The following is a 124,064-nucleotide window of genomic DNA, read 5'->3' on the forward strand; positions in this document are numbered from 1 at the left end:
TAAGAGCTTTACCCAGGTGGAGCTGCGATTTCAGATGTCTAGTAACTACGCTGGCTGTTCGGGATCTCAGAGTAGCACTGAGTCTTTCTCAGGGTGAGCTTTTAACCACAAAATCACATCCTGGGTTGATATACTTAGGTTAGGCAAAAATGGAGCTACAGAAGCAGAGAAAGTAAGGCTTGAACACGTAGAGACTTTCCCACAACTATGGACTTGGATGCCTCTGGGCCTTCATTTTTCTTTGGCAGGTGGTGCTGCCTGTGAGTGGAGTTTTACAGCCTGAAGAGTACTTCATCACTGAGTCAGTGGTGGGGCTGTTACAACACTATTCATGGGGAGACATCAGTAAATGTCTACTCGCCCCAGATAGAGAACTGATGGCAAACCAAAATACAGATGGTAACAAAGTCCAACCTGGGAAACAGTGGGTCTCATTGGAGTTATTTACAGGAGCAGAGAGGAGTCAAAGACATCTGCATCCCAGAATGTCCCCCACCCCACCCCTGAATGGGTGACAGCTCACAAAGCTGGGAGCCTGGCGTGTGCTCCAGTACAACACAGCCTTCAGGCAGCCAGTGGTGTGTGTGTGTGTGTTAAAAACCAAGGGTATTAGCTCTGACTGCCTTGAGTCGTAAGGATGCTGGGATGTGGAATAGACGTGTGTGGAAGTTTGAATAATAGTGCTTTCCATGGCCAGACAGTGGTGGCACACGCTTTTAATCCCAGCACTTGGGAGGGAGAGGCAGATGGATCTCTATGAGTTCTGGGATAGCATGGGCTACAGAGAGAGACCGTGTCTTGGAAAAAACCAAACCAAACCAACAAAAACAAAGAGAAAAGAGCATTTTCTTTTCGAGACAGGGTTTCTCTGTATAGCCCTGGCTGTCCTGGAACTCACTTTGTAGACCAGGCTGGCCTCGAACTCAGAAATCCGCCTGCCTCTGCCTCCCGAGTGCTGGGATTAAAGGCGTGCGCCACCACGCCCGGCTTGAGCATTTTCCCATAGACTTACTTACTTGAATACTTCGTCCTCGGCCGGTAGGATATTTAGGAGGTGTGGCTTTGTTGGAGGAAGTACTATCGCTGGAGGCAATATTTGAGAGTTTAAAGGCAGACACCCTTTCCCGTTTGAGACGTGAGCTCTCAGTTCCCCTTGCCTTGACAGACTCTTACTCTTTAGGAACCATAAAGCCCAAATAAGCCGTTTTCTTCAATACATTGCCTTGAGCCCTGGTGTTTTATCACAGTGACAGAAAAGTAACCAATCCAGGCTGACATCTCTCCCAACACAAACCCTATTTTTTAAAAGGAGGGTGGGACATGAACCTACGATTCTGGCCCCCAGGATCATAAAGAATTGGAGGTTAGCCTGGGGTACATAGCAAGATTCCCCTCTCAATCTAAAAACAAAAAACAAAAAACCCCAAAGATTGATCTATGTATTTTTTTAGCTTTTTTTTTTTTTTTTTTTTTTTTGAGATAGTGTTTCACTATGTAGCTCTGTCTGGCCTATAACTTACTACATAGCCTAGGCTAGCCTCAAACTCATAGAGATTTGCTGCTTTCCAAGGGCTAGAACTAAAAGTGTGCACTACCACCCCCAGTTTATTTATTTTTAAGTTCTCACTTTATGAATTTGAGTGAGTGTGTGTGTGTGTGCGTGTGCATGTGTGTATGAATGTGTATGTATGTGAGTGTACACGAGTGCATGTGTATGCACGCACACATGGACAAGAGTGCTCAAGAACCATAGCGTGAGCTGGCTGTGGTGGCGCATGCCTTTACTCCCAGCACTTGGGAGGCAGAGGCAGGTGGATTTCGGATTTCGAGGCCAGCCTGGTCTACAGGGTGAGTTCCAGGACAGCCAGAGCTACACAGAGAAACCCTGTCTCGAAAAAAACCCAAAAAAACAAAAAAACATAGTGTGTATGTCAGAGGACAATTTTGGGGACTCGGTTCTCCCCTTCCACCGTGTGTGTGTGTGTGTGTGTGTGTGTGTGTGTGTACCCCAGGAATGAAATTCAGGTCATCTGTTTGTCAAAAAGTGCCTTTCCATGCTGAACTACCTTCATGACCCAAGACAACCTTTCAAGATGAAAACAGCGGCCCGGGGGCTGACGGGATAGCTCTGTGGCCGAGCTTGTGCCTGGGCGCTGAAGGCAATGCTTTTCTCTCTGCACAGCCACCCTGATGGGCCCCATGGAGGGAGTGGCTTTTGAAAGAAGGATTGGGTGAGATGAAGAAGGGAGGGCAGTGTGGAGCCTCCTCCCTAAGGAGTCTTCCTGTCCAAAGCCAGGAGGACTCTGGTCTACTTGGATATCCAAACAGAACCCCTGACAGCATTGGAGGCTAGGCCGAGGGGCAGCTTGGAGGAACTGATTCATGGTGGGGCACCATGACCAACCTTATTGATCCACTGTAACCATCCTTTCAGAGAAGTCACTAAAGAGAAATTCCATTGATTACAAGACACCAGTAATTCCTCAGCTATGAGAGTGATTTTATGGGGTTTTATTTGTGTGTTTATTTTTTTGTTTGTTGGTTTGTTGAGACGGGTTTTTTCAGGCTGTCCTGAAACTCGCTCTGTAGACCAGGCTGGCCTTGAACTCAGAAATCTACCTCAATAACCCCATTAAAAAATGGGGCTCAGAACTGAACAAAGAATTCTCACCTGAGGAATACCGAATGGCAGAGAAGCACCTGAAAAAATGTTCAACATCCTTAATAATCAGGGAAATGCAACTCAAAACAACCCTGAGATTCCACCTCACACCAGTCAGAATGGCTAAGATCAAAAATTCAGGTGACAGCAGATGCTGGCGAGGATGTGGAGAAAGAGGAACACTCCTTCATTGTTGGTGGGATTGCAAGCTTGTACAACCATTCTGGAAATCAGTTTGGCGGTTCCTCAGAAAATTGGACATAATACTACCAGAGGATCCAGCAATACCTCTCCTGGGCATATATCCAGAAGATGTTCCAACCGGTAAGAAGGACACATGCTCCACTATGTTCATAGCAGCCTTATTTATAATAGCCAGAAGCTGGAAAGAACCCAGATGCCCCTCAACAGAAGAATGGATACAGAAAATGTGGTACATTTACACAATGGAGTACTACTCAGCTATTAAAAGGAATGAATTTATGAAATTCCTAGGCAAATGGATGGACCTGGAGGGCATCATCCTGAGTGAGGTAACACAATCACAAAGGAACTCACACAATATGTACTCACTGATAAGTGGATATTAGCCCCAAAAGTTAGGATACCCAAGATATAAGATACAATTTGTTAAACGCATGAAACTCAAGAAGAACGAAGACCAAAGTGTGGACACTGTGCCCCTTCTTAGAATTGGGAACAAAACACCCATGGAAAGAGTTACAGAGATAAAGTTTGGAGCTGTGACAAAAGGATGGACCATCTAAAGACTGCCATATCCAGGGATCCATCCCATAATCAGCTTCCAAACACTGACACCATAGCATACTGTACTGGCTATTTTTGTGTCAACTTGACACAGCTGGAGTTATCAGAGAAAGGAGCTTCAGTTGAGGAAATGCCTCCATGAGATCCAACTGTAAGGCATTTTCTCAATTAGTGATCAAGGGGGAAAGGCCCCTTGTGGGTGGTGCCATCTCTGGGCTGGTAGTCTTGGGTTCTATAAGAGAGCAGGCTGAGCAAGCCAGGGGAGGCAAGCCAGTAAAGAACATCCCTCCATGGCCTCTGCATCGGCTCCTGCTTTCTGACCTGCTTGAGTTCCAGTCCTGACTTCCTTTGGTGATGAACAGCAGTATGGAAGTGTAAGGCGAATAAACCCTTTCCTCCCCAACTTGCTTCTTGGTCATGATGTTTGTGCAGGAATAGAAACCCTGACTAAGACACATACACTAGCAAGATTTTGCTGAAAGGACCCAGATATAGCTGTCTCTTGTGAGACAATGCCGGGGCCTAGCAAACACAGAAGAGGATGCTCACAGTCAGCTATTGGATGGATCACAGGGCCCCCAGTGGAGGAGCTAGAGAAAGTACCCAAGTAGCTAAAGGGATCTGCAACCCTATAGGTGGAACAACATTATGAACTAACCAGCACCCCAGAGCTCTTGACTCTAGCTGCATATGTATCAAAAGATGACCTAGTTGACCATCACTGGAAAGAGAGGCCCATTGGACTTGCAAACTTTATATGCCCCAGTACAGGGGAACGCCAGGGCCAAAAAGTGGGAGTGGGTGGGTAGGAGAGTGGGGAGGAGTGTATTGGGGACTTTTTGGATAGCATTGGAAATGTAAATGAGGAAAATACCTAATAAAAAAAATTAATTCTAAAAAAAAAAAAAATCTACCTCCTTCTGTCTCCAGAGTGCTAGGATTAAAGGCATGCACCACCACTGTCCAACTATAGTTATTTTTAAAAAGGGAGACTCGTTATTTCTTGAAGGCGTATATGGAATTATCTTGGAGGAAGTGGCATTACTTTAAAATTATGGGAATTACTTTGAAATAACCCAGTGGGTGGGGCTCAGTGATTAAGAGCACTGACTGCTCTTCCAGAGGATCTGGGTTCCCATAGCAGCTCACAATCATATGGAATTCCAATTCTAGGGAATTTGATGTCTTTTTGGCATCCATAGGCATTAGGCATGTATGTGTGCACATACATAGATGCAGACAAAACAAGCATACACATAAAATAAAATTAAAATTAAAAATAGCCCAGTGAGACATTGGTAGAAATATAGATTAAAAACAATAGCAGCAGTGTACCAAGATGGATGTGATTTGTGCCACTAATCCAGGCACTTGGTTAATAGAGACAGGAGGATGGAGACTTTAAAGTTGGTCTAGACTGCCGGCCGTGGTGGCGCACGCCTTTAATCTCAGCACTCGGAAGGCAGAGGCAGGTGGATTTCTGAGTTCGAGGCCAGCCTGGTCTACAAAGTGAGTTCCAGGACAGCCAGGGCTAAACAGAGAAACCCTGTCTCGAACTCCCCACCCCCTCAAAAAAAAAAGTTGGTCAAGACTACATAGTGAGACCCTATCTAAAAAAATTAATAATAAAAATAATTAAGTGCTGGAAAGACAGCTCAGTGGTTAGGAGCACCTGCTGCTCTTGCAGAGGACTAAAGGACCTGAGTTTGTTTCAAGCACTGGTATCAGGTCCTGACAGCTGCCTGCTACTCTATCTACTTCCATACACCATTTCCTGGCCCCTGTGGGCAACTACACTTCCATGCTTCTACCTACACACACACACACACACACAAGCATGTGCGCGCGTGCGGATAGACACATAATTAAAAATAAAATCTTTAAAAGGTATGATAAATACAACAGACCACACATGATGTAGAAATATAAAATTATAGTAAATTTAACCTCAAGGATTGGCTCAGTGGTAGAGCCCTGTCTAGAATCCCTCAGTGAGGGGCTGGGGGGTGTGGCTCAGTGGTAGAAAGCTTGCTTAAGCGTGCTGGAGTGTTGGGAGCCATGCTGATTCAAAGCTTTTCCTAAAACTCTGATGTATGGAGAAGGAAACCAGGAGTATGTCTTCCAGAAACGGCCTGATCCCAGGGCCTTTTGGGAGCTGCAGTTTTGGATCCTGGAAACCCTCTAAAGCATTATGGCTATCAGTCCCGTGGCGGGTTTCTCTTGTGCAACATGGCTTGATTGGCTTCCCGCTGACTTCTTCCAGTGTGTGACAGTTTTCTGCTGAGCTGTCCACTCCTTCGCCCTGCCAACAGTATCTAAGATGCTGTATTGCTTAATAAACCTGCTGCTTGATCATCAGTCAGGCAGACCTCCGTATCCCAGATTTCTGTCCTGTTTATTTTCTTATCCCTGATCCTTCCCCCTGCACATTCTGCAGTTTGGTACCCTTTTAGTCCTGCAGGACCAGCTTACTGGAATTTCTTGGTTTCATCGCCCCCACTGCAAACAACAACACAAACAGAATAGCTAACTTAATTGGCTTTAATTGGAAGGTCAGCACTGGGCAGAATGAGTTTTCTGATGAGCTGAGCCAAGGAGCCTGGCTTTATAGCCATGAAAAGACCTAGGGAACAAAACAGGATAAAGTGAGGGATGGAAGCCAGAGACATGGCTCATTGGGTAAAGGGGCTTGCAGCCAAGCCTGACAACCTCAATCTGATTGCTGGGGTCCACATGGGAGAAAAAGAGATCTGACTGCCAGGTGTCCTGTGACTTCCACCGGTATGCTGTGCACACATACATATAGCACCCCTCCACTTCCCTACACTAAGTAAATAAACTTAATAGAAATAATAAACGTCAGAAAAAAGATTGATAGAAGCTGGGCGTGCCGATTCGCGCTTTTAATCCTAGCACTCAGGAGGCAGATCTCTGAGTTTGAGGCCAGCCTGGTCTACAGAGTGAATTCCAGGACAGCCAGGGCTACACAGAGAAACCCTGTCTGTGTGTGTGTGTGTGTGTGTGTGTGTGTGTGTGTGTGTGTGTGTGTAGAGTGGCTGGAGAGATGGCTCAGTGGTTAAGAGCACTGACTGCTCTTCCAGAGATCCTGAGTTCAATTCCCAGCAACCACTTGGTGGCTCACATTCTGGTGTGTCTGGAGACAGCTACAGTGCACTCATTAAAATAAATAAGTAAATTAAAAAAAAAAAAGAATAAAAAGGAAAAAAAGGTTGATGGGTTCAAGGTTCACCATCACTTTTCATAAAAAAATAAAAACAGGGCTGGGTAGATTGCTCAGGGGTTAAAAGGACCATGAATCCCAGCACCCACATCAGGCAGCTCACAATGCCTCTGGAGGGTCTGATGCCCTTTTCTGGCCTCTTTGGGTATTCATGCATTCTCTCTCTCTCTCTCTCTCTCTCTCTCTCTTTCTCTTGACACAAACTTCACTCATTTTTGTCTATTAATTTTTAAAATTCATTTTACATCCCTAACACAGCCCCCTCCTTCTTCTCTTCCCAGTCCCACCCTTACAAATTCCCTCCTCCTATTATCCCCATCCCTTCTAAGATAAGGGGAGCCCTCCTTGGGTACCACCCTACCCTGGGGCATCTAGTCTCAACAGGACTGGGCACATCCTCTCTCACGGAGGCCCGTCCAAGGCAGTCCGGGGAGGGGGAAGGGGATCCAGTGGCAGGGGACAGAGACTGAGACAGCTCCTCCCCCACTTGTTAGGGGACCCACATGAATAGCAAGCTGCACATTTGCTACAGATCACATAAACTCTCTCTCTCTCTCATACATTCACACACACACACACACACACACACACACAACTAAAAACTTTTTTTTTTTGTAAGCAAAAGAGAGAAGATGATGTCTGTGCCCACAAAATCTGGCCTGTCTGGGCGTGCAGCCATTCTCCCTCCTGGTTCAGCTCACGTTTCAGCATGGGGAGTGTCTGTCATGTTGGTTTGGCCAGTTGGTTCTGATGAAGGAAGTGGATACAAACCAGCAACCTCGCAGCCACCTGTAAATCTGATTTGACAGTTCCAATAAACATACATGAAAGGGTGATTAGCTTCCTTAATCACCAGGAAAACACAAATTGAAACTATTACACACACCCCAGATGTGAAAACAAACAAACAGCGTTTATTGCTGTTGCCAGATGAGACACTCCCCCTCCTCTGACTGGCACAGGAGTGGGGATTGGAGTTGCTGGCTTGCAACATTGTCAGGCAGTTCCCAGCTGCAGCTGAACCAGTGCTGGGCTGTGACTGTCAGTTGTGCTGCCACATGCTCAGAGAAACCCGTGCATACGTGCATATCAAGACTCTAGATCATTCGCTGCAGTCTTATTTTTCACAGGCTTAAATGAAACAAACCAAGGTCTGCCTACGGTGATGATAAATCAATACACCGCAAGCCACAAGCCCTCGAAGACCGGACGAGTACAATGGGACAAGGAGCTCAGACATTTAAGGTTAAGGAGATAAGCCTGACAGGACAGAGCAGGGAGGACACAATTTAGGACAGATGGCGCTCTTCTCCGTTTGGAAATGGAGGTTGTCTATGCGGTCCTGGCTGGCCTGGAACTCACTTGCTGTGTGTGGAGCCCTGGATTTGGTGCATGCGAGGCAAGCACTCTCCCAACAGATCCATGTCTGCAGCCTGCCTTTGTGTTTCCGATTCCCTCTACTAGATATCTGAAACCACAGAAGGGCTCTGTCCACGAACTCACAGTCTAGATGTCAGTGATTCCAGGTGTGTGGCGAATCTCCCACGCGGCATGTGATTCTTCAACCAGCACCTGCTAGGTGTCCTCTAATTCAGTTCAGTCCCAGCATCATCTGCCTTGGAAACAAAGCCTTTGGATGCAAGACTGTCCTCTACCACAGACAGCCATAGCAAGCCCTGGTGCATTGAGGGCTTTGCATCAACTGGCTATAAGTTGAGGGTGCCATGCACCTTTCTTGGGTTCTATTAATTTTATAGGTTAGCTCACAAACCTCAGGAAACTTAAGTTTACCCTTCCTTCCCTCTGTCCCTTCTTAAAAAGCTATTTGTTACTTCCATCATCATCATTATTATTATTATTATGTGTGTGAGGTACATGCACAATGTATGTGAGTGTGTCTGTGTGTACAGGTGTGTGTTACTGCAGGCATGCTGGTGCTCCAGCATGAAGGTCAGAGGACATCTTGCAGGGATTGGTTCTCTTTCTCTGCCATGGGTTCTGAGAACCCAGGGACTGAGCTCAGACTCTCAGCTGTGCATGGCAGACTTTTTCACCCGCTGAACCACATCACTGGCCTTCCTCCTCCTCTCTTCCCCTCCTTCCCTCCCTCCACCCTCCCTCCTTTTCCTCTCCTCATTCTCTCTCTCTCTTATTCTCTCTCTCTCTCTCTCTCTCTCTCTCTCTCTCTCTCTCTCTCTCTCTCTCCCCTCTCCCTCTCTATCTCTCCCCCTCTCTCTCTTTCTCCCTCTCTCTCCTTTCTGAGTAAGGGTGTCCCTCCGTAGCCCAAGCCAGCCTTGAACTTGAGGCAATCCTATCAGAGCATCCCAAGTGCTAGGATTACAACTTAAATGGTTTCTGAGCTTTGTTTCATATAAAATATACACCTATTGTGTCAACGTTGGTTTTGTGGGATTTTAAAAGATTCATTTACAAATATTTTTATTATTATTTATTGATGTGTTCATATGTGTCTGTGTATGTACATTTGCCCAAGGAGGCCAGAGGGGTGGGTGTTCATCACGGAAGCTGGAGTTTCTGGCAATTGTGAGCTTCTAGATGTAGGTGCTGGGAACCAAGTGCAAGCCCTGTGAGAGAACAACACACTCTCTCAGCTACTGAGGCATGTTAAAGTGTATGTTTGCCTCTATGTATGTAGTTGTAGCATGTGCTTAGAAGCCAGAAGAGGGTGTTAGATCCCCTGGAACTGAGGTGACTGACAGGACCATATCCCCGAGCCACACTGCTGCCATCTTCAGGAGTCCTGCCTGCAGCTGGGCTTGTTGATTGGCTGTTGGTGTTCTTTCATAGAAGGAGGGCATGGGGAATATCAGGGGACCCTCACCTGAGTGATCAGCCTGAGTATAGATGTATGCAATTCTGCCTTAACTGCATGTGGTCTTGGGGTAAGGGATAGAGGATATATGTGGGAAGTGTTTGGTTCCTTTCCCCCCTTCCCCCCAAACACACAGAGGGACTGTGCATATTGGGTGCATATTTTACGTATTAAAGCAGACCTGGCCCCCAGGTTCTCCCAGCATCCCTTAGTCCCTACCAGGCATACCCTCCCCTAACCATGAACTTTCTAGCCCAGGGGCTGGGCTGCCCTTCCTCTAGAGGCACCTCCCTATATAATCCAGACATCTCTCTCTCTCTCTCTCTCTTTTTGTCACTCTCTTTCCCCCTTTTCCCCCTCCCCCATCCTTCTCTCTTCTCTCTGTGTGCTTCCCCCTGACCCCCATGGTGACTCCCCTGGCCTCAGTCCTTGGGGCCAGTGACTCACCAATAAATGCGCCTTTAATATAATCTAATCTGGCTTGAATTGACTCATTCCACCAGCTGAGAAATAACCTATCGGGAATGAGCTGGGGGAAGAAGCTCCATCTATATAGCCTTAGGAACTCACATTCTATGTCAAGCTTTCCAGTGTGGCTGCTTTGAGGCCACCCATGTCCCTGCCCATGACCCTTTCCCACTGCTCTGTAACTATAGCCTAATAAACACAGTCATTGGTTCCCTCAGAGTGAACTCTGAAGAACTGTACTTTGGTGTGTCACTGGGACCTAGGAGGAGAGCTTAACAGAACCAATCCTCAGCCTGGAGATGGCTCAGTTGGCTCAGTTGTGAAGAGCACTTGTTTCCTTTGCAGAGGACCTTTAATTCCCAGCAAGCACCCATCACTCCATCACTCCATTTCCAGGGGATCTGATGCCCTGTCTGACCTCTGTGGAACCCAGTTTTTCTGCAGGATTTTTTTAGATTTATTTATTTTATTTATGTGAGTACACTGTTGCTGTCTTCAGACACCCCAGAAGAGGGCATCAGATCTCATTATGGATGGTTTTGAGTCACCATGTGTGCTGAGATTTGAACTCAGGACCTTCGGGAGCGCAGTCGGTGCTCTTAACTGCAGAGCCACCTGTCCAGCCTGCAACAAGTGCTTCTAACCACTGAGTCACCTCTCCACATTAATCTTAGGTTTATAAGAGAAAATATTTCCCTCTAGGTGGTTGACTGCTATGTAAGTATCACAGGCACAATATGGTGAAAAATTCATTAGAAGTTTTCTTCTTCTTCTTCTTCTTCTTCTTCTTCTTCTTCTTCTTCTTCTTCTTCTTCTTCTTCTTCTTCTTCTTCTTCTTCTTCTTCTTTGACTTTCTGAGACAGAGACTCATTATAGCCCAGGTTAGCTTCAAATTTGAAATGTGGCTGAGGGCGACCTTGAACACCTAACCCTCCTACCTCGTGCGAGGACCACTCATGGGCCATGATGCTCCACTTATGCAGCACTGGGGAGCCATACCAGAACTTCCTGCAGGCTAGACAAGCCCTCTACCAGCTGAGCATATTATTTATAAATAAATATACAATGTTCACATCATCTATAAATGACATCCATAATTTTTCTAAAGAGTAGATATGCATGTATGTAGGGCTCCTAAAAGTAGATCCTTTTAAAAAATGTGTTTGTTTGTTTGTGTGTGTGAGTGAGTCTATTCCTGTGGATGAGTCTGCGTGGCTGAGGTTTTAGGTTTTGGGGATACCTCATTTGCATAGAGAGGAATACCAGGAAGTTGAACCTGCAGTGACATTCCTCAGGTAGAGTGTGGGGGTTGGGCTCCTCAGATAAGGTAGAGAAAAGGAAGCCCTGCTGGGAAAGGACTCCTCCATTTCTGCCGAGCTGGGGGGAGCTGTCCTGGCACAACAGACTTCGACCTTACTTAGCAGGGTTGCTCAACACTGATGTGGTGTCATAGGCTTGCCTCATGCTCCTGCATCATGCCTTCCCACCACGGTGGGACAGTATTCTCCTTGTCAGCGTACTTCATTACAGAGACAGAAGGGAACGTAGATGTATCCTGGGGAGGACTCTGCTATCAGGAAGGCCTTCATGGCCTGGTGCTCAGTGGTTAAGAGCAGTTGCTGTTATTCCAAGAGATCTGCTTTGGTTCCCAGCACATGAGGCAGCTCACAACTGCCTGTAACTCTAGCTGCAATAGATCCAACACTCTCTTCTAGCCTTCTGTTTACACATGCCGCATGCACAGAGAGACATGCACAAACACACAGACATACACAGATACACACAGATACACACAAATACACACAAATACACACATACAGAGAAAATCTTTTTTAAAAAAGGTCATCAGGCTAACATTTCTAGAACTATGAGCCAAAATAAAGTTGTTTTGTGTGCATGTTTTTTGGTTTTACCGAGTCTCAGATATCCCAGGCTGGCCTTCAACTTGCTGTGTATTCAAAGATGACCTTGATCCTACCTTGAGATTGCAAGTGTATGGTGCCACACCTGGTTTATGCTGTGCTGGGGATGGGACCCAGAGCCTTGAGCACTCTAGGCAAGCTGTCAACTGAGCTACATCCTTAAGCATGGTGTGTGTGTGTGTGTATCATGTGTCTGTCTGTTCATATATGAGTGTGTGCACACATGTACCATGACACATGGGGAAGTCAGAAGATAATCATGGGTGCTGGTCCTCACCTGCCACCTAGTCTGATCTCACTGTTGTTACTGATACTGTGTGTGCTGGGCTAGCTGACCCATGAGCTTTCTGGGGATTTCCTGTCTCTGCCTCCCATCTCATCACAAGAACACTGGGATTACAGATTTGCAACACCACATTTATCTTTACCTGAGTCCTGGAGCTTTGAACTGAGGTCCTCACACGTGGGATTTCCTCACTGAGCCTCAGACCCATTTTTCTCTATATGACACATAATCTCAGGCATTTCCTTATTCCAACACAAAGCAGGCTAATACAGAGAAGGAGCCAAAATCTCGGCCCCCATGGTGAAGCCCTGTGTTTTCTTTACTGTGGGTCAGAGCTATTCTCCAAGACCCTACAATCAAAGGTCATAGCGAGCATGCCTGTAATCCAAGCCCTTGGGAGACTGAGGCAGAAGTGTGAGTTCAAGACCCGCATAGGCTACTTTGAAGAGAGCCTTGGCTACATAGTAATAAGAAAAAATAAAACAAGTTGGAGACAATGGCACACACCTGTAATCCCAGCGTGTGGGAAGCGGAGGCTGGCAGATCCCGGAAGTTTGAGGCCAGCATGGGTGTAGAATGATACTTTGTCTCAAAAGATTAGAAAAATTGCTGGGGTGGGGAATGGCACATGTCTTTAATCCCAGCACTAGAGAGGACAGAGGCAGGTGGATCTCTGTGAGTTCAAGGCCAGTTTGATCTAGGGATTTCCAGGCAGCCAAGAGTTAAGTGAGATCCTGTCACAACAACAAAAGATAAACAAGTGGGGGGGGGGGTGGTGGTGGGGGGGTGGTGGTGCATGCCTTTAATCCCAGCACTTGGGAGGCAGAGGCAAGTAGATCTCTGTGAGTTCAAGGCCAGCCTGGTCTACAAAGTGAGTTCCAGGACAGCCAGGGCTATACAGAGAAACCCTGTCTCAAAAAACCAAAAACCAAACCAAAACAAACAAACAAAAAAAAAAAAACAAATAGAGACTGGAGAAGTTAAGATGGGACCAAGAGGACCTGAATTCACACTTGTGGCATAGAACACATAGCACACGTATAGATAAAAATAGGATAAACCTAAAAATATATAAATGAAAATAAAAAATTAAGGCCCTGTGATTAAAACCCGGGGTATTTCCCAATAAGAGATGCTATCACGGCCAGCTGCCCATTATCTTATTGTCTCCTTCCCTCAGTTAAGGCCATCAATCAATCCACACATCCCAAAGAATGAGGGTGTGGCAGGGACCCGGACAGCAGGTGTCCCATGTTGCCTTTGTCCGCTTTGCTAACTAGATGCGCTCCAGGCCACACACCCACCATTCTTCTGCTCCTTGCACTGCCTGGCCCTCCAGAATGGTTCTGATGGATCCCATTGGCTAGAATGGAGCCAGCTGCCTGTTCCTGGGCCACTTATGCTCAGTGAGAAAATAACTGAAGGGATATGGGACATCCTCCACTCTCTGCTCCAAACTGAGGACTGGGAGTCATTGTTGGGCATTCCTCTGGCTTTCTCATAAGGTTTTCTGTAACACTGGGTCCCCACTGAAATTGACTCCCCAATACTCAATCCATTGATTTCATGTATGGACTCTGAGAATGTTTGCTCCCTGCTTTGAGAACCCTTTGCACTGACAGAGAGCCTCAGGAACCCGTGGGTTAACCTATGCCTGCAATGTCCAACACTTGTCAGGCTGATGAGGTGGATTTCAATGAGTTTAAGGATAGCCTGAGATACACAGCAACTTCCTTGTCTCCAAAAGAGACACTGTGGAGAAAAGCAAAACCTGAAGAGACTCAGTGACCACACATACACACACAGAAAGAGAGAGAGAGAGAGAGAGAGAGAGAGAGAGAGAGAGAGAGAGAGAGAGAGAGAGAGAGACTTAACAGTGGTAACAATGAAACTAAGGGATGGGAGCATGGCTCAGCTGTAGGGCACTTATATCTAAAATGTACTAGTAAGGGGCTGAGGGGTGTGGCTCAGTGGTAGGGACCCTGCCTAGACTCCTCCAGTGAGGGGCTGGAGGCGTGGCTCTGTGGTAGAGCCCCTGCCTAGTATGCAGGAAGTCCTGGGCTCCAATTCCAGCAGCACACACTCATGTACACACAAAAACAACCCTTACAGAACGGAACTGACAGGTAAGCACGATGACAACTGTAGTCGCTGCTTTGTGTGCAGGCTGTAGCTGGTTAGTGCCTCATGTGCTGTGGCACCCGGATGCCAATGTAGAGGACAACTTGCAAGAGTTAGTTCTCTCCTTTTACCTTGTGGGCCCTGGGGTTTAAACTCAGGTTGCTGAGCTGAAGCGCCTCACCAGCACCTGTCTGGGTGTTTTTAGATCTCTGTAGTCCAAGCTGACTTCAAACTTGTGATTCTCCCTGCATTAGGGTTCTCTAGAGGAGCAGAACTGGTACGGTATGTCTATCTCCTATCTGTCTGTCTGATCTATCTATCTATCTATCTATCTATCTATCTATCTATCTATCTTACATGTCAGAGGAGGCCATTTGGGACAAAGATCTCAAGTTCCAAGCCAGCCTGGGATACATAATGAGATCCTGTCTAAAAAGAAGAGATTAATCCCAGCATTCAGGAGGCAGAGGCAGGCCAGTCTTTATGAGTTCAAGGCCAACCTGGTCTACTTAATGATTTCCAGGTCGGCCAAGGCTACATAGTGAGAGCTTGTTTCAAAACAAAACTAAACAACTAATGCATATATTTTAAATTTGAGAGCAATTAAGAGCACTGGCTGCTCTTGCAAAGGACGTGGGTTTGGTTCCCAGCACCCACATGGTGGCTCACAACTGCTTGTACCTCTAGCTCCACGGGATCTGATGTCTCTGCTGGATTTCCCAGCACCTGCAGACATGTAGTACACTTACATACATGTGGTACACTTACATACATGCGGCCAAAACACCCATATGCTTGAAATAAAAGTGGATGAATTTTATTTTTGAGACAGGGTTTCTGGCTGTTCTGGAACTCACTCTGTAGACCAGGCTGGCCTTGAACTCACAGAGATCTACTTGCCTCTGCTTCCTGCCAAGTGCTGGGATTAAAAGTGTGTATCACTACTGCCAGGCATGGAAGAATCTTAAACAAAACAAAACCAACCCAAAAAGAAACCCACAACCAAATAAACGAACAAACAAAAACCCAATAAAAAAAAACTTTTTTTAAAAAGAAGTTTTATTTATTATTTATTTTATGCATGACTACACTGTAACTGTCTCCAGAAACACCAGAAGAGGGCATCAGATTTCATTACAGATGGTTGCTGGAAATTGAACCCAGGACCTCTGGAAGAGCAGCCAGTGCTCTTAACCACTGAGCCATCTCTCCAGCCCTGAAATAAATCTTTACCAGAGGAACAGTACGCAGATGGTAATACTGAAGGCTGTGGGTTAGGGAGATTCTGATGGAGAAGGTGGCTTTTTAAAAAACAGATCTGTGCTGATTAGTTTTGGGGTTTTGTCCACTTTACACAAACTAGAGTCATTGGAGAATCGTTTTTATCAGACTAGCCTGTAGGCAGGTCTGTGGGAGCATTTTCTTGATTAACGATCGTGTCTAGCCCTCTGTGGGCGGTTCCACCCCTGGACAGGTGGTCCCAGGTTATGGAGGAGGCAGGTTGAACACGTGAGAGCTAGCCAGTAAGCAGTGTGACTCCATCAGCTCCTGCCTTCAAGTGCCTGCACAGAGTTCCTGCCTTGGCTTTCCCCAACGATGGCCTATGATCAGAACATATAAGCCAAATAAACGCTTTCCTCCACCAGTTGCTTTTGGTCCTGGTGTCCATCTCAGCAACAGAAAGCCAATAAAGGCAGTTCTCGGGTACCTAAACAGGCTCTGAAGTCACTGTGTCGCTAAGGATGACCATGTCCTCCTGACTGTCCTGTCCTGTCCCCAATTCTCCTGTTCTGGGATCGGAGGAGTGTGCCACCACCACTCCTGACTTATGAGGTTTATAGGAACAAACCCAGAGCATGCTATGCAAGCACTCTATCAAATGAGTTACATCCCCAGGCCAGAGGTGGCACTTAAGCAAGGATTAGGGTGGGGTGGAGGATGGGTGGGGGAGGGAGGAAGGTATTGTACTGAGACCTAAGGTGAGGGTTTCCTCAGGAGAGGATGCCTACAGCAAAGGCCTTGTGGTGCCAATACAATATACCTTAGGCTACTGCTTCTCAACAAGTGGGTGTCGACCTTCAAAGGGGTCACATAGCAGATATCCTGCATATCAGATATTTTACATTATGATTCCTAACAGTAGCAAAATTACAGTTATGATGTAACAACGAAAATAATTTTATGGTTGGAGGTCACCACAACAGGAGGAACGGTGTTAAAGGGTCACAGCATTAGGAAGGTTGAGAACCACTCATTGCCTGAGGCTGTCACAAGATTGGTGACTAATGGGGTAGGTAGAGAGGCCACTGGGTCAGAGAGATGACAGGGTAGATCATGAGGGATCTTGTGGACCACAGCTAGAGCGTCACCTTTTGCTCGGAGCCAGATGCTCAGGCCATGGAGGCTCTGAGCTAGCTGCCCCAAGTGCTTCAGGGATGGGTAGGGTAGAACTCCCTGGTTCAGGCTGGGGATGAGGGTGAGCAGGCTCAGAGAGGTGTCACAGAGGCGTCACAGCAGAAGGAGAAGCCAGCAGGTGCCAGGTAGGGCTGATGAAGCATTGGCTCTGGGCTGGTAGTGGGTGTGACAAAGACTTGGCCTGACAACCTGGCCGGACCAGGTGGGGTTCAGTCTGTAATGGGGTTTCCCAAACCAACCATGCAGAGGACTATGCAGCTCCGAGGCCTGTGAATCATAGGGTTGCCGTGGGGGCAGGCACCTGAAGGTGACTGGTCCTAGGTGTGCCCCCAAACCGAGGCAGCAGTTTCTTTTGGGCTTTGCATAGGTCTCTGGAGGATGGCAGCATCTAGGCGAGGTGTGGGTATAGAGAGATGACCTGAGCAAGGCAAACACACAGGCTGGAGCCCCCAGGCCTCAGAGGCCAGCAGCAGGCCTCAGTGCCCTCAAGGTGGGAGGATCTGTGAGCACACAGGTGGCCGGGTATAAATGACCACCATGACCAGCGTTGCCTGGGACAATGAAGTAGGATTCCCCACCCAGAACCTGCAGGTGGTGTTGAGGTGGGGGTGGTGTACTGGGGACTACAGGCTTCCTTAGCTTCTTCCTCTTGTACCCCTTCCACCCCATCTCCCATCCCTACTCCATCCCTCTACACACCCCCCCATCCTTAAGCTCAACAGGGTAGCAATTAAGGGCAGGACACTCCCCATCCTTCAATAGCACAGAGAGAAAAAACTGTTCCGTAAAGCAACATTTTGGGGATTTCTTAGAGACCCATCCCCAGAGTGGGCACCTCTTCCTGCCTTCTCTCTCCATCCCTTCTGTTAAAGGTTCTGTGGTTTGCTGTGATTTACCCATTAAGAGTTTGAAGGCAGGCTGGTGAGATGGCTCAGTGGGTAAGAGCACCCGACTGCTCTTCCGAAGGTCCAGAGTTCAAATCCCAGCAACCACATGGTGGCTCACAACCATCCGTAACGAGATCTGGCGCCCTCTTCTGGAGTGTCTGAAGACAGCTACAGTGTACTTACATATAATAAATAAATAAATCTTTAAAAAAAAAAAAAGTTTGAAGGCTTCAGGCTTAGTCCCCAGTGTAATAATGTCATGGGAAGTGTTTGTGGGAATCCATCTTCTGGCTTTCTGTATTTACATGCACTTCTCTCTTGCACAAGTAGCTGTCATCATGATACAATCTGCAGGGCTGCCTCAGCAGAAGACCACGCTGTTTGGATTTTTTTTGTGTGTGTGCCTCTTTTCTTTGCAGAACCTTGGGGATTTCATTATAGTAACTGACAATGCCCACATTCCATCCCACTCCATCCCTGTGTAGAGGAAGAATTCGCTTGTAATTACCTGAGCCGGTACTGACCCATCTTACTCAAACACATTTAAAAAATGTACAGTGAGGTGGGCGGATAAGATGGCTCTTCAGGTGAGAATACTTGTGACAGATCTCGATGGCCTGGGCTGACTGGAGTTCAGTCCTTTAGCCCCCCATGAGAGAATGAGAGAACCAACTGCCACAAGTTATTCTCTGACTGCCATGTGTACACTGTACACACACACACACACACAAACAAACACATATACACACACATCATGGCACATGCACACACACACAAACACATACACACTCTATTGTGTACATAAATAATTGTACATACAAACATACATATGTACACACATGTCCCATCATGTACCTACACAATTGTACACATACATACACACCATCATACACACACAAACACCCCCACCATGTACATATGTAACTGCGAGCGCTCACACACACACACACACACACACACACACACACGTTACATAAATGTAATAGCAATCTTTTACCACTGAAGCAACTCATTTCCTGGGTAAAACAAAGGCAATCTGCTCACTGCTCACCATTTTGGCACCTGAGTCACAGAGACACCATGCTGTTCCTGTATCTTTGTTTATGACCGCATTCACAGCATTCAGGAAAAGTCTGCACCTAGCAGCCCTTTAGAATCTTATAGTTTAATTTTTTTTTTATTTTTATTTTTATTTTTTTTTTGGTTTTTCGAGACAGGGTTTCTCTGTGTAGCCTTGGCTGTCCTGGAACTCACTCTGTAGACCAGGCTGGCCTCGAACTCAGAAATCCGCCTGCCTCTGCCTCCCGAGTGCTGGGATTAAAGGCGTGCGCCACCACGCCCGGCTAGAATCTTATAGTTTAATTAACCCTTTTCATTAAAAATACTTCCAGTTGAGCCTAAGACCTGGGGAAGGAATAATTTTTTAAAACCTTTGTTTACAAAGGTTTACTTATTTACATTTTATATGTATGAACGAGTCTTGCTTGCATGGGTGTCTGCGTGTCTTATGCATGCAGTACCCAAGGAGGACAGAAGAGGGCACTGGATTCCTAGAAACTGGAGTTACAGATGGTTGCAAGTCACCTTCAGGTCATGTAGGTGCTAGGGATGGAACCCAGGTCCTCTGTAAGAGCAGCAAGTGCTCTTAACCACAGAGCCACCTCTCCAGCCCTATTTATGTTTACTTATGTGTATGCGTATGCCTGCTTGTTAGGCTGTGCACTATGTGAATGTGGGTCTCCAAAGATGTTAGAAAAGACATCAACCCTCCTGAAACTGAGGGTACTTCTAGGTGATTTTTGAGCCCTAAGATGTGGGTGCTAGGAGCTGAATCTGGGTCCTTTGCAAGGGCAGTAAGCACGCTTAACCACTGAGCTATCTCTCCATCCCTCACTGTGTAAAACTTTCAAATTTTATTTATTATTATCAGTGTGTGTGTGTGTGTGTGTGTGTGTGTGTGTGTGTGTGTGCAGGTGTGCACACGCCACACTGTTGTAGCTGTGGAAGTCAGAAAACAACTGTCATTCTTTCTCTTCTTCCATTGTATTCTTCTTGCCTAGCCTGTGTGAGGTCCTGTCACCCCTCACCTTTTCTCATTTCTTCTTCATTATAGAAGGACATTATCTTAATCTAAAAGCAATTCACATGTGGGTATACTATATTATCCATAAATCTCACTTCAGAATAATGAACGAACATAAAAACACTTATTGTGACATAAATCCATGATGATAAAAATCAAAACAGCAGTTACCCCAGGAGTTAAGAAGTGGGTGGTGAGAAGACTGTCTACACAGGGCTCGAAGGAACTTTCTGGAATGCTGGAAACATCCTTTCCTTGAGATGGGGTGGTGCTCAGTTGTCAAAGCCCATCAGTTGGCACTGTTAAGGTAGGTGGATTTTACTGCAACTCAACAGTAAATTATACCTTACACAGGCGGAATCAGGCGTACGCTTAAAATATCTGTACAGAAACGTAAAAATGTACTTGGCCATTTAATCTCTAATCCCAGCCCTTGGGAGGTGGAGGCAGGAAGAGCAGGAGTTCAATTTCAAGGTCATTATCAGTAAATTTGAGGCCAGCCTGAGCTATATGAGACCCTGTCTCAAAAAAAAGAAATAAAGAAACAAATGATAGCCAGGGCTACACAGAGAAACCCTGTCTTGAAAAAAAAAAAAAGAAACCCAAAACCCCCCAAAAAACAATCCCCCCAAAAGAAACAAATGATGCCTGTAAGTTTGGCTCTGTTAAGGCCTTGAAATGGATACAATAGAATCAGACTGGCATTCAGACAAAGCTGAGGGCCAGAAAGGTGGCTCGGGAGGAAGGGTATATCCTACGATCCCCAGGACCCACACAGAGGAAGGAGAGAACGGTCCCCTACAAGCTATCCTCTGACCTCCACACACCTGCCATGGCACATATGCCCTCTCTACACGCAAAATAAATGAGTGGAAAACCAACTTTGAGGACCAGCAACGTGACTCAGTGGAGAAAGGTTCCTTCCACCAACCATGACAACCTCAGTTCAGGAGAGAAAGAACTCGCTGTCCTCTGAACTGTACCAGCGTGCACATGGACACACACACACATGCACACACTCACCCACTCACATACACATGAATGAATGTATGCATGCATGTACACAGTTCACACCCCTTACACATGCACCCCCACACACACATGCACTCACACATTCACACATATAGGCTTGCACAAACATATATCCACACAAGCACATATACACGCACACACACATATGGACTCATGCATACACATAGTCAAGTGCACACATGTATCCATACACATGCACACACATATGTGCATATGCATGCATACATGCACATACTAATAAAATGCAGTAAAAACTAAACGCCAGCACTGAATTGGAGGAGATCCTTTAGGGCCCAGAGATGTGCTTCTGTGGGAGAGTACTTGTCTAGAATCTGCTGGGGAGGGCTGGGTGCTCCTGTCAGTGATGGGGCGCTTGCCAATCATGTGTGAGGCTCTGGGCTTTCTCTCCTGCACGAGAAAGAAAGAAGCATGGCAGTAGTGGTGCACAGTTTTCATTCCAGCGCCCAGAGACAGAGGCAGAAGGATCTCTGTGAGAAAAAAAAACCCAAACCAAATGAGGGGGGTTCAAGCTTGTGAGTGTGCACACACACACATCCAATTGTACGTGTGCTTGTGCGAGCACGCATGTGGAAGCCCGAAGCCGGTGCTTACTATCTTCGATCATTCCCCACCTTGTTTTTGGTGGCAATCTAGTCTCTCCTCACTAAAACTTCCTATACAGCTAGACTGTCTGGTCACTGAGCCAGGGGTCCAACTCCCTTTTGACCCACGGTTTTAATTGCACACATGTGTGCCAGGCTCAACTTTTCTATGGGTGCAGGAGATGGAATTCAGGACCTTAACCTTGTATAGCAAGCACTTCACTGACTGAGCCATTTATTCATTAATTAATTCATTCATTCATCTTTTTTTTTTTCCAGCAGTATAGCAGATGGGATTGGATTGTCATGGTTTATACCTGAAAAGCTTGCCAGTCAGGTGCTCATATGTGCAAGAGGATTAAGTGTGTGGTACAGTGACTTCTAGTGACAGAAGTGACAGGTGGGGTAAGGGAATTAAGTCCCCATCATTCATACTGAGGAGGTCAGAGGTAGTTTTTAAAATTTGATTCATCCCAGAATTAACTCTAACAAACAAATGTCAAAATACAAACCAGGTGTGCCGGGTATATAATCCTAGCGTGGAGAGGCCAAAGCAGGAGGATTGCCGGGAATTCAAAGTTAGCCTGAGCTATAAAGTAAGACCTGTCACCATAGAACAAGAAATACCAATCACATTATATACACAAACTATACAGAATACATATATGTCTACATAGAATATATATGTATGTGTTTCCCACAATTCCCCAAGAAGGAATGGTCCCATAAGGAACACAAGGCACCTAGAATATGGACAGGCAGGACATGAGATAGGAAATGAAAAGGTTTCTTGGGGCTGGAGAGATGGTTTCTTCACTCCATGGTTTCAGGGTTAAGAGCACTGACTGCTCTCCTATAGGACTTGGGTTCAGTTCCCGGCACTCCCATGGCAGCTCACAAGCTGCTGAACTCCAGTTTCGGGGGATCTGACTCCTTCTCTGGCTTCTCAGGGCTCCCATATCTACCTGATATAGCAAGCCATACAGGCATATGCTATTCACATTAAAAAAAAAAAAAAAAAAAAAAAGGAAGGAAGGAAGGGAGAAAAGCCCAGCATAGTGGTGCACAACTTGAACCAATCAAGAGGCAGAGGCAGGTGGATTTCTGCAAGTTTGAGGTTAGCTTGGTCTACAGAGTGAGTTGTAGGCTATTTAGGACTATACATGGAGACTTGGTTTCATTTAAATAAGTAAGTAACTTGTTTTGTTTTGTTTTGTTTTGTTTTAATGGATCTAAGCAGCTAGGCAGTAGTGGTACAAGTCTTTAATCCCAGGCAGATCTCTGTGAGTTCAAGGCCAGTCTGTTCTACAAAGCAAGTTCCAGGACAGCTGAGGCTACACAGAGAAACTGTGTCTCAAGAAATGGATCTTGGAATGTGGAGCTGTTAAAATCGTTTTCTGTGCAAACTTGGGGACCTGAATTCAAATCCTCAGCATCCAATAAAAAGCTGGGATGACGATGTGTGTTTAATCGCCATCGCTGTGGGGGAGGGAAATGTGCATGACAGACAGACAGATCCCAGACGCTTAATGGACAGTCAGCCTAGTGGAAATGGTGAGCTTCGTGTTCAGGGAGAGACCCTATCTCAAAGGAATTAGAAGAGTGCATGTGCACACAGACACAAGGAATCCAAAGTGCAAGGGAAAGTGCAAGGGTGTGACACAGTAAAACAAACATGGGTTAGAACCCCAGACGCAGACGGGGTACTGCACACTGGAGTGGGCAGGGCTGTGAGGCTTAGGGCTGCCTGTGCAATTTGCCAAGATGCCGTTGCAGGATATTTGACCACATTGTGAGCCCCAGCGTGTGAACTGAACAAACCCTGTGTGGCGTGGCTCAGCCCTAGCACACAACTTTTATCCAAGAGTTTTCTGTAAACAGGATTAGATAAAGTCAACCCTAGGTCAAGAGGCAGAGCAAGCAGCCCGCTGACATCCAGTGAACCTAAGAAAACAGAAGGGAGGGACATCAATTTGGAAGGTATTTAAGACAGTGTGAAGGAGAAAGGGCTTGTTCCTTCTGGGATGTCGGTGGAGTAGGAAGATCAGCTGGGTGCTTTCTCTGCCTCTCTGAGCTCGAAGGATTTCACCACAGTGTCTGGCTCCTGGGTCTTCATTGGTAAAATCAAATGGGATTTCTTTTTTCTTTTTTTCTTTTTTTTTTAGTTTTAGTTTTTTAAAAACATCAAGACCAGCCAAGCGGTGGTGGCTCACGCCTTTAATCCCAGCACTCAGGAGGCAAAGGCAGGCAGAGTTCGAGGCCAGCCTGATCTACAAAGTGAGTTTCAGGACAGCCAGTGCTACACAGAGAAACCCTGTCTCGAAAAAAAACAAAACCAACCAAACAACCAACCAACAAGACCCTCTCTCAAAATAAAATTAGCTCAGTGGTTGAACATGTACTGAGTTTGCAAGACCCTAGGTTCTGTCCCTGGCAGCATCCATGAGTGTACACACCACACACACACACACACACACACACATCATGTTTTCCCGTAAATTTAGTTGGTAAAAATCCAAAAAGCTTGGTGATGATTTCATGCTGGCTCAGCCCTCAGGGCATGCATTGTGCTGGTGATACAAAAGGATGTAATCTCTATGGGGGACAGGTTGCAACATCTATGGGTTGCTCTATCAGTGTCAGAAATGTCCCCAGCTGACTGGCCTGGGACTTTACACCTAGGACAGGGACACCTGTGTGCAGTTACAAAAGATGTCACAAGGTTTTTCAGAGTCACACTGTATGTGACACAGCAAATGACAGTGAGCAGGCGAAAAGGCCATCAGAATGGGGGACTTTTTACATAAAGGGAGAACAGAGGACAGACAAGATGGTTCAGCCAGTGAAGGGGCTTGCGGCCAAGCCTAAAGACCAAGGTCGGTGCCCCCGGGACCCATATGGTAGAAGGAGAGAACTAACTCACTCTCAAAATTTGTCCTCTGGTGTCCACATGTGTGTGCCACAGTACACACCTGGCTCCCCATGCGTGCACATAAAATACATTTTAAAAACTGTAGTAGACATAAGTGAGACAGGGATGGCTGGGGTATAGGGCGAGTCAGTGCACATTTGCCTAGATTCCACCAGTGAGAGGCTGGGGTGTGACTCAGCAGTAAAGGCTCAGGGCAGGGAATGAGGCAGCATGTGCAAGATCCTGGGTTTAATCTCCATTACAATGAAATAAAACAAATAACCTCCCAACACAAACACAAAACCCACATGGTATTTCTAATACAGCTTATTGTATGACCTGGAAAGCAAATCCTTCAACAGCCTCAGGCCTTTTACCACAGCAACCAGAAGTGACTAATGCGAGCCTTTTGGTCCTGCAAACCAATAAACTGCCAGGCTCACGCCAGTTGTGGTGGCACACACCTTTAATCCCAGCACTAGGGAGGGAGAGACAGATATGGACCCCTGTGAGTTTGAGGCCAGCCTGGTCTACGAAGCAAGTTCCAGGACAGCCGGAGCTACACAGATGGTTTGGTTTGGTTTCCTGCAAGGGAATTAACGAAGTCTTCATGGAAGCCTGGTTAGTTCTAAGAATAGATCATTATGCATTGTTCTGAAATAGTGAGCTTTACCTCTGAACCTCTCCTGGATTGCAAACCTCTCACCCTGTGCAAACTACCCCACCATAAAACTTCTCGTTCTTCCTTGCAGTGTGAAACAGGTTTCATTGGATAACACAGGCCAATCTTGAACATACAACTCTCCTTCCTGCCTCAGGTTCTGAGTGCTTAGATGACGGTGTAAGTCGCTTTATGCACATACTGCCACCATGCACATACGCCGACCACACATGCACACTCCTGCCATAGACAAACACACTCCCACCACAGACACACACACTCCCACCATGAACACATACACTCCCACTATGCACACACATACACATTCCCACCATGCACACACATACACACTCCCACCATGCACACACATACACATTCCCACCATGCACACACATACACACTCCCACCATGCACACACATACACACTCCCACCATGCACACATACACTCCCACCATGCACACACATACACATTTCCACCATGCACACATACACACTCCCACCATGCACACACATACACACTCCCACCATGCACACACATACACATTCCCACCATGCACACACATACACACTCCCACCATGCACACATACACCCCCACCATGCACACATACACTCCCACCATGCACACACATACACACTCCCACCATGCACACACATACACATTTCCACCATGCACACATACACCCCCACTATGCACACATACACTCCCATCATGCACACACCTCCACACTCCCACCATGCACACACCTCCACACTCCCACTATGCACACACACACTCCCATCATGACGTCACCTGCCCTTGTACAACACAACCAAGCATTCCTCGCCCAAGGCAGAGCCTATGGTCTGTCTGACCTTAGACTTTTAGCCTCCAAGCCAAGAGCCAAGCAGAGTTCTCACGTTGTGTTGTCTAGCTTAGGGACACTTTATACTAGTGGAAAACAGTGCAAAGTGGACATGGTGACACTTGTCTGTCATCCCAGCATTTGGGGACTCATGCTGAAAGCAGGAAGATGAGCTAGCCCAGCAATCCAGTAAGACCCTGTCTCAAGAACACAGATAACAGAGAGTGGAGCACGGTGGCACACACCTGCAATGGTATTTGAGATGTGGAAGTGGAGGGTCATCCTAAGCTTAAATAGCAAGCTGCTGACTGATTGACTGATCTAGTGTGTGTGCATTGGCATGTACATGTTACGGTGCTCCTGTAGAGGTCTCAGGTCACAGGTCACAGGTCACACAGCTCACAGGAGTCAGTGCTCTCCCACCACCTCGTGAATCCTGGCCATCCAACTCAGGTTTTCAGCTGTGATAGGAAGTACCATTTCTGCTGAGTCACTGCACTAGTCCCCCCACAAAAGAAATATAGTTTTAAACTAAGAGAAAAAATTAAAACTATGGATGAAAAGATGGCTCAATAGTTAAGAGCACTGGCTGCTCTTCCAGAGGACCCAGCTTCCATCCCCAAAGCCTCAAAACCATCTGTAACTCCAGTTCCAGAGACCTGACACCCTCTTCTGCCCTCCTCAGTCATGTCACCCACATGGTGCACAGACATACATGCAGGCAAAACACACAAATACATAATAATCTTTTGATTGTTTTTCGAGACAGGATTTCTCTGTGCAGCCCTGGCTGTCCTTGAACTTGCTCTGTAGGCCAGGCTGGCCTCGAACTCACAGAACTCTGACTGCCTCTGCCTCCCAAGTGCTAGGACTAAAGGTATGCACCATCACCATCCATCTATAATCAATCAGTCAATCAATCAATCAAACAATCAATAAAAAAATAGAATCCTGATTTTCCTACCCCAATATTTTTTCCTTTACTTAGCTCTGGCTCAGCTTGTCATGTTTTCTAACATCTGGGACCCATCTGACATCAGATTCCCTCAGACACCTGTCTGCCTTCACAGTTGATGTGACGTGTGTGAATCTCTCCTTGCCTCCCATCAGGTCCCCTCTCCCACTTACAGCTTGGTACCTGCCTGTTTATCTATGTCCACTCAAGTGACGAGGGCAGAACTGGCTATGAAAATGTAGGACTCTCGCAGCCTTCAGGATGGCCGTGGAGGTAAAGGCACTTGCCCTAAGGCTGACAGCTTGCCTTGGAGCCCAGAGACCCATCTGGTGGAAGGAAGGAGAAAACTGACTCCTGCAAGTTGTCCTCTAACTTCCACATGTGTCATATGTCAGGGTTTTGCCTCCCCACAGTAAACAAATCAACAAATACATTTTTTAAAAAGGAAAATGTTTAGGGGTTTTAGAATAGGAAGAGTATCAACTTTTAGGGGTGGTATTAGCTCCTTTTTGTTGCTGTGCTAAAACACTATAACCAAGGCAACTTGTAAAAGAGCATTGAATTAATCGGGTTTATGGTTTCTGAAGGTTAGAGTCCCTGATGGCAGAGAAAAGGCAAGGCTACAAGAAACCACTCAGAGCTCACATCCTGGTCTGCAAGCGGGAGGAGAAGGCAGAAGGAGCACACTGAGGAGGCAGGAGACTTTTGAAACCTCCAAAGCCCACCCACACACTTCCAATGAGGCCACGCCTCCCAATCCTTCCCAACCGATTCCACCAACTGGGGATCTAGTATTCATATACAGGAGCCAATGGAGGCTCTTCTCATTCAGACCACTGCAGGAGGTGAGGAGACAGGTAAAAATGACAACCATCATCATCAAAGGACCCAGAAGCAGAATGGTCATCTATCTAGGCGTGGTGCTGTACCTGTAATCCTACCTTGCAAGAGGTGGAGGTGGGAGAACTCTTCATTTCATGTCACCCTGGGCTACGCAGCAAGACACTGGCGCAACAAAGAGAAGCAGAATGTTCTGCATTTCTCAGGAACAATGCTGCAATGAGAAAGGCTGGTGGTGCACTTCCATGGCCCAGCCCCTCACTGGGGGATTCTAGGCAGGGGCTCTACCACTGAGCCACACCCCTCACTGGGGGATTCTAGGCAGGGGCTCTACCACTGAGCCACGCCCCCAGCCCCTCACTGGGGGATTCTAGGCAGGGGCTCTACCACTGAGCCACACCCCTCACTGGGGGATTCTAGGCATCTGTCAAAACTGATTTCTGTCGACAAAAAGGAGAGTATGGAAGCCTTTTCAAGTGTGAATTCATGCAGGAATCCCCATGAAGCATTTCCCAAGAAACAGGATAAGCTGGGCTCAGGACACAGTGGACCCAGCGCAGGAGGAGATGTTAGAGGAAGTCCCAGGATGAGGTAAAGGCCGATTCCTGCATGGCATCTGGGCATCAAGGTCATGGGGCAAGAGATCTAAATAAGACCACATGACTCATGAGATAACTGTGAGATATATGGACTATACTCACCCATATGCTAACTTTCAAACTCAGGTCCCTAAGCTAGCACAGCGAGTGAGTGCTTCTGGCCTGTTGAGCCATTTCCTTGGCCCTAAAGAGATTTATTTAATTTTTAAAATTAATGCTGGGCATAGTGACACACACTTTAGTCGCAGTATTTGTAAGGCAGAGCTATAGGAGCTCTCTGAGTTTGAGGCCAGCCTGGGCTACATAGTGACATCCAGAGTTCCACAGTAAAAACTTATCTCAAAAATGTTTTGTGTGTTTTATCAGTGTTTTGTGGGTATGTCGGTCAACGTACTACATGCCTGCCTGCCTGTCGTGCGCAGAAGCCAGAAGACCATATCAGATGCCTTCCAAGTGGAGTTACAAGTGGAGCTAGAAATTGAACCCGAGGTGAAGTTACTATGTAGGAGCTGGAAACTGAGCCCCAGGTTGGTGCTCTCAGCTGCTGAGCCTTCTCCTCGGCCCCTAAGAGCTTCTTTTACAAAGGTCATTTTTACTGTTCACCTTCGCCTCTCATTCGTTGACTTTAAAGCCCTCTCTCACTCTCTGGCCTCACTCCAGTGGGGAATGTGGCCAGTGTTAGTTACAACAAACATCTGGACCTGGAAGACCAACGCTGGACTTGAGGCCTGAGTTCCAGTGTGCAGCAGCAGCGGCAGATGTGTGGACAGCATTTAATATCTGTTTAAAGCTATTTGTTTGTTTAGTGAGTTGTGTGTAGCACATACACACCAGAGAACAGGGTGCTAGAAATGCTCACTTAGCTTGTGTCTCAGTTTCCTCGTCTGGGAAAGATGGGGGTGTTAGGACAGACAAGGCCCACGCACCATCACGCTTAGTGAGCACTTAGTGTGAGGGGGCCAGTGACCTCTTCAATGGGCCTATGTGGAGTGGGGGGCTGCACTGAGCCCACTCCAGTAGCTCCTGTCGTTAAGTGAGTGACTCAAGCTTCCGTTCAGGTATAATTGAGGCAGGTGACATGCTTCAGGAGGTGAGCTGTGTCCTGGGCACGCCCCTCACTTCCGCTGGCTCACCCGGTCCTTTGCTGCGTGATAACACGCACAATCATGATGAAATCAAACCCTGTTTAGGAAGAGGGGAAGCGGGTCTTCATCTCCTTCCTGCTCCCAGGCTTTGATCCCTGTCCCTGGGGCCCTTCTGAAGGTGAGCTGGCACTTGGGTGTGGGCGTTTTCTGTGCTGACCAGTGTCAAGGAAGGTGACATCAAGAGAGAGCAGGTAGAGAGTAGGCTCATTGTGGCAGTAGACATTAGGTGACATGCACCTGCGTAGTCATTTCGCAAATCCCTGATGTGTGCACTCCTTGTGACAGACAGACAAAAATCTTAGCCTTCCTGCATGTGACACTCAGTGGGGGAGCCTTTCAATAGATGAACAAGCAAGAATGACCATCCCACAGACGTGATGGAGGCCCTGAGAAATGTCAGACACAGCAAGTCTACGGCAGAAGGCAGTGAGCGATGGCCCGTGGGCCAAACCCACTCATGGACTGTGACATTTAAGTATTTTTGTTTTTAAGATACACACACACACACACACACACACACACACACACACACACACACACATAATTGCTCTCTTCAGACACACCAGAAGAAGGCATTGGATCACATTACAGATGGTTGTGAGCCACTATGTGGTTGCTGGGAATTGAACTCAGGACCTCTGGAAGAGCAGTCAGTGCTCTTAACCTGCTCTTAACCACTGAGCCATCTCTCCAGCCCCGACATTTAAGTTTTTGCTGTCGCTGAGACAGTGTCTCCTGTAACCTAGGTAGTCTCAACCCTGCTTTGGAGCCAGCGATGATGTGGCACGTCTGATTCTCCTGCCTCTGCCTCCTTTGCGCTGAGATTACAGGCACGTGCCAACATTCCCAGCTTGCTAAAGTAGAAATTTCTAGACTTAAATTGGTCTAAGTGACTATAGTGTGTCTAAGTGACTATAGTGTGGTGGAATGCCATGCTGGGATTAACTCAAGAATTCTTTAGAGTCCCTTCAGGCTGCAGGGCCAGGTGCATGGCTGACTCTTGTCACGAGAAAGAGTACCACTGTCTTCCAGCTGCTGGCTGGCAAAAACAGGTTTCATGAACCACGAGCTCACATCCTTGCTGGTACCACCGGTTCTCGTAAACGTTTACATTTTGATCTGCTCCTGGATGCGATGAGGCACAAACCTCCAATCACATTTTGCTGCATAAGTACCATGGGACACCCAGCCAGATAAAGCTGGAGGAGCAGGAATCTCTAGCCATCCTCCACAGCGCTGTGAGTTTGTGGCCAGCCTAAGCTACCTGAGATGACAGCTCATAACAAACAGGGGCTGAGGTGGTTCAGCACTAAGAGTACGAGCTGCTCAATTATAGGGGTGAGAGAGCTTAAGTCCTAGCATTCATGTCAGGCAGCTAGCTCACAAACTCCCATAACTACAGCGCCAAGGAATCTGACAGGCGCTTCTATTCTACATGAGTACCCCGGCACACATGTGATGCATACACATATACACATGCGCATAAACAAAAGTTGAACACTGCGCTCAGTGAAACTCTTTTGTACACAGAACGCTCAGCACACACTGAGAAATCTGGATTTGCTGTGACTGTTACCACATAGCCACACAGATATTAAATATTTTCCCCAATATTTTCAAATATTTTCAAACAGGGGGAAAAACTACAAAGTGCTTTAGGGCCCAAGGAACACACACACATACACACACACACACACACACACACACACTCGCAGAACACTTGGATCCTGCTGTCGGCAGCTTACTCCTGCTTTGTCTCACACCAACTGGTACTCTGAGCACCCAATAGTCCGGCATGTTTGATCACGATGAATATAGAACCCTGGGAAATTTCTGACAGGATCTTCAAGGAGTTGGGCACGGCAGCACATACCTCTCACTCCAGCGCTAGGAGACCAAGGCCGGAAGATGGATGGTCAGTGCGAGGCCAGCCTGGGCTACACACAGAGATCCTATTTCAAACAAAACAAAACTAGCCAGGCAGTGGTGGCTCACAATGCTAGCACGTGGGAAGCAGAGGCAGGTGAATTTCTGAGACCAGCCTGGTCTACAGAGTGAATTCCAGAACAGCCAGGGCTACACTGAGAAACCCTGTCTCAAAAAGCAAACAAACGGGGGGCTGGAGAGATGGATCAGTGGTTAAGAGCACTGACAGCTCTTCGGAGGGTCCTGAGTTCAAATCCTGGCAACCACATGGTAGCTTATAACCATCCGTAATGACATCTGACACCCTCTCCTGGTGTGTCTGAAGACAGCTACAATGTACTTACATAAAAAAAATAATAATAAATTTAAAAATCACCCTCAACATTTCAAACAAACAAAACAATATCAATAACAAAGAGCCAAACAAAAAATAAATTAACTGACAAAATCCAACACTAGATCTGGAAGCCCTGTAATCCTAGCTACAGTGACACTTCTCAAAACTAAAATTTATAAAATGAGGACAGAATGATATATGGTAAAAATCCTTGCCTAGAATCCCTCAGTAGGGAGATGGGGGTGTGACTCAGTGGTAGAGCCTCTGCCTAGAATCCCCCAGTGAGGGGCTGGGGGTGTGGCTCAGTGGTAGAGCCCCTGCCTAGAATCCCCCAGTGAGGGGCTGGGGGTGTAGCTCAGTGGTAGAGCCCCTGCCTAGGATTCCCCCAGTGAGGGGCTGGGGGTGTGGCTCACTGGTAGAGCCCCTGCCTAGGATCCCCCAATGAGGGGCTGAGATGTAGCTCAGTGGTAGAACAGTTGTCTAATTTGTTCAAGGGCCTGGTTTCCTTGCCAGTACCACAACAAAGAAACGATTTCGAAGACTCAGTTTCATACCAAGCACGAATTTTAGCTGGTTTATTCTTGATTTATTCACTCATCCACCCTCTCTTCAGCTCTCTAAAATACGTCAAATCCAAAGTATAGCTGCAGCTGCGTGAGTATCCCTAATTTTACAGGTAAGGAAACTGAGGCATAGACAGGCAAAGGAACTGTTGAATATTTGGAGTTGGACTTTGAACCTGGATCATTTGCCTATGAAGCCCTGACTTTCCAACTGTGTGTGCTACCTTCTTTTCCGAGTGGGAAAAGAGAGTGTTGCAATGGACTTTGGAGGCAGACTAGAAGAATGCTTAGAAGAGAGTCCAACAAAAACAAACAAACAAACAAACAACAACAAAACCACATCATATGATCAAGGACTAACCCAAAGTGTGTTCGTGTGTCTGATGAATGCAGAGGGATTAAATGAAATTTGGGAATAATTACAGCTATTATTCACCAAGCTCCTTCTTTGTGCCCCACCCCGTGTTAGCTACATGGGAAGTATGTTTCTGAGTCCTGTGTAGGGAGGCCCTGTTCTCCCCAGGCAGGACACCAGGGCACCAAGCCTTAGAGAAGGTAGGTCACCCAGCCAAGGGACAGCAAAGCAAGACCAGAGCTGCCAGTTTTCCTGAGCCATCAACCTTCCCCAATTCTTCCTATTTCTTCTAGGTTGGAACAGTGCTGTGTTCATAACGGAAGAATGTTTGTTTTTAAAAAAAGGAAGTCTTTGGAGACAGTTCAGTGGGAAAAGGATTTGCTGTGCAAACCCTGTGACCTGCGTCTCTGTTCCTGGAATCCTGTCAAAAGCCTGATGTTCTGGAATCTGTAATCTCCCAGGGCGAGGTAGAAGGTGGAGCCAGGAAAATCACCCAGAAGCTCCAGGGACGGCTGACTGGAGTTCACAGTAAACAGGGTGTCAGGCAGGACGGGCAGCTGAAGCATCAGACTGCCACGGGAGGCAGGACCCGCATGGAGGCATACACGCAAATGAATACAATTGAAGAGGAAGCTCTTTTTTTTTTTTTTAAAGTGTCTCATTTATTATCACTTTATTAGCTACATGCATCACACTCTGTCACGCTGATAAAATTAAAATCTGTCTCATATGCCACCCACAGATCAACTCTGGACAGATGGCCTGAACAAGATGCAAATTGGTAAAGCTGTGGGTAAACAACTTAAAAGAGCAGAAGCACAGACCCCACCGCACCCCCAGCACTTCCCCCTCCTTCTTCCTACAGAGCCAACCTTGTGCATGCTAGCCAATTCATCCTTGAACTATAATCCTCAGCCTTTTACTTTAAATGTAACTTAATTTTTATTTAATTCCTAGAATCCCACCCCCCCTTTTCATTAATTCTGAGGTCTTGCTAAGTTGCCCAGACTGGCCATGGACGCTCTGTGGCCCACTTAAGCATGGGATGTTTGACCTTCATGTCTCCACCTGACAAGTAGCTGAGACCTGGACCACCAGGCTTACCTCGGCAAAAAGAGCCTGGTTTGTTTGATGACAGGGTTCACTGCATATTCCAGGCTGGCCTAGAACTCACCATGTAGACCAAATTGGCTTTGAACTCACAGAGACCCACCCATTTCTGCCTCTGGAGGGCTGGAATCAAAGGCGTGCATCAGACTCAGTCAGAAACAATCTTTTCTCTTCTCTTCTCTTCTCTTCTCTTCTCTTCTCTTCTCTTCTCTTCTCTTCTCTTCTTCTCTAATCTTCTCTTCTCTTCTTTTTTCATCTCTTTCTTTCTTTCCTTCTTTCTTCCTCCCTCCCTCCCTCCTTTCCTTCCTTCCTTCCTTCCTTCCTTCCTTCCTTCCTTCCTTCCTTCCTTCCTTCCTCCCTCCCTCCCTCCCTCCCTCCCTCCCTTCCTTCCTTCCTTCCTTTTGTGTGTGTGTGTCTGTCTGTCCTTTTCTCTTGGGTTCTCTCTCTCTCTCTCTCTCTCTCTCTCTCTCTCTCTCTCTCTCTAAGGTTTTACTACATAGCTCTGGCTGGCCTGATACTAACTCATTATGTAGACTGGATTGAGTGCTGAGATTAAAGGTGTGCACCACCACGTCTGGGCAGAAATATTTCTGAAATAATATTGTTGGCCAGGCATGGTGGTGCACACCTGTAATACCAATACTTGGAAGGTGGAGACCATTTGAGGGCGTGGGGGAGGCACATGCCTTTAGTCCTTCCTAGCCCTTCGGAGGCAAAGACAGAGATCTCTGAGTTTGAGGCGAGCCTGGTCTATAAAGTGAGTACCAGGACATCCAGGGCTACAAACAGAAACCCTGTCTCAAAAAAAAAAAAAAAAAGAAAAGAGGTACAAGGTCCTCTTCAGCTACATATCAAGTTTGAGACTAGCCTAAACTATAAGGATTCGTCTCAACTGCCTCCTTCCTCCAAAAAATAATTGTTGCTTTAAAAGGAAACATTATTCATAATGCAAAAAAGACTGCATTAAAATAATTTTTGTCACTAAAAAAGATTCCATAAGGGATGGATGAGATGGCTCAGTGGGTAAAGATGCTTGCCACCCAGTTTGATGACCCAAGTTGATCCCCAGAAACCATATAGTAAAGAGGAGAACTGGCTTCTGCAAGTTGTCCTGTAATCTCTACATACACTCCATGTCACTTGAGCACACTCACAAATGTACACACACACACACACACACACACACACAAATACAAACATCGAGAGTGTGGGAAACAAACCATAGATCAGGAGGGTTTTTTCCCATGGATGGTTGGTTGGTTTTAGGTTTTTGTAGCTATCTTGGAACTCACTCTGTAGACCAGGCTGGCCCTGAACTCACAGAGACCCACTTGCCTCTGTCTCTGGAGTGCTGGGATTAAAGGTGTGTGCCACCAATACCTGACTGAGCAGGTTTGTAGTACATAAAACTGACAACTGGCTCTGTTCAGGTATCAGAAGAGCAAATCAATTTAAAAATGAATAATCCATAGGAAACAGGATAAGGCATTTGAATAGGTACATCACAAAAAGGACAACCAGGTACAAAAAAAAAAAAAAAAGGAAGAAAGAAAGAAAGAAAAAGAAAAAAAAGCGGGGTCTCTAATTGGATTGCTCATCAGGGAAATGCAAATTAAAGCTCCAAGAGCTACTACTACACACCCAACAGAATGACTAAAAATAAATTGCCTGACAATGCCAAGTGTTGGCAAGGATCTGGAGCAATGGAAATATTCCCACATGAATGGTAGGAAGTGAAGAAGTGACTGCAACTGCTTTGGGAAAACTTCTGTTAGTACTGATGTAACATAAAGACACACAGATGGCCAGGCGGTGGTGGCGCACGCCTTTAATCCCAGCACTTGGGAGGCAGAGGCAGGCGGATTTCTGAGTTTGAGGCCAGCCTGGTCTACAAAGTGAGTTCCAGGACAGCCAAGGCTACACAGAGAAACCCTGTCTCGAAAACAAACAAACAACCAAAAAAAAACAAAACAAAAAAATACACACAGATGTATATACACACACACATCATATACATTACACATATACACACATATCATATACATTATACATATGCATATATACATATACACATATACATCATATACATTACACATATACACATACACCATATATATTATACATATGTATATATACACACATATACACACATACATATACATCACATACATTATACTTATACACATGCACACACATACACACATACATATACATCATATATTTATACATATACACATGCAAATTCATATGCATATGTATATACATATGCATCATATACATTATACACACATATGTATATGCACATATGCATACACACATATGTATATACATATACATCATATACATTATACATTTACATATACATAGACATTTACACATATGCATATGCATATATGTCATATACATTATACATATGCATACACACATACATAGTATACCTATATTTACAAGCCAGACATCTCTTTGCTCTATACCTAAAGAAATGTGAATATATGTTCACCTACAAAACATAAACAAGAGTGTTCAAAGCAGTCCTACTTGTAAGAGCCAAAGTCTTGAATGTATAAACTCCCATTTTCACTGGCAGCTAAACCGTGGTGTGCTCATACAATGGGGTACTCCTTGGCAAAGAGAAGGAATGGATTGCATCTCTCTGCCCAGGCCAGATAAATTTCACAATGATCACTCTGAGAGGGATATCAGGCACAGGAGTTCATATAACATTCCTCTACTAGAGTCACATGCACAGAGAGGCAAAATGAAACCATTGTGTCCAAGGAGATATCTTCAGGTAGTAATGTCAAGGGCAGGTCAAAGTCAGTACAGTGACTTCCTTTGTGCAGAGGGTGTCAGGGAAGGCGTGTGGAGGAAGAAGCTGGTCAGATCCGACTCCCTCCCTAACCCCCCCCCCCCAAGAGGGCAATGAGTTCACAGGTAAGACCCACGCTGGTTAAGCAAAGCCCTCTGTGGTTTTCATGTGGTTTTCTTTTTATGATGAAATAGTTCATTAGGATTTTAAAGCGACTTAGGAAAGCAGACTCATTATTACCTCTTATCTTCCAAACTGTGCTGACCACATATCTTGGGTATCATGGTAATTGGATGGGTCTTTCTGTAGGACACATGCTCTGCGCCAGGCACGGTTCTGAGTGGTTCCTATCTGATCTAATTTGATCCTCTGCAACAACCCCAGGTACTTACTATTGTCACCCCCTTTAACAGATGGGGAAACTGAGGCACAGTGAGACCAAATGATTTGCCAATGGTTGATGCACTAGTTAGATTTCAACACAGGACAGCTGGGCCCACAGTAGATGCTCTGTGCTCCACTTAAAGATTTCAGCTCCACAGGAGCTCTGAGACCTCACCCAGCACAGCAGCCTTCTCTCTCCTTCCTTCTTTTCTTTCTCTCTCTTTCTTTCTCTCTTTCTTTCTCTCTCTCTCTCTCTCTCTCTCTCTTTCTTTCTTTCTTTCTTTCTTTCTTCCTTCCTTCCTTCCTTCCTTCCTTCCTTCCTTCCTTCCTTCCTTCCTTCCTTTCTCTCTCTCTCTCTCTCTCTCTCTCTCTCTCTCTTTCCTTTCCTTTCCAGGATCTCATGGAGTCCAGTCTGTTCTCAAACTCAGTAGATAGAGCTGAGATTATTTTGAACTAATCTTCCTCTTTCCACCTCCCAGGTGCTGGGATTACAAGGGTGTACCACCACACCCAGCTTCCTTCTGTCCTTCCTTCCTTCCTTCCTTCCTTCCTTCCTTCCTTCCTTCCTTCCTTCCTTCCTTTACTTTTGTTCTTTGAGACTCTAGTCTAGAGTGACCTAGACCTTACTAGGTTGCCAAACCTGACCTTGAGCTATTAATAGCAGCAGTCCTCCTGCCTCAGACTTCCAAATGTTGGGATTATATCATCAGACCCATCTCCACATATGTGGTTTCTTTTTCATTTTTAAGCCATGTTTATTTATTTATTTATTTTTGTTTATTTATTTATTTGGTGGGGCTGCGTGTGACTGTGGGTGTGTGAGTGCCACAGTGTATGCCCATGGAGGCCAGAGGAGTCAGTTTTCTCCTTCCCCCTTGAGAGCCTTGGGGATGGACCTCGACCTGCAGAGCAGGGCTTAGTGGAGCTCAGAAGGACAGACACAGCACTTGGAATTCAGCACATCCTTCTACCCCAAGGAGGGCAGCAGGAAATGATTACCTGACCAGGGCCTGGTCCCAGGAGAACCCACAGCATGCTTCCAAATCCCACTACAGTCCTGCCGGGCACCCAAGGCATTTACCAACAGCTCTAGACCAGGAGAAGTCAATCCCTGCCAGGACCCTGCTACCTGTCAGTCATGAAGCTGCCACTTAGAACTGAAAGGTCTGCTTCTCCCTTCCAGGCCACCACAGCTGCCTGTGCTGCTGAGGGGCCAGAAGTTTCCTAATAAGGCTTTCCTCTGAGGGGGGAAACCCCACAAAGTGGAAGGCAAAGCTTCCAGGTTACCTGTTCTTTTGGATCTGATGTTAGACTTGACGTTTAATGAACTAAGGAGTCAGCATGGCCTGGTGTGCTGGTGCATGCAGTCCCAGCACACAGGAGTAGACGGACTGCAGAAAAGGCTGGAGGCTAGCCTGGGATACATAGTAAATTCCAGTCCCGCCTGGACTACATTTCAAGACCTCTCAACTTAACCCCCACCCCTCCACTCGGACCCACCAAAATACAAACAAATTCACTGATATACAAATAAATAGATCTAATAAAGATTTTAAAACAAACAAACCAACAAGCCAGGCATTTGGCATGCGCCTGTAATCCTAGCATTTGATAGGCCGAGTCAAGAAGATCAGGAGTGCTGGGCAGTGGTGGCGCACGCCTTTAATTGAGTTCGAGGCCAGCCTCGTCTACAGAGTGAGTTCCAGGACAGCCAGGGCTACACAGAGAAACCCTGTCTTGAAAAACAAAACAAAACAAAACAAAACAAACAAACAAACAAAAAAACAAAAAACAAACAAAAAAAAAGATCAGGAGTTCCAGGCTAGCCTCAGCTACGGAGTGAGTGAGTTCCAGTCTAGTCCGGATTACATAAAATTCTGTTTTCAAATAAACAAATGAGAAAGCACACATGTTTCTGTATCACACACTTGCTTTAAAAATATTTGGCTGTCCGTAACTTGGTGGCATAAAAACAGGATCAGCCAGGAGCCTCGGTAGGTTTGCAGTAGGCATCCTTTGCATAAAACCCGGCTAAGATGCTTCCATTCTGGAAGGCCACCAAGAAAAATAACAAGAAGAGGTTTTGATTGTGGCTGCTAGAGTATCGGTGAGCCAGAGCTGAAATTGATAAAGAGAGTTGTTTGTGGTGTTCTGCTTTAAGATAAGGTCTTGTTAGGGAGCCTAGCTGGCCTCAGATTCCTGGCCTCCTCCTGGTCCAGCCTCCTACAGATTGGGATTAAGGGGTGTACCACTACGACCAAGTGATTATTTTATCTTTGAGACAGGCTCACACTCATCACTGTGTAGCCCTGTAACTCATCGCAGAACAGGCTAGCTGGCTTTGAACTCATAAGGACCCTCTGCCTCCGGTGTGCAGGAGATAAAGGGCGTGCAACACTAGCCCCAGACCCGAGTGATTTATCAATTATTATTATTATAACATTTTAAGCTGTAATGAAGATTCTGGAAGGGGTAGGGAGTTCAAAAGTCCTAAAGACCGGGGACTCCCGACCCGGAGTCAGACTCCACAAGCTCCACTTCCAAAGACCTAGACAGTGCTAAGCCAGAGTCATCGCACAGAAAACGCGTGTAAGACAGAAAACCTCTCTTCCCCCCAAGAACGTGTCTGCGGTGGATCTGGGGAACCCTAAGCGCACTTTGCTGAAGGCCTCTTCAGCATCTAGACAGCTCAAATTCCACTTGTTCCCACCTAGACTGGAGGGGGGGGGCGGCTTTGGACTTGAACTTTGTTCTTAGGGTAGCACACCGGGGTACGTGCCAGCCATCTCCTCCTTTTTACAGGTGAGAAAACAGGCTGCAGCGAGATTGAGCAACTGCGCCTAGGGCACCGGGCTCACAAACACCATTGTCACCAGGGCCTTTGGAGTTTGTGTTTTCCAGGATACCCTGCGGGGGTCTGAGGGAGAGTCCCCGCTCTGGGAAGCAGGAAGGAGCTGAGAGGAAGATGCTGAGGGCTCAATGGAGATGGATGGGAACCCCAGGGTCGCGACCTCCCTTGGGACTGAGGGTGGGCTTCTGTCACCAGGGGGTCTCCAAAACTGGGGCGGTGGGACGCCTGAGGACAGGGCAGCCTTACCTGTCCCGGCGCTAACCTGCTGTCTGGCTCGGAGGTGGCGGCGTCCCATGCTTTTCTGGGTCCCCTCTTTTTGCGCCCCACCCTAAGGGGGGCGTGAGGGTGGGCGTGGGGCGCCAGGGACCGGCCGGACCTGTGGGACACGGGGCTCGGGCTGTCTGGGAAGCCCGTCACCTGAAGCAGCCGGCTCTTCCGGGGCTGGGACACCTGTGGGCGGCGGGAGCCTGTGTCCCTGCAAGCTCATAAATACTGCAGCGCATCGGTGGCCGAGAGGACCGTGAGGGCGGCTGGCGCGCCCCTGAGGGTGAGCCGGCGTCCCCTTCCCGATTGCGCCCCAACCCCACGTCCCAGCTCTCGGCCTTCGGTGGACGGTTCTTTCAGACCTAAGGCACCTGTCCAGGTCCCGAGGGCAGGTGGACCGAACTTCAGAACCTCAGCTGGCCTGGGAGCTGAGGAGAAACCGGGGTTCAGGCAACGCAGGTTCAGGGCTGGAGAGGCAGCTGGGATGAGGATAGGGCCCGGGGAGGAGAGAGATCTGAAGGCAAGATGGGATGTTGGAGAGGGGAATGAGAAGAAGCCGCTCCAGGCAGGTGGAGCTAATGAGAAATCTGGGAGTAGAGTTGGAGTTATCGGGTCCGGAGGAATAAGTGGAAATCTGAGGATGAATTAGAGAAGCTGAGGGTACAGTGGGAAGCTAAGAATCTGGAGAATAGGTCGCTAAGAGAAGGCAGAGATGTTGGGGATGGCGTTGTCAAAGGCATCCCCGCCCCCAGCCTCCTAGCCCCCTCCCAGGAACAGGAGGGTTCAAACTCAGCTGCATCTCATCCTAGCCTTGCTACTGAGTCACTCGGTTGCTCAGTTTCCTATATGTGACTGGGTTGGTGATGTCTGTCGCCACCACCTCATAGGAATGCTGTGAGGCCTCCTGCCATTAATCTATGCAAAGTGCTGAGCAGCAAGGCTCAGAAACCTCATTAATTATTCTCTCACCAGCATCTCCTTCACCACTCCCCTCAGAGACGTTTCAGTCATTCAGTCTTCCTCCCCCACGGACATCCTGACAGACGGACACACGGCTCTGCCTGGCATCGGTCCATTCTCCATCCTCTGTGGGACCCACCAACGGAATTTGATCACATCCCTGCATTCCACCCGGCTTCCCACCATCCCCCTTTCTTCCTACCATGAGCCCCTTTCTTGGAGGCTGGCTCTTCTTCTGTCTGCTCCTGCTTTTCTCCCTGGGAGTCCAGGGAGCCCAAGAGTATCCTCAGGCCACACCGGAGCAAATCCATCTGTCCTACCTGGGTAAGTGTTCTGGACCCCTCACCTCATTCTGCTGCTCTTTCTTCAGCCTTGAAGTCCGCTGTTGGGTGAAGGGCTCAGTTTGAGAAGCCCAGGCTGGTGACTTGTCCTTCCAGCCTCAGTGGTGTGCTTCTGTGAAATGGGATTTCAGCAGGCTGGTGTCCCATTGTGTGGGGAAGGATGATGGTAATCAGCCCATCAGGAGCTGCTGTGCTCCAGCTCTGAAGGGACTGCCTTGGCTCTCTGCCTTGCTATCTTATCTCAGGGCCTCGAATGTCATCACACTGACTTCTGAAACGAGTTGTGGAGGAAACCAGTAAATGATGGTGGGGAGCGAGGGAAAGGGGATACCTCTTTCTCTATCTCTTTTCTTCTTTCTGGCAGAAAACGGGTCTCTTCCATCTCCTCTAGGTTCTGGAAATAGGTTCATGTAGCCCAGGCTGGCCTCAAATTTGCCTTGTAGCCCAGGCTGACCTTGAGTTCCTGAATCTCCTGCTTCTACCTCCCAAGTGTTTGTTTTATTCTTTTGAGAGTTTCTCACATTTGTAGCTCAGGATAGCCTGAGAGTTTCCCTGTACCTTCAGACTTAGTCTTTCAGGTGCCAAGTTTGCAGGAGTGAACTACTCTGTCTCTTTTTCCTTTTTCTTCTTTCTTCTCCTCTCTGTCTCTCTGTGTCTGTGTCTGTGTCTGTCTGTCTGTGTCTGTCTGTCTGTCTCTCTCTCTGTCTCTCTCTCTCTCCCTCTCCTTTTTGAGACTAGGCCTTAGGGATTTAACCCAGGGCCTTGTGCATGTGGGGCAAACACTCCACCAAACTGAACTACCCTCAGGCCATTTTTAAAACATCTGGTCTATTAAGATAGAGTTTCCATCTGTAGCTCAGGCTAGCCTTGAATTCTCAATCCTTCTGCCTCAGCTTTCCAAATTTGGGGATTTCAGGCATAAGCCACCACTTCAGGCCGGAAAGATCTTTTATTTATTAAGAGGTGATGGGAACAGGGTGAGGCGACTCTAATCCCAGGACTCAGAATATGAAGGCAATAGAATCAGGAGTTCAAGACTAGCTTTGGCTAACAAGAAAATCTGAAGCCAGCCTGGCCTACAGGAGACCCTGCCTCAAAATAAATGAATGAATGGATACATACATAGATAGATAGATAGATAGATAGATAGATAGATAGATAGATCCATTGGATGTACTAGCTCACACCTCTGTTCCTAGCACTTGAGAAGTAGAAGCAGGTGAATTGGTTCAAAGACAGTCTTGACTACCTTGTGAGTTTCAGGCTAGCCTGGGCTATATGAGATCTTGTCAAGAAAGAGAAGGAGGTCACAGAGCACATGGACTCTGTGTCCATAGGGCCTGGGTTCAAATCCCAGGTTTGTTACTTTATCTGACAAGGTACACAGGCACTGAGGGACAATGGGGTACCAGGACCTTGTGGTGGCTGTTATGGGTTGCTGGTTGCTTTCTGTGGAGTCACAGGACTGAGCTCCCAGTGTAGAAGGGATGCGCTCTCACCCACTTTTGTATTAGAAGTGAGTTATGCCACTACAGATAACTGTCAACGTTAGGGAGCTTTGACTTATGTGCAGGGCTTTGTTTATATGTGTGTTGATTTGTTTTGACTAAAAAAGAAAAAAATCAAGATAGCGAGTTTCACCACGTTTTCTTTAGAGTTTTTTTTTTATTACATGCATTTATTTATTTTGTGTGTATGGATGTGCATGTGTGTGTGTGCATTGTGTGTGCTTGTGTGTGTGCTTATGTGAGTGAGGGTGTGTCTGTAGGTGAGTGTAGGTCAGAGGGCAGCTCTTGGGAGTCCCAGGATTAAACTCAGGTCATCAGGCTCGGAGGCAAGCACCTCTACCCACTGAGCCACCTGGCCAGTGCCGTGACATTTGCATATGTTTATATCCTGTCACCTTTGCCCTCTCCTTCCTCTCCCATCCCCCTTCCTCTCTCTTACTAGATCTCTTCCTCCTCAGTCTCCCGCTGCCCTCATATGGGCATGCATGCGTGTGTGTGTGTGTGTGTGTGTGTGTGTGTGTGTGTGTGCGCGCGCGCGCGTGATTGGCCAAATCCAGACTCCCCACATGAGAGAGAACATGGGCTGTTTGCTGTTCCTCATCCCCAGCACCCTCTCTCTCCTCTCCCTTTTAACTGCTTCCTCTCCTTCATAGTCTCTCTTCTACTTTTGTGCTTTAAGATTTTATATATTAAAAAAAAAAAAAAAGCCGGGCGTGGTGGTGCATGCCTTTAATCCCGGCACTTGGGAGGCAGAGGCAGGCGGATTTCTGAGTTCGAGGCCAGCCTGATCTACAAAGTGAGTTCCAGGACAGCCAGGGCTACACAGAGAAACCCTGTCTCGAAAAAAACTAAAAAAGTAAAAAAAAAAAAAAAAAAAAAAAAAGATTTTATATATATATAATATATAATGATATATATGATATATGATATAATTATATAGAATATGGGATATTTATATATAATATTTACATATACAACAATACATAAACTATATACTATACAATATGTATAAAATTATTATATATAATTAATATATATTTAACTCTAGATTTTACATATGAGAGGAAGTGTGTGGTATTTCTGTCTTTCTATCTTTCTCTCTGGTTTCACCATATAGCTCAGGCTTGCTTTGAACTCACAATCCTATTGTCTCAGCATCTTTTTTTTTTGTTTGTTTTTGTTTTTAGAGGCAGGGTTTCTCAGTGTAGCCCTGGCTGTCCTGGAATTCACCCTGTAGACCAGGCTGGCCTTGAACTCAGAAATTCGTCTTCCTTTGCCTCCCAAGTGCTGGGAAGCACCACTGCCCAGTTTTTCCTCAGCATCTTAAGAGCTGCATTCAAGGTGTGCACAAGAATGTCTGGCTATGTGGTGTGTGTGTGTGTGTGTGTGTGTGTGTGTGTATGTATGTGTGTGTTATAATCTCACATCTCCATACTTATCATGTTAAAAATGAAAACCTAAGCTAGGTGTAGTGGTATACACTTTTAATCTCAGCACTCAGGAGGCAGAGGAACCCAGATTTCTTGAGTTTGAAGCCAGACTGTTCTACATAGGAGGTTCCAAGCCAGCCAAGGCTATATAGTGAGACTCTATTTTAAAAAAGAAAAAAGAGGGCTGGTGAGATGCTCAGTAAGAGCATCCGACTGCTCTTCCGAAGGTCCGAAGTTCAAATCCCAGCAACCACATGGTGGCTCACAACCACCCGTAATGACTGAAGACAGCTACAGTGTACTTACATATAATAAATAAATAAATCTATTAAAAAAAAAGAAAGAAAGAAAAAAGAAAGAAAGAGGGGCTGAAGAGAAGCCTCAGCAGTTAAGAGCACTGGTTACTCTTCCAGAGATCCTGAGTTCAATTCCCTGCAACCACATGGCGGCTTTGGATCTGTATTTGGATCCAATGCCCTGTTCTGGTGTGTGTCTGAAGATAGCTACAGTGTACTTATATACATAAAATAAAACTTAACAGAAGGAGGAGGAGGAGGAGAGAAAAGGAAAGAAAAGAAAAGAAGAGAAAAGAAAAGTAGAGAAAAGAAGAAAACAGGGAAAAGAAAGCCAGCTAAATATAGCCCTGTAATCCCAGGACTCAGGGGTGGAGGCAGGAGGGTCAGGAGCACCTGTTACTCACTGAGCTGGATGCTAGGCTAGGCTGGGCAATGAGATCCTGTTCAGGAAGAGAAAGGAACGGAGGCGGGCGGGGTGAGGGTGCAGGGGGGAAATCAGGACACTGACAGCTTGGATTGGAAATTGGAGTCCCTGACTGACCAGTGTAACTGCCTGAGGTTCATCCCAGCACCGACAAAACCCAACTCCACATAGAAGAAAACAGTAGCAAAACCCCTCGTAAATGCCATTCTTACTGAATGAGAACTATTTCTACCAAGAAGAAAGTTAATGAAGAGTGCCGTTGTCTAATGTTAAAAAATTATGTTTTACTTATTTATTAGTGTGTGTGAATGGGGGGCAGAGGACAACTTGAAAGAGTCATTTCTCCCCTTCCACCGTGTGGGTCCTGGAAACTGGACTCCTGGTAGCAGGCTTGGTGGCAGGCACCTTCACCCACTGAGCCATCTCACCAGACCATATTTTTAAATCTCCCTAGCTTTTAAAGAATGTATTGCTGAGTGCGTGTGTGCGTGCGTGCGTGCGTGCGTGTGTGCGTGCGTGTGTGGCAGTGAGTGAAGAGAATCTTAATGACTTGCATATTTTCATATCTCCTTAAACGTTTTGTACTTATTGCTGTGTGTGCAGGTGGAGGTCTGAGCACAGCTTTTAAGAGCTGGCTCCCTCCTTCCACCACGTGGGTTTTGCAGTTCCACCTCCGTAGTCAGCTGGGCAGCAGGTGACTTCAGCCACTGGGCTAGCTCTTTAAAGTCAGCCGGAATTTCTGCCGAGTTTGCCTCCTGTTCACTGTTGGGATCCACTGCTCTGGGTGTATCGAGGAAGGAAATGCAGTAGGTTGTGATAGGTGTGGCTCCCTTTTCTTGAAACTACACCAAAATGTAAATATATGCTTGGTTCTCATTGGTCAAAAGGGTAAAGCTTTTAACTTTGAAGTAATTTGAGACTTCTGGAGGAATTCTGGGCCTGGCTGCACATGCCACAGTCACAGTACTCTGAAGGCTGAGGCAGGAGGACACTGAGCTCAAGATCAGCCTGGATCTTGTCTCACAAACAATAATAGTATTTAATCGCAGCACTTGGGAGGCAGAGGAAGGTGGATCTATGAGTCCGAGGTTAGCATGGACTACATAGTGAGGCCCTGTCTCAATATATATAATTTATAACAACAATAATATAAAATACATATAATTAATAATAACAGTAATATGTGGAGATCACTCTATTAAGGAAGAGTCTGGCCATAGGTTATATAACCTGGAATAATGTTAATATTAACAGAGTCTATATCTTTATTTAAAGCTTTTAATTTAATTTATTTTTTCATGTTAGTTTTTTTTTTCTTTCAAAAATTTAGGCATGCTATATTTTGGATTCGTTATTGATTATTGATTGATTGATTGATTGATTGATTGATTGATTTGAGACAGTCTCACTATGCAGCCCCAGCTGGTCTGCAGATCACTCTGTGGACCAGTCTGTCCTCAAGCTCATAGAGATCCGCCTGCCTCTCTTCCCAGATCACTCTGTGGACCAGTCTGTCCTCAAGCTCATAGAGATCCGCCTGCCTCTCTTCCCAGGTACTGGGGTCGAAGGTGTGCGCCATCATGGCTGGTTGAATTCCTTATTTTTTTTTTTAATAACTTAGGGTTTTACTATTATGTGTATCGGTGTTTTACTTGTGTGTGTCTGTATCCTGTGTGTATACCTGTGGAAACCAGAAGAGGGCATCTGCTTCACCACAAGTCAGCATGTGGGTGCTGCAAACTGAACCCAGGTCCTCTGGAAGAGCAGCCAGTTCTCTTAACCACTGAGCCAATGCTCCAGGCCTCTGACATCTTTTTACTGTTGTTGGTTTGGAGACAGAGTCTCATGCAGTTCAGACTGGCCTTAAACTCTCTGTGTGCAGCCAAGAAAGGTAACATCTTTTTTTTTTTTAAAGATTTATTTATTATATGTAAGTACACTGTAGCTGTCTTCAGACACACCAGAAAAGCGAGTCAGATCTCATTACAGATGGTTGTGAGCCACCATGTGGTTGCTGGTATTTCAACCCAGGACCTTCGGAAGAGCAGTCAGTGCTCTTAACCACTGAGCCATCTCTCCAGCCCCAAAAGGTAACATCTTAAGCAACAATGGTAGGATTATTTAAAATTGAGGAGGCTGGAGAGATGGTTTAGTGGCTAAGAGCACTGGCTGTTCTTTCAGAGAACCTGGGCTCAGTTCTCAACACTCACATACTGGCTCACAACCATCTTCAACTCCAGGTCTAGGGGCTCCAGTGCCCTCTTCTGACCTCTGCGAGGTATCGGGCATGCATGTGGAACACAGGCAAACACACATGCAAACACTGATACAGATACACAAGGTAAACCTAAAAAAGAAAAATGTTAATTGATAATCATCAGCTAAGCTATAGCCCCGTTGGTGGATTGATAATCAACAGCTAAGCTATAGCCCCGTCGGTGGATTGATAATCAACAGCTAAGCTATAGCCCCGTCGGTGGATTGATAATCAACAGCTAAGCTATAGCCCCGTTGGTGGAACACTTGCTCAACCTGCACAGAACCCAGAGCCCAAACAAAAGAAAAGATGGTGCCAGGCACGGTCATGTACACCCAAGCAATCCCAGCTACTCTGACGCTGAGGCAGGAGACTTGCTAAACTCAGGAGCATGAAATCAGATTAGCTTCAAAGAAACCCATGTAAAAACAAAAAGAAAACCAGGAATGGTGACACTGTGAATTCCAGGCCACCCAAGGATACTGAGTAAGACCCTAACCCTAGCAAAACAAGGCAAACACTGAAGGTGGGGAATGGACACAAAGGACAATTCTGGTTAAACCTCAGGCCTCACTCAAACGTCCCCAAGGTCACCAGTAATTTTAGTCACAACCCAGGATCTCATCTTGGGACAATGCCTTCTCCATCTCTGTTGCTTTGAGTGGATTCATAATCCTCCTGGCTCAGTTTCCTGAGGGCCAGGGCTGCAAGGCCACACACACCATCACACCCAGCACTTAAGATTTTTTTTCTTTTGTGGCTTCTGTGTTTTCTGAGTATTGGTCAGTTATTTTGTAAAATATCACTGCTTTAGGTCTCTTTGTTATTGTTTCAAGGTTAGTACTAAGGTTGTGTTTGGAGCAGGAAGATTGTGGCAGTGTCTTTGTGTCCCTCTCTCTCCCCGCATGTGGTACCAGAGGGTCTGTGGTGTAGACTTGCCCATTGCTGCTGCTGGTGATACAGACCCTGATTCATTGGCTGCTTGAGCCAATGCCTGCTGGGTCTATCCACTGTGAAGCCTTTATTTGTTCCTTTGTAGCTAATGAATAGCTTGGGGAGAGATTGCTCAAGAAGATGCAAGTCCTGTTTCTCCACAAATTTTCACCCACTAGTTTTAGCGTCCATCAGAGGCTCCTGCCTGCAGTAATTCTTAGTGTTGTGCCTGCCTAATTGGGACTTTTTAATTTTTTATTCCCTCTTTCCATATATATGTATGATTAAAGAGGAAACTATACCTCTGACATGCTAGCCAAGGGCTGCACTGTTGAGCCATGGCCCCACCTCCTCACTGGGGGATTCTAGGCAGGGGCTCTATCACTGAGCCACACCCCCAGCCTCTCACTGGGGGATTCTAGGCAGGGGCTCTACCACTGAGCCACGCCCCCAGTCTCTCACTAGGGCATTCTAGGCAGGGGCTCTACCACTAAGCCACGCCCCCAGTACCTTATTGGGGGATTCTAGGCAGGGGCTCTACCACTGAGCCACGGCCCCAGCCTCTCATTGGGGGATTCTAGGCAGGGGCTCTACCACTGAGCCACGCCCCTAGCCCCTCACTGGGGGATTCTAGGCAGGGGCTCTACCACTGAGCCACGCCCCCAGAACCTTATTGGAGGATTCTAGGCAGGGCTCTACCACCGAGCCATGACTCCAGCTGTTTCTTTCCATCTAATTGAAATTTTAGTGTTAGGAAGAGCTGTCCCTCCCTCCTGCCTACTTCATTCATTCCTTTAGACAATGATTTCTTTCCACCACAGATTTATGAATATTCCTTTAATTCTCCAGGTGAAAATCTAGTACTATCATTGCTTAATGCTGTTCACAATGCCCCAGATTTGTTCTCTTGGAATTTGTTGCATTGGCTTGGGGTGTGTTGAGTGCTGCAGATATCAGCAGTAGAACACTCTCTTCGTATATCTGACACTGTGAGTTCCCCTGTGCCTGAAAAGAAAACTCCTTCCTACATCACTTCGAGGAGTACAATTTGCCTAGCTGACTGCACTTCCATAGCCTGTTGTCATCAGCCTCACGAATCCGTTAGGAAGCTGTTTCTGTGCAATTTTCTTTCCAACTCTCTTCAGTGTGTTGATGTTGTTTGTAGCCATATGCTTGTATCCTCTTAAATTTTATTGTATTTGGGAGTATGTGTACAAGAGAGGGGGGGGAACGGATGGAGGGAGGGAGGGAGAGAGAGAGAGAGAGAGAGAGAGAGAGAGAGAGAGAGAGAGAGAGAGAGAATATGAATATAATATAATCTTGGACGTTAGATGAATACTAAAAGATGACCCTGGAGATGGGTCCTCTCTCACTGCTGTGCTAAATCCCATCCCCCATCCTCACCCCCCTCTCACCTTCCCGAACGCCATCTTTTTAGCTCCTGAGGTGTCCTTTCTGTATTCCCTTAGTAGGTGTGAGCAGTGGCCTTCATAGCTCTACATTCCCATATGACTTTATGTTTTGTGTCTCTGACACTCACTTCGTAGTCTAGGCTGATCTCAGACTTGTGAGCCTCCTGTATCAGCTTCCCAAGTGGAGGGCTTACAAGAGTGCATCACCATGCCCAGCTCATATATCTCTCTCCTCCTTCCCTCCCTCTCTCTCTCCTTCCATTTCTTCCTTCTCCCTCCTTCCTTTCCCCTCTCTCTCCCTCCTTCTCTCCCTCCCTTCCTTCCTCCCTTTCTCCTCCTCTCCCTCTCTATCCCCTTCCCTTCCTCTCTCCTTCCTTCTCTCCTTCCCTCACTTCTTCCTTCCCCTTCTTCCTCTCTCCCTCCCTTTCTTCTTCCCTCTCTCCTTCTCTCCCCCTTGCCTCCCTCCCTCTCCCCCTCCTTTTCTCTCTCCCTCCCCACTCCCACCTTCTTCCTCTTTTGATTTTGTCAGGGTTCTCCCTAACTTGCTTGGGCTGTCCTCACACCAACCATCCTCCGGGCTGTCTCCTAAGCCCTGGCTTACGGACGGGCTCCACTTCAGATTCCTGGTAGCCGAATCTGTGTCCTTAATGTCACAGACTCACTTGGTATTTTCACTTATGGTTATTCCATTTGGTATTTGGAGATAGCTGACTTGGAACTCTCTGTGTGGCCTGGCCTGGCTTTGAACTTACAGAATTACAGGCCTCCTCCCCACCCTAGCTCTGCGTGGTATTTTGTTTGTTTATTGCTTGTGTGTGAGAAGGGGAAAATGTGCGTGCATGCGTGGAGGGCAGAGGACAGACTTCAAGAGTTGATCTCTCTCCTTCCACCATGGGTTCCCAGGATTGAACTCAAGTGCTTAGACTTCACGGCAAGCGTTTTTGACCAACTGAGCTTTACAGGGTTTCTCTGTGTAAGCCTGGCTATCCTGGAGCTCACTCTGTAGACCAGGCTGGCCTTGAATTCACAGAGCTCCTCCTGCCTCTGCCTCAGGAGTGCTGGGATTAAAGGTGTGCGCCACCATGGCCCGGCCTGATGGTGTTGCATCATTCTTTTTTTTTTCTTTTTTTAAGAATTATTTATTTACTTTTTGTGAGTACACTGTAGCTCTGTCTTCAGACACACCAGAAGAGGGCATCAGATCTCATTATGGATGGTTGTGAGCTATAATGTGGTTGCTGGGAATTGAACTCAGGACCTCAGGAAGAGCAGTCAGTGCTCTTAACCACTGAGCCATCTCTCCAGTCCCCTGTGTAGCTTGATTCTTGATTTGAGAATCTGAATTACATAGTCCCTTCTTAGTCTTAAGAATTCTGTTGTTGTTCTTCTTGTTCTTGTTGTTCTTGTTCCTGTTCTTGTTCCTGTTGTTGTTCTTGTTCTTGTTGTTCTTCTTCCTGTTGTTGTTTTTGTTGTTCTTGTTCCTGTTGTTGTTCTTGTTCTTGTTGTTCTTGTTCCTGTTGTTGTTCTTGTTCTTGTTGTTCTTGTTCCTGTTGTTGTTCGTTCTTGTTCGTTCTTGTTCTTGTTCTTGTTCTTGTTCTTGTTCTTGTTCTTGTTCTTGTTCTTGTTCTTGTTCTTGTTCTTGTTCTTGTTCTTGTTCTTGTTCTTGTTCTTGTTGTTCTTGTTCCTGTTGTTGTTCTTGTTCTTGTTCTTGTTGTTCTTGTTCCTGTTGTTGTTCTTGTTCTTGTTGTTCTTGTTCCTGTTGTTCGTTCTTGTTCGTTCTTGTTCTTGTTCGTTCTTGTTCTTGTTCTTGTTCTTGTTCTTGTTCTTGTTCTTGTTCTTGTTCTTGTTCTTGTTCTTGTTCTTGTTGTTCTTGTTCTTGTTCTTGTTCTTGTTCTTGTTCTTGTTCTTGTTCTTGTTCTTGTTCTTGTTCTTGTTCTTGTTCTTGTTCTTGTTCTTGTTGTTCTTGTTCCTGTTGTTGTTCGTTCTTGTTTGTTCTTGTTCTTGTTCTTGTTTGTTTTTCGAGACAGGGTTTCTCTGTGTAGCCCTGGCTGTCCTGGAACTCTGTAGGCCAGGCTGGCCTTGAACTCGGAAATCTGCCTGCCTCTGCCTCCCAAGTGCTGGGATTAAAGGCATGAGCCACCACTGCCTGGCTAAGAGTTCTCTTTCTTTTTAATAAAATCTATGTTTGTCTTACGGAAGGAAGGAAGGAAGGAAGGAAGGAAGGAAGGAAGGAAGGAAGGAAGGAAGGAAAGAGAGAAACCAGGTGTGATGGTATCTACCTTTAATCTAGCACAGAGGAGACAAGGACAGACAGATTTTAAATTTAAGTCCAGCCTGGTCTGCCTAGCAAGTTTGTGGGAAGATTTGCTGTAGAGCCAGGAATGGTGACTGACTGCTGTTACCCCAGGGGAGGCAGCCTGAATGGCAGTTCGAGGACATTCTGGACAGCATAATGAACAACAGCAACAAAATTCTTTTTTTTTTTTTTAAAGATGTATTTATTTATTTATTATATGTAAGTACACTGTAGCTGTCTTCAGACACTCCAGAAGAGGGAGTCAGATCTCGTTACGGATGGTTGTGAGCCACCATGTGGTTGCTGGGATTTGAACTCCTGACCTTCGGAAGAGCAGTCGGGTGCTCTTACCCACTGAGCCATCTCACCAGCCCAACAAAATTCTTAAGACTAAGAAGGGACTATGTAATTCAGATTCTCAAATCAAGAATCAAGCTACACAGGGGACTGGAGAGATGGCTCAGTGGTTAAGAGCACTGACTGCTCTTCCTGAGGTCCTGAGTTCAAATCCCATAACCTGGTGTACAGTAGGAGACCCTGTCCTTCCTTGCAGATAGAGTGAATTTCACCATTTCCTCCTGTCCTATAGCTGCCCTTTGCCCTCCACTGTTTACCTAGCCTCCAGATCCCTGTCTGGAACACTCAGATGATATCATGAGTGTGCAATGTTGGCTGCAGGCTAGCACACAGAAAAGAAGAAAACAGGGACATTGTCTCACCCATAAACCTCATTGTGTTGAACATTGTTGCGTGTTCTTTGCCTAAGGTTGTCTCTCCTAGTCACCAAAGGTGGCTGCCAGGGCATTCTCAGAATGCCAAACCTAAGAAGCTCCAGTCACCTCCACATAAAGGCACAAGACGTAATAGTGTTTGCACAGAACCCCAGGCACACTCTAAGTCACCTTTGATGACTCAGTGCTCAACACTGTGGACTGGAAAGTAGCTATTGCATTGCAATGCTCCTTTGTTTGTTTTGTCTTAATTTTAATTAGTTTATATTAATCATACGTCATAAGCTTCATAACGACGTGTTGTTTTTTCTTTTCCTTTCTTTTTATTAATTTATTTTGTTGTGTGTGTTTGTGTGTGTTTGAGATTTATTTATTTATTTTATGTATGTGAGTGCACTGTTGCTGTCTTCAGACACACCAGAAGAGGGTATCGGATCCCATTACAGATGGCTGTGAGCCACCATGTGGTTGCTGGGAACTGAACTCAGGACCTACTGGAAGAGCAGACAGTGCTCTTAACCAATGAGCCATCTCTCCCGACCCCTACTTTGGTAGCTCTGGCTGTTCTGGAACTTGATCATAGGTCAGGTTAGCCTTAAGCTCAGATCCACCTGCCTGTGCCTCCCGAGTGCTGAGACTAAAGGCGTGTGTGTGCTCACAAGGCCATTCCACAGATGTATGGATGCATTTGGATCGCATTCACCCAGCACTCACCCTTTCCTGTTCTATCCCCACCTGCAGGGGTCCCCTTCCTCTTCCAGCTAGTCTTTCTCCTACCTTTATGTCTTTTGGGCATTTGTGTGTGCATGCACATGTGTGTGTATATATATATGTATGTATGTGAGCATATGTTTGTGCACATGTGTGCATGTGTGTGCATATATGTGTGTGCATGTGTGTGTGTGTATCAGACCCGATGAGTTTCTTCAGGGTTGTTCACAGAAGCGCGAGTGAAGTGTTGTTTGCAGGAGCATGAGAAGAATATAGATCCGGAAGGAAGGAAGGAAGGAAGGAAGGAAGGACGGAAGGAAGGAAGGAAGGAAGGAAGGAAGGGCTTAGCCTGAGTGTGAGGTCCTCTCTTGTCCATGTTTGATTTTTCTTTTCTTTTTTCTTTTTAATTTTAAACAGAGCCTTGCTATGGAGCCCAGGTTAGCTCAGAATTTGTTATGTAGTCAAGGCTGGCAGAGAAATTCCAATTCTCCTGCCTCAGTCTCCTGAGTACTGTTATATGATGCTGGGTTTGCACCGAGAGCTTCCTGGATGCTGGGCAGGTGCTCTATACACAGAGACACGTCCCAGGCCTGCTCCTGAATATTGTTTTTATTATTTTATTTCATGTGGATGGGTGTTTTGCCTGCATATATGTCTATGAACTATGTACATGTCAGATGCCCTTAGATCCCTAGGAACTGGAATTACAGACAGTTATGAGCTGCCATGGGAACTGAATTCAGGTCCCCTAGAAGAGCAGCCAGCGCTCTTTTTAAAGATTTATTTATTTATTATATATGTAAGTACACCACTGTAGCTGTCTTCAGACACATCAGAAGAGGGCATCCGATCTCATTACAGATAGTTGTGAGCCACCATGGGGGTGCTGGGTTTTGAACTCAGGACCTTTGGAAGAGCAGTCAGTGCTCTTAACCACCAAGCCATCTCTCCAAACCCCCGAATATTTTTATAAATTCATGTATTAGCTTGTTCGCGTGGGAGGGAGGCACACCCATGCCACAGTGCACATGTGGTGGTCAAAGGCCTTTGTTTTTAGACAAGGTCTCACTATGGAGCTCCAGAGGGCCTGCAGTTCCCGATGGAGACCAGACTGGCATCAAGCCACAGAAATCTGCCTTCCTCTTTGAGGATAAAAAGTTGCCCAGCTGATAGGATGACTTTTGGAGGCCATGTAGGTCTTGGGGATAGAACTCAGGTCATAAGGATTGAGTCATTTTGATCATCTGTTTCTCTCCTAGTGGTTTTCAACTCATAGTTGGTTGAATTCCAGGGCCTGGAACCCAGGACCCAGCCTGCCAATTGTATTTGTAGACATCCATGCTTCCTCAGAACCTTGTAGGATAAATAACCCTATTCCGTTTCACACACGGGATAACTGAGGTGGGGGGTGTGGGGGGCGCGAAGCCAGTCCCAAAGGAAGCCAGCTTGGAAATAGGAGAGAGGACAGGACCAAACAGCAGCTCTCAGTGTCACCCCATTCCTGCTTGATAACCTGTTGAGGCTCCTCTCTGATCCCTGTCTCCTCAGGGGAGCCAGGCACCATGACTGTGACCTGGACCACGTGGGCTCCAGCCCGGTCTGAGGTGCAGTTCGGCTCGCAGCTGTCTGGTCCTCTCCCATTCCGTGCCCACGGCACCTCCAGAGCCTTCGTGGATGGAGGAGTTCTGCGGCGCAAACTCTACATTCACCGCGTGACGCTGCGGAAGCTGCAGCCGGGGGCCCAGTACGGTGAGAGGACCGGGGTGGGTATGGGGGAGGAATGTTCTAGAAGCTATTGAGACCTATGGCTGAGGCTGGGCTGGCGGCTCTTCTGTGTGGAACAAGGGATATGAGACCTTTGACTGGGTGCAATGACACAGGCCTGTGATCCCAGCACTTGGGAGGAGGCAGAACAATTCTAAATTCCAGGTCATCCTGGGCTACATAGAAAGTCATGGATTAGCCTGGGCTACTTGAGATGTCTCTGATATGATGATGATGATGATGATGACGATGACGATGATGACGAAGATGATGCCCCTTATGTTTCCTCCCTCTCCAGCGGCCTGAGTGTAGGGCCTTGTGGGAAGGTCCTGGTCCCTGCCTTCCCACATGACAGAAGTCTGTTTTTTTTCTTCCCTCAGTTTACCGTTGTGGCAGCTCTCAGGGCTGGAGCCGGAGGTTTCGCTTCACAGCCTTGAAGAATGGAGTCCATTGGAGCCCCCGCCTGGCTGTGTTTGGTGACATGGGGGCTGACAACCCGAAGGCCCTGCCCAGGCTACGGAGGGACACCCAGCAGGGCATGTTTGATGCAGTGCTGCACGTGGGTGAGGCACCGGCAAGGGTGCGCCTGGAGGCTGGCGGACTGGGTGCCCATCAGTCCTGGGCTAGAATACGCTGGGGCTGGGATGGCTCTGAAGGGGCAGGGCTAGGGGTTGAGGGTGGGGGCCGAGGCTGGACCCAGATGTGAGGTTCCTATAGATTCCAGCACCGACTTTCTAGTTTTTATTATTGTTTTTAGAGGTGAGGCTCATTCCAAATACACAGAAATGTTATAATTAAGATGAGTGGATATGCTAATGTGTGTCTGTAATCCCAGCAGTGGATAGGCTAAGGCAGGAGAGTTGCCCAGAATTTAATGCTAGCCTGAACAGCTTTAAAACAAAACAAAACAGCAGCAGCAACAACAACAACAACAAAAGCCAAGGGCTATGAGCATGGCTCAGTGGTAGAGCCCCTGCCTAAACTCCCCCAGTGAGGGGCTGGGGGCGTGGCTCAGTGGTAGAGCCCCTGCCTAGAATCCCCCAGTGAGAGGCTGGGGGCGTGGCTCAGTGGTAGAGCCCCTGCCTAAACTCCCCCAGTGAGGGGCTGGGGGCGTGGCTCAGTGGTAGAGCCCCTGCCTAGAATCCCCCAGTGAGGGGCTGGGGGCGTGGCTCAGAAGTGAGGCATCTTTGCCTAACATTCAGAGTATCCAGCGCTCAATCTCTAACAATTAAAAAAAAATTGCCTAGGGGCTGGTGAGATGGCTGCTCTTCCAAAGGTCCTGAGTTCAAATCCCAGCAACCACATGGTGGCTCACAACCATCTGTAATGAGATCTGACGCCCTCTTCTGGTGTGTTTGAAGACAGCAACAGTGTACTTATCTATAATAATAAATAAAAATCTTTTAAAAACATGCCTAAGAAAATCAGCATCAAACTAGATCTATGTTCTGGGAGCAAAGAAGATGTAGAGACAGGCTTGTCCTATGAGAGGGTCTGAGGGAGGGATCAGGACCCACTAGGTCTTGATCCTAGAGGAAGCAGAGCCTGGCCCTCACTCTCTCCCATCCCTACCACCCTCCAGGAGACTTTGCCTACAACATGGACCAGGACAATGCTCGAGTTGGGGACAGATTTATGAGGCTCATTGAACCTGTTGCTGCCAGCCTGCCATACATGACGTGCCCTGGGAATCATGAACAGCGCTAGTGAGTATGGAAGGCTGCAGGGGAGGGCGAAGTCCAGATTAGTGAAAACAATCCGGTCCTGGTTAGAGTCTCACTTAAGTCCCTCATGCTGCAGTGCCTCATCCGTGGTAGAAAATGAAGAGATAGTGTGTGGGCTGGGAGCTGGCTGTAGCCTGAAAGTTGAGAGGTAGGAAAACGTGACTGCATCTAGGTCCTCATCCCTTGCTCTTTATATTTCTTTTTTTCCAGCAATTTCTCTAACTATAAGGCTCGCTTCAGCATGCCAGGGGACAATGAAGGCTTGTGGTACAGGTAACATGAAGGCTTCTGGGGGATTGGACTGACTCCTCTGAAGAATGGATGATGTCAAGTTTTCTGATCGCTGACCTTTGCCCTTTGACCCCTGTAGCTGGGACCTGGGTCCTGCCCATATCATCTCGTTCTCCACTGAGGTATACTTCTTTCTGCACTATGGCCGTCACCTGATTGAGAAGCAGTTCCGTTGGCTGGAGAATGACCTCCAGGTAGGCCCAGGTGTGAGCCCTGCTCTGGTCCCTCGACCCCGGTTGTCCCCCTTACTCTGGTCTCTTTCTCTAGAAAGCCAATAAGAACCGGGTGGCCCGACCTTGGATCATCACGATGGGCCATCGGCCTATGTACTGTTCCAATGCAGACCTGGATGACTGCACGAGACACGAAAGCAGGGTGAGGAGGCCCCTTTCCTGGGTGGCAGTGAGCCTTGGTGGGAGGATGCACCCAGGCTTCTCCTCACCTCCCGCTTATCCCACTAGGTCCGCAAAGGCCTCCACGGCAAGTTGTTCGGGCTAGAGGACCTTTTCCATAAATACGGTGAGTGATCCTGAGTGGTCCCCTGGCCCCACCTCTTTCCACCCAGCGCCTGCTCATCTCTCTTTCTGCCTTAGGCGTGGATCTGGAGTTCTGGGCTCATGAACACTCTTACGAACGACTATGGCCAATTTACAACTACCAGGTGAGGCCAAGGAGGATGCGGGACCAAGTGGCTAAGGCACATGTGGTCAGACCCTCCCCAGGGCCTGACTGTGACCCACCACTACTCCATCTTTTCCTCTAGGTATTTAATGGAAGCCTGGAGAGGCCCTACACCAATCCTCGAGGCCCGGTTCACATCATTACAGGATCTGCGGTGAGCAGGTGGGAAGGGACTAGTCCAGGTGTGCAGGGCATGATGATAGCAACCTCCATTGCGTGCTGAGCTGGAAGACGGGGTGTTGCTGATGGCGTGTCCATCAGACAGAGGGGCACCAAGGCTAGGTTAGGAAACATGATGAGAGAATAAGAGTGGTTGAAAGCCCTGTGTGGTGGTACATGACAGTAACTCCAGCCAGAGAACTGCCCTGAGTTCAAGGCCACATCATGGATTCTGGGCTAGCCTGGGCTACAGTGTGAGACCTTATCTCAAAAAACTAAACAGGACCAGAAAGATGTCTCAGTGACTGTACTCGGTGCCATGCCTGATGACCTGAGTTCAATTCCCAGGACGCAAATGTGGAAAGAATAGCACACACACACACACACACACACACACACACACTGAATGGAATAAATAATCATAATCATAAATCTAAAGCAAGTGCTCTTGGTAGGAGGGTCAGGAGTTCAGGGTCATCCTTGGCTACATAGCAAATTTGAGACCACACCATGGGGCTTTCACGAGACCCCGGACAAACAATGAGCTGGAGAGAGGCTTTGTGGTTAAGAGTGCTTGCTGCTCTGCAGAAGATCAGGGTTCGATTCCCAGCACTTACTCCAGGCTGACTAAGGCATACACATATGAGAGAGAGAGAGACAGAGACAGAGAGGACATAGAGACAGAGAGAGACAGGGAGACAGAGAGACAGAGACAGAGAGACAGGGAGACAGAGACAGATAGAGGCAGGCGGCAAGCAAACAAACAGTTGTGTTGGGGGTTCATTTATTGTAAAGTTCCCTTCTTCTCATAACACAAGGTCTCTCCATGTAGCCTGAGCTAGCCTCAACCCCTCACTCTGTCTCATCCTCCCAAGTCCTAGCATGACAGATGTGTACTTTTTTGTTTGTTTTTTGAGACAGACAGGGTCTTACTATGTTGCCCTAGCTTGGCCTGGAACTCACTATGTAGACCAGGCTGGCATCAAACAAAGATATCCACCTGCCTCTGCCTCCCCAGTGCTGGGATTAAAGGTGTGCACCACTAGGCTCAGCTTCAAGCTGATTCTTAATGAATAATTAAAACTAAAGCTAAAAGCATCCAGATCAAAACCAAAGCAGCACGGAGGGCAGCTGTGGAGCAACTGTGGCCACACCCCTTCTCTGTCTTATGTCCCTTTAAAAATGTTTTGTTATCAATGTATTTGCTGTCATAGCATATATATATATGTATATATATATATATCACAGCATGTGATTGATACACATGTGCGCTCGTTTGTGTGTGTGTGTGTGTGTGTGTAGCAGTTGGAGGACAGTTTGCAGGAATCAGTTCTCTTCTTCTACCATGTAGTCTGCACTCGGGATCCTTAGACTTGGTGTGAAGTATTTTTATCCACAAAGCCACCTCGCCACTCCATCCTTCTTAAACCCTTTGTGTGACCTTTAAGATTGTTCTCTACACACAAAGGAGTGATTGTCTAGACAGAGACATTATTGAATCACCCACTTAATAAAAATGGCTTAAGTCACCCTCCACAGTCACTTGGAAAACTTTCATTTTATTTGATCAGTTTCGCTATTATTTTTGCTTTGGGTTTTCCTGAGGCCCACTGAGCAACACTGAGGCAAAGTGTTGCCTGTAGCCAAGGCTGGCCTCAGGTTCACCAGGAACAGGATAACCCCACCCATGCCGTAAATTACTCCTCCCAATTGGGCTGGAAATTGGGACTTTTTTCCTAAAGTGCCTCATTTCGCTGGCATTTCCTGCCTTGTTACCCTACCTACACTTGGTATTGATTTTCATCTAATTCACTTAACTAATCCTGAGACCAGCTCACGCTGTCTGGACTCATCTCGGACTTGATGTCTCGGTATTATATAGTTCAAATTGACCTGGAGCTTTTAAATTTTTCTTTGTCATTTTATTTTATGTGTATGGGTGTTTTGCCTGCATGTGTGTATGCCTGCCATGAGCATACAGTACCTGAGGGGGGTTCAAAATAGAGTGTCAGATCCTCAAAGACTAGAGTTACAGACTGCTGTGAGCTGCCGTATGTGTGTGTGCGCGCGTGTGCGTGCATGTGTGCACATGAGTGTGTGTGTGTATGTGTGTGCATGTGTGCGTGTGTGTGTGTATGAGTGTGTGTATATGTGTGTGTATGTGTGTGCCTCTGTGTGTGCATGCATGTGTATGTGTGAGTGTGTGTGCGTGAGTGTGCATGCGTGCGTGTGTATGTGTGTGTGTATATGTGTGTGTATGTGTGTGCCTCTGTGTGTGTGTGTGTGTGTGTGTGTGTGTTATCCTCTGCAAGAGCAGCCATGCTCTTAACCACCAAGCCCCTAATCTTGAACTTCTGATTCTCCTGCCTCCACCTCTGAGGTGCTGCAATTGCAAGGCACACACCACCATGCTGGTTCTGTGCTGTGCTGGGGTTGAACTTAGGACCTTGTGCATGCTGGGCGAGCATTTCTTCAGCGGAGCTACAACCCCAGCCCAGGTCTGGGTTTTGGTTTGTTGGATATTTTTGTCTCTGTTTTTTCCATTTATTTGTTTGTTTTATATGGGGGTACATGTGTCCTGGGGTTCACAGGTGGAAATCAGAGGACACCATGCTAGAGTGGTTCTCTACTTTCACCAGGAGGCTTCTGGGGACCAAACTCAGGTTGTGAGGCTTGGGAGTAAAGCACCTTTATCTGCTGGGCCATCTTATCAGTTCCCAGTTTGCTCTCAAGGCAGGGTCTCACTCTGTAATACAGGCTGGTCAGGACCTGATTATGTAGACCAGGCTGGCCTTGAACTTGGTGATCCTCCTGTAACAACCTCCCAACTGCTGGGATTGTTTGTTTTCTAGCCAAGTTGTAACTGACATTTTCTTGGAGGCCACAGGGCCTGAAATGTGTGTGTGTGTGTGTGTGTGTGTGTGTGTGGTTTTTTGTTTTGTTTTGTTTTTTCTGTGTGTGTGTGTGTGTGTCCCCCGAACTTGTCTGACTATCTGTCTTCCACAGGGTTGTGAAGAGCTGCTGACTCCCTTTGTCAGGAAAGCCAGACCGTGGAGCGCCGTGCGCGTGAAGGAGTACGGCTACACTCGGATGCACATCCTTAATGGCACCCACGTGCACATCCAGCAGGTGTCGGATGACCAGGTCTGTCGGGGAGTCCTTGGTTACAAACTGCACAGCTTAGTTCAGGGTATGTGGGACTCAAAAGGAAATCATGCTAGTCATGGGAGCGTGACCTTTAATCCCAGAACTTGAAAGGCAGAAGCAGGCAGATCTGTGAGTTAAAGGCCAACCTGGTCTACAAAGCAAGTTCCATGAGAGCCAGGACTACACCAGAGAAACCCTGTTTTGGAAACAACAAAACAAAACAAATCAATAAACTGGGTGTGGTGGTACATAGCTAAAACCCCATCACTTGAGAAATTGAGGCAGAGGAACTGAGGTCATAGCCCCTGCTTAGAGTCTCCCAGTGAGGAGCTGGGGGCGTGGCTCAGTGGTAGAGCCCCTGCTTAGAATCCCCCAGTGAGGGGCTGAAAGCATGCTTAACATGTGTGGGGCCCTAGGTTCAATCCCTAGGTCTGAAAAAGAGCAACACAACAAACAAAGAGTCAGGAGGTTGAGGCCATAGGGCCTACACTTCAAGGCCAACTGGGCTACAAAGGGTGACCATGAGCTCAAAAGAGAAAAAAAAGCACAGAAAATTGGAAGCCTGGGTTCAAATCCTGCCTGTGCTTGCTACCGGTCTCTTTGTTCTTATGTTTTCATATCTGTGAAATGGGGTCTATCACCGCTACACAGTGTGACATGGTCACATAATAACAGCCATAAAAGGCAGAGGACAGAACCTGGCAGTGGGACGCAAGATAAGTGTTTGTCACTTTGAAGCAGGAGAAAGATCAGGTGGCTCATGGGAGTGAGGCAGATGCATGTACTGTGGACCTGAAGCATAACAGTCCAGTTTGTGTGTGTGCGTGTGTATGTGTATATGTGTGCATGTGCATGTGGGGGGCCATGTGTGTGTGCAATTCATGAACATGGAGGGCAGAAGAGGATGGTCAGTTAACTTCCTCTATCACTCGCTGAACGTGAGGCTAAGCTGGCAGTCAGCAAACCCCAGGGTCCTTCTGTCTCCACTTCCCTTGGAGACTACATTACAGAAACAAACAGGAAATCAGGCTTTTCACTTGAGTGCTGAGACCCCAAATCCAAACTTCCTGAAGACGGAGCAAATGCTCCTGACCCTTGAGCCATCTCTCTGGTCCCACGCCTGGCTTCTATGTGGTGCGGGGGATCTGCACTCAGGCCCTCCAGCTCCTCCCGGGCTTAATTATTACTATTATTATTATTATTATTTATTATTATTATTATAACAAGCTAGGTGTGGTAGTATACTTGCAAGGCAGGAGAATCGGAATATAAATTCAAGACCAGCCTGGGCTTCACAGCTAGACATTCTCTCAAAACGAAAAGAACAAAACACCAAGATAAAATAGAGTTTAGTGAGCACTGCTGTGCTCCAGGCATGCGACTGGGTTGCCTTGTGCTGTGTTGTCAGTTTACCCTCAGTGTGATCCCCACAGGGACAGGTTTCTTTCTGTTTCATAGATAAAGGAACCTAAGTTCAGAGAGGGAAATGACTTTCCCAGGGTCACACAGGTTCCAGACAGCAGCAGAGCTGTAATCTGACCCAGAGACCTCACTCTCAGCCCATACAGTCATCGTTTCCGAGCAGGGTGTGCACAAGCGTGCTTGCAGGCTTCTGTACCCTTGACTCTGTGGTCACAGTGGCCCCAAAGCTATCTTACTGTTCCTCTAGTCTAGGCAACAAGACAGATAGCAAAAGGCCGTGTGCATAGGCGAGACAGATACTGAGTACACTGGGGTGCAAGCTCCTGACCCCATGTTCCAGACAAGGTGGTGTGCAGCTCCGTGCATAGGGTGATTGCCTATCAAACATAATGTACCGGGTTGGATCCTCAGCACCGCATAAATGATGGCTCACACCTGTAAGCCAAATGACTGAGAGAGTAGAGGGGAAAGTCACCAACCAACCAACCAACCAAACAAACAAGTAAACAAACAGCCATCCCTTAGAAAAGGCAGGTTATGGGAGCTAGAGAGATGGATCAGTGGTTAAGAGCACTGGCTGCTCTTCCAGAGGCCCTGAGTTCAATTCCCAGCAACCACATGGTGGTTCATAACCATCTATAGTGAGATCTGGTGCTCTCTTCTGACCTGCAGGCATACATGCAGGAGGAATGCTGTATAATAAATAAATAAAATGCTGTGTAAATAAGAAAGAAAGAAGGAAAGAAAGAAAGAAAGAAAGAAAGAAAGAAAGAAAGAAAGAAAGAAAGAAAGAAAGAAAAGGCAGGTTATCACTGTCTCAGGTGGGAGATCAAGATTCATATTCTTTTGGGGGGGGTTGTTTTGTTTTGTTTTGTTTTTCGAGACAGGGTTTCTCTGTATTGCCCTGGCTGTCCTGGAACTCACTCTATAGACCAGGCTGGCCTCGAACTCAGAAATCCGCCTGCCTCTGCCTCCCAAGTGCTGGGATTAAAGGTGTGCCCCACCACGCCCGGCTAAGATTCATATTCTTACAAAGCCCAGGCTGACCACTAAGTGCTGGCACTACAGGTGTGTACCTGTACTGCACACACTACGACTCCCGCCTTTGTCTCAGCTTTTCTTTTCGCTCTCTTTTTTTGGGGGGTGGTGGTAGTGGTGGTGATCTGAGACAGGATCTCTCTGTGTAGCCCTAGCTTTCCTGGAACTTGCTCTGTAGAACAGACTGGCTTCAAACTCACAGAGATCCACATGCCCCTGCTTCCCGAGTGCTGGGATTAAAGGCCACACAGGGCCCTCATCTGGACTTTTCAAATGAGGAAAACCGAGGTTCCGAGAGATGTAGGAACTCTTCCAAGGTCATCCACCCTCAGAGGCAGCAATGGGATGTGAATTGGGCCAGCGGGCCCCACAGGCCAGGCATTCCTTTCTCACTGTCTCCCATTTCTGACCTTCACAGGACGGGAAGATCGTGGATGACGTCTGGGTGGTTAGACCTTTGCTTGGCCGGATGATGTACCACTAAGACCGGGGTACCTCTCATGAAGACACTTTGTTGCTGTGACCAGGCAGTACCTTGGCCTGGGGAGGAAGTCAGGGCAGGACCCCACTCCCTCACCATCCAGAAGCCTGAGGGCACAGCCTTGAGAGAGGCCAGACAGTTCTTGCCTCCTGGAGAGGTGGGAGCCCGAGCTGGCTGGAGAGGGAGGGCAGGTATGTGGGCACCAGCAGGGCTGACTGCCAGCATAGCCCTGCCCTTCTGAATTGCTCTGACAGGGCCAGGGACTCAAGGGCCTCAGAATAAAGAGGCTTGCAGCCATGGCTCCCTGGACGCACACTTCCACTTGGTCCCTCTGTCCCTTTGCTCTCTCCTAAAGGGTATCCTGTGACAGGGTCAGCAAGGTGGGCACAGCCCTCATGACGGACCTACCAGCAGGTTACTCCTAGTTCTGCCTTTGCATCTCGTCCCTTGCCTGGTGTCTGTGCTGATAGCTCACGATGTGCCATTTAATGTCCCTTGTCCCTCCATTTCCCAGCCAGTACTATCTTCTCCAGGAGAGGATAGAGCAACAGTGTCACCTCCCCCAGGGCAAAGCTGGCAGGCCTCAGGGGCACACGGATACAATATGTTCTTCCCTCGAGGTCCCTGTCTTTTTCTTCTTCCTTTTACGTAGCCTACCACTATTTGTCGAGCATCTATTGTGTTCCAGGGCTTGAACAAGACAGACCTCTCTCCTTGTAGTATGGGCATGGAGTCAGGGACTTAACAGCAGCATCCTTACAAGGGATAAGAGCTCAGGGGCAAAGAAGGAAGGGGAACGGTGACAGTTTGCAGAAGACAGATGACACATGGACTAAAGTTGAGGAGAGAGGACACAGGTGACACAGGTGACACAGGAAGGGTGTCCCAGAGCTCAGCCAGAGCAAAGGCCCTGAGGCCGAGCTGCGCTTTCCCCGTTGGCTGAGGAGGCTGCTGTGGCTGTCACTGAAAAAACAATGAGGGAGAAAGGGAAGAGGAAAGAGCAGTGGTGGTTACCGTGGAGCCTTCTGGGCCACCGTGAGGACTTCGGATGGAACCGGGCGATGCTGAAGGCTGCCCCCAGAAGATCCCTGGCCCTGTGGGTCACCTCATAGCTGACTACCCAGCTCTTCCATTGTGCTGAGTAATGTGTTGTTCAGCCTCCTCAGGTCTAAGTCTCACCTGCCTGTGCCTAAATCCAAGGCTCATGGACTTCTCGGAGGTTTCTAGAACACGTCGAGTTCTTTACCTGTGCAAAGCCAATGACCTTTCTGACTTCACTCTCTGCAGTGCCTCCAGGTTGGAAGCCCCCTGCCTCCTCTACTATAGACAGGTCCTCATGTAGTCCAGGCTAGCCTTCAGCTCCCTGTGTATCTGAGGCTATCCTTGAACTTTTGATCCTCCTGCCTTCATCTCTCACTTGCTAGGTAGGATTCCAGGTGTGCACTCCCAAGCCTGGCTCAGGGTTGAGATCTTTTATACCTATGTTTCCTTCCTATTCCCTCCGCATTCCCTGATGAGTCCCGTTTGAGCCAGGTCTCTGGGGCTCCATATACTACAGCCCCCAGTGCCCCCACTGTCTGCTTATTCACCAGTCTTTGTGTCCTTCCTGGGCTCAAGACTCTGTGACAGTGACCAGTGGCATTTTGTTTCCACTTGAGTCTATCACTCCATCTGATTCCACCGAGGTCCCTGGTGTCGCACATTCTAGGTCATTGCTACTCTGGGATGGGTGTCTCTCGGTCTCCTATTAGATGCTAAGGAGGACAGGGACCAAAGTGGCCCAACTCAACAGAGGCCCTAGGAAGGTTATCACATGCCAAGCTCTACCTCAGCCATGTCAGGGACAGCGATGAATCAGAAAGAGAAACCAGGTCACCCAACCCAAATGATGCATAAGGAGAGAATGCTGACCGGCGAAGGCATGTTGTGGAGGGCCAGCTCAAGGCTGTGGAGCCACAGAACTGCTGAGGTACCACAGGATACCACTGTGTAAGCTGTGGACCTGCCTGGCAGGGAGAGCCCACAGAGGGAAAAGGCCTGCAGGCAGGCAGCGCAAGGGGGCCGAGCCCAGCTTTGCCACTTCCTGGGTGATGACTGCAGGCCATGGTCCTCTGTGAACCTCTGTTTCTTCATCTGTATGTAGAGGAGGGGCCTGTGGGAGGCAGCCTTGAATGGCATTAAAAGCTTATCATCAACCTGTATTTTCTCTTCTCCTCCCCTCCCATCTTGCTTTCCTTCCTTCCTTTCAACTCCATATCTGATTTCTCCTTCTATACCCAATCACGGACAAACACTCCCATTTCCTTTTTTTTTTTTTTTTGTCACGACAAGTGACATATCATCTCTTCCCTTCCCCACAGTCTAGCCTTGATCTAGTGATCTTCTTCCCCCAGCCTCTCCTGAGATGGAATTATAGGCATGAGCTATTATTCCTGGCTGCCCCCCTTTTAATTTATTTTTATTTTATGTGTATAATTGTTTTTCCTATATGTATATCTGTGCGCTATGAGCATGCCTGGTGCCCATGGAGGCTAAGAAAGGGTATCAGATTCCTCCCTAAGACTGGAGTTACAGATAGTCATAAGCCACCCTGTGGGTGCTGGGAACCGAACCTGGGTCCTCTGCAAGAGCGGTCAGTTCTCTTAACTGTTGAGCCTTCTCTCCATCCCGCTAGCTGCCTTTTTATTTATTTTTATTTTTTATTATTTCAGTTTGCGGATACAAGGTCTCTCTGTGTATCTCAAGGTAACCTCAATCAAGTGCTGGCGTGTCGGGCCATGCACCACACCACCATACCCCTCTCAGGACACATACATACTCACCATGTAAACACATCATACCCCTCTCAGGACACATACATACTCACCATGTAAACACATCATACCCCTCTCAGGACACATACATACTCACCATGTAGACGCATGTTTATCTGTTCTATGACAACTTTACAATTGGAACTCCAGGAACCACAGGGATTTCTTGGATTCTGTTGCTTCCCCAGCCCAGGCCACTGGTCCGTAGTTAGGTGCCCAGTGCATACTGCTGGGTATCTGAAGAAGGGAACCAGAAGGGACACTTCCATGTTTAGCCCAGCCTGTCATTCCAGAGCCTCACACAGAACAGTGGGGCCTCTTCTCCAGGTGACTCACAGAAAGGCCAGCCACGGGAGCCACAGCCTGGTGAGAGGAGACCCACACCCAAGAGGCCATGCTGCATTATCTGGTCCATGTGCCTTGCATGGGAGACCCTGAGGATTAGGAAGGAATCGCTGAGCACGGAAATGTTATCATGGGCCTCAGGAGAGTTTGTGACCTGTTTTTCCTGCTTGCTGAAAGGAACATGGCCGCGTTACCGTCTCTATTGTGCTTTCTTTTCATTTTTAAAAATAAGCTTTAACCTGGGAACTGGTTCTCGAAGAAAACTGGAAAGATAAAAGAGTTCCCACAGGATCCTCACGCCTGGCTTTCTTTTATGATTAAAATCTCATATGATAGTACATTTGTTTGTGGTTTCGTTGCTTGGTGGTTTGGGGCCTCTTTGAAAGGATTTGTTTTTATCGTCTGTGTATGAGTGTTTGGCCTGCGTGTATGTCTGTGTACTACATACAAGCAGATCCCCTGGAACGTGAGTTATAGACAGTGGAAAAGTGCCGCGTGGGTGCTGGGACTTGAACCCAGGTCCCCTGGAGCCGCAGCCAGTGCTCGTAACCATTAAGCCAACTCTCCAGTGCTGGGTTGTTGTTTGGTTTTCCTTTGTCTCTGTGAAGAGCGGCGTGGGGATTTTTATGGGGGTTGCATTGATTCTGTAGATTGCTTTTTGTAATATATCCATTTCCCCAGCAGCAATGGTGCCAATCCGTGAACACGGAAGTCCCTGCAGCTCCTCACCCCTCCCCCGTTTTCCTCCTTTAGTGTCTTTAAAGGTTTCTTTGTAAATAATTTTCGCAGATTTACTCCTGGTTATTTTTTTTTTTCTGGAGGCCATTGTGAATAGGATTGTTTGCCTGATTTCTTTGTCGAAGCGTTCATTATTAGGGCTGGAAAGATGGAACAGAGGACCTGAGTTTAATTCCCAGAACTCACATGGTGGCTCACTACCTCCTGTAACTCAAGCTTTGGGGCTTACAGTGCCCTCTGCTGGCCTGCAGGGACTCCTGCACATAAATGCACGCATACACTGTTTTTTTTTTTTTTTTTTTTTAAAGATTTATTTATTATTGTATCTAAGTACATTGTAGCTGTCTTCAGACACTCCAGAAGAGGGCATCAGATTTCCTTACGGATGGTTGTGAGCCACCATGTGGTTGCTGGACGAGCAGTCAGTGCTCTTAACTGCTGCACCATCTCTCTCCAGCCCATGCATACAGTTATTAGACTGTTCACTTTTAAAGCAGGGCAGCTAATTGTGTCTAGTTCCATCTCCACAGTAATATTAAGATGGACTAGTAAACAATGAAAGATATGGCTATGAATGTGTCTCTGTGTGTAAGTACTGTGAACCACTGAGACTGCTCTCCAGCACCCGCCCTCTCCCTCTCTCTGTCCCTCTTCCCCGTGCCCTTGCTCCTTTATATTTTCTTTATTTTTATGTTTATCTGTGTGAGTGCCAACTGTGTGAGCAAGTACCAGAGGAGGTCAGAACAAGGCATCAGATTCCCTGGAGCAGGAGTTATGGGTAATTGCAAGCAGCTAAACATAGGTGCTGGGAACCCAACTGGAGTCCTCTACAAGAACAATGTACGCTCATCTCTCCAGCCCCTCGCAGGCCACTCCTACCCAGAAGCAACATTTGTATCTCTTCCCTTCAAAAGCATCAAGCTGCAGCTGACAAACCACCCTCTGTTATATCAGCCACAGTCCCCTTCCTCTCTTGGACCTCCTTCCCTGCAAGGCTGTGGCTTAATGAGGTGAGGGGCACTGGCCCACCTGCACTTCCCACCCCAACAGTTGATCTGATAACCAACATGGCACCTAAGTGACCAATTTGAGCAACTGGCGTGGATGGGTACACTGGGTGGAGGGATGATCCCCATCGGATTGATTAGTGAATATAAGCAGAAAAAATGAAGCAGGATGTGCTGACTCATGACTGCACTCATGAAGACAGAGGCAGGGGGATCATTGTGTTCTAGGCTGAGATTAGAAGGGCGATTCCTGGTTTTGTTTCTCATGTAGCCCAGGCTGGCCATGAATTCGTGATATAGTTGAGGGTGGACTTGAACTTCTGATCCCCGTGCCTCCACTTTTTGGATGCTGGGATTACACAGAGGTGGCCCCGCGCCCTTGCTTGTAAGAGAATATTTCAATCGCCCAGAATCCCCTGCAGCAACCCCACCCCCATCAGCCTTTAGTATCAACTAATCTAATGTGGTCAGTATCGACTAGATTTGCCTTTCCTATGATACTAGGAATGGAGCTATGCAGTACTGACCTTTAGAAAATGGCTTCTTTCAACCAGCCCAGTATATTTCCTCCACAGGTCAGTGAGAGTACCAGCCCCTTCCTCACTGAGGGATTCTAAGCAAAGGCCCTACCACAGGGCCACACCCCCAGCCCCTCACTGGGGGATTCTAGGCAGGGGCTCTACCACTAAGCCACGCCCCCAGCCCCTCACTGGGGGATTCTAGGCAGGGGCTCTCCCACTGAGCCACGCCCCCAGCCCCTCATTGGGGGATTCTAGGCAGGGGCTCTACCACTGAGCCACGCCCCCAGCCCCTCACTGGGGGATTCTAGGCAGGGGCTCTACCACTGAGCCACGCCCCCAGCCCCTCACTGGGGGATTCTAGGCAGGGGCTCTGCCACTGAGCCACATCCCCAGCCCCTCACTGGGGGATTCTAGGCAGGGGCTCTGCCACTGAGCCACGCCCCCAGCCCCTCACTGGGGGATTCTAGGCAGGGGCTCTACCCATCCCTAGTCCCCTCCCTGACAGACTCCAGGCAAACACCCTCCAGATAAATTGCATCTTCGTCTCTACATGTTCTTTTTATGGCCACGTGGGATTATTTGACAGCACAGAACTTTCTAGTCCTCATCATTTTATTTTATGTTTTTAAATTTTATTTATGTTATTCTTCCGGTGGTCGAGAGGGGACCAGAAGTGATTAGAAGTCTAGACATTTGAAATCAGAATGCCTGTGTGATTTGGCGATTACGTACGTTTTCTGTGCCTTAATTTTCACGCCTTTTGAATGGGAATATCAATAGTGCATATGGATTTTTGTGAGGACTTCAGTGATAACAGCCTTCCAAATCTTAGCTGGAATAACTTTGTCTTGCAAGTCACCATTTAGCAGTTCTCCATGACAGACTGCAGTAAGACAAGCCAACCTTCCCAGGCTCAAACAGCTTCTGCCGACACCAACAGCACCTTTTTTTTTTAATTGGGTATTTATTTCATTTACATTTCCAATGCTATTCCAAAAGGGCCAAGAAATAAACACAAAATTTTCCTGGAGTCTGGTTGTTCCCTAGGCCCTGAAGTTTGCTGTTCTAACACTAGGTGGCGGTCTAAGCCCTGGTTTGTACCATTTGGGGAGTAAATGAAAGGGGGGGGGGCTGTTCTTGGGAGGGGGTGCAGTCATTTGTAGCTCTCCACAGCCCCATAAATAACCCCTAATAAACGTGCGTGAGTCATTCCATTGGTTGTTGGCACGCACCATTCCTGCGTGGAGACAGATGTTAATTTTACATCTTCCTGGGAGAACCCTACTGCAAAATTTAAGGGGGAGTGTATGTTACATGGCCTGCCGCATAGCATACTCCGTCAATGTTGGCATTATCATTATTCAATGTGATTGGCTCACAGCGAGTGCTCAGTGTATATATTTATTGAGCCAGTGTGAGCATAGGTTTTGAAGTCAGACCTCGGTTTAAAATCTATTAAGGGGGCTGGGGAGATAGCTCAGCCGGTAAAGGCGCTTGCTCAATGGCCTGAATTCGATCCTGGGAATCACACAGAAGAAACAGAGAACATTCTCTTTGTCCCCCTCACTCTGGTACACAGTCATACACAGGCAAAACAAGCAAATATAAAGAAAGAGGAAAAACAACAAGAGTGTTTAAACACCGGTGAGAATACTTCGAATGCAGGCCAAAGTGGGAATCTGTTGTACGATCTTGCGATGTGTGTCCCCGACCATAGGGAGGCAGCAGAGGGCAGCCGGTGAATGAAAGAGCACCTAGAATTCTCCCAACTTTGGTCTCTAGAGTGAACTGGAAACCAATAAAATTCCAGGTTTCTAAAAATGTTTAGAATAGCTGGGCATGGCGGAGCACGCCTTTAATCCCAGCACTCGGGAGCCAGAGGCAGGAGAATTTCTAAGTTTGAGGCCAATCTGGTCTACAGAGCAAGTTCAAGAACAGCCAGGGCCACACAGAGAAACCTAGGAAGAAAAGAAAGACGTGGGGGGTGGGGGTGGGGGTGGGGGAAGAGGGAGAGGAAGAGAGAAAGGGAAAGACAGAGAGAGAGAGAGAGAGAGAGAGAGAGAGAGAGAGAATAGAGCACCCACTGCCTCTTGTAGCATCGTTGCTACAAGTGCTTTGTATCTCTAGGGAGGCAATGGCAGGATGTCTTCCCAACAGGAAGGTCACCCCTGTCTTCCCAACGAGGGATGTGGGAGCAGACAGATCAGCTGTTCGAGGTCATCCTTGGCTACATCCTGAGTTCCAGGCATGAGCCTGGGCTGCATGAGACTTTGTCTAAAACAAAAACAAATACAAGCAAACGTTCTTCGGGAGCTGAGAGTGTAGCTCACTGATTTAGAACCAGTCACGGTCTCTTACAGTCCTGGGCTCCGTCCCCAGCACCGCACCCCACGCGCAGAGTTTAGAAGATGAGGTAAACGCGCTCACATCTCCTCTAGCCCGTCAGTCTGCGGCAGGGCATTCAAAGGAGACAATTATGTACCTGCTTGGGTTTATTTTTTTATTTTTGTGGACGATGGTTTCTAAAAGCAAACTGTGTACCACAGCCCAGGAGCTCAACGAGGAAAGTGTGGCTAAGCAAATTAGAGTCAATTAGTAGGATGGCTTCTTAGGCAGCCCCAAGATTAATCTTCTTGAAGAATATTTATTGACATCAAGAGTCACTGATGATGTATATAGTCTTAGTTTTAAAAGGTGTTTTTCTGTGGCTGGAGAAATGGCTCTTTTTTAGAGGCCTCTTCTGGCCTCTGAGGACGCGCGCACGCGCGCACACACACACAGAGGGATGGGGAATATTTCTTTAAACTTGCTTATTTTTCTGAGGTGGGGAATAATTATTTATTTTTATTTATTTATTTTTTTTTATTCTGTGGTTTTTCGAGACAGGGTTTCTCTGTATAGCCCTGGCTGTCCTGGAACTCACTCTGTAGACCAGGCTGGCCTCGAACTCAGAAATCCGCCTGCCTCTGCCTCCCAAGTGCTGGGATTAAAGGCGTGTGCCACCACCGCCCGGTGGGAATAATTTTTTAATTTATTTACTCTTCTTTCATACATTACTTCCCAACTGCAGTGTCCCCTCCCTCCACTCCTCCCAGTTCTCCCCATAAATCTTTTTTTTTTTTTTTTAAGATATACTATTCAGACCATTCTTCCAGGCATGGTAAGGAGACACGTGCCTGTAATCCCAGTGCTAAAAGACTCTCTTAGTGCATCGGAGGCCCTGAGTTCAACTGGAAATAAGATGAAGGGAGAGAGATGGGGATGGTGGGGAGAAAAGGCAAGCAGAGACCTGAACCACAGCCCTTCATTCATTCATGGTTTGCACATGTTAACAGAAGGCCTGCGGTGTGCCTGTGCAGGTGAAGCGCACAGGCAGCAGCATTTAAGTGAATCTTTGGAGGGTGGAATTACCCTTTAGTCAGCCACCCTTTTTATAAATATGTACTGAGCATTTACATACCAATAATATCAAGGCCCTGGCCTCGAGCAAAAAAAAAAAAGCAAGAGTTCAAGGTCAGCCTGGGCTACGTCCTGAGACCCTATCTCAGGAAACCAAAACCAGCCAGCCAAACACAAAACCACAGGCGGCAAAGAAAAGCAAGCTTTGCCAGAAGCTGGCAAAGGATTTAGTAGCACAAGGTAGGACATTTTGCCCCTTAGAGAACACAATGTTTGAGAAAAACCCAAAGGAACCCTAGGAGTCAGGAGGATGCTTAAAGAAGAGAATCTTCCAGACAGAAGAAAAAGCCAGTGAAAAGAACCAGAGAAAGCCTGTTTGGGAAAACCTGTAACTTCAGTCTCCCAAGGGGCTCAGCTGGGGAAAGCATTTGCCTAGAATTCCCTAGGGCTGGGGACTTACCTAGTACTGCTAGCCTGTCCTGTATAAAAGCCCTAAGTTCAGTGTCTGATACCCAAATAAACAAATAAAACCCTCAAAAACCTCGATGAGAAAGCATCTTTACGTTTTTCAGTAAGACCTAATGAACCCATAGGTGGAAGGGTGTTTAGGGGCTGTGTTTCCCCCATGTTTTCCATTTTGAATAATTATAAAACACTTCATTACATTTATCCCTTTATTTTATGTCTATGGCTCTCTTGTGGAGGCTACAGATCAAGTCGTGGGAATCAGTTCTACGGTGTGGGTCCAGGAGATCAAACTTGTCAGTCTCAGCAGCAAGCGCCTTCTATCCACTGATACATCTCACACATTCGTGATTAACTGACTTAATAAACAAACAAACAAACAAACAAAAACTTATTTAAAAGATTAAGATCAAATAGTGTCAGATTTCCAGATTCGGACAGAGCTTCATTCAAAACTCGTTACTTGCTTCCAGTAGTCGTAAACCAACTAGCATCCTATTAGCTGGTTTCTTTACCTGTAAAATGGGTGTTACAACAGAGTTGTGTTAACAGTTTATAGCAGAACTAGTCGCGTGTTAACAAAGGCATAATAAGTGCTTAAGAACTGTTTCTGGCCTTTATGTTCTCGTATTTCCACTTTACTTTTTTGGGAGCCCGTGGGACTCTGTGCCACGCGAAAGCCGTTATTTCCCCTTTAAGAGGCGGAGTGGGCGGGGAGTCAACGATCCCGCACCTTTTCCAAACTTCCCAATCTCTGCTCTTCATTCTCCTCCTAGCGGTCTCCGATTGGGCCACTCGCACCAATCAGCGGTTTTAGGGAACCCTGCCCGGCTCACTGCCCCGCCTCCGAGTAGGCCCCGCCCATCGCCCGGTCAGCTCCGTTGCCATGGGGACTAGTGGGCGGCGAGGAGTAGGGGAGGCCCCGGATGTTCATTGGGGATTCAACATGGCGGCGGCAGTAGCCGCGGCGGCGGCGGCGCGAGACCGCTGAGGGCGGTGCGCGGGCACAGAGTTCTGGGCCAGGCAGCTAGGCCGCGAGCGACCGCGGCGCCAAGCCGGTAGGTTAGGGGGTTACCGTGCAAGGGGTTTGTGGCTGGGGGCGGGTAGGTCTGGGCCCGCGCCGTGGGAGAGCGGTTATTCGGAAGGGGGCGGGGCCGGTCGGGTCAAAGTTCACTCTTGGAGGGTCGCGTGGAAAAGGGTCGCGGGCCCAAAAATGAGGGAAAGGGGAGGGGACTGTCGCGACCAGTGGTTAGACCGGGGGAGGGGGCGTGGCCGGGTTTGAAATTTGTGCAAAGTTTGAAATACTAAGTGGGGGCGCGTAGGAGGGGCTCGGAACGGGTCTCATAAAAGGGGGAGCTCAGAGTAACTTAAGAAGAGGGTGTGGCTGTCAGGGCCGGAGGTCACAACCTAGAGAAGTGGGCGGCTGCCCGGTTAAAGATTTAAAAGCCTCAACCGGAGGAGGAGGTGCTTGAGTTTTAGGTTTTGGGGGTGTCTGAGACAGCCCTTAGGTAGAAGGTACGAAGATAAAAATCTGACGGGTGTAGATGTTCTGGGAGGGCCAGAAACTAAAAACTCAAGCGGGACACGTGCGGTGGGGAGGGGGACCAGGGACATCTAACAGAGCCTTCGAAAGTGTGTCCTGGTGGTGGGAGTAGAAGGGGAGCCCCTTCCCACAGATAATGAAGGCCACACACTGGTAAAACACTGATGATAGGCTGGGCTTCCCTCTCCGCGTTAAAGCTCTGCGTATGTACTCATTTAGCGCGCAGTACAGCATCACTGGAGCCAAAGCTGTTATTAAGAAGCTAAGTGATTTGCCCCAGGTCAGCTAATGAAGTAAGGTGAGCAGCTGGGATTCCAGCTCCGGAGCTCTGTCCCAGAGTGCTTCTGTCGCCTGCTGCCTTTCACAAAATCTTGGTGCTGGTAAATGTTTAACGAGCGAGGGAGTGAGCGAGAGCGAGCGCACCCTGTATGCCTGGTCTTGTTTCATCCCTTATCTTGTGAGATGGGTGAGTTGGGTGTTAGAGAACACCCCTGTTTTCCAGATAGAAAAAGTAACGCCAAGAAAGCTTTGTTAAGAGAAAGGAGCTTTGGTCTGCTACCTGCCACAGGGTCCACTTCCCAGGAGGTCTGTTCCTGGAAGCCACTCCCTGGGTGGGAACAGAGTGTCTGTTTAGCCTCCTTGGAAGGGTGTGACCTGGGAGGGGAGGTTCCACTGGGCCTATGGGAGTGGCATGCTGGTGGGTGGCCCAGAGTCCAGTGAGCCTCTGATTGGGTGGGTGTGACCTTAGGCGCTCTCTATTCCTGACACCACAAGCTCTCCCTGTGGCCTTCTGTGGCTCCCAAACGCTTTACAGTTTGAGCCTTGGTCCTCCTTCCAGGGCTTTGACCTCCTGTCAGCCATCTTTCCACTTCGCTCACTCATGCTTAGCCAACCCTGGGCAGCTCTTGGCTTTGCTTTCTTTCGCCTCCATGGGAGAGCCCATTCTGCCTTCTCTCGGTTCTTGAGGCCATATGCACTCCTGCTGGATTCTGGGCGCTTCTGGAGCATCAGCTGGCTGCAGAGTGTCTGTGTGTGTGTGGGGGGGGGGGGCGGAGGATCCTCAGATACTGTAGCAAAGGGACAAGAGGCACACAGCCCTACCCTCAATGCCTGTTTGGACTCTCTCATAGGAGCATGCTGAGACCAGCCCTCAGCCAGGGACACTGAGCCTAAATGGAGACGGGACAGGGAGAGTGCCTGTATATGCTGGGTCTGTCCTGAGGTTCCTGTCCTTGGAAAGTCCCTCAAGGAAGCTCTGAAAGATGAGTAGGAGGGACAGGAAGGGACACAAAGTCAGAAAGGGCAAAGGTCCTGGCCTGCTAGTGGCTCAACCTGGGAAGGGCCACGTATAGTAAGTGTCTCCTCCTGTGTAAAGTGGACCTAAGAACAGTGCTGGCTGTGGAGGCCTGGCCTGAAGCCTGCCGTACAACCCTGTCCCAGCTCAGTGTCCCTGGCAGCCTGGCATGCTGTGGAAGTACTAGTCTCATCGCTGCCTCCCAACTTTCTCCACAGCCAACCCACCCCCACCCCCTGTCTGCACCCGACTGTCAGAGAGCTGGCATACTACCAGCACCAGATCTGTGAGGTCACCCAAATTCCCAGCCTTGTGGTGCCAGCTTGGCACAGATAAGGAGAGATGGGGGTTGTGCCATTGGAGACCCAGTTTCAGGCCCCTGCCTTGTCTTTGAGTCCTGAGCAAGTGTTTTTATAGTGACTAATTTTGTTCTTTATGTGCTATGGTGGGCTATGGAGAAAAGCAAGCTTTCAGTGTTAGGGAATGCCCAGCCATCCTTGTCAGGCCACAGGTGTCCAGCCAGGGATGCCATCCACCCAGCACATTGCCCCTCTCCATCCGAGCTTCCCTGAGGAACTGGATCAGCAAAGCCACCATCACTACCTAGAGGACAGCAGCCTAACAGATGCCAGCTCCGCAGCAGCACCACCTGACCCACCCATTCCACAGATCCAGATCTGATCTCTGTCCTTTGAATGCCCCTGTTTGTCTCATGTCCGCTGCTGTCTCACTGTGCACAGATACAGTGTCACCTGAACATGTCACAGTGTTCTGCAGCCTTGGATGGTCCCCTGATTTCCATGCTGTTCAGTATTTCTTTCTCATCGATCACATAGGAGTCATCATGTTTTGGTGGCCACACGGCCAGTTCCTTGCTGAGCTGTCACTGTGCTGTGATGAATATTCTAGAATGTTTCCTTGTGGGCCATAGTGTGTCTTGACTTACTCCTTATGGTGGAGCTCACACTGGGTCCTGATGCTGGGGCATTGCTCTCCTGGAGGTTGTGCCCAGCAGTGCGCAGAGGTGCTTTCATTGACCCACCTCCTGTGATTGTTGTGCCTTTGGCCACAGTGATTTCCTCCACCTAGACATGATGGACTGCCCTACTATGCCAGGCATTGCACACCCAGGGAGATAGATGGCTTTTGTGACTACTTGACCGTGATGCCCGTCTAGCAGGCTTCAGGGCTTTGACTGTTACTCTCTAAGACATGTATAACATTGGCCACGGCCTTGACCACTCTCCCATGAGGAACACCTTCCAGGGTAGACATTTGAGAAAAGATCTGACTTGGTAGGGGTGGGCCTATTTATACTCTGCCTGAGTGGTTGCTGCACAGCTAGCTAACAGAGCCTGTCAGATTTGTTCCTGGACAATGGCAACAGGTCAGACAGAGGAGGAGGTTCAGGCAGTGGGGAGGGGGCTTTCTTGAGAAAGAGACATCTGATTGAGAAAAAATGAGCTTTCAAAGAGTGGGAAAATAAAGCAGGGGGTGGGTACTGAAGGTATAAAGCCTGGGGACCAGGCACATCATAGGGAGGGCCTGGGTGGCACCCACGGGGGTGGGGGGGATTTCTTTGTAAAGCTTGCTTAGCCTAGCTGGGATGTGGCTCAGTGTTTGGAATGTTTGCCTTGCATGGGGAGAGGCCTCGGTTCCATCCTAGGATCATATAAAACCAGAGCTGATGGTGCGTGGCTAACCCAGGAGGTGGGATCCCCCACCCCCCCAAAGCCAAGACAGCCACACTGCCATCAAAGAGGTGGCTTGTTGGGAGGCAGTAAGGGAAAAGCAATGATGGAGGGAGCCTGTGTGCATTCTTCCCCCATGTTAGCTCACCTGATCTTGCAACAGTCTTTAGTCAAGAGAAAACAGATCCAGAGAGACAGACTTGTCTAAGGTACCTAGCATGCAAGTAACAGAGGGAGGCAGGATTTGAACCCTGGCTTCAGGCTCCAAAATCACTGTTCCTCCTGACAGCCTTCAGTGACTTTAAAGTAGCTTTGGTTGGGCAGTGTTCATTTCCATCCCATGGATTTCACCCAGGTCCCTTTTCAGACAAGTTCTCTGGGGACCTGTTGAACATGAGAAGTGATGGATGTTAAGTTCGTGTCCCTGCCAGTACTCCTGTGACCCTGCCCTTCCTTATACACCACTATGCACCGCTTCTTGGCCTGTGGCTTATGATGAGCTATGTTTCCTGGCCAGACGCCGGTCAGGGGTGTCCCCAGCAGCTGTTTCTTACATCTCCCTATCAGACTGGTAGCCACAGATGCAGCCAGTAGGAAGCTGTCCCTTTCCAAGTCATGGCCAGGGAAATGGATTGCCCCCCTTGCTCATCCGGGGCCGGAGCTTATTGTCTGCTGGACAACTTGGCTCACAGGAAAGTTTGGTGGGGGTGGGAGGTTCTGAGGAAGGTCAGAGGGGAATTCCCCAGATCCCAAGGGAGCACACAGTGACAGTAGGACAGAAGCCACAGCTCATTACAACCCGTCTCCTGGGACTGCTGCTCTTTTCCAGCAATCCAAGGGACAATGGGGACTTCCCTGACTAATGTACAGTACTGACATATCTCTTGGCCAGTCCCCCTTACTAGGAGCCTCTGGGGAAGAGACAGCCTCCTCCCTGGTGAAATGGGGGTGGTTTCAGTTCCCTGCTCGCCAAGCCCCAGGCAGATAGATGTGAAGGACGACTGCATGCAAAGTACTCCTCAGCTCAGAGCCTGATGAGTCTTCCATAACCTCAAACTTGATGGCTTTCACAGGTGTGCCTCCCGGTGCCCTGACCCTGGCTTTCCCTAAAGCAGAGCTGCAGTACTCAGAACCTCCCCCTCGCCACGCCACCCCCAGTCCACCTCCAGCTCCTGCACAGGTCTTAGGACTGTGTGCAAGGACCCTGAAGACCATCTATCCCTGACCTCATTTCCTGCACTCTCATAGGAAGACACATTGTTTTGCATGTGTGTGAATTACCTAGTCTCTACACAGTCACTGGGAACCACGCAGTCAGGACGGAGAGTGGCCAGGATGCTGGTCACCTTCCCAGCACAGCCCATTGTCCTCAGATCCAGAGATTCTCCTCCTCCTCCTCAGCACATTTGTTCCTGCAAGCACTCCCTTCCCTTCTGTTTCCAGTGGTCCTCCTATTCCCTCACCCCGCTGTGAAACAGAGTATCCTGCTGTGGCCCAGGCAGCCTCAAGCTCTCCATGACCCTCCTGCATGGCCTCCCAAGTGCAGGGACACACCTGGCTTGTAGTTTTCATCTGTGCTAAAGCTCTGGGCCACAACCGAGTGCATCCTTGAGTACCCTGTGGCTCCCATGCACCCTGCCCTTTCCATGCTGCAGATGGCTGAGTAACCAGACGTGACTGTGCTGGTGTGAGTGCCTAGGACTGAATGTGAGGGTCAGTGCTGTGCACCTGAAACTCTGCAGCCTGCCAGGTCGGCGCTGACTTGATACTGTGCTCCCACCCCCAGGGTCTCAGGACCACACAGTGTGCTGCTTCCTTCCAGCGGGATGTTATCTGGCACTTTGACTATGGACCCCGGGCTGGTGACCTAGGTCCTCACTGTTCTGAGTCCTTTAAATGAGTGTTTTGTTGAAAGGTACTTCAGCATCCTTTTATGCCTCCTGGCTGGGTGTGGTGCCATGTGCCTGTGATCCCAGCATTCAGGAGGAAAGCAGAGGGACTGAGTTCAGGGCCAGCCTGGGCTAATTAGCCTTTATGTTAATAGAGGTAACCGTAGTGCTGCTTCCGCAGCGGGTTGTTTGGGGGACATAAGGGTATATTCAACAGGCAAAGGCCGTGGTGGCAGAGGTTGTTGCCTGCTGGGTTCAATAGTCAGTGCTTCTTTCTTTGTTGCATGCTTTTGTGGTTTTTTGTTTGTATGTTTGTAGCCCAGGTTAGCTTGGAGCTCACTGTAGCTCATGCCAGCCTCCAACTAGTTAGTGGTCTTCTTGTCCTGTCATCCCTTGTGCTGGGTTTACAGGTGTGAGCCACCAGTCCCTGTTCTGAGTATGTCCTGAACTTACTGGTCCTTGGACTTACTGTCATCATCCCAGGTGTCACACATCTCCATTTGTAGGGCAGGAAATGATAGCCTGGAGTGCTGTTCGGAACAACTGGCCACTGTAAGCAGGACTGGGGGTTAGACCCAGGAGGGCTGCTGCTAACTGTGGCTAGCACTAGGGCCACTCCCAGTGCTAAGAAGGCTCATCTTTCCTGGTGTTTTCATTCCAGGCTGCAGGGCAGCTCTGAAGGGACCAGGACAGGTGGGGCCTTTCACCCCTCCCAGCCCCAGGAACTCTGATAAAGCCCCATTGTGCAGGTTTCCAGATTCCTAGTCTGTTTTCACCACTCCCACAGGGCAGAGTGGCCAACCGTCCTGGCCAGTGGAGATGCCAAGGCTTGCCCCTCTTGTCTGTCCCCACAGTGAGCAGTCAATTTGGCCAGGGGAAGAAGATACAACACTGGAGACTTCCCCACAGAGTCACACACACACACACACACACACACACACACACACACACACACACCAGGGACTCCCTTAGGCAGTCTTGTTCCTCCCTTGAGGGATCTCCCACTCCCTGCTGCCCACACATCTCCACAGCCCTTGCCTTTTCTTTCCTCACATATCTCCACAGCAGCCACTCAGAGATTATTCAACCAAAATGCTATGTCCACATACAGCATTACTACTCAGTGTGTGTGTATGGTGCTAGGGATTAAAGCCAGGGCCTTTGTGCATGAAAGACAAGAACTCATTGCCGAGACAAGTACCCAGTCCCTCACTGGAAGATCTAGGCACTAGCAGAATTACAGAACTACCACTGAGCCATACCCCCAGCCCCTAACGATGGAGCCTAGCTAATGACTCCACCTCAGAGCCACGCCCTCCAACCCACCTCCACTGCTTTTTGTGTACCCAGTGTATGCAGGAACCACAGCAGGACTTGGGTGCTATTGAGTTCTGCCCTTGCTTTGAGACAGGATCTCTCACAGAATAGAAACTTGCCTTTTTTGCCAGAAGGTTCCCAGGAGCCTCCTGTCTGTACCCATGGGCTTACAGGTCTATGTAGCCTGCCTAGTTTTTTACTTGCGTGCGAGAGAGTTGAACTTGAGTCCTTGTGCTTGCTGAACAGGTTCTCTGTCCACTGAGCTAGTTCCTCAAGTCTCAGTTCTATTGGTTTTAAAAGGCTTGTTACTGTCAAATGTAAAACGATACATAAAATACAGTTATCTGAACCAGGAATTGTAAGGTGACTCTGCATGCTTAGCCCCAGCTCAGAGGCACAGCACTCTAGAGCCCACTCATCTTCCCTCAAATCATGCCCTCCATGGGGCTACCCTACCCTTGGTGGCCATGGTGTGTGTGTGCCCTCCTGAATCCTGGTGCCATCATGGCTGCTTTCAGACTCATATACACGGAATCTTCCAGTCTTTGTACCTCCATTCTTTCCCCTCAGCTCTGTGAAATAGATCTGTTTGGCTGTACAATAACACTTCCTTCATCTTGTTGCTATACCAAATCTGTTTCTGAGTCCCCTGCCATGCTGGGGTGTGTGTGTGTCCACTCTTCTCAGGGTCTCTCATGTCCCTTGCCTTGCCAGCCTTTTCCCACAGACCACTCCCAGGAGCAGAGGCCAGGGTGTCCTTACCATCAGGGGACAACTTGATCATGGTGAGAGTTGGCTTAGTCCACAGCCTCATGGTGTGGTCAGACTTTCTAGTTGACTTTGGACAGGTTTTATTTGTTTTATCTATTGTTTTGCATATTTTGAGACAGTATCTGACAGCATAGCCTAGACTAGCCTCAAGTTCACAACAATTCTCCTGTCTCAACCTCCAAAAAGCTGGGACAGCACTTCTTCAGCCATGTTTCTGTGAATTCAAGCTCTAAGTTGGTGGTGGTGGTGGTGGTGGTGGTGGTGGTGGTGGTGGTGGTGGTGGTGGTGGGAGGAGCTAGGTGGAGGTCCATGTGGGAGGGGCCAAGAGTCAGGGATCCCATGCTAATGCAGTCTAGTTTAGGGATGTAGACCTTGACTAAAGAGTCCCACAAGTAACCAGAAGCAGGCTGTCACCTCTAACCACCTTTTCCTGGGTTTGAGTGGGTTTGAGTACCAGTCTTCCTTGGTTTGTACACCTTGGTCTGGTCCTCACGCCTCCTTCCTCTTACCTCCTCCCCGTTAGTATTGTCCTCTTTCCCCGTATACGCTGACTCCTGGTGCATTTTTTCCTTGCCACCCCCTTCTTCAAACTGCTCCTGCCTTCCTCCTTCCCCCTAGCCCATGAGTCAGACTCTCTTATCCCCCCTTCCCACAGCCCCCATAGTCTGTCCAGCACAGCCAGAGGACACCCTTTGAGGACCTCTTGCAAGGCCCTGGACACCCAGCCCTCACCCTATTGTTCTTGACTCTTCTCTACCAAAGAATTCCTGGAACATTCCAGGCTAAGTCCTACTTCAGAGCCTTTATCCTTTTGACAGCCCTGGTCATCTTGTCAAGTCTCTACCCTCTTTTAGGGGCCTCCTAGCTACAAGTCTACAATAGCACCCCTACACACACACACACACACACACACACACCATGCAGCTGACACCCCAGCTTGCTTGTCCTTGTACTCACAGCATAGTTGCTCAGATCCTGCTGTGGCGTACGTAGTCCCTGAAGGTTTATGGTGCAGTCTTCCATAGCCTATCTTCACATTGGTAGGCTGGGGTGGAGGTTCCATGCTGTTACCTTGTCCCTTACTGTGTTCTCATTGGTTTGTATACAGTGGTTCTAAATGTTGGGGGACTGGCAGAGTGAGTTACACTGACTGGAGGTCACTGTCAGAGTGTGTACTGTGAAACCCAAGTATGGGCATGCCACCTAGAGAGCCATCTGGCCCTAGTTCCTGTGGATGTTCCTTGGGAAGAGCCTAGCGGGGCCTTTGAGGAATTGAACACTGGGGATCAGGTCCCAAGTTGGGCCGAATTTAATGTGGCTGGTAATAATTAGCAGGGACTTGACCAGATGGCCACACTGCAGCCTGGGCCTGTCTGCCATCCCAGGGGTGCCACACCATGTGACCCATTTTCCAGATGAGAATCTGAGCCTTATACCTGTGGGGATTCCTTGGTACAGCCACAGCCTGGTGCCAAGATTATCCTGGTGTCTCTTCCCATGTGATTGGCACCTTCCTGGCAGCCATCAAGCAGGGCAGCTTTTCGTGGCCTTCAAAACTCAAAGGCCCGGTCAAGTTTCCTGCTTGTTCTGCCCTCAGGCTGTCTGCCCTTTTAATTTTCATTTCTCATTTCTGAATAAGAGCCTTTGTTTGCAAGGTGGCACATTTTCTCGTTTCTTTTTGCCTTTTTTTTTAACTTTCATTACTCTCACGAGGATGTGTGCATAGTGCATGTGTGTGAGAGTTCACAAGTGTGCTGTAGTGTGCTTGTGGAGCCAGAGGACGTCACTGTGAATTGGCTTTCTGTTTCCATCTTTACGTGGGTTTTGGGGCTTGGACTTGGGTTGGTACCCATTGGGCAGTCTTGCCTTCCTAGCCTCCCAGTCCATGAATGTGGTGTGTCTTTTTATTTACATCTTCTCTCCTGGCCCTCAGAACAGTGTCATGCTTTCCCAGCAGGGCCCTTGCCTGCTTACTGTGGGTTTATTCCAGCCACTTTATAATGGGGTCTCCACCCTTCACTCCATAAGATGCCTGGCTCCTCAAATTTGACCTTGCAGTGTAAAGACCTCCACAATCCCCTGCTTTTTTTGTGGCTCCATCCTGGGCCTTGCAGAGGATAGGTAGGGTGCCCAGAGAAGCTGTAATTTTCCTGAACAATTTCAGGGGCTAATTAAAGGTTTTCCTTGACTAATCAGCTTACTGTTTAATTATCATGGAACAGGCGGAGAAATGTGGAAGTCTCTGCTAGGGTCTCCCCAGAGTGTGGCAGGAGGAAACCAGGGTTGCCCGTGGTAGGCTTAGCAGGATTTGGGGATACCCTGCATCTCCTATGAGCCAGCCAGAGTCACTGTCCCTTTGTCACCTCCTCTAGTTATTGTCTGCCTAGTTTTCTCACCTTACTTCTTCTGGGGGGACTTGGCTTAGAGGTTAGCACCCTGAGGAAGCCTTTGCAGGTGCTGGCCTGTTGGAGATCAGCCCCGCAGCTGCCTGTAACGTGGCTGCTCAAAGCTGCCCACCACATCCTGAGTAGGACCCTGTGGGGTATGCTTGCCTGGTTCTAGAAGCTGCTGGTCCTGAAGGGACAAGGGCTTTGGGAGTGGAACTCTGAGAAGAGGGCTGGTAGTGGGATGAGGTGCAGACAGGTCCCTCTGGGAGAGGCTGCTGGCTGGCTGCTGGCTGACTGCTGGACCCCATGGGTCCTGGAAGTATCTGGAGGGGGAAGGACCCAGAGATGGCTGCACCAGGCATGATTTCATTCCTTGCATTCCTAAGCAAGGCCCAGACTTCTGGTGGCCCTTAGTGGGGGAGGGTGGCCTGGAGAGAGACCTCTGGACACTGTCCCTGCCCCTCCTTCTGCCCCACTGTCAGCCTCTCTCTGCCTTCCCCTGAGGTCTCAGGACTGACTGAGTTCCTGGCTTGTCCCATTTCATCAGCAGGAAGACTCACCAGGTTTAGGGGATGCAGGGACCCAGGCTCATGCCATTGGACACCACTCCTCACTATAGAGGTTTTCAAAGTGCTTCTGGTGGCCTGAGGGAGAGAGTGACAAGCACACTTGTATTAGCTCTCAGGATGTGTCAGGACCTCCCTGTACTTCAGCACAGTCTGGGGATGCAGGACTGTTACTTGCATTCACAGACAGGGCGGTGGAGGGCCATGGTGATTTCTATGCCACCTCTGCTCCAGGTTTCCATCCCTAAGCCATCCAGAGGACTGAGCAGTACTCTGCACACACTTGCACAGGATCACACACGCACACGCATATTTCTGTGGCCCACCCCCTATCTTGCCCATGTGTGCCTTTCCCATCTCTGGCAGAAGTTTCTCCTGGGAGGCTGGAGGGGATATGTCTGCAGGCCCAGGACATTGTTCCCATGGGAAGGATGCTGACATCACTGGGCCTGCTTCCCACCCTGCCATCACTCCTGGGACTGAAGGATGCAGTGTCCTGGGGTTGCTGTGTCACCTGCAGCCTCTAACCACTCTGTGGGCTCATGTCTGCTCACCACTGCCAGCTATAGTTCTGGCTGTTCGGGTTTGTACTGTCTGCTGACCCTAGTTTGGTGCCAGTAAAGGCTTGTGTTAAAGATGTGTGTTATTTTAATCCCCGACAGCTCTGGCTGTGCCTCCTCCACCTCCTCCAGGCCCCTCCAAGACTGCTTCCTCTCTTTCTCTGGATAAGGCCTGGGCTCAGATGTCCCAGTGCCCACATGTGGCAATGGGGTTATGACTGGCTCCCTGCCAGGGAGGCTGGGGGATTGAGTGAGTCAGCATGTGTATGTGCAGCCTGGAATGGCTGTTGCTGTGTCATTAGGGGTCATTAGTGTCCCCATTGCTGTTGTTACCTTGTGGCAGGGAGGGCCATGCTCCCACAGATTTGCTATAATCTGGGCATCTTCCTTCATAAACCCGGGGCACACAGGAGAACTGCTTCCTACCTGCCCTAGGTCCCTGTCGCCACCTAACAATAGTTGCTATCTGTGGTCCCGATCCTTTTAAAACAAACTCTGAGCATTATGTACTTTAGCCAGGAAGTTTTCAGATTTTTCTCTTGACATGAATCCCATAATAGCCTCACACTTCCCAACTGAGGTCCAGTTGTCCAGTTTGGTCCAGACCAGGTCCAAGGCCTCTTGAGCCGCCTTCCATCTTTACATTGGCTCTTGCACTCTCATGCTCTCTCTCTCTCTCTCTCTCTCTCTCTCTCTCTCTCTCTCTCTCGTGTGTGTGTGTGTGTGTATGTGTGTACATGTGCACAATTTTGAAGCTGTAGCTGTGGGTGAACATCTGGGTTTAATAGTTTAATGAATTGATGTTTGCACAACTGTCATGTTAACTTTGAGGATAAAAATTTTAAAGGGAAAAGAAAACGGTGGTGATGTATACCTGTGTTTCCAGCACCTCTGGAAAGTCCCAGCCCAGGCTGGGAGGGTAGGGAGACTGTCTTATAAACAGACAAACATTGTTGAGCAACAGGACAGAAGAGTGGTGAGGTGCACTGAGTGCCTCCTGCTCCTTCTCTGAACAATGGAGCCTTCATACCCCCTCCTCCATACCTTGTGCAATAATAGCATGGGGCTCACACATCTTATGGCTGGCCTCACTGCTCTCCCATGTCTCTAGCATGGGCACAGAAGAGCCACCAGGGGCTGCCACTGCCCTCAGGACAGTTTATTTGATCTAAAATAATTTCTTCTACCCTGTGGAACTAGCTACAGCGGGTCTGGACAGGGATACTCGGACCAGGATGTTCTGTGTCACAGGAGTAGAACTTGGGAGTGCCTAAGTGTATGGCGAGGTGTTTGTGGCCTGGGCTCTGAGGGTTCTAGGTCTCTGTCTTCCAGCTTTTGTCCCCCAATGCAGCAGGATGTGAGGGGCCTGCTGTGTTTATGGAAAAGGCAGGGTGTAGGCAGGAATGGGCTAGAGGCAGAGGGACTGAGCCAACACAACACATATGTAGAAGGTCGAGGGCTCAGCTTAGTCTACAATGCAAAGTCTAACCCTGTACAAAGTGTGGAAAGTTCTGGGTTCTCTTCAGTGCCTAGGTATCAAGCAAATATCGCGTGGACCACCCAGACCAGGGGAGAAGCGCTGGCAGCTGCCAGGAAGCTCCTTTCCAGAAGTTCTTAGTAGAGCTAGCTCTCGCTTCCGGCCTCCCTCCTTCCCTTTTACTGCCCAAAGGAGAACAGAGAACCAGGCGCCTGCTGTGCTGGGTCCTCTGCCCAGGGACCACCCCTTGTGGTCGCTGCAGCACTCCACGTCTTTCCCTAGGTGGGAATGGCATGAGGTTGGCATCTCCTGGCCACAGCTTGCTCTCTGGTCTTTTGCTCTCGAGAGCTCTCCAGCCAGTGAAGGAAATGCCAGCAGAAGTGCTCTCCAGCCTGGCCCTGCTCAGGGCTTGTCCTGTCCAGGCCCCTCCACCTGCCTCCCACCCAGCCCGGCACTGAAAACTTGGGAGATCCTGGCTCTTCCAAGGATGGGGATCAGTTTCAGTCCTGTGCTCTGTAAAGGGGCTGTGATGTCTCCTGGAGGGACTGTGCACCAGCAGGAAGTCTCTCTTTTCTGACCCTGTGCCACCCTGGTTCCCCTCAGGGAAGCCACTGTAGTGATTACTCCCAAGGGTCCAGGTCGGAAGCTCTGCTACTGGATTAGTAGTTTGCAGTGCAAACCTTACTCCCACCTCCATGAGCCTCACTTTCCCATTTTAGAATCTGTGTACAGGCTAGTTCATCACAGTAAGGCACTCGGGTGCTGGCACCTTAGTGTCCTCAGTGGCAGCTGTGGGAGTTACATCTCTGCTTGGTATCCTAAACACCTGACAGAAGCAGCCGAAGGAAGGAGAGGTCTGTCTGGGCTCGGGCTTGATTGAGCATACAGTTTATCATGGCAGGGAAGGCACCGGGCAGAAGAGTAAGGCAGCTGATATGATGTCTACCTTCAGGAAGCAGAGAGTGGTGAGTGCTGGCACTCTTTCTCAGAGGGTGTGTGTGTGTGGGGGGGGGGGGTTAGATCCTCTGGAGTCATAGGTATTTGTGGGTCATGAGAGCTGGGAACAGAACTCATGTCCTCTGGAAGAGCGGCAAGCTCTCTTAACCAGTGAGCCATGTCTCCAGCCTGGCCCCTTCTCCTTTTCACACTGCAGCCCATGGACTGGTGCTGCACATTGAGGAGGACTCTTCCCGACTCAGCTAACCAGTGTGTAGAGGTAGGTTTCTGTAGTGGTTTTATCCAGAGCTTGGCAGCCACAACAATATTGTCCTTACTGCCTTTCACTCACTTGTCCCTTCATGCTGGGTGAGGCTGAGGGCCAGCACTAGTGAGAACTCCTGTTCTAGGGGCAGCAGACTGAGGGCTGCCATGGTGACGCCCATCTGTGAAACCAGAAGTGGCTGCCTGGAGGGGGAAATCTGTAGGCTGAGGCCGGGAATAGGAACTGGTTTGTGGAAGAAGAAGTGGAGAGGAGAGAAGAGCATGTTCTAGGCTAAAAGATCTGAGTGTGGTCATGGGCGTGGTCCTTGCACTCCACTTCTGCAAGTCATGAGTTTGAAGCCAGCCTGGACCACCTAATGAAGCTTTGTTCAAAACAAAACAAAGGCTAAAAGATGGGAGCAGGTCTGTCATTTAAAGAAGTTACTAATGTTCTTAAGTAAAGTTATATTTTGAGGTACCTGTGGGTTCACACTGCAATTGTAAGGCATTATGAGCCAGATCTACCACAGTCTTCCTTCATCTCTCCTCAGTCAGAACAGCTTGCAGAGTCACCCAGGTCCCCATCAGGATGTGGACTTTGATCTGATCAAGGCCGAACATTCCATCACTAGCGTCCCTCCCCTCTGAGGCCTGTTCCAGCCACACCCCTTCCCACCCTTAACCTTTCCCCAGTTTTATAATTCTCTCATTTTAGGAATCCTTCCACAGAGAACCTTCTGGAATTGTCTTCAGCCATGCAACCTAGTTCTTGGGAGATGCTTGCAGATGGTTGTGCATGTTGGGCCCCCCCTCCCCCACTGTTGCTGGGTGGCACTCATGGATCCCCAGGGTGTCGCACCATCCACCATGGAGGACACCTGCTTCTTTCTAGTTTCTGGCTATTACAAGGAAAGCCTTCGTAAACATTCCTAGAGTGGTTTGTGTATGGAGTATACATTTTCGTTTTTCTGGGACAAATACCCCAACGTGTAATTGCTCGGTGGTGTGACAGTTATAGGTTTTAAGGAGGATACCAGGCTGCTTTTCAGAGTGGCTGCGCCATTTCCCACTGCCATCAGCAGCGCAGCACAAGCAGGGTGCTGCTTCTCGGCAGGCTCGCCAGCACTTGCACTGTCACTATTTTTTATTTTAACTCTTGTGGTAAATGTGTAGCGCTGTCTCGCAGTCGCCTTAATGCGTGTCTCTCTGGCTAATGGCTAATGCTGTTGAACATTCGGTGTGCTTATCTGCCATCTGTGGATCTGCTTCGGTGACAAGTCTTCTGGCTTCTGCTCACTTTATTGAACTGTTTGCTTTTTTACTGTTCAATTCTGTGAGTGCTTTATCTTAGGCACCAGGCCTTTGTCAGATATGTGGCTTTAAATGTTTCTCAGTCTGTTGCTTGCCTTTCCTTTCCTCCTTCAGTACTAGGGATTGAACCTAGGGCCTCTTGGGTGTGCTAGGCAAGCACTCTACCACAGAGCCACATCTCTGGCTGTGGCTTGTCTCTTTACCCTTTCACATGAACTTTTGCAGAAAAAAAGTCTTCTTTAAACAAAAAATTTTATTTTTAAGTATTTAGATATTTGTATGTGTCCTGGTGTTTTGCCATGCATGTATGTGTGCATGTATGTATATGCACATGTATGTGCCTAGTGCCTGCAATGTCCAAAAGAGGGCATTGGATTCATTCCCTGGGACTGGAATTCAGATACTTGTGAGCCCCTAGTAGGTACTGAACTTGGATCTTCTGGTAGAGCAGCCAGTGCTCTTAATGCAGAAAGTCTCAAATTTTGGTGAGGTCACTACACTGATTCCTCTTTTGTGCCCTGTGCCTTCGGTGTGCAGTCTGAGAACCGTGAGCTGAGCTCTGCAGGGTTTCTCCATGTGTGAGTGCTGGAGATGGACTCAGGCCGCTCCCTGCGGTTGCTGAGCAGGTACCCCTGGGCCTCTTACTGTTTACCAACCATGAGTTGCCCTGGCTGGCTGTGAACTCAGTCTATAATCCAGGCAAGCCTTCAATTTAGAACCTTCCTGCCTCACCCTGGTTTTGTTTTGTGGACATTTTCGGGGCACGATGGATCCTTTGTGTGTGGTGTGGTTTCTGTCAGGTTCCTTTCCGTGTGTTTAGAGGATGCCAGTTGCTCCAGAACCTTTCATGGAAGATGGTGCCTTCAGTTGATTTTTCCCAGTTACCACAGTCTACTGTCACCTCATGCTTACCAAGATATCCTTTCCCAAACAAACAGAAGAATAGGCATGCTGGCTCAGGCCTGCAGTCCTGGCTCTCAGAAGGAAGGGGCAGGGAGATCTTTGCCCAGCTGGCCTGGGCAGTGAAGTGAGCTCCTGGTGGGGCGTGGGTACTGAGGGGGGTACTGCAGGGATGCAGGGACTGGGCAGATAGAAGACGTGGGCCTTAGCTTATCTCAGGCAGCCACCTGAAATGAGACACAGCTTGCCCTCCCTATAAAATTTACCACAGAACATGGACTGTGCACAGGACCTGCCACTTCTCTCCCAGGTACACATTAAAGAAGTGAAAGCAGGCCAGATATGGTGGCACACACCCGTAATCCCAGCACTTGGGAGGCAGAGGCAGAGGCAAGTGTATCTCTGTGAGTTCAAGGCCAGCCTGGGCTACAGAGGAGTTCCAGGACAGCCAAGGCTGTTTAGAGAAAAGGAAAAAACAGACAAACAAACAAACAAAAAACTCCAAAGACAAAACAAAGGTAAAAACCTGGGAGCAGGGAGTGGAGCAATATTTGTACATTCAGTTCTGTGCAGTGTCCTTCACAGCAGCCAGAAGGTGGGAACAACCCTGCAGCCCCCCATGAATGGAGGAAAACCAGCAGGTACACATATGGCACATTATTCAGCCATAGACAGGGGTGAAGCCTGGTAGATGCTATTGTGTGACTGCACCTTAAAAGCTTTGCGCTCAGTAGAAAACAGCCAGGCCTAAGGAAGAGTGATTGTGTGACCCCACCGGTGTGCAGGGCCTACAATAGCTCAGGGGGCAGCAGGTAGAAGAGGTTATGGGATGGGTGGAGTGAGGGGATGGAGGGAGTGAGGCCCTTTCGATGGCTAAAGGCTGGGGTAAAAAAAAGTGCTGAAGGTTCTACAATACTCAGAGTATAGAAAGACATTGGGCTGTTCACTTCTAGGTGAAAATGATAAATATTGTGTGTCTTTTACCACAGTGGGAAAGTGTATTTTAAGAATCTCGTTGGTTTTCTGAGACTCACATGTGTCCCTGGCAAAACTAGAGCTCACCGAGCTCACCATGACATCCCTTGTTTTGCCTCTTGGGTGCTTTACACGAGTACACTACCATACAGGGCGTAAAGCCCAGTCCACGGGCTGGAGAGGAGGCTCAGAGGCTCAGAGCACTGGCTGCTGTTGTAGAGGGCCTGGATTTGGGTTCTAGTACCAAGCTCACAGCTGTCTGTAACTGCAGTCCCAGGAGATCCAGTGCCCTCTTCTGACTTCTGTGGGCACTGCACATACACGTCCACAGGCATACACATGCATAAGATGAAAATAAATCCCTAAAAAATGAAGACAATCAAGTCATTTTGGTTGGAGGCCAGAGGTTGATTTCCTCAGGTACTTTCCACACCGTTGAGGCTGGATCTCACTGAATCTGTACCTCACTAATTAGGCTAGACCCACTGGCTAGTGAGCTTCAAGTGTCAGCCTGTCCCCACCTTCCCAGCACTGGGATTACAGACACATGCTACTATACAAAGCTTTTCACATGGGTGCATACTTAGGTATGGGTCTTCATACTTAGGTAGCAGGCACTTTACCAGCTGAGCCATCTTCCTAATGTTGCTTTTCTTAGAAGATGAAATGTTAGCTGTCCCCATCCATAGCCCCACTATCCTGGCTACCATCACCACCTCTCTGGCCCATGCTCCATTCTGACTGCTCTTCTCCACACCCATTCTGGTCTACTGGATCCTGCCTTCCCCCAAGCAAAGTTACCTCCTTAAGCGCATGCATGCCTGTCCCGGGCAGCCTGCCACAGCTCCTCACGGCCTGCCTCCATTCCTGCCACAGCTCCTCACGGCCTGCCTCCATTACTTTGTCCTCCCCTCAGGCCCTGTCCTTGCTGCCCCTCCACCTAGCCTGTAGGTGAAATTCCAAGTCCCATTTGTGTGATACCTAATCAGAAGGCCCATGGGGCATCTGGTGGATACATGGTGACCTCTTGCTGAGGACCAAGTGCAGGGAAGGAAGTTGCATGTGGCTACGGCAGGCGACTGCGACTGGGTAAGAGTGGGTGGAAATGAGGGCAGATGTGGGCATGGCCCTGGGGCTCCTGGTAGGGAGATGGCTGTAACTGTGAGGCCCCAGCTGGTTTTCAACAGAAAGGAACACGGTCAGATTAGCTTCACAAAGGTCCACCCGACCCAGCAGAAAAGCAGCAAAGGTATTGAATAGACACTTAGTGGAAGAGAACAATCACTCTACCAGCTTCTATAAGCATGAGAGGATGCTCAATGGATAGAAGTAGAAAATGCAAATGAAAACCAGGCTGAGCTGAGCAGTGAGGGGGCAGACCACTCCTGTGCTGCAGAGAACAGAGATGGATTGGCCCACTGATGCTGCAGGTGAGGGATGGCAGCCCTAGGCTTGCTGAGGGGCTGGGAATGGCGAAGTCCTGGTGCAGGGACACTTGCATTGCCCACAGCCATGCTGGCAGCACCTGCAAGATGCCTGCTGTGCCCTGTTAGCATCTCTGCACTGCTACCATCCTGGCCCCATGGAGCTGGTCACCACAGCACTTAAGGGGGCCACCTAAGGGGAAGACCAGCAGCCTGCAAAATGAGGCATGGTGAGAATTGTAAGATGTACATCTAAACATGCATGCATAGTCTTTTCCTTTAGCTCCATGACTTGGTGTTAGGATGCATGCTGAAAATTACCTGACACTGATATTACAGTAGGACCGTTAACCGCTTTCTTGCCCCCTCCAGGGGAAGAGAGGGATGGTGCCGTCCTTTCTCTGCACTCTCAAAGCTCCTGGTCCTTCCCCTAACCTAGACTTGTGGCCCTGTGTGCTAGGAAAGCTGAGCCATGCGCAGCCCCGTCCCTCACTGGGGTCTAAGCAAGGGCTCCATGTTAGGCTGCATCCGCTTGCATTGTCATGGGGGTGAAGTAAGGTCTTGCTGTGTAGCCCTGGCTGGCTTGGCATTTGCTTGTATCCTAGAGAGGCCTCACGTGGCAATCCTGCTGCCTCAGCCAACAGAGTGACCCACCACGTCTGGCTGCTTTCTTGTTTGATATTGAGATAAGGTCTCACCTAGTTGCTCAGGATGACCTTGAATTCACTGTAGCCCACATAGGCCTTGACCTTGGGGTGATCCTCCTGACTCTTGGGACCATCATCCTTTGCTTTTCCTTTTTGTTTTGTCACCTTTGGCAAAGTCTCAGAGCTGACTCCTCTCTGGACATTTGTGCTTTATCATGATAGGTCCTCAGTCCTGTTACAGAGGACTCCATGCAGGTCAGCCATCAGCTTCCAAGCTGCCCTTGTAGGGACCCAGGAGGTCACAGTGGAGGTCCTGGTTCCCGTGTCTGGTGAACCTTAGCATGGACTCATGGGCTAGCACCTTGCTTGTGTTGTACCCACAAGAGTACTTACCAGGTCTTCAGTGTGTTTCCACCTGACTGCTGCGGCCGATGGCCTCCGTCCTCCCTCCCAAGCGCCGTGTGGCAGGGCATGCTTCGAAGTAGGACAAGGTGCTGTGTATGTCACATGTTGCATTTTGTAGGGTTCTTTAAAGTGTGCAGGTGTGTTCACAGAACTCATGGGTCTCTCCAAAGGAAAAACGCAAGGGCAGTGGGGTGGGCATATCCTGCCTCTATTTACCCTTTGGTGCCTTTTGGCATTGGTACCATGTGACTGTAACTAGAAACACAGGCAAAGATGAAAAGGACAGAGACAGACAAGCTCCTGTGTGACAAGCCATGATTAGTGAGTCACCCACTCAGCACTCCTCCTCTTGGACCTGTTTCCTGGAGCTGACCAGAGCTGGTCAGGCTGCATCACCTCCCCCACCAGAGCTCAAACCTGCTGGTCTGGTTTGGGGAGGTGGCCCTATCTGGCTTGTCTCTGGGTGATTGCTTCCTAGGTACCCTGCCCCCACAGGGAGGTGGTAACCAGAGACCTGGGAATGTGGGGTCTCACAGGCTCTCTTCTGTGGTGGGGAGGAGGTGAGACTAGAGGGACACAAGTGGCACTGTCTACTTGTTGGTTGTCCCCACTGTCTTTATAGGGACCACAAGCCAGTAACGGGCCCTTTGCTCATTAGACCAGAGCCTTCTAGCCCCCTCTCAAACAGGGCTAGTTTTGGTCAGATTACCTACCACTGAGTCCTCATGTATGCTATGAGCTAGGTAGATTCGGGAGCTACAGACAGTAGGAGACAAGAGATCATAGCTGCCTGGGCCAGGGCCAGGCCCCGAGGCCACGTGTGGGCAGCCTGGGCTGATAGGAAATGCTTCCTGAGCAGGTTCAAGAGGCAGGCTCTGGTTGGACCCTCACTCGCTTTTGGTCCCGGAAAGACACAGTCTGAGAGGCTGCCTGGACAGATCCTTTCATTGAGAGACTGCACAGGAGACCCCTGCTCAGGGGTAGCAGCCAGCTGGGCTTTTCAGAACAGATCCGGAGCAGAGGGAGGGAAAATACCCATTCCAGAGCGGCTTGTTCAGGATGGAGGCTCTGAGCAACACTGCCTCATTCAAAGCAGCTAGTTAAGGGCACAGGCGTCAGGGGAATCCTTAGGCCAGTCACACAACCTCTCTGGACTGCTCTCTGGCTGCTCTGCTGTAAAAGAGGCCTGCAAACGTGGCTGCCCTGTGCTGGGCACTGCTCCTTCAGAGTGAGCCACTCACCACAGGGAGGTTAGTGTGGCATGTATTGGTCCCAGCTCTACGCCATCCTCCCTCCCATCATCCTTATCTCCACTTTCCACTCCCCTGTTTGTACTGCTTGCTGTAATCCAAGCTCAGGGGAAAAAGAGGATGGGGCCTACACCCCACCTCAGATTTCCCACCTAGCCCACTCTGAGGTCTCCAGAGGCACATCTTATACCCATTGGTCCAGAAGCCACCCTCTAGTGTGCAGTCTAGCTAAGCCCTGGTTTCCTGGGCCTCTGTTATCCAGTGTGTGTGTGGAGGAGGAGTTAGTAAGATGGGTGTGCCTGTTGTAGTGGGGGCAAGTCCTGCTGAGACCAGGCTGTGGCTGGGGTCCTTGCCAACCCTCCTCTCTGGCACAGCTACTGGCTCTAGCCCCACCTTCCGCCTCCCTGCCTCCCGCCCTCTGTGGGTGGGAGCCTCAGCCCCAGCTGAGCTGTTACCGCGGCTAGGCTGTCCCCACCACTGTTAGCCTAGGGTGCATAGCCAGCTGATCAGTCTCAGGGTGCCCTGAAGCCTGTTCCTGCCCTCCTCTGCACTGGGAGGTCTGACTACCAGTTGCCCTTGGAGAGGTAGCCCAGGAAGTCAGAAGAGGATGGTGGAGGTAAGCAGGCTGCCTGTGGACCTCTAGGAGAGGGCGGGACTGGCCACTGGAGCCAGTGTGACTATGTGGGACGGGCCACACCTTTCTTGAATCCAGGGGTGGAGTAACTCTGGTTCCCATGTGTGAGGGTACAGGCTCCTGGGGAGTTGGTGTCTGAGCACAAGCCTCTGTGCCAACAACTTCCTGATGACCCTTGAGTAGACAGTGTTGGGGGTCAGGAACTCAGTGCTTGCTAAGTGCATGGGCCTGTAGTTGTGAGGATCTCAGGTCTAACCTTGTAGCTTGGGTTGTAGTCCTCAGTATATCTTTCAGCAGGTCTGGCAGTTATAAGATACAAGGATGTATGTACATGTGCCTGCAGAGATGTTGGGACCTGTTACATATAACAGCTCTTGTAGTATGACTATAGGTATCTTTAGGGAGTGCTCCCACTGCCTTTTTGGAGGTGGGGAAGCATCATATTTCATAGGGGTTTACGGTGGGTTGCTCAAACCCCAGCCCTTCCACTTGCTAAGACTGACCCTACAAGCTATGTCCATGAATTCTCTCTGGTGCCTCCCAAGCTTCCTCCACCAGGCTACGCTGAGACTTGTGTTTGAGGGGCAGGAACTCAGCTCCGAGCTTACCTCACCATGCTGTACAGTAAGCACTGGCCCAACCACCGCCTCCCGGCTCACGCCCCCATGACAGCTGTCACTCACATGCTTAGGTTGCTGTAAGATAGAGAATGGGGGACTATGATTTCCAGCTAGTCATGCTAACTGCGTGTATCTTGAGATCCAGTACACCCATCTGTCTGTGGGCTTGTTTGGGTTACTGTTGCAGGGTCTGTGATATGACAGTGTACATTGTACTAATACTTATCACTGGCTGCATGGCATGCGCCAAGGTGTGTGAGGTGCCGAATATTGTGTGGCATGGCAGGGCTGTGGACAGGAGCCTCCTTTCTACCTGTCCTTCCTCCAGGGATTCAGGGGACTCTTAGGTTTTCAGTGGCAGCCATCGCATCCTGGGCACTTACTAGGCACTATGGGGATGAGTCCAGGATGCCTGCGCCTGGCCAGATCGGAGGCAGTAGCTGGCCAGGCAGCTTCTCATTCAGCCTTCCTCTGCAGTTCACTCTTCTCGCCCATGGTGCATACAGCTGGGGATACAACATTCCCCATCCTAACCCCCAGGCAAAGTGTCGTGCTGGAGGGGACTGTAACCAGAAGCAGCAGCAGGGATGGAAACAGCAGCAGCTGTGTGAGCCCCATGGCAGACCCTGTTCTACATACGTGACTTGTGTTGTGTAAATATTCTCAGCAGGTAGGGACTGTCACAGTCTGTGGTTTGCAGACAGAACACTGAGGTCCAGAGAGGTTAGATGACTTGTCCACGGGTGTGTGGCTGGAATGGCTGAGCCAGCACCTGGGTCTGGACAGTCTGCTCATAGGCCCACAGAGCACCTTGTACTGAGTGGCCGAGAGAGACAGGCCCTATGCAAATGGGGCTGTCCTTCTAGCAGGAAGATGTCCATAGAAGATCACCCAGACAGGATGGAAAGAATAATTGTGACAGACCTTCAAGGAGATACTGTCCTGGCAGCTTAGAGAAAGAGGGCAGGGTAAGGTGGTAACGGCTGTGAGGTTGGGGAGTTTCTGGGCCCATCCTGTGCATGGCCTGCTGGGGGAAGACAGTGTTGCCTCTGGCCAGGATGAAGAGAGCACAGTGGTAATGGCTTCCCACGTGTCTCAAACATCCCAGCACCAGGGCACAATCTCTGAGTCATCACTTTGTGGGGCTGTCCCTATTGCAGGGACTCATTGCCAGGGCTTGGGCTCTTATTGTGGACGGCAAAAGCTGCCCTCAGGTTTCCCTCCAAGGCATGGCTTAGCTAGGCGTGCCTCCCTGGAGTGTGAGGACCTGTGGCAGCTTCAGTGAGATGCCCTTGGTCCTGGTTAAGACACACCAAGCTTCCTCACTGGATTCCTAGGTGTCTCAGGTGATGTCCAGGCAGCTTAGGACAGAGGCTCTGGGGAACCCTGTTTGCCCCATCTCCTTCCCTGTGTGTTCATGGTCCAGACTCATCTCTGTGACAAGGTTAGTACACATCTCCCCAGATATTCACTGAGTGTCTGTGTGTGTCAGACCCTGCTCAAGGTGCTAGGGGCGGGGTGCTCAGAGGAAGGGGCCTAGAGTCAAAAGGACTATGGTGCCAGAGGGTGATAAGGGTCACAGGGAAGTAGAAAGTTGTGCACCCAATTTTGTTAGGTATCAAGGTAGCCTCTCTTGAGGGTTGGTTGGTTGATTGGTTGGTTGGTTGGTTGGTTGATTGGTTGGTTGGTTGGTTGGTTTTTAGAGACGGGTTCTCTGTGTAGCCCTGGCTGTCCTAGAACTTACTTTGTAGACCAGGCTGCCCTTAAACTCAGAGATCTGCCTGGCTCTACCTCCTGAGTGCTAGGATTTAAAGGCATGTGCCGACATTGTCGTCTGGCTGCCTCTCAAGGCACTAAGACGTGAATGTAAAGAAGTCAACCGAGGTTCTGAGCAGAAGGCTTAGGTACAAAGCTGGGACAGGCATTGATGTCCCAGTTTGGATGTCAGCTAGACGATGGGGGGCGGGGGGGAGCAGGTGTGTGAGATGTGCAGGTCTCTAGCAGGTAGGACTGTGTGATGTCCATTGGAGTCACACCTTTAACATTCCCTCCCCATGGCAGCTTCTCTGCTCTTAGGGGTCTGGCCATTGTCAACAGTTGTCTCTGCCTCCCCTTAGGTCCTTCCTATGAAATGGAGGCCCTGGCTGGAGCAAGGACCACTGAGAAGCAATACAGTGGTGGGGTGTTACAAGGCCTTTGTGGGATGGAGTGGGTATCCCTGAACAGTGATTTCACTTTTGTAGCCCTCAGTTTCCTGGTTTGGGAAACAGGAAGGAAGAGGTCTCCCCAGCCACCTAGATCTGTTTGCGGGACCCATGGTAGACCAGTGTATGTACCTGGTACATGCCTGCTGTGTAAGCCACCAGTGTTGCAGACTGACAGCTTTGGACAGGCTGACACTATCATGCTGGGGAAGAGGGGGTGCGCTAAGCTCTCTTGAGTGGACAAACTGGAGGCCAGTGTGCCCAGGCCCAGCCAGGTGCTGGAGTAAGCTATGCCAAGCAAGCTGGGCCTGTAGAGTTCACATTCCGTGCCCTGGCACCATCTTGAACCTTGGTTTTTGGACTGAGCAAAACCTGCCCACTTTACCCATGCCACAGCCCCTAGGGTGTCCTGTCTGCCTTATCTCCTGCTGACTTGTCATAGCCATCTCCCTGGCTCCTGCTGTCCCTCCCCTGCCTAGATCTTTCTGTATCTTCATCTTACTTGGGAAAAACAAGCCCTTGCTATGGCCCACAGGTGCCACCCGATCTGCCTGGTCACCAGCCTGTGTTGTTTAACCCCACTCTCCCCTTACCTCCCCAATATAGCCACCAGGCCTTCTTGGCTACATCCAGCAAGTGCCTGCCTCAGCACCTTCGCCCTGCCGTTTCTTACCTCCTGGCTGCCCCTCTTCCTGAGCACAGAACATCTTTGGTCTCATGCACTCAAGGACTGCATTGACAGTTCCTGCCTCTTTTGCCTGCGCTCTGAGCCTGCCTTTATTTCCTCTCAGGACTTAAGTCTGCCCACAGACCTTGGATGGACCTGGTTTAATGATTGTCATCTTTCCCCAGTGTGAACCCTGCAGCAACTCTGCAGAGCTGAGGGCCCAGCAGGCTCCACCTCAGTTGTCTGTGCACTCAAATGGATAGGGAGGTGAAGGCCCAGCAACTATGACCGGTCACTTGTGATTGGGCAGTGTATGATGAGGAAGATGGGGCCATCTAGGAGGAGTTAGGACTACCTGGAAGAAGTGAGTGCGACGTGGGACACATTTACATGGCGTAGGTCAGGGCTGTGGCTTGACAGCCAGAGCTGACTGTGGGGGAGTGGGTGTGGGCTCAAGAATGCCAGAGCCAGACACTGTTGCAGCTCAGTCCTGGAAAACAAGGGGTACACTGAGGCAGGGAGGGCTTTCCTGGAGCTGGCGGCTCATTCCCTCAGGAGCATGGGAGATGGATGCATCTGCCTCTCGTGAAAGGTTGAGAGCAGAGCAGGGGCGCAGGGGGGACTAGAAAACTGAGTATCCCACAGTTGAAGAATCAGAGATTAAAGAAATGAAAAAAGCATTTTAAAATATGGTCATTTTTAGTGTGCATCCTTGGCTGGAGGGAGCTGCTGGCCATACTGCTCCATCTGTATCTCTTCTGGGGGGGTACTCAGTCACCCCTTTACCTCCAGGGTCCAACAAGATTCCCCAACACTGGCCCAGAATAGCCCCTACTCTGAGGTCTCTGGGAGCCAAGGGGCTTGTGTTGGTGACTCCCCAGGGCCGCAGGCTCCATCATAGTGAGCATGTCAGCTCTAGAACCCTGTGATGTACATTGGTGAGGGGACAAGGTTTCAGGCATCTTTTCTGGGACCAGCTGTCTCACCAGAGATCCTGGGAGGAGGACCAGGAAACCCATTTCTGGGGCAGGCTGGGGTAGGAGGTGAAGTTCAGCACAGGAGAGGAAAGATAAGGTGTGGGCCTGGCAAGTAGAAGCAGCATGGGGGGCCCAGACTAGCTGCACACGGTGCAAGCAAGTAAGAGGCCAGCCTGTTGTGTTCCCTTCCTGGGTCAAACCCTGGCAACCTGAGTGCCTGGACAGAGGAGTCTGTTTCCACACCAGAAAACTGGGATAAGGTGCCTCCATTGTAGGGCTGTGCGTATATCACGGGGCTGAGCATCATTGGCTGGATCTGCGCCAGAAGCAGGGGCCATAGGCCCTGGGAGAAGTGGCCTACTCTCATGTCTGCTCTGGCTTTGCCCATGACAAATGAGAACCTTACTTAGGACATGGGGCTCACAGTGGCTCTCTGCTGGGTCAGGAACAAAGGTTGAGAGATACTGGGGACAGTGCTTCTAAGAGGTGGCACACAGTAGGTGCACATTCCTGCTGGCTACTGTTGTCATGTAACTAGCATCAAGGATTTACTGCCTAAGCGTCAGTAAGAGTTGGCTCTGAGCCAGACCTTCCGTGCCTTGCTTGTTTTTCCTGTGACTCCTTATAAAAGCTGCTGGAAGCAGCTACTGTCATCACCCTCCCAACAAGAGGAAACTGAGGCATAAGAGTGGAGTCTTTCCCTAGGGTCACTCATTGAGCTTCCTGGCATGAGCTGTGGGCTGGGTCCTCACAGATAAAGAAATCAGGGCATATAGTGCTAGCTAACTGTCAGCTGGGGTTTGAGGCTTGGGCTGCAGGGCTCTGAAATTCTGAGCTAGCCTGGGAGACCCATCCCAGCCACGAGATGCCTAAAAGGGCCTGGGTGGGGCCTACACCAGGTCATTATAAACACAACCAGTTCCTCTGTTTGTCCTTCCCTCCATATGCTGCCCAGAGGAAAGGGGTGGCCCAGGCAAATATCCGGAGGTGTGCCCTTCCGCCCCTTCTCCTGCTGGGTCACAAGTGGCTGCAGTATGCTAGGTGGCTTGGGGCTTATGGGTGGGGGTAGGGGTCTGTGTGGGGGAGCATGGGAAGGCACTGCTGAAAGCTCTCCCACCTTTTCCATTCTGAGAGCTTCCCTATGCTTAGTGAGTGGTCACATGCACTACCACCCCTATACTGCCGAATCTGGGAGCTGCTTTGGGGCTCCCTCGGTGTGGGAGGTGGGAACTGAGAGTAGAGCCAAGAGTTCAGGGTGGATAGCAAGCTAGACATGGAGGACAGGGAGCCGCAGGTCGCAGCACAGGCTCCACGCTGCGCCAGGCAGCACAAGGTGTGGCACTGTTGGAGTTGTAGAGTCAGGCGTAGCGCCAAGGAGGGCTGGGTAGCCCTGGTGCAGAGGTCGGGGTGCTGGGACAGGCTGGACAGGAAAGGCTGGGAGGAAGGCAGCATGCTGCAGTGCTAGTTCTGAGGCAGAGAAGGCTGGAAGCCAGAGGTGCCCATTCTGCCCCAGCGGTCCCAACCCTCAGCCACAACCCCTGGACTTGGATCAAGCAAAGAAACTAAACCAGCTGGGAAAGTCCTGTCCAGGCCCGGGGCTGGCCACCTGCTGGCCCCTTGGGACCAGTTGAGACAGGTTGGCTGCTGCGTCCCCACCTGCCTCTCTTGGCTTGACTGCCAAACCGGTTTCCCTGGCTGGCTGCCCAATAATGTCCTTCTTGTAGGCTGAGCCAGTGACTCCCAAGAAAGAGAGCCATGCCTGGAAGAGAGGAGAGCTGGCTGGGCCCCCTGGACACTCGTCTGTAGCCACTTCCCTAGCAGAGTCTCACTGGGGCTGAGTGCTGGTTCTGTGTCTGCCCACCACCCTGCCAGGTACTGGAGAGCCAGATGGGACAAAGATGAAAGTCCTCTGACACCCTTTGGTCCTTTGGGCCTCCACTCCTGAGGCCTCCTATAGGAAGCCTCCCTTAGCACACCTGCCATCCTTCCGTGGTTGGTAGCATTTTGTGGGCCCAGTCCCTATCAGTGTACACTGTCACTACCTAGGGACCGTCTGCCCCAGGTAGACCCTAGTGGGTCACAGGCTGTCTAGGTTGTTCTCGTGTCCGACTATCAGCCAGAGTACAGTGGGTGTTAGTGATTGAATGACTGATGGAACTTTTCTTCCTGTCTTACAGATGAGTAACTCAAAGCCTCAGGAGGAGACATCACCCACGCAAGGGTGCTTCTAGCCCAGCCAGCTTCAGACCAGGTCTGTCTGACTCCAGGCTCTTCCCACAGGGGCTGTCTCTCCAGCATAAGGGGCTGGTCCCAGGCAGGGAGGGGTTCAGTTGCTTCATCACCCAGGACTCAGGTAGTGAGAGGCAGAGGATTGTCGGGAGGCTGCCTAGTGTCCCTCATTGCTTGATCCGCTGTGGGGTGCCACCATCATCCTGTCCTTGAGCTAGGATGGGCCCCAGGGCCTTCCGCCTACTCTGCAGTTCTCTGCTGCTGAGCTGCAGCCCCAGACCTTTTTATCATTTTACTTTGAGACAGTTTCACCACATTGACCAGAATAGCCTGAATCCACTCTATCCCGGCAAAGCTTTGAGCTTGCCATCCTCCTGCCTCCTGAGTAGCTGGGATTGCTGCTACTGAGCCTGTGCTCCTTGCTCATCTTTTGATTCGTTGTTGTTGTTGTAACTGTTGTTATTTATTTTTAATTTACTTTTTAAAAATGGTTATTAGTCTTTAAAGTTATGTGTATGAGTGTTTTTGCCTGCATGTATGTCTGTGCACCACATGTGTTGCTAATGTCCTTGAAAGTCAGAGGGTGTCGTATCCCTTAGAAGTGGAGTTATGTCCAGTTGTGAGCTCCCATGTGGAAACTGACCCCAGAGAGCAGCCAGTGCTCTTACCTGCTGGGCTTTCTCTCCAGCTCCCCACTCCCTTTTTGAGACAGGCTCTAACTAGCCTAGAACTCACTTATGTAGACCAGACTGGCCTTGAACACACAGAAATCCACATGGCTCTGCCTTCGAGTATTGGGACTCAAGTGGTATGTCACCATGCCTGCCTCACCCTTGGGTTCCTGACTGGCCTTTACTGGGTATTTATATAGTGCCCAGCTGAAGACCCAGGCCCTAGAGACAGGAGAAAGTCCCAGTGTGGAGGGGCATTCCATTTGTCTGTAGCCAATGGCTGGAGTGGCCAGAATAGAGGTGGGGACTGCTCACTGGTGCCCAGGGGTGGAAGTAGGGAGACTGTATGGATGGGTGGGTGTAGGCACTGCTATCATTACTGTGGTTGGAGGGAGACAAGAGGCACTGCACATAGGAACAGCAGCAAGTTCCCTGTAGGTGAGGGCATCTGAAGGTGAAGTGATGGCCAGCAGGCTGTGTTAAACACAGGAAGGGGAACTGGAGGAGGGGAGGGAGGGAGCTCCTGGGATGATAGGCAAGGGGAACTGCCTGTGCAAAGGCACTGCAGTATGAAAGCTGCTGTGAAGGTGATGGGCCACAAGGAGCTGTGGCTCTGAAGAGGGGACAGCTGGGCCTGACCCTCTAGTTGCTCAAGAGGAACCCACAAAAGTGGCTGCTCAGAGGGCCCAGGAAGAGTCTGCTGCCCCCTGCTGGTATATGAATTATCTGCTGAACCAGCCAGGGCAGAAGCAAAGAATTGGAGGTTTGAGTGACAGATGGCCTGCCACTGATCCCACCTCCCTTGGTGCTTCCTTCCTGCAGGTGCCTGTAAGAACTCAAGCCACCCCACTGTTCACAAACTCTGTGCTAAGGCCCTGGAACCATGTTTGGAAAGAAGAAGAAGCGGGTGGAGATCTCAGCCCCATCCAACTTCGAGCACCGGGTACACACAGGCTTTGATCAGCATGAGCAGAAGTTCACAGGGCTGCCCCGCCAGTGGCAGAGCCTGATTGAGGAATCAGCGCGCAGACCCAAGCCCCTGATCGACCCTGCCTGCATCACGTCCATCCAGCCTGGAGCCCCCAAGGTAGCCATCACCACACCACTTTAGCCCACAGCCCATGCTGCCCTTCAATTGTTCCTGGCTTCTTTGCAGAACCCCCCACCTCTGTAGCCCAGTGTCAGCCTTCCACCTGCCAGTACAATCCTGGAAGGCCATGCTGACCTCTGACTTCCACTCCTGCCCCAACACCACAACACTACACACTCAACCTTGGTCTCCCAGTGCTTCATGACATGGGAGACAACATGGGAGTGCTCCCAGACAACACCCGGGCTTGGCTAGGGGATGCCTAAGCTGCATTCCAAAGTCCAGGAGCAGCTGAGGCAGATGGGAGCAGGGCAGCAGCCATTCAGTCTTATCACCCTGAGCAAATTGTCAGTTGGAGTGAGACTTGAGGTCTAGATCCAAGATCCTCACACTTCCCCTGCCCCCGTGTACAATGTGAGAACTGTGGTCTCACTGCCTAGGCAGGAACTACAGCCTTGCAGGCCTAGTGGTAAGAGTGACCCTGCTGGACTCATGCCATGGGTGGTGGGACCCAGAGGAGTACAGCCAGACGTGTCCCCACTTGGTGGAGTTGGGCACGCCTGTGGTCAGCAGGCTGGGTGCCTGGCCCTGCAGCTGATTCACCCTCTCCCAGTGACCAGCCAGGGCCTGGCAGGAGAGAGGCAGCGTCATCAGGGCGCCCACAGCCATGGTGCTTGGGTCGAGGCTGGGCTCTTTCTGGTTATTTCTGTGGCCCTGTAGGGTCATGTGAGAGCTTTGACTTCTCTCCATTGCCTAGAAAGCCCCTCTTGTCATCTGAATCTGTATGGGCTTTTCATGCCCCAGGCCAGCTGGAAGCCAGTAGCAACTGGTTATGAAGTAGGCCCCTCCATAGTCCCCAGACAACCCACCCTAAACACTCCCATGACCCAATGAGCTTTGTGGTCATTTCTCACACGTTGTGTGTCCCCAAAATTTCACCACTGCTCTGAGCACCCTTGTGTTTCCACACCTTTCCACAGTCCTGCCAGGGGAAGGACTTGTCCTAATTCCCGTGCAGGCAGGCACCTTAGCTGGGACTGCCTGACGGCAAGCTTCCTGGCCATTGACTCAGGTTCTAATAGCATAGCCTGGCAGGTAGCCCCTGAAGGAAAAAAGAAATGAAGAAGGTAAACATGCCTGCTCCTAGGTGTGGTGGAGGGGGTTATTGTGGCTATGAGGGAGAGCACAGCCAGAGGCAGGGGCATCTGGGAGAGGCCAGAGTGGACATGACCCTGAGCCAGGTGAGGAGAGTGGGAGCGAAGAGCCAGGAAGCCAGGAGGGTAAAAGGCAGCAGAGTCAGCGCAGCCAAAATGGCTGGATTATATAGGGAAAGGCAGCTGGGGGAAGGCAGTCCAGGGGGAAGCAGTGGATGCCAGAAAGAAAGACCCTGTAACAGGTAGGGACTGAGGGATGCTGGGAGATGCTAGAGGCCTGGTCCGCTTTGATATGTTAAATAGGCACCTCAGCCATTTGTCCTGGGTTTGAAACCTAACATCCATCTTTCTTGACTCCCTGGACAAGGCCAGGCTTTCAGGCAGACAGCCAGGGCCCACAAGAGCCTGGGACCACAGCATGCCATTAGGAGCCTTATGGACTCCAGGTAGTTCCCGGGAGCTCAGTATAAACTCAGCCTCAGAGACTATCCAGGTCCCGTCTTTGCCTGCCACCTGAAGGCAGTGGTGGGGCAACTCCCCACCTCTCCTTGTCGCCTTCCTCCTCCCTTCCTTCCTTCTTTCGCAAAGTACCTTCTTGGTGTGGACTCTGATCTAGGACCCAAGACCTGGGTAGGCTGTGAATGGTAGAACAAGTGCTCAGCCCCTGGGAAGGTCACAGGGGTAAAGCAGCACCCTGGGCACACAGTCGTGTCAGCTGCAGCAGGCCTAGAGCCCTGGTTCTCAACCTGTGGGTCACGACCCACATAGTGGATATTTACATTACAATCCATAACAGTAGCAAGTCACAGTTATGATGTAGCAATGAGATAATTTTGTGTTTGTGGGTCACCACAGCATGAGGAATGGTCGCAGCATTAGAAAGGTTGAGAACCACTGTTCTAGAAGAGAAAAGGAAAGAGCCAGAGACTTGTGGGCTGGCGTTTAAACTAGGGGTTAGCAAGTCCTCAGAGAAGGAGGTTTTGATCAGAGACCTCTGGGAGGGGAGTGGGACAGCCATGGAGACATTTGGGAGATGTAGGGCAGGGCAAAGAGCTGATGGACACACATCTAGTGTATTGGAGGAACAGCCTGATGTGCCCAGTGCTCAGGGTATGGAGGAGCCAAGAAGACCACACCTCAGTGGGGCAGGGAGACTGGAGGCTTGGTGGTTCAGGACATGTTTCAGTTGACGCTTGCCACACAGCTCCCAAGCCTCCTAGCTTTAGGCTGTGGGCTTTCTATTCTGCGCCACATCCTCTGCCCTAGGGGATCAGAGCTGCGTGGTTTGAGGGTTAATGATGCTGGCAGCCTGCAGGGGAGGAAGTGCTGAGCCAAGCGGCCTGTAATTTGCAGCTCTTGGGGGCTGATTATAGGCTGGGTTCTCCTCCCTCACCCTAGTCCACAGGGCAGAGCTTGCTGCCAGGCTGGAAGCCAAGGAAAGTCAAGAGGCACTTGTTGGGGAGCATCCAGAGTGGGTGGTGGGCATGACAGCAGCTCCAGGGGCACCCCACCCCATCATCACAAGCCATCACTTCACCTGTCTCTGTCTTGTTTCTGTGTTGTATTGTCTTTCCTGTGTCGGATGCACGACCTGTGTCCCCTCCTTCCTGGCCCTACCCTGCCATTGCCTGGACCCCAGACCATCGTTCGGGGCAGCAAAGGTGCCAAGGATGGGGCTCTCACTCTGCTGCTTGACGAATTTGAGAACATGTCGGTGACGCGCTCCAACTCTCTACGAAGAGAGAGTCCACCACCACCTGCCCGTGCCCACCAGGAGAATGGAATGCTGGAGGAGCGGGCAGCCCCGGCCAGAATGGTCCCCGACAAAGCTGGAGGCAGAGCCCGGGCCACAGGCCACAGTGAGGCAGGCAGTGGCAGTGGTGACAGACGGCGGGTGGGACCAGAGAAGAGGCCCAAATCTTCGAGGGATGGTCCAGGAGGACCCCAGGAGGCCTCCCGCGATAAGCGCCCACTCTCTGGGCCTGATGTCAGCACTCCTCAGCCTGGCAGTCTGACCAGCGGGACAAAACTAGCAGCTGGCAGGCCCTTTAACACATACCCACGGGCTGACACGGACCACCCACCCCGCGGTGCCCAGGTAACCCATCTCCCGCTTTAGCGCCTCAGTATCCACTCCACTGGACCCCCTTCCCCCTCCCACCCCTGTTCCAGTCCATAGCGCATTTCTCATCCTGACCACTGGTCATCCGGATGGCGAGAGTTAATGCAGACTCCACTCACAACGCCTCTTTCTTCTGTTGCAGGGGGAGCCACATACCATGGCCCCTAATGGGCCATCAGCCACAGGCCTGGCCGCTCCTCAGTCTTCCTCCTCCTCCCGGCCTCCCACCCGGGCCCGTGGTGCTCCCAGCCCAGGAGTTCTGGGTCCCCATGCCTCTGAGCCCCAGTTGGCCCCCCCAGCACGTGCCCTTGCTGCCCCTGCTGTACCCCCTGCCCCTGGGCCCCCTGGGCCTCGTTCACCACAGCGGGAGCCCCAACGAGTGTCCCATGAGCAGTTCCGGGCTGCCCTGCAGCTGGTGGTGGACCCAGGGGACCCTCGTTCCTATCTAGACAACTTCATCAAGATTGGTGAGGGCTCTACAGGTATTGTGTGCATTGCCACTGTGCGCAGCTCAGGCAAACTGGTGGCCGTCAAGAAGATGGACTTGCGCAAGCAGCAAAGACGTGAACTGCTTTTCAATGAGGTGGGTGCCAGCCGGGAAGCCCAATGCTCTGCCCTCCTCTCCTCACAGCTGTCCCAGGCTAAGACTCCTGCCTGTGCCTGTCATCCCAAGTGCCCATGACTTTGTTCCAACTAGTCCTGGGCCTGTGTTCTCCTCCAGACCTCTTCTCCTTCAGGGTTCCTGTCTCTGGGATGCTCTGTCATCCCTCACTCGAGACCACAGCCCAGTATCCCCTTCCTCCAGTCCCTCTTCTGTGAAGCCTCTTTCTCCCACCCTTGGGCTCCAGCTTTTCTGTCAGGCCTCCCCTGGGCACTCCATGTATCACATTCAAGAGAGGAGTCCTTTGCAGCCTTGACAGACCCTCCTAGTGTCTCCCATGTCCTCAAGTCAGAGTTCAGCTCCTTGCCTATCAGATCCTGTCCCAGCTAGCTCAGAACCAGAGTTGGACTTGAACTTGGTTTGACCCAGTTTCTGGCTCTGGGTGTCAACCTTGGCATCCATCACAAAGGCAGTTCTGAAGTGTGTGGGTGTGACAGGTACCTCCTACCCCTGCTACAAGAGTCCCCAGAGGTCCAGTCTGCTTGCCTGTCTCCTAACACTTCCTACCCTCACCTGTTCCACAGCCCAGGGCTCCATCCACACCAAGAATTCCTCCTCACGCTCAGCCTGCCCTCGTTCCTGTAGGCAGTGTTCCCGCCACATCTCCCAGACCTTTCTTTCCCTCGTCAGTCAGTCCTCCGTCTGGAGTGCTCCATTAATGTGCACCACATGCATATGTACACACACACACACACACACACATTTGTACACACACAGCTTTTATTTTAGCTCTCCTTTACCTGCCTGTCCTCCTGTCCTCCTTACTTCTCCAGATGTCCCCTGATAGTCAGACCACTAAAAACCAGCCAGGACTGTTCAGGATTAGAGAACCTGCATGGTGTCCAGGCTATATCCCTAGAATGAAGTGGTCGCCCACAGGCTGACCTCCAGGTCTTCTTGGCTTTGGAAAAGGGGACAGCTGGAGTGAGCTGGTTTGCCGGCATACAACCTGTTGGAAGGTGGAGGCAGGCTGGCTGATGCCAGGGCTGAGGGTAGAGGCGGTGCCCGAGGTCCCAGTGCTGATCTGCCCCGTGCAGGTGGTGATCATGCGGGACTACCGGCACGAGAACGTGGTGGAGATGTACAACAGCTACCTGGTGGGTGATGAGCTCTGGGTCGTCATGGAGTTCCTGGAAGGCGGCGCCCTCACCGATATTGTCACCCACACCAGGTACCGTAGGGCAGCCTGCTGGCTCATGTGCTCCCTGGGGTGGAACTGGGACCCTTTAGGCTCTGGTGATAGACAGGTGCCCTCCAGAGTGTGGGTGGGGCAGTGAGGCCAGGCACACAGGATGGGGTCATAGCATCGTGGCTCCCCGACCCCTGTTGAGGTGGGTCTTTGTGACCTCTTGTTGTCCTAAAGCAGGGTAGGGGCCTCGTCACTGCCCACTCTCACCCCAGGGTGGGATGCCCGAGGCAGCGCTGAGTGCCCCGTTGCTCCTCTGCCTGCGCAGGATGAACGAGGAACAGATCGCCGCCGTGTGCCTGGCTGTGCTTCAGGCGCTGGCCGTGCTCCACGCCCAGGGTGTCATCCACCGTGACATCAAGAGTGACTCCATCTTGCTGACCCACGATGGCCGGGTAAGTGGGCGGGAGGCTGGATGTGTGTGAATTTGTGTGCTTTTGAAGGGGCGGCTTGAGGGGGGAGTGGCACTGTACTTGGCCATCGTGACAGAGCAGAGTGCAGCCGGACAGCTCTGGCTATGATCAGGATGAACCATCAGGCCCAGTGCTGGGGTCCCTGCCTCACCCTTGCTGTGGCGGCGGCGGCGGCAGATGAGCTTCTGGTGACTGGAGGAGCAGCTGGTTGATCTGTCCCTCACAGAATGGCCCAGAGTAGTGGGCCATTCTGTGAAGGAATAATCAGTGAAATGCGCTGTCCTCATAGAGCTGGAAGCTGGACACCTGACCAGCAAGGAAAGGCTTGGGCCACAGCCACAGCTCTGGGCTGCGTGCTTCCCAGCCAGGTGGCTGGCCTACTGCCCTCTTTTTTTTTTTTTAATTAAATTTATTTATTTATTTATTTATTTATTTATTTTTGTTTTTATCGAGACATGGTTTCTCTGTATAGCCCTAGCTGTCCTGGAACTCACTCTGTAGACCAGACTGGCCTCAAACTCAGAAATCTGCCTGCCTCTGCCTCCCAAGTGCTGGAATTAAAGGCATGTGCCACCACTGCCCGGCTGTTTTTATTTTTTGACAACAGGGTCTTACTGTGTACCCCTGGCTGACCTGGAACTTGGTGTGTAGACCAGGCTGGCCTTGGACTCACAGGGCCCACACTTAGCTTTTTTTTTTTTAATGAGGCACTGTCTTCTGTGTGTCCGTGGCTGGCCTAGTATTTGCTACACTGCCCAGGCTGCCCTCTGACTCCTGTCTTGGACTCCTGAGAGCTGAGATTACAAGCATGCTCCACTATCTCTCCCCCATCTTCCACCAGGACTCAGAAAGGCCTCATTGCCCTGGCATTCAGGCATTGGACCAAACTTGCTGTGGACACAAATGTCAGCTTCCTTTATGGTCCTTGTGCCATCCTGGATGCCTCCCTCCCTTTAGCAAGCCAGATTGGAGCACAGGGTTGACCAGCCCTCCAGAAGTCTGGACCCAGTGGTGTGAAGCTGGGTGCTGGCTTCCCCTTTTTAGACTGAGATCCTGACTCTGAATCTGGGGCCGTGGGTGAGTCAGCTAAGTATCCATAGTCTAAGAGGATATGATTTCTGGAGTCCAGAAGAGACCCAGATATCACTAAGAGGGTCCATGGCTCCAAAAGGGTGTAAGTCCTGGACACTAGTTGTAGCAGAGGCTCATTCTCTCACAGATACAGGCTGGGCTGTGTTCCTCTTGAACCATGAATAGAGAGCGCTTGTTTTCCCTAGGCCCCGGCTTTCAGAGCATAGTTTATCTTAGTCTCAGCTGAGCCTTTGCTAGCTGCAAGGCTTGAGTCACATCCTCTCAGAGCCTCCAGATACCTGAGGGCCCTGCCAGGAGTGAGCAAAGCTGCCCTCAGCCCTGCTGCTCAGCGGAGCCCGTGTGTCTGAAGGCAGTCAGGTAGGCGGCACCTCTGACCTGCAGCCCCTGTCTGCCTCAGGTGAAGCTGTCCGACTTCGGGTTTTGTGCCCAGGTGAGCAAGGAGGTGCCTCGGAGGAAGTCGCTGGTGGGCACCCCGTATTGGATGGCCCCGGAGCTCATCTCCCGCCTTCCCTATGGGCCAGAGGTAAGCCCAGGAGGGACCCAGCTACCCAATCCCAAGTGGCCTGCAGGAAGGTGGCCTGGGCTTCCATTATCTGTTGGGAAAGCCAGGCTGACTACAGGGGAGCAGGTGCTGCTAGGGAAAGGGTGGCATTGTCATCCTGGCTGTAGTCGCCACCAGGGCCTGCTACTTGATGCTGTAGCTACCTAGCCCTGAGGTCTTCCAAGTCAGCAAACTTGATCCCCATAGGGAGGGCATGGGCAGGCTGGAGCAGGATTCCACAGGAGTGAGGCTAGCTTAAGACTCACTCTCTTGGGTCTTACTTAGGATGGCTTGTAACCGACAGGAGTCAGGCCTTGACTCATTAGCAGTCTGTGGCAGCTGCTGTTGCCTAGACCTGAGGATCCAGGGCAGGCAGGCTTCTACTAGCCACAGTCTGTGGGCTCAGGACTAGAGACAAGGTGGAGGCAATAGAGCGTGCAGAGCATGGCTGCCCTCTGCACTCAGCACTATGGCCCTTTTCCCATCCTAGGTGGATATCTGGTCACTGGGGGTGATGGTGATCGAGATGGTGGATGGGGAACCCCCTTACTTCAACGAGCCACCCCTCAAAGCTATGAAGATGATCCGGGACAACCTCCCACCCCGACTGAAGAACCTGCACAAGGTAAGCAGAGCAGGCTGGACCATTGCTGAGGCCTGCTGGCTCCCCCAGCCCGAGACGGATGGAGCTCGGGCTCCCCTGAGCCCTTGGCTACCACAGAGCTTGCCTGCCTGTAGGCTGTATGTTGGGGAACTTGTATGTGGGAAGGGGCTGCCTTCAGCTTCTTGCCAAACACAAGAGTAGGGAAGAAATGAGCCTTAGGAGATTTGGTATGCCCTTTACGGTCCAGCAGTAACTCCTGAGACGTCTTTGAGCCTCCCTAAGATGCCTCAGCCCACAGGACATTATAGGAAAGGGCCCCCACAGCAAGTAACCCTGTCCTCCTGGCCTCTGCTCCTTCACAGGCGTCACCGTCTCTGAAAGGCTTCTTGGATCGCCTGCTGGTGCGTGACCCGGCCCAGCGGGCCACTGCTGCTGAGCTGCTGAAGCATCCGTTCCTCACCAAGGCGGGGCCACCAGCCAGCATCGTGCCCCTGATGCGCCAGCACCGAACCAGATGAGCCCGAGCCTAGTCCTGAACCAAAGAGCCTGGCTACCCTGCCCGGCAGAGGCCAGTAGAGGGCCAACCGGCTCCCACAGCCCAGGAGACATTCTAGGGCACTGCCGTCACTGTGCTGGGGCCTTCGTAGGACCCTACTACTGAACTCTGGTTTTGATTCCATGACTTGTAAAGCCACACCAGGACATGTGGAGCACGTGAGGCTCCCAGGATCCCAGGACAGGCCCCTCCCCTGGGCTCTGTCTGCAGGAGAGAGGCAGCTGCCCATCACTGGAAACCTGCATCAGGGGCCACTGGGACAGAGACGACACTATGAGAAAGGTGTGTGTGTGTGTGTGTGTGTGTGTGTGTGAGAGAGAGAGAGAGAGAGAGAGAGAGAGAGAGAGAGAGAGCACTCATGCACCAAGAAAGTCCAGCTCCTCTGTCCTCAGCCTGCCTGGTGCCCAGCCCCTGACCCTGAGCCATTGAAGGGTCAATCATGAATGTTTGAACAGTGGCCTTTTCCCAGAGCCCCACACCCTCTTTCCACAGGAGAAACATGGGGCCTCCCTTCCCCAACCTCTGCAGCAAATGACTACTGCACCCAGACAGCCTCCGTTTTCTAGAAGTCTATTTATATTGTCATTTTATAACACTAGCTGTGTCTCTGTCTCAGCCTAGGAACAGATGGTCCCTGACCTATGGGGTGGCTGGCCCAGGGACAGGGCCACTTTGAAGAATCAGGCTCCTGTCTCCCACCCTGCCGCCAGTCCCTCACGTTAGTTTTACAATTAAAGTATTTTCTTGGTTTTGGTGTGTGTGTGTGTGTGGTCTATGGAGGCTGCTGTCCAGCTATGTAGTAAGGGAAGTTTGGTGTGTGTGTGTGTGTGTGTGTGTGTGTGTGTGTGTGTGTGGTCTATGGAGGCTGCTGTCCAGCTATGTAGTAAGGGAAGTTTGGGGACTGGGCCTGGAAACCCAGGCATCGAGGAGGAGGGGCTCCACCCCACTCCCTGCATGGGGCAAGTGGGCGCGCCCCGTCTCTGGAAGCAGCCTGTTGGCCAGAGTGCTGAGTGAGGCTGCCACATCCCAGGGGCCTGGGTTAGTCTTTCCTCTTTTTATGTTTTATTTCTTTGAGACAGGGTTTCACTACATAGTTTAGGCTGGCCTAAATTAACTGTGTAGCTCAAGTTGGCTTCAGACTTGCCACACTCCCCTGCCTCTGTCTCCTGAATGCTGTTGAGGTTATAAGCAACTCTCTAGTTGCCACACAGGGCCCAGTCTGGAAATGTTACTCTATTTGATGTTGATCCTACTGCGCATAGGAACTAGTAAATGGGCCATTTGATAAGTCAGTTAGTGGGCTGAGTAACCCGGGGCTGCCTGCTTGGGACACTTATCCAAGGAGAGAGTCTTCAAGCCCAGCAGTGGGGAGGAAGGATGCTGTAGCAGCGAGCACGCCACCTTCACCACCTTCAGCCTCTGAGATTCCCCAGGGGCAGCTGGTCTGGGAGCGAGGGCCAGTGGAGCACTGGGACTTTGGTTCAGGGCCATCCAGACCACCCCTGTCTACTGCCACACAGCTGTGGCTTCCAGATGGTCGGGCCCCTGTTTGTGGTGGAGCCTTGCTAAGCGCTTAGTGACTTCACAGGTGCAGACATGGCAGTGTGAGAAGCAGCTACTGAGGTTAGGAATGGGGGTTGGGCTGGAGTGGATTCCTGTCTGTAAAAAAACAGGCCCAAATTGACAGAAGAAAGCAGGAAACCAACAGATGTCCAAAGATAAGTTTTAGGCCTGGCTGCGGATATAGGGGAGATGGGCCTTGGGCAGGGCTGGGGCTCAGTTGGTAGAGAGTACTTGCCCTGAGTCCGTCTCCAGCATCATATAAAACCAGACCTGGTGCTGTATGCTTGTCATCTAGAGCTCAGCCTGCGGGCAGCCGGGGCTGCATGAGACCATGAATCAAAATATAAGCTGATGGTGGGCTGGGAGTTTGAGGTCAGTGTGATCTACAGTCAGGACCCTATAAATGGCACATTATCTCAAGAATAAAACTAATGAGAAGTAGGAAACGTTAAAGAACTCTAGCTTATTCCACAGAGCAAGGCCAGAGGAATAGCTCACTCTGCTTAGGGGTCTGGTGAACCAAAGAAGTATTAAACACATTCCGGAGCCCTGTGGCTGAGAGCCCGAACTTCCTGTGATCCCACTGGCAGCTGAGGGAGTGTCTGGGAGGCACCATGCCACAGATGCACACATGCCCCAGGACAGTCACCTGCCTTACCATATGCCCTACTCCAAGTTGATGGCTGGTGTGGGCATCTTCACTGCCCCTGCATTTGGAATGGCTGGCTCTTAGTTTCACAACGGGAGTTGCTGCCAGAGGCCCAGCCCTCTCCCAGCTCTGCTTCCTGCGCCTGTCACCTGTGCAGAAGTGTCTCCAAGGATCAGCCATTTGCTATCAGGAACACCTAACCCCCTGACTCTCAATCGGGATTTACTGCATGGATGTCAGTCACACTTTAGGAAGACTGGAGGAGCCAAAAGGCCAGTTACCCAGATGCCCACGGGGAGAGGGAAGAGTGGGGCACTGTCATGGGAGTGGCCAGACGGAATAGAGGGTCTGTGGTATTGCCAAATCCTAACAGAAGGTCACAGCTCTGCTGTGGCCAGAGCAGAATGGCTTCTCCCATCTGCCCACTCTGACCTTGAAGAGTGTCTTCCCAGGCACAGCCTTCTCAGTACACTGTCAAGGATGTTGCTACCGTGGGCTTTCTTAGGACCTCTAGACAGCAGAGAATCAGGGCCCCCAGGCGATCACGTGGGAGGGTCATGCGTTTCACCTGCAGTGGCAGTACAGTCTAAGGATGAAGTTAACATGCTTTGCCCAAATGTAACTGACCAGACACCACACTCTCCAAGCGATCAATCAGCTCAGTAGGGCCCAAGCGCAGGTGGGCGAACAGAGATGTCTATTCTGCCTGCCAGAGGGGTGTAGCCAAGAACCCAAACAAATGGTGGAAACTAGTCAGACCAGCCAGCGGGTCTCTAAAGTATTCATCCTTGGTCCACCCTGAGAACTTGCAAATGTGATTTCCTGGACTCCACCCAGGCTGAATCAGAACCTGGGCTGGCCCATCCATCTGTATGTCAACAGGGATTCTGATGTCTGCTCCATTATGGAAACCTCAGAAACCTTTCTGTGCTAAACACACAATTGAGATTCTTTCTTCAAGTAGCAGGGACTCACTCCAGCCTCCTTCTGCCCTCCACCCTGGGTGTATAACCTCCTACAAAAAGGACTGGCTCCTTTAAGGATTTGAGCCAAGGATTGCACCATCTCTTCATTGGCTAGGTGTTTGGCCACGCCCAGGGGCAAGACGGCTGGAAAATGTAATCCTTGCTATACCAAGGGAATTGAGAAGTCCCACCCGATGGCTCATTGGATTTACTGGGTTTGACCCCAGGGACTGAGGCTTAATGACACATCAGAGTTCAGAGACAGATAAGATGTGTGCAAGGTTGACTCTAGCTGCATATGTATCAAAAGATGGCCTAGTCGGCCATCACTGGAAAGAGAGGCCCATTGGACTTGCAAACTTTATATGCCCCAGTACAGGGGAACGCCAGGGCCAAAAAGTGGGAATGGGTGGGTAGGGGAGTGGAGGGGAGGGTATGGGGGACTTTTGGGATAGCATTGGAAATGTAATTGAGGAAAATACGTAATAAAAAAAATATATTGCCGGGCGTGGTGGCGCACGCCTTTAGTCCCAGCAATCGGGAGGCAGAGCCAGGCGGATTTCTGAGTTCGAGGCCAGCCTGGTCTACAAAGTGAGTTCCAGGACAGCCAGGGCTATACAGAGAAACCCTGTCTCGAAAAACCAAAAGAAAAAAAAAGATGTGTGCAAGGGGTTCCCATACAAGAAAGGTGACCTCTGCGAGGCAATGAGGGAAAAGAGATTGTTGAATAACAGTGCTAAGGAATTCTACAAAATCCTACTGGCTGGCAAGAATGTTCAGTTGATAAACGTGCCTGCTGTCAAGCCTAGTGATCTAAGTTCGACCCCTGGGGCCCACTAGAGGGAAGGCGAGAACCAATTTCTGTACATTGTCCCCTGACACAGACAAAAAAACTAATGAATACATTATTATTTTTTTTAAGGCAGCCTGGCTTTGTGCTGTCTGGAACAAGAACCCCAGACATGTGTGCGGGTATTTAATTTTATCCTAATAACTCAGTGTTTGCCTACCATTCATGAGACCCTGGATGTAATTCTCAGCCCCACAAAGCTAAACAAAATGAACATAAAATGAAATTTAGCAGTCTGGTGCTGAAGGATGGCTCGGTGGCTCAGAACACTGGCTCCCTTTGCAGAGGACCCGTTTCAGCTTCCAGAGGCAACATGGCCGCTCACACGTGGTCCCGTGAGTGTGAGGAAACTGACTAGCGTGTCTCACACTAGTGCTTTTAACTGCTGAGCCGGCCCTCCAGCCTCAACCACTTTCTCTCAATTTTACTCAGTCTAGGATCGCAGCACGTGGATCGCAGCTCACGGATCACAGCTCATGGAATGATTCCTACCACACATGCTCAGGATGGATCTTTCCATCTCAGTTAACTTGATCTAGAAACTTCCGCACAGATGTCTGTGAGGAACAACGCTTGTCTCCTTGGTGACTTTAGACCCTGTCAGTTTGACAATATTAACCATTTCATTCCCATAAGACCCCCCCTCCTCAGATGCTTGGTCACAGCCGTGTGACCAAGAGCTGACAGAAGAAAGCCCATGACTGCAAAGCCAAAAGAGACATCTGAAATAAAACTATATAAAAAGCATAATTGAACAAATAAAAGGGACAAAAATGATTAATAATATAAAAATCAAGACATTTCACTTACATCAGACATGGCCATGACACACAGGAGACTGAGATAGGAGGGGAGAGTTCCAGGCCAGCCTGGGCTACATAGAGAGATCCTGGCTCAAAATGAGTTAAGTAATTAAATAATTTGGAATAGTCGAGTTTCAGATTGGGGAAACTATTTGCAAACATTCACACTAATCAGATAACCTAGGAAGAAAAAGAGATCAATTGTATCAGGGATCTAGACAAAGGTTTGACCAGTCAGGTTGAAGAAGGAAGAGCCTAAGGGTCATGAGGGCAAGCACAAGGTCAAGGCTCTGACTCACTAGCCAAGCAATGCAAATTCAAAGCTGAGTGCCACTGCACAGTCTATCCGGAAAAAAATAAATTGTCTGCTTCCTGGTGTACTACCTCATGATGGATGAATGACACTAGGGACCATGGGCTGAAAGCCCTACAACCATGGACCAAGTCCTCCTTTAAGAATAATAAATGCCACGGGGTTAAGTAGATGGCTCGAGTGGTAAAACTGCTCTCCACACAAGCATGAAGATCTGAGTTCAAATCCCCAGAACCTAAGTAAGGCGAAGGACTTGTAGCTTGTGTCTGTAAACCCAGGGCTCCTACAGTAAGGTGCGAGGTGTAGACAGGAGAATCTCTGAGAGCTTGTGGACCTGCTGCTCTGGGGTCTGCAACATCTCAAGCAAAGTGGAAGGCAAAGATTGACAGTTGGGGTTTGCATATGACCTCGTGCACTGTGGTACTCCTGTGTCTGCACTTGCACACAGGAACATGCACATGTGCAAGTTCACACATGCAGTACACACATACACAAAAGCGGAGGATGCAGCTCAGTGGTAGAGCCCCTGCCTAGAATCCCCCAGTGAGGGGCTGGGAGCATGGCTCAGTGGTAGAGCCCCTGCCTAGAATCCCCCAGTGAGGGGCTGGGGGCGTGGCTCAGTGGTAGAGCCCCTGCCTAGAATCCCCTAGTGAGGGGCTGGGGGTGTGGCTCAGTGGCAGAACCCCTGTCTAGAATCCCCCAGTGAGGGGCCAGATGTGTACATATACTGCTCTCTGCAGAGCAGAGCTGGACCACACCATCTCATCCCATCAATCAACACTCAACCCAATCTGCTTTTCTTCCCCACCAACCTGGCTATTACTCCCCACTTTCCTGTACCTCGGACCTATGCCCCATGCCACCCCTGAGTGCCACCCTCCAGCAGGCACAGGGCCATGATTCCTGAGGCATACACTGATTTTGCAGCAGAGTAAAGATATGCACTCAGGGTGTCTGGACATGGTTCCCCAGCAGGGCAGTGTCTGGCCTTCATGTACTTCCTGCCCAGCAGGCATGGCCGCAGCCCATTTAGGGACAAATAGTAAACAGAATTTGTGGAGGCCCTGCCCTGGCAAGGCGACATTCTAGCAGGGTGAACCAGATGGTGACCTAGAGAGCCACAGATTCAGACATGGTCATAGACCACAGTGAGGGCGGGAAGTACGGATGAGGTGTGACAGCACAGAGGAACAGTATGAGTCCAACGTGCCTGGGCTTGGAGGACTCAGCAGTATGTGACTAGGCCTGGGTCCAGAGGCACCAAGCTCATAGGAAAGAGTCAGAAGGGTGTCTACAGCTCAGGAAGGGACAAGCTGAAGAGCCTCCCGAGCATCAGTAAAACCTTGCAGGAGGAGCCTGTGCAAAGGCCATGGAGTGGGACGGAAGGTGGAGGCCTGCAGGCTGGCCAAAACATGAGAGCAGAGTCAAGAGAAGTCAGGGTGAAGCTAAGCCAACTCCAGCAGGCATCCCTCTGCTCCTGCTCAGTAATTCTTGTGTTTTTGTTCTTTTGATGATGGGGACAGAGCTCAGAGCCTCTTGAGATACAGTGTCCACTATGGGAGGAGTCCCAGACCATAGCAAGAGAAGTTCAGCCTGGTGTGCTGGTGAACTAGGAGTTCAGCTTGAGCTACCCAGTCAGACTCTGTCTCAGAATAAAGTAAAAATGGGTTTGGAATACAGTGGCAGAACACATGCCTAGGCATGTGGGATACATGCCTAGTATTCCACAGTGAGGGACTAGGGGCATGGCTCAGTGGTAGAGCACCTGCCTAGAATCCCCCAGTGAGGGATGAGGACCCCAGAGCAGCTCTACCAGGAGGCTGTGGAATCTTTACAGGGTCACGTTTAGCTAGAGGGACTCCTGGTTCCTGGACTGATCTTATTTCTCCTTTACCTCCCAGCTGTGGGTGAAGATCTTCCATAGCACATGCTCCCACATAGTGTCACTGAAGGCTAATGATGACCTCTGATGCCTCCAAACCGGAGCCAAAATAACCTTTCTTGTTACTAACTTGACTAGTCTCCAGGTATTTATGATAGTATGTTTTTGCCAGGTGTTTCCTTCCTTCCTTCCTTCCTTCCTTCCTTCCTTCCTTCCTTCCTTCCTTCCTTCCTTCCTTCCTTCCTTCCTCCCTTCCTCCCTCCCTCCCTCCCTCCCTCCCTTCCTTCCTTTCTTCCTTCTTTCCTTCCTTTCTTCCTTTTTTGGGGTCTCATGTGTCTTAAGGTTGTTTGTGAACTTTCTACCTTAATTTCTACCTTAAACTCCCGCCTCCACTCTCTGGCTGGGAATCCACTGTGTTCCACTTTCCGCAGTGCTGAGGATCAATCCCAGAGTTCTGTGATTGCTAGGCCAGCACCACCCTATAAACCGGGCTACACCGCAGTCCAGTTCTGTTCATTGTAAGCTAGCACAGACCTCCCTGGGGAGAACTCGGACACATGTCCATCTTATGTTATTTCGTCATGTGAACAGTGGCCTGTGACTGCTTCACTTATTTTCTTCTTACTGGCTTTGTAGAAATCCCTTAAGTGGAATGTAGAGAAAATGACTGGATTATTTTGTCTCCCATCAAGATATAGTTAACACATGATAAACACGCTCACTTGAAATACACCTAGAGGGGCTGGAGAGATGGCTCAGTGGGTAAGAGCACCCGACTGCTCTTCCAAAGGTCCAGAGTTCAAATCCCAGCAACCACATGGTGGCTCACAACCATCTCATAACAAGATATGACTCCCTCTTCTGGAGTGTCTGAAGACAGCTACAGTGTACTTACATATAATAAATAAATAAATCTTTAAAAAAAAAAAAAAAAAAAGAAATACACCTAGATGCATTTTGACAAATGCGTTTGTCCATGTAACAACCATAGTTAAGGTAGAACTTTGTAGGCCTGGTGTGGTGGCACATGCCTTTAGTCCCAGCACGCGGGAGGCAGAGGTGTGTGAGTTCAAGGCCAGCCTGGTCTACAAAGTGAGAACTTGGTATTGAAGGGAGGGAAGAAGGAAGGAAAGAAGGAAGGAAGGCTCTAATTCCTTTAGTCTCTAAGGGCCACCAACACAACTTCTTTGATGCTGGCCTAATCTCGCCTTACCAGGATTATATAGAAACGAAATCACACTGGGGTACCATTGTTTTGACTGTCCTTTATTATTCTGAGTAGAGATTTTTAGACTCAGCCAAACATCCCCATTGTCATGTCTGCGGAGAGCTCCTTTCTTTTACTTGAGTAGAATCCCAGTGTATAAATGTACCAGAGAAGGTTGGCTAACTCTCTGTTGCTATAACGAAATATCAGAGACCTCTACTTTAAAAAGGAAGATGGGGCTGAGTCAGCAAGTCAGAGCAAGTGCTGCTTTCCCAGAGGGCTGGGATTCAATTCCCAGAGCCCACAGGGTGGCTCACAACCATCTGTGGCTCTAGTTCCTAGGAATCTGATTTCTTCTTCTGGTCTCTGGAGGCACCAGGCACACAAGGTGGCACACGGATATATATGCAGGCAAACAAATACTCATAAAATAGCGCCCCCAATGGAGGAGCCGGAGAAAGCACCCAAGGAGCTGAAGGGATCTGCAACCCTATAGGTGGAACAACATTATGAACTAACCAGTACCCCGGAGCTCTTGTCTCTAGCTGTATATGTATCAGAAGATGGCCTAGTCGGCCATCAGTGTAATGAGAGGCCCATTGGTTGTGCAAACTTTATATGCCCCAGTACAGGGGAACACCAGGGCCAAGAAGTGGGAGTGGGTGGGGGAGTGGGTGGGGGGTATGGGGGACTTTTGGGATAGCATTGGAAATGTAAATGAAGAAAATACCTAATTTAAAAAAAAGAAGAAGAAAAAATACTCATAAAATAATAAAAAGGCAGGTCACTGTGAGTTCTAAGCCAGCCTTGTCTACACAACAAGTCCTAGCGAGAGCTACATGTAGAGACCCTATCTAAAATAATAGTGTTAAAAAGAGGAAAGGCTGAAATGTAAATAAATAAAATAAACAATTAAAAAAAAAAGAAATTCTGTACTAATACTGTTTTCAGGAAAGGCTTTATTTGGCTCATGGCTTCAAGGTCTTGCTTTCTCTGTGACCTTGGGGCTTCTGGTCACTGTGGGGACACACAGTGGACTCACGGTGACCAGCAGGTGAAGAGCTAAGTGGAGAGGGACAGGAGTCCCGCTGTCTTCTGCAAGGGGACACCATGGGGACCAGAGAATGCCCTATTAGTCACCATCTCTAAAAGGATTAATCACCTAATAATACAAAGATGGAGACCATGCCTTGAGCACACCAGCCTTTGTGAACATTCCAGATCTTACTTATATGTTACATCTCCAGGTGTTAATCCAGGAGTGTGCGCATGGACTCTTCCAGTGTGGGCTAGCAGTGACCAGCATGGAGACCCACCCTGAGTGAACGTGTGATTTAACTGCTTTTGGCTAAACGTCACACTGGGGACATTACTGGTCTTCTGGTGGCAAGAGCAGAAGCTGACAACTTACTGTTGGAATCTACTTGCTTTGTCAAGACATAAGCTATACACCCAGATTCCTCATAATCATACAAACGTGATTCTCGGAGGTTCTAGGGCCCATCCCAGACTTCTGTGAGGGAACAAGGACCTCCCTAGTGAATCAGACATGTCCCAGGATTTGTGAACCACTGAGCAGGGAGACTCAGGCAAGGAGGAAAGAAAAAGCCTAAGATAAGGCTGGGGGCGTGGCTCAGTGGTAGAGCCCTGCCTGGAATCCCCCCAGTGAGGGGGCTGGGGGCGTGGCTCAGTGCTAATGTTCCTGGCCAGCATTGTCATCTGGAATTTGAGGGCAACCTGAACTATGCAGAAACATATTCTCAAACAAAAGAAAACAAACAAATAAAACACATCAAAGTAGTATAGGGACAAATCTGTTTTGGTCAGCAGGAGGGGAGATGGGTAAGAATATTGGAGCATGGTGGCGCACGCCTTGAATCCCAGTACTCGGGAGGCAGAAGCAGGTGGATTTCTGAGTTCCAGGACAGCCTGGTCTACAAAGTGAGTTCTAGGACAGCCAGGGCTAAACAGAGAAAGCCTGTCTTGAGAAACAAACAAACAAAAAAAAGAATATTGGAGAAGAATATGATCAAGGTACATTTTATAATCATACGTGTATGAATTAGGAAAGAATAAATACATTTTAGAAAGAAAGCCTCTCTTGTTTTTTGGGGGGAGGTGGGGGTAAGGGGTTCCTCCTTCAGATCCCTTCAGGCTGTGGCCACGCCCTGTCCTGGATTCTGGCCACACTCATCAGTCTGGTCTCCTCCCACCCACCATGGCAGGCCGGAGGCAGGTTGGAGGGCAGAGGGGCGTGTGCTGCAGTGGCCCAGCAGTGTATGCGGTTTGGGGTGTGCCATGGGCTCTGCCAGTGTTTTCTGGAAACCTGCTGAGGTGTGGCAGGGTGACACCTGAAAAGTATACTTGTCACCTCAGCCCTCCTAGGGCTCTAGTGACTTCCAGCTCTTTGGCATACAGGGTCAGTACCCCTCTGTTTCCTGCCTCAGTTCCCTGAGCCTTGCATGGAGATGTTATTTATCATTCGCTGCCATTTCAGCACAGGGCCCTTAGGAGGTTGAATGGATTTAACTGTTCACATCACCATCAGCCTGTGACTGAGTTTCTTGATTTAAATCTGATCGCTGTTGAGCATACCTGGGACTTCCTGTGTCTCTGTCCAACTTGCTTTGTCCCTGCCGTGCAACCTCAAGTGAGTCACTAGACCTCTCTGTGTCTCTGTTTCTTCTTTGACAAGATGGGTGTAACAACAGGGTGGGTATGGAGATGGGCTAGCTTACCCCACTATGGACTAGGGCGTGAGCTCCACTTCCTGGTGTCTGTCTGAGGCCATCTTGTTTTCTGCGTCTGAAGGACAGGCAGTGTGGAAGTCTGAGGGCCTGGCCTGGGAGTGTGGGGATAGCATGTGGATAGAATGGTAGCATACACACATAGGGTGTTGTGGGACAAGCTTGTGCACAATCTCTTGGCAGATAGAGGCAGCAAAGCTACCCGGGGCTGCATAGCAAGTTCAAAAAAACAGCCTGGGCTAAGGCTTTGTCTGGAAACAAAACACAAAATCCCACAAACAACAACAAAAAGAAGCCAGTAATAGCTGGCCCAGGGCTGTTGTCCGAGAGATGGGGATTGGAGAATTCAGGCCCCATATCTGCTTATTAACTGCCCATCCTCTTTCTGTTCCTCCTGTTTGTTAGTGAGATGAGTTTAAGAGCGCCAACACCTCCTGGCAAGCAGAGTCACCAAAGCTCCCCGCTGCTGATGGTCTCCACTTAGGGAGAACTAGACCGGGGCGGGAAATGGGGCCACAGACAGGAAGTGGCCTTGGGTATCTGGCCGTACAGGTTCCTCTGCCCCAAAGTTCTGCCTTCACTGTGCCCAACTCTCTCAGGGAGGAAGTAGGGAGGGACACAGTGATGGGGGGGGGGAACAGCCAGGGGCTCCGGCATCCAGCCCCACCCCCTCTCCATCTATGCTTCTAGCCTCACTTTAATTAACACGTTTCGCTCTCCAGGACCAAAAAAGAAGAAAGAAAAAAATTATCCGAGTGCCTCAAGTGAATCCCAGGAGAGAGCCTGAGGCTGGACCCCTGCCCATTCCGAGCCCCACATGGGGGTGAGGAGGGGGAAGGGGTGGCGTTGGCTTTAACTGGCCTCAGTTTTGCCAGCCAAAAGTCCTTAA

The 124,064-nt window shown here is 49.5% G+C and overlaps 2 protein-coding genes across 4 annotated transcripts; both read left to right on the top strand.

Moving 5' to 3' along the window:
- The first annotated feature begins 41,037 nt into the window (after positions 1 to 41,037).
- On the top strand, positions 41,038 to 63,883 carry Acp7 (acid phosphatase 7, tartrate resistant (putative)). Its single transcript, XM_029479112.2, has 12 exons — positions 41,038 to 41,158; positions 54,722 to 54,922; positions 55,318 to 55,500; positions 56,520 to 56,643; positions 56,872 to 56,934; positions 57,032 to 57,146; positions 57,220 to 57,327; positions 57,414 to 57,471; positions 57,546 to 57,613; positions 57,716 to 57,787; positions 60,799 to 60,936; positions 63,818 to 63,883. The coding sequence occupies exons 1-12, from the start codon at positions 41,038 to 41,040 to the stop codon at positions 63,881 to 63,883; spliced, it is 1,317 nt and encodes a 438-aa protein (XP_029334972.1).
- A 10,206-nt stretch (positions 63,884 to 74,089) lies between these two features.
- Pak4 (p21 (RAC1) activated kinase 4) lies at positions 74,090 to 112,946 on the top strand. Of its 3 annotated transcripts, none has more exons than XM_021166831.3 (10): positions 74,090 to 74,226; positions 102,055 to 102,128; positions 103,600 to 103,864; positions 106,661 to 107,119; positions 107,286 to 107,726; positions 108,842 to 108,975; positions 109,259 to 109,385; positions 110,893 to 111,018; positions 111,527 to 111,661; positions 112,003 to 112,946. In XM_021166831.3, exons 3-10 carry the CDS (start codon positions 103,661 to 103,663, stop codon positions 112,156 to 112,158), a joined length of 1,782 nt encoding a protein of 593 aa, XP_021022490.1. In that variant the 5' UTR covers positions 74,090 to 74,226; positions 102,055 to 102,128; positions 103,600 to 103,660; the 3' UTR covers positions 112,159 to 112,946. The 3 variants fall into 3 exon arrangements, with proteins under 3 accessions (XP_021022490.1, XP_085698106.1, XP_029335822.1); XM_085841980.1 differs by lacking the exon at positions 74,090 to 74,226 and adding an exon at positions 87,859 to 87,879; XM_029479962.2 differs by lacking the exon at positions 74,090 to 74,226 and adding an exon at positions 95,284 to 95,391.
- The last annotated feature ends 11,118 nt before the right edge of the window (positions 112,947 to 124,064 follow it).

Source organism: Mus caroli, unplaced genomic scaffold, assembly GCF_978045245.1.
Source record: "Mus caroli unplaced genomic scaffold, Mus_caroli_1 scaffold_8, whole genome shotgun sequence".
Taxonomy (NCBI): domain Eukaryota; kingdom Metazoa; phylum Chordata; class Mammalia; order Rodentia; family Muridae; genus Mus; species Mus caroli.

What these genes read in the sequence shown, in the direction of transcription:
- Acp7 (XM_029479112.2), top strand. Translation starts at nt 41,038, where the DNA reads ATGAGCCCCTTTCTTGGAGGCTGGCTCTTCTTCTGTCTGCTCCTGCTT. An exon ending in GGCCAATTTACAACTACCAG is followed by an intron (nt 57,614 to 57,715) that starts GTGAGGCCAAGG and finishes CTTTTCCTCTAG; the next exon opens with GTATTTAATGGAAGCCTGGA. An exon ending in AGCAGGTGTCGGATGACCAG is followed by an intron (nt 60,937 to 63,817) that starts GTCTGTCGGGGA and finishes TGACCTTCACAG; the next exon opens with GACGGGAAGATCGTGGATGA.
- Pak4 (XM_021166831.3), top strand. Translation starts at nt 103,661, where the DNA reads ATGTTTGGAAAGAAGAAGAAGCGGGTGGAGATCTCAGCCCCATCCAAC. An exon ending in TCCAGCCTGGAGCCCCCAAG is followed by an intron (nt 103,865 to 106,660) that starts GTAGCCATCACC and finishes CCTGGACCCCAG; the next exon opens with ACCATCGTTCGGGGCAGCAA. An exon ending in GTGAACTGCTTTTCAATGAG is followed by an intron (nt 107,727 to 108,841) that starts GTGGGTGCCAGC and finishes TGCCCCGTGCAG; the next exon opens with GTGGTGATCATGCGGGACTA.